The sequence below is a fragment of the Cyanistes caeruleus genome, chromosome 2 (genome assembly GCF_971803275.1).
Source record: "Cyanistes caeruleus chromosome 2, bCyaCae1.hap1.1, whole genome shotgun sequence".
Lineage (NCBI taxonomy): Eukaryota > Metazoa > Chordata > Aves > Passeriformes > Paridae > Cyanistes > Cyanistes caeruleus.
This window is the reverse complement of record NC_141702.1, coordinates 120876028-121001850: the sequence shown is the minus strand read 5'-3', so window position 1 is coordinate 121001850 and position 125823 is coordinate 120876028. Positions and strand designations below refer to the sequence as shown.

Here is a 125823-nt window from a genome sequence, read left to right as displayed (position 1 = left end):
ATCAGCATGGGTGCCTTTTCTGCACTGCAGGACTCTTCTGTACCTGGAATGAGCTGTGGATGTGTAAATAACCTGCCTAAGACACAGCACTGCTTCTCGGAGACACGGCTTGCACTTCAGAAATAAACAGATCCTTTTGGCAGCGGCTGTTACAAAGACACAAGTGAAGGCGGTTAAGGTGAGGCGGCCAGACCCAGTTACATCCCTTTTCATTCCAGGATCTCAAGCCCTTCCTTCAGGGAAAGTACAGTGGGAGAGGGGGGCAGCTGAAGTGTCCATGGGATGAGGTAGGAGGAAAAAGTATCCTGTCACCAGGGCAGACTTGAGCTGGGGGGGAAACTGCAGCTCCCTGGCTGATGCGGAGTAGAAAAGCAGCACAAGTTATTTCCCTCTCTCAAAGCACGGGCTTCTGACCAGCCCTGCCCACAAGTGCCCCGCAAACACTCCGAGGGAAGCTGCCCGCCCCCTCAGCGTTATTCCAAGCATTACCGAAAACATTACTCCAGGAAGTGCTTCAGAAGGACTGGCTCTCATCAGCACGGTGTCAGGGCTTGAGCCGGCACACGCACGGGTTCCTCCAGCCGGGAGAGTGACGATCAATACCCACTTCCCTGTGCTACAAGAGATTAACTAACGCCAAGCGCAGTCATTTCAGATCTGTACTGTTGTAAAAGAGCAGAATTTGACTATTTCTATAATAACAAATAAAGTTCCCAGAGTGTGTGTTCCTGCAGATTCCTAACGTGTGCTGGGCGGCTTCCAAAGCAACTGCTGTGGTACACACACCTTTTACAGCAAACACACATCCAGCGGCACAGATGGTACAATGTATAGAAACTCTCTTTTTTTTTCTTCCTTCACTCCCTAATCCAGTGCTCAGGTCAAACGAGGGGTATAAAGTACTCCCAAAATTTAGCCAAAAATTAATAAATCATTGGGATTGGAACCCACAGGGGTGCTCTAGTCCTATGTCCAAGCACACCCTGAAATGTTAAGGTAATACAAAGAGAGGATATTTTTATTGATAAACGTTATATTGTCTTAGTGTAGATGTCTGACACATTATTAAATCAATTGACAAAACATTTAAAGTAATTAATTATAATAAAACTTTTTGCTATTCCATAGACAATAGTGCTGTGAATTTTGTTTATAGTATAACACATTAAGAACACAGAAATACAAGTTTCTATTTTCATAGGTTACCAGCAAACAGAGAAAAATGCATGCGTTCATTTCTGTTAGATTTGTAACTTACACAGGCAAGTGGAACAGCTATGCATAGAAGACTACAGTAAGTTGTAAAACATACAGAAAGGCTGACCTTATAACACTTGTACAAGTACGACAAAACCATTGCAAATCATTTCAAAAGGTAACAAATGTTTTGTCTGTGGCTCCACTACTTTAACACTTTTAAGCTGACTTAATAGAAAGCTATTTTGAGTACAATTATATTACTAGAAACCACTGCTTCTTTTGCTTTCTGGCTGGTTGTAAATGAACATACATCATATGTACATTTGCACTTAGCTCCACCTACATTTTCTTCCTTATGATTAGAAGAAGCGTCACAGAATTGCCCAGACATAAGGGACCCAGAGAGCGTCGTTTGATCCCAAATCAGACAAGAAGCACTCCTATCAGTAACTTTTATTGCTGTGCTTCCTGCAGCTTGGATGCTGTGACTGTATCACAAAGCAGAGACCTCACCATGCCCACGATTCAGAGACTGGCACATCTCAGCCCTCTGCTTCCGAACAAGCCACGACAGGGATCGCATTCAGCAGCCTAAGACTTCAGCAACAGTACAAACCCAAATTTTCCATTGCAGCTCTGTGAAATTATCAGGTCTTGAACAGTTGACTGCTGGGCCCTGAAATGATTTAAACACCACCCCCAGATGGAGTGCTGGCCCTGGGGCTGTGCCCACATACCTTGGTGAGCCAGGCTGACCATGGGTGCTGAGCCTGGCTGCCTGTGGCTTGGCACCATGTACATGTAACAGTTTGGGCTTGGCTTGATAAAAAACACTGGAATGAGCTAAAACTTGTGCAGCACACTTGAGGATTAACAGGTCTGTCTGCTCATCATTCTGAAATGTGGAATCCTGGTTTACCTGAGTCTCAACTCCCACTGCCAGGCCTGTGCTGGAGTGCTCGGCAGAAGTGCCCCTTCCAAACCACTGCCAGACCTTGCCAGGAGGGTTCATATTGCACAGGACTTTGACAGACAGCAAAAAAAAAAAAACAACAACAAAAAAACCCAACCAAAAAAAACCCCACCAAAAAAACCCCCCAACAATTTCCCCAAACCACTACAAACATCTTCCTAGTAGGGTTTCAGTCTTGAAAGCAGAGATGCGATGGCAGGATGAAGGTAACATTCCATTAGTAATCTCACACAAATACTGCCTGCGTAGTAGAGATTCTCAGCTTTAAAAGGGGGGAGACAGTGAAGTCAACCACACTGCTCCTCGAGGGAACACTAACTAAAATTTATCCCTAAATCTTCAATGCACTGCAAAGTTCACTACACACCAGTGAACTCTCAGGTACACAGACTGCGATTGGCACACCTGTGTAGCCAGGGTAAAGAGTCAGAGATGCTGGGTTAGGCATCTCTCTTCCTTCTCCCTCAGAAAGGGACAAAGTACTTCTCACCCTTCCTGACCAAAGACCAAGGGCTGCAAAGATCAAGTAGCATCCAGGAAAATCTTCATGTAAATGTGACCCCTGTGAAACGTACCAGTATCTGAATTACAGACAACTTTTAGTGATGCCATACTATTTTCACTTGTACTTGCTCTCCACTGAGAGATGCTGCATGATTACAGGTTCCTACTTTGTGTGCTTTGGTTCTGCCACCAATTTTTAAAAAAAATTGCTTCAGAACAAAGCTACTACACAAACATCTTGCTTTGGCTTCTTTCAAAAACCCGTTGTGGTTCAATCTCCGGTGCTCACTCCACCTATAAACATTTCACAAGGAAGTTCCATGATACAGAAATGCATGTTACGCTCGGAGGTCTTGATTCAGCAGTGAGAAACATGAGAGAAAAAAGTTGTTTCTGAGAAACAAGGATGAACAACTCAGCTGATCTCCATGCTTGACAGAATATGGGAGCTCTCTCTATTCAGCACTTGAACCTTATATAAACCTTCATGAAAGAATGAAGCTGTACTTTGTGCAATCAGCCTTTATCTTCCTTTTTATTTCTTTCCTGATCTAAAATTCCCCCATGTCTTTAAAAGCTGGAAAAATAAAATCCCCTCCAACAGACTGTCTGTAAAAGCACTCCATCATTGCTGTTGTATTTTCCCCCTGTAAGCCTGACTGTATCCCCACTGACAGTGATGATGTGATACATTCTTCTACACGGATCTGTATCAGGTTTCTGCTGAACCCCCTGAAACCAAACCAGTGTGTTTGTGAGTGCTGGGACTGTTGTTACTGCAGGATTTCAAGGTGGGAAGTCCTTGCCTGCTGTAAATGGGAACAACCCTGTTGCAAAGCTGGGACAATAAATGTCTGCTTCCCCTGAGCATTAGCTGGCACACGACACCTGGTTTAGCGGGATCTTCACATTTAACCAGAGCCAATCACTTACTGTTGAAAAGAACTGGGGAAAACAAGCCAAAGGAAGATTACTTCCTTAATGAAAAGGGAGAACAAAAAAAAACCCTCTAAAAATAGTAATAAAAAAAATCTACTTGTGCGTAGCTTATAAAAGGTGAATTTTGGTTATTGCAAATGGTACCTCGTGACAGTGATATTACAAGTATTAAAAGTGCAAGGAGTATTTACTATTTACATACTTCTACTCTTACAGATCAGCTGCAGAAGCGTCTTTGGATGTCTCAGCACTTCCTCAGCTTCTCTACTGAAAGAAGTTGCAAGAACCATTTGAGAAGGGCACACCCCTTTTTAAGTGATTACTTAAAAGGATGGAATAATGCTTTAAATAGCTTAGTCTGCTTGACCCCTGATCCAGGGAAACCTGGCATTAGCTTTAGGAGGGGACCAAAATTAGGTTCCTAAATCTGCCAGCGTGAGGAAATGTTTTCTTGAACCAGGGGCTCAGCACTCTGTGTCTGATAAATAAATAAATAAAATGCATAAATACTGCAGAGCTTTCTGACCTCCTCAATGTCTCACACATGCTCTTTTTTTTTTTTTTCCTACTCCAAAGATGACTTTATATTCAGCAATAGAACTGGAATTTCAAATGACTATCAATAATTAAAAATATTACTGAATGTACACAGATGTATTACAGATAGGCAACGGCCATGCACCGCTCACAATACCTTGCTAAAACAAATAAAAACTTTGCTTGAGTTTATAAATAGGTACGTGTTTGACTGTCTTACATACTCATACATTTACAGCATCTTAGCACTTGCCATGGTAAGAATTTATTCTTATGCAGAAACAGCTGGTTGGCACAGGGCTTCAATTTAACAACAGTTAACGCGTATACTTTACTAGGTGAAGTGTGTAAATATATATATGTATGTATCTTGTATTTTGCTTCAATACAAACCTATGTTCACACATTTTTTTAAAAAAAAAACCCAAAAACCTGCCAATGAGTTATATGAACTTGCGACCGAGTCCCTCAGTAAAACTCCCATAGTTCTGGCTTCACAAAGTGTAAAAGGCCCAGGTCAGATCTAGAATCCCTTAATTAGATCAATTACATTTATTGTATAACGCATGTCTTTGTACAGGGTGCAAAATTCCCTTGAGGGAGTCTCTGAAAACACAGGAGAAGTGTCCCCACGTCCTGTGCAGTGCCTGATTATCCCAGTGGCTTGGGGCACTTTCCAGGCAGGCAGCTTGTTCTGTTTGGAGTCAGGTGCTCGGAGGCTGGTGTGCCAAGCAAGGATCTCCTTGCATTTTCTCCCACCAGCTTACTGGATCAAAACCTGCACACTATTTGTGCTAGCCCAGTGCATTAATTCCGTGTTACGGAAAGCAGGATGGGGGCCAGCCTTCAAAGCCAGAGGGATGCAGCTTATGAGAAAGTGGAAGCAGAGTTCAGAATCCTGGCAAGACAAGAAGCAAAGTAAAATAAGGAAGCAAGCGGGTGGCTGCTGGGCCTACAGGGATGTCTGCTCCTGGAAGAGATTTCATGGAACATCCCTACATTTATACAGGCTCCATCCGAAGTCCTCCTGTGACACAGCTTCTGCCTCTACACACGTGAGGTGAACGGAGCGCTTGTTCCCTCCCTGCTCCAGCAATTATCAGCCAAAAGCAACCCTGACCAGAGCTAAGGAAAGACTTGGTCCTCAGGGAAGCACAGGCCCCTGCTCTGAAAGAGGAGCGAATGTAACCCCAGACTGGCAGCAGTAACCAGCAGCCAAGGGGCCTGTGCTCCAGCAGCCCTCTCCTCTCCTCTCCTGACAGGACAAAATGTTCAGCACCTCTGGGAACCCAAGGTCTCGCTTTGCTTGTCAGGCACGCCAGTGGAAAATCTCAGTGACAAATGCTCAGCACTGGAGCGGATCCGTAACCAGCTGCAGGCATCCTCACAGGGTCAGGCATGTGGGGGTGTGTTTTTCCTCAGCTGGCAGTAAAAACGGTATTTTGAATTTGTGCTATAAAATTATCATGTTGGCTTTTAGCACCATTCAAACCCTACCTGGCAGACAAAGATGACACTAACAAGATTTCTGTCAGGTTCTGGTGTGGAACGTTTCAAACTCCTTCAGGAAGTCTATTAGAAAAACAGAAACCTATCTAAAAATACCACAGTAAAGTATTTTTTGCTACATAAATACATTTTAAAATATGTTGCTTTAAACAATCTGTGCTTTTTTTAGAAGCCTTCCTGAAATTAGGTGCTTCTACCCAAACCTGGTTAACTTGGCAAACCTGACTGTTTGAGGCCAGCAAATAATCGATTTCATAGCCAATTTACATCCCCAGAGCACAACAAAATAGACTGCCATTTCTTACCCTATTGCTTTCCCAGAAATAAAGTGAACTTCTCCAAAAGACAGGGATCAAGCCTTCACCAGAGCTTGATTCTGCAGATTCAGTCCGAAAAGTGCAAGCAGTTTGGGCAGAAGTAAATGCTTTTTGGAACTGTGCTTCAGATTTGAGGCCACTAAGTGCTAACAGAGTATTAATGTAAATTCCCATAAAGGTGCTTGGTCTTATTAATTAATAGTCATTTATCTATTCAGGTAAGAAAATAAAAAGGCCCCTCACCCCAAAAAATGCAGTGTCCCCACCCCTTCCAGGACTCACTGCTACAAACACATCACTGACCCTACAACAGACACAGGGGTTCTGCCCTGATTTCACAGAGGTCAGATTTCACTCAAGTCCCTGAATACTGGAAACTCTCTTCCTGAAACTAAGCCTTGCATTCTGCTTAGTACATCCATTCAGCACACTCAGACTCTGCAGCAGCTCCTTAAGTCAGAAGTGGCTGAGGTCTTTCAAATATTCAAACTTCTCCTGCTTTCCTTAAAACCGTGGCTTTAAACCGGTTCAGGTAAAGTTGTACCAACCTAAAAGGGGCACTCTTACCTGGATTTAAGTCTCTTTTAGACTAACTTGCAGTGTCTGTTGATCAAGTGAAACTTTGAAAGTACAAGGCAGAATTAAATTCAGGTAAGTATGGTCCACTGAGATTGATTTTTAAAACATATTTTTAAACAAGCTCAAAGCTTCAGTGGTGTAACTTTGAAATAGATAAATCTCACACTATTGCATCTCTGTGAAATTTAACTGAAAGGATTAGGGTTTCCAAAAAATATTCATATAAGAAACATTTGTCAATAAGCAGAAAGCTATGGTTTTCCAAGAAGTTATTCAATGATACTGAATGTACATTTTATCTCACAAGTATCAATTGGAAAAGACGTACAGAAATCCCTGTTCTGACAGCAGGGTATTAAATGCTACCTGCAGGTTGCTCCACCTGCCTCGAATGTTGTTTTTTCCTAAAACTTGACTGCTGTTCAACCTGATTCGTTTTGTCGAGAAAAAAACCCCAGTCCTGCACCTCATTCTCCACAAGTCCAAAGCTAATCAACTGATTTCACCGACACAGCTGAGGACAGAGAGCTGGAAAGTAAGCATGCAAGTGGCATCACAGCAAAACCAGTAAATTATGCAAGTGAAAATCTCCCATGCACACTTTTTATATTGGTGCTCCTATTGCAGAAAAAGTCTATTAAAAAGCGCAGCACATGGATAAGAAAAATAAATGGCAAGTAAAAAATTCACCTTTGGTAGGGACAAAAGCAGTTTTCCCAGCACGTCTTAAGACCATCTCTTATCATATCCTCTCGTATCATTCTGCCTATGAACCTCTGTCAAAGGAAGGCCATCTATGTCAAGCAGATCTGAAGCCAGCCAAGGGTCACATTATTTAAGTCAAAGTCAGAACTGCAGTGGAGCCTCTCCATGGAGGGAAAGGCTCTTTAATTTCCCTTTGAAATACTCATTGAAGATTGTCTGAAATTGCTAGGCATGGAAACAAAAACAGTCGATTGGTCCAAGAACCAGAGCAGCCTCAGACGCCAAGGTGACCGCTGCTTTGAGAAGATGAGAACTGCAAATGAATCACAGTCACGCTAAAAATACCCGAGAGAACCCAGCTTCCCCAGTGGCTCCCTGCAGCCCCCCAAGCCCGGGCCTCAGAGCCCCTCGGCTCCCTCCCTCCTCCCCAGAGCAGCACCCCCAGCCCCAGCAGCCGTGCCAGCCTGGCTGGCTCCCAAGGGCTCCAGTGACGGCTCGGGCAGCCATGGGCACTGCCAGGCACTGCCTGTGCTCCAGGGTCTGACCTCGCAAGGAACAACCCCCCTGGAAGGGAGAACCCCTGGGACACTCAGTCCTCTGCAAGGCCCTGAGTAAAGCTCTGAGTACGCCCTACATTGGAATAGAACCGTTTTGAAGACGGTGTAAAGGAAGGATGCCAAAAATTGCCTGTTTTTCGCTCTGGGTCCTTCCACGCAGGCCGTGACTGTGCTAACAAGCGTGAGAGGGGCGCTCTCTCCTGGCACACTCAGTCCGTCTGCTCTATCCCAAACCAGGCCCGGACCTGACGATTTAGCTGCAAATCATCAGCACATCTGGCAGGAAGCATCGCTCTGGAACCTCGTGCTTACCGAGCCATCCACGGCACAGGGAACGGCAGTTCAGGGTACCTTTGGCTGCTGCTTAGAACAAGCTGCTCGCAGAACACTCTGGCAACACACACAAGTATCAAAGCAAGGTACTTCAGGTTTTACACACAACACAAGGCTACAATTACTACAGTATTTAATGCACACCAGTAGGAAAAGTTCCTAAAAAACACTCATGCAGTTTTTGTGCCGTGGGATAGGTAATGGCTATTTCGCAGAAATAGATCCAACTGGCTCCATTGGAGCAGCAGTATAAATATTCAAAATAGAAGAAATAATAGGCCCTGATATGAAGCTTCTTTTTTTCCTTCCCCTTATCAGCAAGGACACGCTCTGCTCAGGAGCGACTGCACCTCGCTATGAAGTGGAGCTGTGTGTTTGTGGGCTGGCTTTAATGACACATGCCACATCGTTGCAAACATCATTTGACTTAAGGAAGTATTTTAGGCATTTTAGTGGTTGTTATTATTATTATTCATCTTGTTAACAACGACAACAAAAGAAACAAAAACCCAGCAACAGGAAGGTACAGTGGGCTTCCTAATGCAAGAAGATATCCCACATCACACAGGTAGGGCACAGGTAGGAGAAGGCTGCTCAAACCTCAGTTGCAGAGCTCAACAAGCAGCAAAGCAATTGCTTTCCAGGATGAAAACTGGTGATACAGGCATGTCATCCACTCTCTCTACTGTCTGTCCCTGGACCCTTCCTTCTTCTTGCCAGGGATCCAGCATTCCCCGAGCGAGGCCAGCAGGACGTGGCTTTTTCCACAGGACTTTGCTGCCACGCACAGTGCGAGAGCCGGCAGTGCCTCCACGTGTTTGGTGTAACAAACAAAGAAAACCGGCTGCTGAGCTGAAGGGAAACCACGCGGTGCAGATATTTTCATTTGCAACATTTTTCCCAAAGAAAATCAGATTGAAAAAAATCAATTCCGAAAGTACAAACGAAATAAGAACTGGCTTTTCATCTGTGAACAGAATGTGGCTCTCTTGCTTTTTTTTTTTTTTTTTAAACTGGAGCTTTTTCTTTTCCTGCTGTAGTTTAGGGTTTGGTGTTTTGGGTTTTCTTCTTTCCTTTCAGTTATATGGGGTTTGCTGTACACCTTTACTACTATTTGCCACTGTTTGTACCATAGACAAAAACATTCACCTAGCTGGTATTCTCTTCATACATTTCATAGCAGAACATATACAAGAGGAAAAAACATACCAAATGGATCAGAAGTGATCAGTGCTTAAAGTAAATACAAGAGCCACAGTGGCAAGAACCCACAGTATCAATACATACAAATGAAGTAATGATGGTGTTTCTCAGGGGTGGAATCTGCCTGCATATTAATACAGAACTATACAAAATCTAGCAGGGATATTGGAACAATGACTAGCTAAACTTTCACAATAACTTAAGATCTGTGAGCGAGTCTGCGCTGAAGATATTCCACATTTTAAAATGCGCCATCTCAGTCTTCCTCCCTCCCAGAAGGAGGGGTGATGAATCCACACAATCTTTTATCAGGTAAGTTCAACTGCTTAAGATGACAAATATCTGGCCAGGTCCAGTGTGTTCTTTAAAGAATGGCAAATTACGACTTCAGTAACTATGTCTGTGCAAAATATGCCTTTTTTCCTCTTAAAGAAACCAGTGTCTGTAACTCATTTAGAAAAGTTTTCACATGTACTTATGTCCTTCTCAGAATGAATAAGACATGAACTATTGAATCCCCCCAAAACAAGAAATCTGATGAGGCAGAGAAAGTTCTGACCTTCCATTTCCATGTGCAGACCGTTAAAAACCAGGACACCTCCTTGGTAGCCCTTCTGGGCTGGCGATCAAACTATTGCTTGGAAATAACAAACACCCTAGTAATAAAACTCCAACATTCATAGTAAAATGGTAGCAGTGTTTACCCTTTGAATCCACATTTAGCTTGCATTCTTTTAACAAACCTGTACAAGGTTAACTATTTATAGTAAAAAGTCATCAGTTTTTTCCTTGATCTTTTATCCGTTCTTATGCTGAGTTCCTTGAATTGCATTTCCATTTTACACTGCCCTGCGGCCTTTGGATTGTTACAGGAGACCCAGCACTCAGAAGGAGAGGATGCAAGAGAGGATGTTGATCTCTGGCAAGCAAAAAAAAAAAAAAAAAGAACAAAAACAATACCCCCAAACAAACAAAAAAACTTGCAAACCCAAAACTAAAAGCTAAAAACAAACAAAAAACACTCCCCACAACCAAAAAAAAATTCCCACGATTCTCCTTGAAAGTCAACCTCCATATGACGTACCCTCTTCTGCATTGTAGTAATAGTCTTAAGTCATAAATTAATTAGTCTTCCATCAAATAACTTAAAAAAAGAAGGAATTGTAGCAGATCAGTTTTGACTGGCTTAACGCCAGTTAGCAGCCAGTTCATCTTGAGTCCCAGTCACACTGTTCAAAAACTGAGCTAGGAAATCACGTGGATGTTGAAAGAAACTCTTCACATCGATGAAGGATTGTTCCAGGTTGTGGGGGCCAAGGAGAGGGCAAACCTAGACGGGGCCACGGGTCCTATGAAGAGTGAACAGTGAACAGGTCACGACTCGGAGGTGCACTGCATCCAGGAGATGCCAGCCGTGGCTTGTATTGCACAGGTAAAAAGGAAGCTCCTCCCGACAGTCTGCCACCTGCATTAGTGATCTCTGCACATTGGCAAGTTCACAAAAGTGAAAACATTGAATTCTGTCATGATGGAGAAACACAGGAAGATGCCGTAAAGGGAAAGGCACACACACCCTAGCTTCTTATCCAGTTTCCATTTGTTCATGTGGACACCAAAAACCTACAATAAACACAGAGTAAGCCACCACAGCAGGAACATTTTGAATCAAGTGGTAAATTCCTTCCTCAGCTACAGGAGCCAAAAGAGGGCTGGCTGTCCCCTTACTGATGATGATTAGTTGGAAGCAATCACAAACTGCACCGAGTGAGCTGAAAACCACAGCTCAAGTAAATCAGAGCAGCAGTCACAGAAGCCACCCTGACTTACATCACCTCACCTCACCTGTTTCTGCAGTGAATTTCATTTTGGCAAGAACAGTCTCATTTAATTCAATTAGAAATGGAGTTAAAGGCCAGGTTCCTTTTATTTTTTTTACACACAAAATGTTTCATGTGCTCTTCTGCATCTCAATCTAGAGCCACACAGTCTAAGACTGCTTAACTTTGCAGAGTTTGCTCCCACCAAAGATTGAAGTCTTGTGTATGTGGGAATTGCAGGAACTGTGTTGGAGTGCGTTGCACAGGACACCACCCCCCTCCCCCCAAAAAATATTTGGAAGATGTCACCTCATTCCTCTTCTATCATTTCTGAGAAAGGTCAGGGAATACCAAGTACAGAGTTCAACAGAAACATTGTCAGGCACTGTTTTTTCTGGACCTGCTCAGCATTTTGTCTGCCTGTCTCACAGGAAAATGGATCTCATCATGCATCAAGGGACCTGCTTCAGCTCTAGCACCGAAATACCAGACTAATGGCTCTCCCAGGCTCCTCCCATGGCAAACACACAGGCAGGAGTGCCACCCCGTGGGAGCGACAGCTCCTGCCAAGAGCCAGATCAAGGCCTTGGGAAGCTTTCAACAGCAAGGAGCACCCTTATCCCCTAATAACAGACTTTGCAACCACTGATTCAACTGGAGCTGAGAAAGGAGCAGGTGAAGAAAATGTCTATAAACATATCTCTTTTGGAAAGAAGAACAAAAGACTATATACATACTGTGACAAAAACGGACGCCAGCAGGAGACCGACAGAATAGATGAGTCCTCTGCTGTTTAACCGAATCTGTAAAAGAAGGAAGTTTATCAAACCATCTCACAATTTCAATCAACAATATTCCTCTCTGCTTATATTTCTGTAATCCTAAACTGCTGAGCTGCTAAACAGTGGTTTGCAAGCTGTAAATGCCAAGTCAGACCATCACATCACAGATAACTTTGCCTACTCCCTATTTTGCCAAAGAAGGAGTGTTATTAGAGGAGCATCCTTAGGACCTGACAGCATTTCACAGCCTTCCACTTCCACTTTCCATCCCTTATACTATTATATCATGACATTTTCTAACTCCTATATGGAATCCTGTAAGAACAAGCAGGAGAAAGGAGATTTTGCATTCAGTCACCAATTAATGCTTCACTGGAAATAAACAAGGGGGGGAAATAAACAAGGACACACACAAGCACCTGACTTCTACCCTACTCTCACCTTATTTCTTCCCTACTCTTACTCCTCTTGGTGACGGAATGAGTCAGGAATCTCAAACCCAGAGCTTCAGGTGCTGGGAAATTGTCTGTATCAATGCATCATGGCACACTAACACAGGCTGGACCTGATTTAGCACTGAGGAAGATCAGACAAGGAGACAACTCACTGCCTGCAGGACTGTGCACCAGGCACATTACAGGCTCTGGTGCAGCTGTCTCCATGGCAGAGCCCCAGTTACAGTCACTGTCCAAGAGAAGAACCGAGATGCAGGTCCGTCAAAGCTGGGAAGCCATTAAACTGCCACTTTTAAAGGCTTTGAGTCTAACCTAAGGAACTCACCTGCATCTTTAAGGCCCAAACACCTTTTAAAACATGATTTCTGTGAGACATAAACCAATCATTATAAAGGAAGGCTACAGGGAGTAAAGCCATCTCTCCAATCCCACTCTTCAGCTAGGACTACACTTCTCCTTGGTTTCCCATCCTTCTCTTGGGAATCATTATCCTTTTGGGCATTTTTATATGACACCAAACAGCATCACCTGCTGCATCATCAGATCCACTCAGTGGAGTCTCTCAAAGCACTTCTCCGGAAGCTACTGTGTGGATGGGACATCCTCCTAGGGAAGGTTGGCCTCTCAGTGCTCCCATCCTTCTAGTTAGACTATAAGGAATCCCATTTTCAGGACATGTGGGTACTGCTAATGTGACAAGCAGCACTACAATTCTAACAATGCAGGAATACTGATACACTTGTATCATTTTGCACTGCAGCCAGGAAATCCTTTCCACCCGAGGAGTGCTCCTAAATCCAGAGTGATGGTTTAGGTTCACTCCCCAGGGACCACCGAGGGGAGAGTCTGACCTGTGGAGTCAGAAAGGCCCATCAGCCCTGACACTTGGGAACTCTGAGCCTGCACTGCACTCTGCACACCCAGGATCTTCTAAGCCAATTCCCGCGGCCCGAACTTCGCTGCTCCCTTCACACATGTTAAAATACCAGCTCACTCAAATGGCACATTTTCCTTCCCTTCTGGCTGTTGACACCATGGAAAAGGCAACAGCCATGATGATCATTTTGCCTGAAAGGTACTGGAGGATTTCTTTAGGATGAATGCGTTGTAAGAGTATGGATGGACACCATTACATTCCTATGGCCACTAAATGTTAAATACAATATTCTCATCTGCTCAAAGAAATGGAGGATTTGGATTGCTTCAGGGCATGAAGACTGATTTTGGGACTGTCTGCATAACTGAAGATGAAAAATGTCACGATCCCATTGCTAATGTAAATTTCAGAGACGGACCAGCCTGCTCTGCTTCAGTCATTCCTGTGCATCCATTCCTCCTCTCTGGCTTCCACCCATCAGAATGGCCCACACGTAACAGCTAACCAGCATTTCCATCATTATAAAGTAAAAAAAAGGCCCTACACTAACTCTGTGTACTAAAACTAAAATACACATTTAAAGCTGCTTTCTCTGCTATCCCAAATGAACAGCAGCTGACTAGCAAAGAGATACAATTTTACAATAAATTCCTGTCTGGCTTTTGGTCAGGAATTTTGTTTGACCAGTGCCATTATCTGTAAAAACTGTCAGTATAAAATGTATCAATTGGAAAGGGATCTAAAGGAAAAGGAAGCAAATGAAGAAAATGGAATTATTTTAGCAGGGAAAATGTCTGAATTTAACCTAAAGTGCAGATACTGCTTCTAAGTTACAACTTCATCCTCCATAAAACCAGCAGAGCATTCCAAAGGCCTCTGTGTCCAATTTGCTGAGGACAGTGATTTGAAAGAGAGGTGTTTGGGGCTGCTTTCTTCAGGCTATCTGCAAGTCTCTTCCTCGGGGGTCATTTAGGTGAATAAAAGATGCTGTTAGGGATAATTCAAAAGCAGAAAATGTATGCTAATTATTTACAGCACCTTTACCAATATAGGAGACACACACACCATGCTGTTCCTACGTGGGCCAAGCAAACATGGCCAACTTCTGCAGCATGAGCGTCAAGTTCTCCTCGCAGGGTTACTGGACCAAAACACTGGAGTTTCACTCCAGGTTAACAATTCTCAACTTGGGTTTAACCAGCCTGGTATTATTCCTGGCCTGGTATCTAGCCCAGCTCCCACTGCTGGGCAAAGCAGAGAGCTATTAATTAACCTAAATAGCAAGAGAATTCCTGCCAGCCCTGCCACATTTTTTAACAGGCATCTATTTACCTCAGAAAGTGATCCTACAGAACCAGGGGCGGTTTTCATACAGTGCTGCTGAGTGGTTTTGAGAGAGTGAAATCCGAGTGAGGCGGAATCCCCACGGTTCATGCGTGCCTTGCTCCTCTCACTGTATTTTTCTGTTTACCTGAAGGATCCTTCTGCTCTCCCCATGTGCTGGAGGCTGCTGAGGTGAGGCATGCCCCTGCCCAAGCCCTGCATCGCTCCCTGTGAGCCAGACCCATGGGAATGGTGCTGTGCCCAGGGTAACCCCGCCGCACTGCAAGTCCAGGTCATCTGCAATGACACCGGGCACCCACCCATGGGATCCACCTCCCCCTCATCCCAGGGCAAGTGTGCTTTGGGAACAAGCTTACACCAATGTCCACTTGTTCCAGCTGTCCTTCTGTTGTTTCCTGTCTGCTTCTCAATTGTTTTATAGCCCTTCTCACATGTTGTTTCTGTCCTTTCCTGTCCCTTGTCTGCCTGCTCCATGGACGGGAGGTGCTATGCATGCACCACCTCCTGAGCCTCAATAGAAGCATCTGGAATTCTTCACACCTTTTCCAGTACTTTGAGCTCACCAGCAACATTTTTTTACTCAAACAGTTGCACTTGTTCTTCCAGAAGTTCCAGCTGTGATGTGTATCTAGTTCAGCCAATTGAGCTTCCTGACAAACCTTTTCTTTTCCTGAATTTGACTTTGGACTACCTACTGCTGTTTCACGAATTTCCCATCAATCTACAGCCCTGGAAGTACAGATTTAACTGATTCCACTCCTCTGGTAATCACCAGCCTACCCCATTTCTTATCATGACTTTTAACTACGAACACAGAAGCCCAGAAGATTCTGAAATTTGAAACTAAAGCTTAAGAAAAATGTGTCCTCGATCTGTCATATTAGGGCAGAAATCAGTCAAGCAGTCCTCTCGTGAGTAGAGTGGTATTTCCTGGAAGAGGCAATGGAATACATTTCCTTGGGATATGTGAAAATGTGCAACTTCAGGGGGAAAAAAAAGGGCAGCAAAACATTCAAATCTCACAGTAAGGGAGGAGATAATTTCAGGTATTAGCAAAGACCAGAAAAAGAGTCTCAGCTGGAGTCATCTAAATTGTATAAGGAAAAGCCCAGTTCCCTGTTCATTTAAGAATAGGAAATGCCTCTTCCCCAAGAGAAAACTCTCTGCAGAAGAAGCACTCCCTCACAGTGCAAGGAGGAAGGATGCACATTCCCAAGCTCCCCTTTGAGGACGGGCTTGTGTGTAGGTGCTGAAGCAAGGCAGAAGAATGCTGCTCTGGCTGATCACACACAGAAGGTTTGCACACTCACAGCCTCCTGTCTGAGTCTGAGGAGGGCCACCTCCCTGCTGCTCGTGCAGCAGATGCAAAGAGGCTGCCACCAGCTCCAGCCATTCCCATGCTGCTGTGGCAACCAAGGCTGAAGCTAAACAGCAGAGGAAAAACAATGGAAATAGAAATTATTCCATTCTCAAGTTCTTTTCTGGCAGCTGCTTAAGGGAAAACAAGAAGCTACTGCCAAAACCCACACTGGTCTTGCTTCAGGACCCAAATATGACAGAAATTCCCCCAGTAAGGAATTTCGGAAGGGCTACACTTTGTTTCAAGTCCCTCAGCTGAAAAAGCTGCAGGTCTTCTGTATGTCTGGGTATCCTTCTCCCTCAGTGTCTCTGCTTGGCAGTGGAAATTCAGTCTAAATCCTGCATTCCCGAGGTCTTGCCCTGAGACAGTGGTCTGAGTGAACTGGAGCTTCAAACATTCATGCATTCCTGCACATTTAAATGGAATTTCCTTCTCAAACCTGCTTTTAGACTCCTAAGAGAGTGTCCCTGTTTTGTTCCATATCACAAAATTCACTTTGCAGAGGGTACATACCTGGAGTACTGCACGTGGCCACCCCGGGCATCACGCAGGAGATGCAGGAGCTGTGGCTGGAGAGAGCTCCCATAACGCTAGGAGGTTGGCAGTGACACTTTTGCTCTACTACAGTATGACCATCCCAATAATCTCTCTGCCATGAAGCCAGGGAGCCAGCTTTGTCCTAATGTACCATTCACCCTAGTGCCTTGGAATTAAACCAGTGAAGATCAACTGCTCAGTGAGGAGCAAAGCAGAGATGCTTCCCATCTCCATGTATGCTTTGCAAGCGTTTGCTTCCCTCTGGATTCCCTGATGCCTACAGACAACTGCACTGGGATTATTCCTACTGTCTCAAGCTGCTTGGTTGCGTGGAAGGCATGTCAGGTCTCTCAGACTTCTTATGTACTGTCAAATTTTGCTGAAACTCACTGAAGTTATCAGGCAGAGGAGCAAATTGAGCTGACATGATTATACTCCCAAATGCTGATGTGATCAAGTGAGCCTGTCTCTTTATCCTTAGGCTAAAACTCCCGTTCTCTAAAATACTGCTGGATGATGTCTGGTTTACATGCAAAAGAATATTCCAGAGGGAAGCAACTGGATGGAAGATATGGAGCAAACATCCTTCCACTCTGCATATACCAGGTGCACTGGGGAAGAATGCTTACTGGGTTAGAGAGTCAGCAACATGTCCAGGACTCAGTGCTGGAAGAGAGAAGAAAGTGAACTCTGTCAAGACTCTCAAGGTCGGGAGTGATGCTGCTTTTCCTCCTTTTCCTTCCTTTTAAAGCCCTGCTGGCCTGCCAGATGAGCTGTGTACATAACAGAAGGCCAGAGCTGCTGCAGGAGGGTGGCCAAGTGAGCAGTGGAGACAGAAGCTCCAGCGGGGAAGCAGAGAGGAAGGCAGAGTTAGTACCTGGATATTAATGAGTGTTCAGGAACAAGGACCTTTAAAATAATATAGTTGGGTGAAAGACTTGCTTGGCACTCTAACAACAGAAGAGGTCTGATGAGGGAAGTTTAATCCTGATTAGATCTGCCTTTTCATGGGAAAAGGGTCGGTGGCTTGGTCCAAGCCAGGAATTCTGGAACTGACACCTGAGCTGAAGGCAAAGGGTGAGGTACTTGCAGTGTAACCACATCCTAGGGGAAAATATTTCATTTAAAGCAGGAACAAAGAAGGAAAACCTCATATAAACCTGATGCTTCCAAGATGCAGCCTGAGAATCATAAGATAGTTTTCCTTTCCCTTCTTGTAACAAGGAAGGAAGAATAAAATAAATACTAAGCTGAAGCATCCACTGACAATGGGGCTGGGGAAGGGGCAGTCAGAAGAGAGGCACTCCATCAAAATGTGATTTAGCAACCCAGCATCAGGATGTGTCTGCAGAGATTCACAGCTTATTTCCAGTTCTGCCATTCTCCTACTGTGACTCCAGCAAGTCCACTCGTCTCTCTGACAGGTCCCCCCTCTTGCTCTTTTCCTGATGCATGGATCCATTAGATCACAAAGCTGCCTTTTCCCACATCAGACACCATCCCATGGAGTGAGCTTGTCTAAACAACAAGTCCCAATTCACTGAATGGCTGAGAGAGTGCTGAATGCCTGTGATCACAGGGCACCAGGCTGCTCCACACACCTGCATGCACAGCATCAGGAAGGAGCAAATCTCGTTTCTTGAACAGTAACATAGCAGAATTCTTTACACCAGGATTAACAGGGAGCAAAATCTGTTCACAGGGAATTCTGAGGCAGGCAGCCTGGAACAATATATGTATACAGATTTTACTGATATATGAGATATGATATTAGAGATTATTAGTATGACATTAGAGATGTACCACACCCTAGAGAAAGCCCTGAGTGTTTAGAATCCCAAAAAAGAAAGGCTGGAGGGGGCTTCTAGGAGGCTCTCCTACATTAAAGTTTACCTTTAAAGACACAGCTTCCACGGAAGTTATTACAGCTTGTTTCTTAAAATGTGTTTACTTTCAGCAAGAGCTTAACTTCGCCACCATCCACTTAACACTGAATATTCTAGGGAGGCAAACACGGTTTTGGATTACCACGGCAAAGTACTTGTGATCAAGCAAGCCCTTTTTGTCTTCTACACATCTTTTCCTGCTTCTGCATGCAAGTCAGGGGCATCAAGACTGCTCTGAGGAGTTCCCCTGTTGGAGGAGATACTACAGAGACACATATGGGTCCTGCCAAACACCAGAGGAGTAGTACCATTAACTCAGAAATCACCTAGTACTTCTGACCCACAGTGACATTCAGTGGACAACCAGGCTGGCCTGAGCCCAGGGGCCCCAGTGCAGCTAGCAGGGCCTGCTCATGCAAGCAGCCCGAGGCTCAGCGTGACAGACCTCAGGGACTGGAGCTCCCCATCTGCTGCCCCCTCTGACCTGGGGGCCAGGGACTATGGCCACACCCCTGGAATAGCAAACAGCACCTTGGGGCTCTAGGCACCATCACCAAGGTACACCTGACCCAGCAGCCAATGCTGGCCTTTGCCACCACAATAATTAATTACTAATAACGGTGTGGTAAAAGGGGGCTTGCTTTGTTTCAAACTCCAATTACCCAAGGATTTGGAGAGAAATCCAGGAACAGCAAGTGAAAACTGAGGAAACTCCCTTTTGCTAATTGTGGGGCTGTTTCCAAGACTGCCTTTTCCAGCCATGTGATCACACTGTACAATGGCCGTTTTGGGTGTGTGAAGCAGTAGTGATACAGTTACACCTCCATGAAAGCTGTCTGCTTCTGTTCAGCCACTTGTTTTCATCCTTTTTCACAAAAACATAGATGAGCTATAGAGAAACCCCTCATTAAAGAAAGGGATTTTATTCCTACAGTACTGCTTCCTTGTGGCACTCATATATTCAAGAGGGAAGATTTGAGGAACTAAAGGCTGGTCAGCCCGACCTTGATCCCAGGAAAGATGATGGAGCACGTGATCTTGGGAACCACTTCTAAATACATGAAGGACAAGACATTGATTTGTGGAGGGGAAATCCTGTTGACCCTGCCTGACAGCCTTGCATGATGAGGGGACTTGCTGGGTAAGGGAAGAGCAACAGACATTGTTTATGTTGACTTTAGCAAGGCTTCTGGCATTCTCTCAAACATCCTGGGGGACAAACAGAGGAAGAACAGCCTAGATAAGTGGACAGTGGAATGGCCTGATAACCAGCTAAAGCACTGTGCTCCAAGCCCAGCTGGGGACCAGTCACTAGGGCCTTACCCCAGGGGTCAGGACTGCTTAGTGTCTTTTTTAATGAACTGGATGATGGGGAGAGAGCAGGCTCAGCAAGTTCACAGCTCATACAAAACCAGGGAAAGTGGATGATGCTCTGGAGGGCTGTGCTGCCATAGAGAGGGAGCTGAAAAGGCTGGAAAAAGGTGCAGGCAGCAAACTCATTAACATCTACAAAGGGAAAAGCCCTGCACTTGTGAAGGAATAACAGCACATATCAGTATTGGGCTGACCAGCTGGAAAGCAGCTTGGCCAAGCTGTTGATCCTGGTGGATGTCAAGCTGAAGTCAACAATGCACCCCTGTGGCATGGAGCACCAGCAGCATCCTGGGCTACATCAGGAGAAGTGTTTGCCAGCTGGAAGAGAAAGATGATCCTTCTCTGCTCACATCTGGAGTGCTTGGTCCAGCTCTGGGCTCCTCACTACAAGGAAGACATGGACTTCTTGGAGCAAGTCCAGTGAAAGACCACAAGGAAGATTTAAGGGATGGCTGCATCTGACTGTATACAGAGAGGCTGAGAGAGCTGTGACTGTTCAGCCTACAGAAGGGAACATTCAGGGGGATCTGATGGGAGATGACAGAGAAGATGCAGCCAGACTCTTCTGAGTGATATCCTTTGAAAGAACAAGAGGAACCACACAATTTTAAATGCAGAAATGCCACAACAATGGAAGAATGCTTTTAACTGTGAGAGTGGTTAAGCGACAAAGCAGGCTGCTGAGAGCGGCTCTGCAGACTCCATCCTTGGAAGAACTCAAGACCCAAGAGGACAAGGTCCTAAGCATTCTACTCTAGCTGACCCAGCTTTGAGCAGAGGGCTGGGGACTCCAGGGGTACTTGCCAAGCTCAACGGTTCTGTCATTCTCCTGCCTTTTAACTTTGCATTCACTCAGTGACTGTAATCAACAGTCTTCCCCCTCTGCCCTACGCTGCTGCCTGAGTGGTGCCCAGGTAACAGCAATAGCCACAGCAACTTCCCTCTAGAACTCTGTGGCATCTCCTGCTTTTCCTTCTCAGAAGGAACGCTGCATCAACTCTGGGGAAGGGATTGGCTCTTTTTTCCCTTGGGAAGTACAGCATAAGTTCATTGGTGTTGGGTAGTTTTGTCTTAAACAGGAAAGCTCTGCAGAGTTTCCTGCTGATGCTCATGCTCTGAAACATCCAACTATTTAACAGTTTCCTTCACTTTCCATTATGTTAACAGTTTAGTAATACCATAATTTTTCCAATCAAAAGCCCTGCGGATCTCACCTGTATTTTATATTTCACCTGTGTGTTTATCCCCCCTGCCTTATTAAAAACAGGGTCATTCTTACTTGGAATATAATCAAGAGTATGAAAATCCAATGCACGCTAGCCAGCAAGCTTATTTCAGCACAGACTTCTATCTTCAAGGAAGAAATGGAAGTACTTGTCCTCAAAAGGATGGGAAATGTCCAGTGACAATTAATTTCTACTTCTCCCATATCATAACAGAGAAAATTACCTGTTTTTTCAAATGAAGTCCACAGAATTTTGGACTTCTTTTTCTTCCTTGATAGATCTAGCTTATTATAAATAAATAAATAAAAACAACAATGTGAAGAAATGTAGGACTTACGTATGATCCGTAATTCACTGCTAGGGTCTGCAAAGCCCATGGAAGGCCTAGGCCAATTAAAATATCAAAAACATTGCTTCCGATGGAGTTGGACACGGCCATATCCCCCATACCTGCAGGAATGGAAACCACATACTGTCAGACATGTCTCAGAAAAGTTTTGCGGCTTTAATTTGAAGCAATCCAGGCAATCTCCACTGCTTAAGACCAAGATTTATGGAAGAAGACCCTCACTCTCTCCCTTCCCTTTGCCCTCTCCCCATCATACAAGGCCAGCAGGCTTAAAGGGGCTTAATCCACCTTCCTTCCAGGATCCTTTGAGAATTCCTCTCCACTAATCCTCTGCTGCTGAGAGGCCCCGCTGTGCTGGCTGTGACCTGCCAGCCCTCTGGTGCCATGTTCAGGGGGGCTTTAGACACTTCACTGTGACCATGACACGTGAGCTTCTGTATCAGACTGATTGCAAAAGGTCTTTGAGTTGTCTGTTCAGCAGCTGCTTATTTCCATGAAGAGCCACTGGTTTTGCTCCCCAAAGAAGTACTGGCACTTGCTTTTCCTCTTAACACACCTGTTGCTGGGGCCACAAGTAGTGGGGAGCTGCTTTCCTTAAAAACAGTAGTATCTTTCAGTCCTTATGACTGTGAAGAAAAGATGCAAAACGTGACCTGAAAAATTCTTATGCCATCAAATAGCTGTAATACCACTGATATTCAAATTAAGAAAATTACTGTGATTTTTGAGGAAGGCTTGAATTTGAAAATAGTGCCAGAACTTGTTCCACACTGCTGCTGAGAACCTGTTAACTGCCTTGCAACAGCAGCACCATTTATTTCCTTCTTTGCTCTTGCTTTAAATTTCAGGCTTGTGAGAAGAGCTCTGTATATTCTCCTGTTGAGGAAACATCTGTGCTACCTGAAGAGGAGGAGAATGTCAGGACACTTCCACAGCAGGATGCCATCCCAGCAATGACCCACCTTGCCTGGCCACGATAAGGCTTGCCATGCAGTCTGGCACACTGGTTCCTGCTGCCAAGAAAGTGATGCCCATGATCACATCTGGAATTCCCAGTGTGTACCCAATGATTGTCACCTAAGAAAAGGAAAAAAACTGTCAAGCTGCTTACAAGAATTAAGACCCGAGACCAACTTGGCCAAAATCTGCAAGATGCTGTGAGACAGAGGGTATCTCTCAGTGCAAACTCACACTTCCTTTAAATAGAGGCTGTTTTTGTGACAGGCTTTATTTGGTATATTCATCAACTGGCAGGGAATAGCACTCACCTGCTGTGTACCCTCTCAGGTTAGTTGTTCCATACATGCCATCCACAGTTTTCCTGATACTAACCCGGAAAAGAGACTATATGGTCGCTCACTACCCTGGGTAACTGTCTCCTGATCTTAGATGAGGTTTGTAAACATTATTACATACAAATACTAGCTAAGCAGACACAAAACCACCCTATGGCTCCAGTTCTGCAAGAATTTGACTGAATGCCACGCTACTGTTCATGCTGAGTTCAAAGTGTTAATATTCACAACTCCACATCTCTTCAGCTTGCTTGCTTGCTCCAAGAGAGTGAAAAGTTAGTTATTGTGGCCAGATGGTCACTCAGCAACCCTCACACTACCCTGCAGGACTGGGAGACGTTCCACTGCTGCAGCTCTAATTGTTGCCCAAGGTGAAGAATCTGGATGAAATGCCAGCCCTAAATCGAGTTCAAAGGCCATGGCTACTGGCCCCTAATTTTCCTCTCTAAGTGTGGACAGGTCCAATAGAAATAGAAGCAAACCAAAGGTTTCTCACCTGAAAACTCAGGTGTGTAGAACTTCCTATGCATTTTTCTAGACTGACAAACCCCCTGGTGTTTCTGCTCCCAGGCAGTGGTTTCTGGGTTAGTTAGTACGTACCATCCACACCATCATGTAAGAAAAAGCTGCAATCCACAGGGTAGAAGAAGCAAAGGTGACCATGAACCATTTTTCCAAGTGGGGTTTGTTACAGTTGGGCACTGTGAAGTACAGGACAAAACTCAAGGGCCATGTGAAGACCCACTTCAACATTTCTATCTTGCCAGCTGTCAAATGACAAAACAAAGGGAAACAACCACAAGTCACGTCTACTGCATTTCAGAACGCTATTATTTTGTTAGCATGTGCAAGCAAGACGCCAGGAACACCTCAGCCTGTTATGCCAACATGCCATTCCTTGTTCAGAAGATTACCATGTGATGGCAGATAGGAGGGCAGAGACAGACACAGGAGTATGAAGGACCTCCCTGAGGTCAGACCACATGTGCTCCCCCTCCTCCCCAGTCAAGTTCTTACAGAAACCACGTAAAATGCAAGTCCAAGAAAGAGATCTGATTCACCTTCAATCACCTAATAAGAGGGTACAGAAAAGGCAGTCCCTTCACAAGAGAATTACAAAATTCCTTGCACAAGGGGAGTTACAAAAGCCAATAGACTCAACTTCCCCAATAAGGGAAATTCAGAATAGATGCTACCTTAAGTTGTGCATTTTCTCTTTTTTTTCTGCTGTGGGGGTGGTCAAACATTGGAACAGATCTGTTCCAATCTGAAAAGTCTGTTGGATATCCATCCTTATAGATAATCAAAACTCAACTGGACACAGGCTCGGAGGACCTGCTCTAAGCAGGGGCTGGAACCAGAGATCTCCAGAGGTCCATGCCAGCCTTTCACATATGAGAGTCCATAGGACATCTAAACTACTGTCTTTAAGGCTCAGGTCTTCTCCTCCTCACTCAAACTACAGAAATGCTGTTTGAGTGAGACCTGAACAGGAGTTCCCAAAATTTTTTTTTGCCTGTAAAGTGTAGGACCAATTCCTACAGTATTCCAGCCTGCCTGCAACACAGCAGATCTTGCCAGCTATGGCAACTGTGACTCAAAGGCAGGACAGCATGATCATGATCACCCCAGGACCAGAGCCCCGATGTGGTAAGAGGCACTAGGCTAAAAGGAGATCTCCATCCTTCAGGTGCAATGGCCAGCAGCCTGAGGCACATGTGGGTCCTCACGAGTCACACAGCTGCTCCGACTTTCTAAGCCCTCCATGCAGAGCAAGAAGCACTGTGGCAGTGCCTAGTGAACAGCAGGAAAGCAGACACTCAGGACCACCCTGTGTCTCTGCCCCACATCAACATCCCCAGTGCCTTGCCCACACTAGCACTGCACTGTCCAACTGAGGTAAGAGCACACCTCACCTCCCAGCAAAGGTATGTCCTAGCCATGGGCACATCTGACTTTCATTCAGGCTCCTTGCCAGCAGTCCAGACACCCTCAGCTTCCTCCACAGTGAGCAGAGATCCATCTCTCCAGGGGGTGAGCCATGTTCTGGGGGCAGAATCCACCCTGTGGAGATTGCTGCATCTCCCCTATGACTGCAACAGCAGCACAGAGCCAACACAGGAGCTGCAGCAGAAGTGTGCCAGCCCCAGGACCCTGCACCCTGAGAGGTTCCTGCTGCTTCCCAGTTCCCCATCCCTTTTACATGTGACCAGGAGCCTCACTGCAAAGTGAAAGCTGATGGAAGCTCCCAAAGACCTCTACGCGAGTCCGCAATGCTTTCCACCATATCCGAACACCACACAAATGCAGGAGCTTCTTACTGGGTAGGTCAAAAGGTGTGTATGGCCCTTCATGGTCATCATCATCATCATCATCCTCATCCTCTTCCTCGTCGTTTTCGTTGTTCTCGTTATCCTCGTTCTCATTCTCGTTCCCAGCCTCGGCCACGTCCTCCTCCCGCCGCGTGCCGTTGACGCCGCGCTCGGCAGAGTTGCTGGGGCCTGTTCCATTCTCCACCACGTGCTTGATGGGTATTTTGATTGCTACTTCTGACTCACCATTGGTGTAGGTCCTGCTGTTGATCAGCCTCTGTCTCTGCAAATAAAGCCAAAGTCTTGCTGAAAGATAAGACTTTTTTAAATTTGAGGTTTTTTAAGCAAAAGGGAGGAACAGAGCTAGAGAGATGTGTAGAATTCTTTAAAAATTTATCTTTAAAAGCAAAAGGAATGATTTTCAACAAGTACAATGCGATGCTTGCTTGCAGACCACTAGATAAATCTCACATGTACAGCTATTACAAGAGATGGTCCAGTGGCTGTGGAATTGACTCCAGGAGTACTCCAAGACCAGTGACACGCTAAGTGCAGTCTCGGGGTAGTACCATGTTATTAAACACACCTATGCAGGGGGCACCTCCTGTGAGCAACAGCTACATGTAACATAACTGCATAACAACCTGTGCTAGAAACCTCCACGGGGACAGAGAGTAAGGGATGATTCAGTGAAGTCAGTGTCAGAAGGATAACATCTGGGAAGGCGCTATCAGGGATCCAGAAGAAACACCAGAGTTGCATTTCAAGCCAAACACTGCCACAGGAAAAAGGCAAACTCAGAAAGAAAAGGGCAGGTGGGGGAGATAAAAGACACACCTCATTGATTAACATACGGCTGGCCATGGAGAGACGTGTTTTGGGAGGGAAATGGCTGGTTATCATGATCCGGAGCCCAGCTTCGGAAAATGAAAGCTGGTGTGGGTAGGCAGAGAGCAGCTCATCAACCATGATCACTGAGGCTTTACGGTGGAAATTTCCTGTAGCCAAGGAACAAAAACAAATTGAGGCCTTCTTCCAGCAGTCTCTCCCTCTGCTCTGTGTGGCTCTAAGAAGAATAAACCCATGGGTTCCAGAAGTTCTTTGTAAGAACCATTCTTTCAGCCACACCACTCAAAATAGGCCTCATCTGCCCTTAATTTCTGCCTTCTACACACTCTGTATTCCTGTTTTCAAATAAATTGCCAATGTGGAATCATCATCCATGCTCCTTACAGAGAACTCAGGCTGCTCTGCACAGCTGATCACAGGCCTGCGTTCGGCAGACCACTGCTTCAAGAGCAGCTATCCCACCGAGGCAGCTACGTCCCGCTGTCATCTGCACTTCTGTGAGGATATTGTCCTCATCCACGCTGTGCTCCTGCAAGGTACCAACTCAAACCAAAACAAAGTTCCTGCACCCTGGGCTTGCAGCTCCCGACTGGGAGCTGCCACCAAACCCAGCAGCAAGTGCACATGGCCAGAGCAATCCACAGCAGGGGAGCAAAGGGACAGGGAGACAAGGCCGGTCCCTGGATCGTGCTCCACCTGGGGCACAGTGCCGATGCCTGCTGCCTCTGGGGTTCATTCTTCCTGCACCTGCGTGACACCTTGGGCTGTGAATTCTGCACCAGGACTGGGATTTGGCAGCAGGGAAACCCGAAGCCTTACCCAACACACTTCTGCACAGGTTTATTAAAACCAGTCTTAAACACCGGCAAATGTTTTGTGGTAGTACCATTCTTAATCATCACTGCTGGTCTTACTTACAGAAGACTATCTCCTCAGCCTTCATGCTACGTTTTTTTCTCTACTGAGGCTTCCATGGAATAGGGTAGATATTTGAGCTCTGTCATATTAGAGAAATAAAAAAAAACAAACCAACAACAAAAAACAACCAGACAGCTTTTCCTTGTGCATTTTCCCACACTGGCATTTGTTGAATGGCAACTGGAAGAACTGCCAAACACAGAAATCTTTCTGTTTCAGACTTTTTGGTCCTCTGTTCAGAAAAAGCTTCGGAAAAGGCCTCAGAAGACAGAGTGTCTGAAACCCCCAGGCACCCCATGGCAGCAGGTGCTGTTGGTGGCCCTGTGCCCCTGGCTGGGACACAAAGCAGCACCACTTGCCTTTCCAGGCCTCCCGTGGCCCAGTGCCAAAGAAATACAGGAACAATCTGCAAGAAGATGAAGCAATCCTTTTGTCTTCCTTCCTCGGCCAGTAACCACAAGTGTCCGAATCAAAAAGTTACCAGCAGAGTATGCAAAAACCCACTGTGGGAACATTTAAACCAAATCCCACCATCAGAACTAACCCTGAGGACACTGGTTAAAGTTGGACGTGCCAGGCCTGAGTTTGTGCTCAGTGAGTTTTCCCAGTCCAGCCTTCCTGTTCTTTCCTGAGTTTTTCCACTGCCAGCACAGTTCTGCTGTGGAGAGCTCCAGGCGACAGAGAGCCATTCCCAAAAAAGCAGTTTCCCCAAATCACACTGCACAGCACTGCTGACAGCCATCCCTCTGCTACAGACCTGTAACTCAGAGCTGGCAGACTCCAAGCATTTGCTGCTGCAAGTAAACCCCACTACATTTCATGTTTAACTGCCTCCTGTATACTGACTATGCCTACCAAGCCCTGTGTGCAAGAAAAGAGACCTATTTTTGGTTGGCTGGTTGGTTGGTTAGGGATTTTTGATAGACTAGCTAAACACAAGAGGCAGCCCATTTGTGGTCAGAGACCACAGATGACAAGACAGACAAGACAGAGCTTCTTCTCAGCCTAAGTCAGTGCCTCAGGGAAAAGTGAAGTGTTATTTCTGAGGACAGGTACATACACATCCCAAGCAGATACTACACATGCTTGGTGACTGTTTTAAAGACAAAATAAATCCACTGTGAATACAGTTTAGGACATCCTTGCAAATGCAGACATTGAACTACTGCTGCTGAGCTACAGGATGGGGGAATTTTTTTTTAAGCTGAAGAAACACAACCATTTTTACATATGATCATGACTAAAGTCAAACTGGACCGGATTTCAGCTGAAGTGAAATACCCTTAAAGACCACTTACATGGAAAAGTTGGGCATGGTAAAGCCAGCAAGTGAAGTAAGAGCTCAGTACCCAGACCCACACAGAGTCCTCACTGTCCCCTCACTGGGAGTAAAGTGTACACTGTGCACTAAGTAGGGCCTTTTTTCTTGCTCAGTTGATGTCCCTTTGGAGTGGAGTTAAATTTAACTGGAGACGCTGTAAACGGGCAACTTCAGTGCAGAGTAACAGTGCCCACAGGAGGATTTTAAATGGCTGTAACAGGCTAGACAGCAGCCCCTAGGCTTGAAGGAGTCCTTACACCCAAGCACTTGTCCAGCAGCAAGAATCAGCCACAAGAGGCCTCAGCCACCTCCAGTAGCACAGGCTGTGGTGGCTGGGATCACCACACCATGCCCCCCATCTGTGAGAGGGGTTCCACAAGGGCCACCTGGCCCCTCCTATTCCATGGCTTACAAGACAGCAGCAGTGCCCACCATGTGAGCAAGGAGAGAACACCCAGAATGATGCAAGTGAGAGGGTGACTTACTGGAACAGTTACCTTTCTTTAGTAACACCACCGTGGCGTCGCAGTTGCTGTTGTCGTCCATTTCCGTGTTACTTGCTAAACCATTCACCATATTTGCAGAGTTTTTTGTCTTCCTCTCAAAGCAGTGATGAATGGTTGAGTTGTACCTGCACAAATGAAACAAACTCAAGGATGTACTTTTATTTCTTGACAGCCTTCCTTTCCTAGCCTTGTATCATGCAATACAGCTAAGGGAGGGAAGAAAACTCCTCTGGTTTTAAGGAGTATCCCAGAGCTCCAGCTAAATTGTACATCACACAGTCTCTCTGCACCCAAAAGGCTATGAAAGATAGAAGTCATGGATCTTGAATGACAAGCACCTTTATGTGTTAGGTGCAATGAATATTCTGCATCATAAGTAATCTTTGCCTGTCATCATCCAAGTATATTTTTTATCACATAACCACACCTGAGTATCACCATTATTTTACCGTGACGACTCAATACAGAAACACAACACCTTATGCTAAATTCACGTCAGCTTTGGCAGGGGTGGAGAATAATCCTTGTTTCTTGGAGCATCCGAGAGTGGACACAAATATGAGCCAAGACTCTCCCCATGACACTCAAAGGCAAGGGTAGACCCCTGTATACACCAGGCAGAGGTCCCTAACTAGGGTGACCACCTTTCAAGCTATATCCAAACAGGTCTGAAAAGCCTGTTCACATTACAACGTTGTTTTTTAGGAAAAAAACTGCACACATTACAACTGTCTTGCTGGTCAGTTAATTGTTCCAAGAGTGAACCTACCCTCCATGTCAAAATTTTCAGTTATTAGATGAATTCTGACTTGTGTTCCTTTCAGCCAGCCTGAGTGTTTTGCTGTTCTCACTGAGAATTGCTTTCACAATATTTACTCTACTCATCATTTCAAAATAAATCTCTAGTCTTACTTGCGGAGACAAGAGTCAGTGGTGTGCTTGGCAGCTGGTAGGTATTGTTGAATGTTCCAGTTTGAATCTGGGTTTCCTTTCCACTGGCTTTTGAAAACAAGACAGGAGGAGCAGAACAGACCAGTTTTAATAGCAAGAACTTGTGTGGAAGAAATCACACAGGCCAGATGCTCAGAAAATCACTGCTGACTGTGCTGTAGTTTTATCACAGGTCTCCAGGCAAGCAGAACTGCTAAAAGCTGCTGCAGAGCTTTGCACCCACAAAAAGTAGACTAGAATCTCACTCCTGCTTATTTCTGAGTAGGAATACTAGAGCAAAGTCAGAAGAGACTATTTTGGTGGGACTTGAGAATGGATCCAGGTCTCTTCTCTGCCACAGGTTGTCTGCATTAGCCTTGGTCAGTTCACACAGGACAAGATCCATAGAGCACAGATTCACAGGATAGTTTAGGTTGGAAAAAACCTCCGCAGTCATCAAGTCCAGTGTTAATTCAGCACTGCCAAGCCCACAGCTAAGCCATGTCCCTAAGTGCCATATTTTTACACATCTTTTAAACCCCTCCAGGGAGATGATTCCACCACTGGCCTAGGAAGCCTGTTTCTTCACCCTTTTGGTGAAGAAATTTTCCCTAACAGCCAAGCTAAACCTCATCTGGCAGAACTGGAGGCTGCTGCTTCTTGTTGTAAAGGCTAGGTGAGGCAAGGGGAGCAGGGAGCCTTAGAATTTAGATAAGCTGAGGGCACATTTGACTTACTTCATTATAAAGATGTAGATGATGTACATCAGCACCAAGACTAAGGACTCCCACCTGGAAACAAGAGCAACACATAAACACATCAGAGCAGGGCACGGCATCAGCCATTCCCCATCTGCCACACCACAAGTGTGCAGAGAAAGGCTTGACCCTCCTGGGCTGCCTTAACGTTCCTCTAAAAAAAAAAAGGGATGCATAAAGAAACGGCTCGCACATCCATGCATGATGCCACCTTTGTTTTCCTGGCTTCTGTGGTTTTACTTGGCCAAACTGACCTGTCAGCTAAGCACAAGTGGCAAAACCCAGGAGTTCAGTGAGCAAATCACACACCAGGACCATAACCATGGGATGTGGCCAAGGGAGGGGAGCAGCCACCCTGCTCTGCCTGCAGGGGTGTAGAGCAGGATGCTGGGCTTTGTAAAGCTGATCATGCTGAGGCAACCTGAGCAAGGACAGCTGCTCTGCCACTACTGCTGCTGCATGAGCACTGAGTGCAGCAGACAGCAGTTCAAACTGCTGATTACATACTGACAGGTCTCTTCCCTCTGCTGTTTCTGGGTCAAACTAATGGAATCGTGAAATTTGTATGAAAACAAATTACAATATGACTTTTAGAGCTTGTTTCTAGGTAATTTTTTTCACTGTCCAAAATGCTATATTCTGCTTTGTTCCCCAAGACAAACTGTTAGCCCTTGGGAAATCATCCATTATCAAACTACTGTATGCTAAACTCATGGAACATTTTCTCCACAAGGATTGTGAGATATTGCACTAACTGTATCAATGTCTCATTCCCTGCTTCTGAAGATTCAACTTTCAGCTTCTGTGTTATGGTTTACTTTTGTATTTTTAAGAGCACAGTTAAATACAACTAGCCCTCGAGTGAATTTCAGTTAAAAAAAAAAAACACACACACAAAAAAACCAACACAGAAAACAAGGCCATTGCCAAGAACGGGTATTTGAAACCTGCCTCTGAAATGAGCAAGAGCCAGTGAGGGAAAACACCAGCCTAAGCAGCCTGATGCTCCCTAGTGCTTGTAATCTAAATTACACCAGCTGGGAGTGATACCAAAGCCAAAGCTGTCACCTCCAGATGTCACCACAACACCTCTGGAATGTGTTGGAAACAAAACCATGAGACCAAAGCAACTGAGAAGTATCTGCAGCTCTCCTAAACCACCATACCTACTGCACTGCACTTTAACACATTAATAGGGATATCTTTTATTATTATTATTATTTTTATTTCTCTAAATTGGCCATTCACTAAACTATGAAAAATCCAGCTACACACTTACTTATGACTGCTTGGGTGGTCCCTCTTGGCACACCCACAACTCTGCTGAGCACACTGTAATCCCCAGGCTGCTGCAGGGCATGCAAAGGGCACTGACTGCTGCTGCTGTACCAGGAACAGTCTGAGTGACACTCTCCTGGGCTGTCTTCTCTAGCTCAAAAAATTACTTATTCTAGCCTCTCTTGTGCTGACGTTTCTCACACAGAAGCAAATAGCTGCCCTGCAGAACTTTTTAGCTTTCTCCTTTTCTCCTCATAAACACTAATTATGGCAGCTTTTGTGGTATAACAAAAAAAAAAGTAAAAAAATTTAAAAAGGATTCACTTACCAGGAAACTCTTTCATCATAAATAAACTGTGGAGAAAAGATTTTAAAATAGCACGTTATACACAAAACCACAGTTGAAAATAAGTCATCACCTGAGGCAGGGGACAGAGTAAAGCAAGCCAGTAAGAGTAAAGCACAGAGTTTGTGGCAATTGCATTAAGCTCAGGTGTATTTTGGCACTGCCCTCCTTCCCAGCCTTTGAACTTCTCAGCCTTTAGTTTCTCTCACCTAGTCAAGGCAAGCAGGTACTCCTTCCCAAATGCCACCGGATCCTTGTGCAGCAGTTAGAGGGGAAGCAGCGGTGAGCCAGAGGCAGGGCTGCACCACTCTGACCGACCTGGCTGCCTCACCAGACACGGCCTCCTCCCCACCGGCTCCCGGCCGGACGCAGAGTGACCTGCCAGCAGATCCAGGGCAAGCTCCGCAGCTGCTGCCACATCCCGCTGGGCCCGCCGTGCTGTCCCCATCAGCTCGGGGTGAGCACTACCTCAGCTGACTGTAGCTACTGGGACAGCCCCTTTGGCACACCTGCTGATGGATGGGCACTGTGGCTTCCCCACCAGCGCTGTGCAGCCTCCTAGCGAAAGGAAGGTACCTCCTCCCTGAGGGAAGGAGCAGCGACACGGCGAGCGGCGTGAGGAAGGTGCGTGAGGGAAGGTGCGTGAGGGAAGGAGCAGCGCCACGGCGAGGGGCGTGAGGGAAGGTGCGTGAGGGAAGGTGCGTGAGGGAAGGAGCAGCGCCATGGCGAGGGGCGTGAGGGAAGGTGCGTGAGGGAAGGTGCGTGAGGGAAGGTGCGTGAGGGAAGGTGCGTGAGGGAAGGAGCAGCGCCATGGCGAGGGGCGTGAGGGAAGGTGCGTGAGGGAAGGTGCGTGAGGGAAGGAGCAGCGCCATGGCGAGGGGCGTGAGGGGAGGTTCGTGAGGGAAGGTGCGTGAGGGAAGGAGCAGTGCCATGGCGAGGGGCGTGAGGGGAGGTTCGTGAGGGAAGGTGCGTGAGGGAAGGAGCAGCGCCATGGCGAGGGGCGTGAGGGGAGGTTCGTGAGGGAAGGAGCAGCGCCATGGCGAGGGGCGTGAGGGAAGGTGCGTGAGGGAAGGAGCAGCGCCATGGCGAGGGGCGTGAGGGGAGGTTCGTGAGGGAAGGTGCGTGAGGGAAGGGCAGCGCCATGGCGAGAGGCGTGAGGGGAGGTTCGTGAGGGAAGGTGCGTGAGGGGAAGGTGCGTGAGGGAAGGTGCGTGAGGGAAGGAGCAGTGCCATGGCGAGGGGCGTGAGGGGAGGTTCGTGAGGGAAGGTGCGTGAGGGAAGGAGCAGCGCCATGGCGAGGGATGAGGAAAAGGGCCCGCATTGGCAGTGGCTGAAGGGCTGCACTGGCAGGCGGCAGCCGTGCTCCGTGACCAAGCCCCTCCCCTTGCTGTGCTCCGCCAGCCCTGCTGCTCCCCGTGCCCCCGGCTCTCCTCCCACCGCAGCGGGATGGCTGCAGAGGGGACCCCCGGTGCCTCCGCAGGAGGCTGGAGCTGGGGCTGCACGCAGCCCTCGCGGCCTCAGTGACGGGCCATGGTCCACTCGGCCCTTCCAAAGCACCAGCAGGGAAATGCGTGCCCGCACCGGGGATTAGAGATCCAAAGCTGTGCCCCGGGGAAACAGGAGGGCAAAGGCACGAGGCCCTGAAAGCACAGTGAACGCTTCCCGTTGGCCACACAGCGGTAAATAGCAACTCCTGTGTGACAGCCGGCACGAGGCAAGAGTTACACTGGTTACTGGAAGAAAATATGACTACAAAATGTCGTAAATTACAGTTCCCAGTCACTGTGATCTAATCTGACAAGGCCTGGTTTAGGTTACAATGTTTTGGTGCAATGGGATGTGAAAGCGTGTGCATTGCCTTCTATGACTAAAAATAGCACCAATCTCAATTTTGCCACTAATGACTCTGACCACGTCCCTTCAAGTTAAGATACAGAGGCATCTTTTTCCTTTCAAGAGAATAAGTTTTGCCAAACTCTACAAGAAGACAAGGTATCATTGTAATATTATTATAAAGTTAAAAATAAAATCGTAGGGCTGAATCAAGATGAATTAAGTATGGTAAATGTGTCTTATCCACTTCTAACCTCTGTGGTTTAGAGCTCACTCTCATCAAATGGGTGGAGCATCATACAGGTGAGTCTATATTGCTTTATTTCTTACAACAGCGTTGTAATTCTTTTTCTAGTGCAAATGGAGACAGAGTCATATTGATTTACCCAGCACAGTATCAAGCTTTTTAAAGTTGCTGTAACTCAGCATTGGGAAGAATATATTTATTTCCCCTCAGGTGCATATATGATTAGTAAAGATATCAGCCAAGTGGAACTTTTAACAGCACCACAGGCTGTTTAAAACACCACAAGAACAAACTTCTACAAACAATATAATTCTTCAAGATTGATGACTGTATTCCAGCTGCAGAAAAGTCTCCATGCCCTCATATGGAAAAACTATCCCTGCATATATATAAAGCACTCAAGTGTCTTCTAAAAGGAGCACACAAATCTAGTGAAGGGGGAACCACAGGCAGGTTATGCTGTGCCCTGCACAGAGCCTGTGGCTCATCTCCCACCCAAGCCATGGGGGACTGGAGAGTCAGAATTATTATTATTATTATTATATTACAGAGAATGTGCTATCAGCTGGGGAGCAATATTGCATACAAAAGGGTTGTTACATCAGCTAGCAGGAAGCTAAACCTTTAAACACAATGTTTTCCCTTCCTCCCACCTTTCTCTGCTTTTCCCTAATATGTGTTTAAGTCATTTGCAATGGTTGTTATGGAGTAACACTGAAAGACCTGGGATGCGCTCCACCTCTCCCAAGCCAAATGAGCCAGGTAGTGCTGTAACATGGGAATAAAAATTCTAGCAATGCCTTCAAGCTATTGAGCCACTAATGCCTGGAGCTGCATTATCCTGCTACCCTGGCTGCCTGGAGGGCCTCGAATTCTGCCACTGAAAAGATGAGCAGAAGAGCTGGCATATAGCTGGAGAGAAGCTAACTCATGGCTTAGGGAAAAATAACCTTATCCTGGTATTATGTGGTACACTCCCAAAAGAGGACTCCTGCAGTTCTGTAATTGCAAAGAACAGCTTATACAGAAACAAAGTATTGGAGAGAAGTCTTAGGGGTAACAGAGATGTCTGCTCTGCAAGCCACACAACTTTCTCATGGCACAGAAATAGATAGGAATTTCAAGGGTGCACTGGACACAAAAGAGTAGAGAATTGTTCTCCACATCCTGATGCAGCTGACAAGCACAGGGATGAGCCAGGCATGAAAAAAAAACCTGCCTTGCTTAAAGAATTTAAAAGTAATGACTGAGTGAAGAGATTTTCAACTTTTCTGCCTCCACACAATAAATGAAATGTCCAATCCAAGCACCAGGAGGCCAGATGCCAGGCAGATACCCACATCTGTGCTTCCTGTGAAGTGACCTAAGAATGCTTGCTGGATGTCTTTAAGCTTGTGCAATGGAATTCACTACAATTAGTATGTGTGGCTCTGTTTGCTGTTTAGCAACACTTTTTGGTATGAGGCTGCTCTCTAGCTGTCAAAACAAAAAAGTTGCTGGTTTTGCAGCTCATTGCTAACAATTATGTAAAGAAGTTATTTTTTCACCAGGTATAAAATGTCTGGCCTTGCAGTATGGAGAATAAAAGTACAAACAGGTTGAGAAAGATTCCCTGTTTGGGATGAGGCAGATAGAGGCCTTTGCAGCTACAGAGTATTTCTGGAAACACAGGCAGGAGGAAACAAACCAAAACCCACTGTTGAAATGCACTAACCAAAGTAACCCAGACTGCAGAAATGCAAGTGAGCCTCTTCTGACTCTTAAGTCCCCTTCTCGCTGACATACGGAAGTTAACCTCACAAAATCACTCTTCCTGTCTTAGGGAGTCTGGAGTACTAGACTAGGCTGGGGGGAAAAAAAAGAAGTGCAACTGCTACCTGGAAACTCCATTTTTACATTTCTTGGCATTGTTTGGTATTGGTTGCAAAGGTAATGCTAAACTGACAGCAGTGTCTTTACCTAACATTTGTGCCAACCTGATTTCACCGAATTGCCCAATTCTGAGAGATCTGGAGAATTTTCTCAGCTTGATGAAAACCGGGATAGGCGCAGCACTAAGGAACCGCTCAAAATGTAGCCTTTGAGGACTTGCTTTCAGCATGCACTGATGCCCTATTATGTGTGGAAAAACTAACCTGAATGTTTTGTAGTAGCTGTTCAGATCTCTCTCCTCTGGGCACAAGTGCTGCCTCCTTATAGTTTAGTGACACGTTTTTTAGCAAGTCACGAAGGCCACTGCCAGGAGAGCACTGCAGGGCTGCCTGGGGGCTCAGAACGTGGGTTTAACTCTGCACCCCAAGTCTGCACTGGGCCACCACACCCCACCTCAGCTATCAGGAGTGTCTCCTGACATCTCCTGACAATCCTGCATCTCCTGCCCTCGGGCCAAACTTCCCAGCAGAACCAGGGAGACCACAAGCAGTTTTCCACAAGCAGTAGTCTCCCAGCTCGAGCTGGGATCCCACTACAAGACTGTGATGCCATGCAGGTTCCCTTTACAGGTGGCAGTAGACATGGGCTCCCACAGATGAAGAACCTTCAAAAACTTACCACGATGAGTGCAACAACAGACAGCGTGTAGTAGATTGAATCTCTCAAGAGACTCCATGAGGACAGTGCAACAACCTGGGGAAACAGGCAAAAAGAGGGTGTCAGCCAGGCTCTCTGCAGCACGACTGCCACACCAGCAGTGTGTGTGTGCCCAGCTTCTGCCCGTCACTCTGTGGGAGCCATCCCCACGTGTGCTGGGAACTCAAGGAAAGAGGCCCAAGACAGGAAACACTTTTTGTGGCTGCTGGGGGAGCAGCTACAAGGGAAACAGGAATGGCCACATCTGAAGTACCTGCGGACTCAGCTGTCCCCCACGTCGGGCTGCACGTGCCCAAGGAGTCTGTGAGGGGTGCTGCTTTACAGGAAGAGAGGGAAATCATCAGGCTTTACCAGCACTGATGAGCATTACTACAGCTCTGTGTGCATCTACACAGGTTTTGGGACACTCCAGTCAACACTCCAGCAAAGTGCCACGAACAAAACCCAGGAATTTATATGCAATGGAGAATAAAAAGGGATCACTGTGCAGTTCACATCACTCAACACCTTCCAAAGCCACAGAAATTATGAAGAATTCTCACTGCAGGCTGCACGAGCCTACAGTTCAGATCTTACAGGAAAATACCAGTGAATGAATTTATCTTTTAAGTTCATTAATAGTATTCAAAAGGATAAATTAAAAGCAGTCATGGAGGTAACATCTTCAATATGATTCTACTTTTTGCAGCTCTAGGAAGTCCCCTCTCTTGAAGCTTCTCTTCAAATCTCTATTTCCCATTCCTGGAGTGCATTTCAAATACTCTGGGTCACATCCTTCAAAGGTGTAAAGCTGAAGGAAGAAGATGATTAATTTACACTGATTGGATCTGAACACACCCATGCATTTTCTGACCATACCCTCCAGTCTTGCTTGTGTATGAATTCAGTCACATGAACAGTAACTTAGTTTTCAGCTCTATTTCAGTGTTAGCAAGAAGAGTTGCCCAAATTTCTCTTCATATTACCTCATAATACTGGAATTTTCTAAAACTGCTTATGAAACAAATGCTGTAAAAAGATACTGACCATTATACCTAAAAAAATCTCTACAGTCTCTTAGTAGCATGGCTTTCTAAAATTGATATAATTTATGCCCAGTGTAAAGTCTCTTTATGCAACCATTTACATGTTAGAAACTCCTACCTGAAGCAAAAAAGCAGGCTTTTAAAGCCCTTGGTCAAACCAGATTTCTACCAGCTGACAATATATTTCAAGGCACACACAGATGAATGAAGATGCTTTCTGATGGAAATTTCCAAATGTAGGAACATGGAGTTGGGTTCATAATTCTATTCAGGGATCCTCAATTAAATCTCACATTTTACATCAGTGTGCCCCTTCATTCTGATTGAGCACATTTTGCTCCAAAGAGTTTGCAAGAAATTTTGCAATAGAGTTTATAGAACAATTTGATGTTATTCCACTCAGTTTTCAGGATGCTGCTGAAGGTCCTCTGCACTTGCCTCAGTGTGGATACTGGTGGGGATTTTACTGCTGTAAACTTTGGCTCTGCACACAGAAGCCACGTGTGAAGCAAGGGACAGCCCCTACAGGAAGAGGCTCTGTCTCATAACCTCTGTCCCTAGCCTGAGGGGTCTCACCACACAGCACAGCACAGCTGTGAAAGCAAGGTCCCCCGGCTACGAGGAGTCAAGGCAGTATTCCTCCTGTTCTTTAATATTCTACAATGATCCTGAAGGTGCAGGATAATATTTTCCCAAGAAATTTTTCTCAGATGCCTGAATGAGCACAGTAAGATCCAGATGCTCAAATGGGGCTTTCTAGTAGGGGCCTATTGCCCAGAACTGATAGATCAAGATCCTGTGGCAATCACAAGGACTCTTCTGCCGATTCCTGATTGGACTGAAGGGAACGTGCTCATGCCTGGCACCTGTACAGGCTGCCCAAATTTCACAGACATGCGAGTGGGTCTCCCTGGTGCAATAACTGGGGCAGTTAAATCTCAGATGTCTTTAGGGCCCAAGTCACCTAGCTGAAGCTTCTGAAGCATTTGGTTCACGTGATACAGGGAAGCCACGCGCGTAAGGCAACCATGTGCCGAGGGTGAAAGGAGCTCATGAGCACTGAGGGCAATGGCAGCGCTCAGCCTGCTGGTCAGAACCACGTCCTGAGGCAGAACTACCGAGCTCCTGAAAGGCCTAAGTTGTGCCTTGCAGCCACCCAGGATTCCCCATAAACCTAACATGCTGGAAAACACTTAAACTGCAGATCAGCAAGGCAGAAAAGAAATCAGAGAAGCAAACAGCTTGGGTAAAAACATAATCAAATTTGAGTTTTTTATACTATCCATACTGTAACCCAGCAGTGAGCTGGTCCTGCAGGAGCTGAGCATAAGGAGGCAGCTGTAGAACCACTGATTGTCAATCCAGTGATGTTTCCTCCTTTTGAAGTGAGCACCTGAAACTCTAAAAAAAAAAACCAAAAAAACAAAACCCTAAACTTCCAGGAGAAGCATGTAATCACATCCATGTTCTTCAGGGGTCTTCCTCACTCTGAATTATTTTGGGGGTTTTCCTCATCTCATGGCTGGTTCTTTGCTTGACATTCTCAAGTGTTGATCAGCTACTAACACTGCTGGGAAATGCTAGGCTTTGGAAGCAATCTCCCTAATCTTGTTTCTCGGTTACCCTCTGGCACAGAAGGTCTAGATTATTAGGTATTAAGAGCTAATAACCTAATTTGCTGTTGTGGAGAGGCAGGAATGCTTGGACGAGGGTGTCAAAAGATTAAAGACAATCCCTGCAAGTGATTAGCCTTAAGAGTCTATGGAGGTCAACAGAGATGTAGCAGCAGTAAATCCACCACTGTCAAAAGGCATCCAGAAGCAGAGAATCTGGGTCAGACCTCATGCTTCCCCTCTTTGATGTGGACTGCACAGAAGTGATTAGGGAAGCTCTTACAACATGCTAGCAGATGCAGGAATCTGGCTTTAGAGTGCTGTTCTGTGCTGCCTGACAAAGCTGCTGCTCACTGTGATCCCTTGCAAGCCCCTGGCCCACGACAGCTGGCCGGCAGCACGCTGCGTCAGTCCTCTGGGTCAGCTGCAGCCAGACGTGTGCTGGAACCTCCTCACACGGTGATCCTGGTTTGCAGGAGCTGCCCTCGGAGCTGAGATGGGGCCTTCTGAAGCCTGCTGGGGTCCCCTCCAGAGGGGGCTGTGCTCCTGACACCATTGTTCTGGAAACCCTCAACACAATTTCCAATCAGCCCCGCGATAACACACCAGGATCTCGTGCCAAAGCAGGAGAAACAACCAACTGCTGGCCACTGTTACAGGAAGAAGTGAACGCAGGTGGAGGTCTGGGACAGATTTTCAGGGAATCAGGCTGGCCATAGTTTGCAGTTAATCCATGTCTTATGCATTCAGAATTCTACAAAAATAAAAAGGACTCTACCTCAAGTATCAGGACACAAGCTCCACCTTTAAACTTTGCAGCTGATTACTTAGCTCAGCTCAGGTAATTTCAAAGACATGGCCACCTGCCTGCACATTCTCACTGGTCACAGTACCAGTGAAGTATCAGAGATTAATGGGAGAGTGTGTCAGTTCCTTACTTGTATTCATCTTTACATTAAACTAGGCTGTAGATCCACCTGTGGCTGTCAGAGGTGCCATCTCCGGAGTCCTGATCCCACACCCCCTCCTGGCACACTGAACCACTCTGCCACAGCGGACCTTTTAGACAGATTCCCGCATGGAAAGCCACTGCTTTCCTGTGCAGAGCCCCAGGAAAGCCAGCAGGCAGCCAGCATCAGCCAGAGGCCCCTGTGCTGCAACTGACAGCGAAGCAGGATGTCCTGGACTAAGTGACACTCCCTCTATACTCCATGGTCATGTCCAAATAGCCCAGGAAACTATGAGTATCCAGCTCAGTCTCCAGACCATAATTTTGGCCAAAGATCCCAGGGTACCACGATGCAGCATTTGGGCTTGCTTGAGACTCTGACCAATACTAACCACAACTCCCAGCTTCAGCAAAGCACCAAATATGAGCACAAGTCAGGCCAAATTAAAATCCAGGCCTTAAAATATCCATCTCTCTCAGAGAGTTAAAGCAGCCATGAGCTAAGGGACTCGCTGTGAGGAAAGCCTCCTTCCAATTACCAGCCCCTTAATTTCACCTCTGGTTTGCCGTTCACTGCAGAGCTCAGCTGTCACTCTGGCTCCCAGTCCGTACACTGTGCACCAACTCCGTCTATTCTCATTACTTCCCCAAGAATATTTGCTTTTTTAAGCCTCTCTTGATATTTTCATCACTGCTGCAGCAATCTGTCTATGTGACATTCTCAGAATGGAAACAGTGGACACTCTCCAAACCTCAGGACAAAGCCAGAAATATTCCTCTGCTCAACTGGTAGTCATAATCATCCCTGAGTTATTTGGACCAGCATGTCTCTTTAGCTCAGATTCCCACAGTGCTGAGGCAGCAGGACCCCAAGGCCTCTGCTGGACCACAAGATCCACAGCAGAATTCCAAGGATAGCTGTGGACAGGAAGGTGTGCACAGAGTAAACATCTCCGAGTCTCTTCAGACTGGCCAGTCCTTGCCAGAAGTAAAAAAATAGATTTTATGATCTCCCTTGCTTTTACACTATAAATGATTTGAGAAAAAAACACTACAAATGGTACATCCACAGTATTGATCTGTATGTCAACTTTGACAGAGAAAACTTAACCTAAAACAGTGATGGTGTTTTGTGGCAATTAGGAAGTAGTTTAGTTTTGTTTAGTTTGATGCTGAAAGGATTCCATTTGCAACTCTTCTGATTGCCTTGGGCAGCATCTCTGAATTAATGGCACCTCTCTATCCTGAAACGCCACCCACACCTCTCTGTCCCAGCTGGAGCCTCGGCACCTTACAGACCGCCCGATGTTCCACAGCATCCTGCCAGCATTCCCCTCTGCTTTCCCTGTGCCTGGCTTTTCACACACCACAGCCATGCCAGCAGCTCTAGGTACCCAAGGACCGCGGCCCTAGCTCCTGGCACTACTTCAGTCCGACTTACTAGTCTGTCCCACGCCTGCAACACAGCCCCTGTCAGTGAAAGACCAGGCTCATACTCACTGCAAAATGCTGCCAGCACCAAACTCCAATGTGCCCTGGGCTATGAGAGCAGTGAACAGCCCCAACAGCTGACATTAAGTCCTCAAACTACTTCCCTAGAGTTTTACATGTTTTCTACTGATAGTCACACATCAATGAAGAAAAAGCAACAGCATTTCAACTCTCTCCTTTAAAACTCCTCTGCAGTCAAGGACAAGAAAATAAAAAAAAGCTCATGAATGTAATCATAAAGCCGAAAGTCAGTAATGGCTGCAGTCTGAGTTGTGAGTGAAATTAAAGCTTAAAAGATTAAGAGGCATGCAAGCTGGCTGAATGGCAGAAGTGGGGTAAAACAGATTACAAAGTCCCAGTTGCTTCATTAAAAAACATTCTACCAGGTTATTAAACCTTGTTTAGTGACCTTGTCAATATGCTTAACACTATTTCTCAGGAGTATTTTCCAGTGACATAACCCATGGCAGCTGATAATTCCTGCAGGCTCCTCAGCTGGCACAAGGGTTCCGTGACCTGGACAGAGGAGAGCCTGCTGAATTTAGTTTACTTCCTGAGGTAAAATAATCCCACTGGAAAAGAAGGAGGCAGGTCAGACAGTCAGGGTAGTTATTTTCTGCTCCAGTATGTTGAGGAACAGCCTTGTCACCCACCAGACCCCTTGACAGAACCAGTAACTGGAAGAACATCTGTGGTACAACCCAGCATTCCTGGTCCCCTGCTCCACCCAGAGCAGCCTGTCTATTTCTGGGGAAAGGTAAAATAGAGAAACTTGGACTCAACTGAAAAACAGAGCAGTTAAATACTAATTAAAAAAATCAAGCCATGCACACTCAAAATTACATGGTAATGCCAGAGTGATTTGCGACTCGTGGTTAATACTGCTCTCACATAAGCACTTCTCACCCTCCTCTGCAATGCTGCAAAACACTGAGGGTCAGTGCTGGGAGAAGACAGAGGGGGACAGGATGGCGAGGCAAGAGCAGCAGAGCTGCACAAACAAGATGAAGCTGGATGGGGGAAGGTCCAAAACCGAACAAACTCTGCTTGTGCTGGCTTGAATGAGAGCTGAATTAAGCAAGGACTGCTTCCGAGAATGCCGCGTCCTCGCCGCCAAGGACGGTGAGAGGGCAGGGGAAGGAGGGGAGAGCCCGAGAAGCACAAACACGAGCATGAGAGAAGACAGGACAGAGTGACTGAGGCCTGGAGGGGACCCCAAGCTAAGGTCAAGCTCCCCACGCACAGCTGGCTTGCAAGCACGGAAAAAGCCCAATATAATCCATCACAATGCAGACAGCAGCCTCCTCACTGCTATCAGGCATGTGTCCCCATGAATGTTGCTGGACTAATGTCTGAAGGGCTGCATCTGTTGCCATTTCATTCTCCCTCGCTGTTCCCTTACCTCCTCATTCCCCCTTTGCCAGAAGGAAGCAAAGCCGACACAGCAGCTAAAAAACAACATTTGGGTTACATGCCTTAGCAGCTGCCTACCTGCAGGGAAACGTGCTGGTGGCCCAGGTGCAGGGACACAGGAGGAAACAGCTGCAGACACATCCAACCTGCACTGCACAGGTGGGGAATGAGGACAGCTCCTAACATATTTCCATATACTGAAACCATCTACAGCTTACAAGTTGCATGTACCGCCTGGATGAAATAAGAGTAATCCTCCTCTGAGTGTGAGTGCTATGCAGAGTATTTCAACAGGCTGCAAGAAGAAAGCAGGACAAGCTTCTAAGGCTCACTGCTACAGGCACATGGGCAGCATTCACCGTCCACAGGGAAAACCTAAACTCTCTCTCCAAATATGCCTTGGTCAAACACCTCAACACATGCCAGATGTGAAGTTGTTCTGCTTCTGCAGAGTCTCAGTTCAAGGTATATTTGAAAGCTCTGATTTTCAGTGTGGATGCTAGTTTAGAAAATCCAGCCTTTAGGGTATGGTTCTCATCTGGCCATCAAACACACGTGCAACCTGCATCCACTGTCACTTTTTTAATCCCTCCAGTCCAGAATCTCTGGAGAAGATAAAAACAGGGAAAAATATTATTTCCCTGGCTGCAGAGCAGACTCCTGTACCTTAAGAGGTGCCTCCCTTGCCTGGGTAACATTAGCCAGGAGAAGTCAGGCCAAAGAGAGAGAGAGCAGAGGAGTGGGGAGAGGAGAAGGGATCAGAACCACTGGAAGAAAGCTGAATGCTCAAAAGACAGCTATGGGTAGATTCATGACCCAAGGGAGGAATCTGCTGAAAGCTTTTCTCCCAGGCCTCAAGAGCTGGAGTGGGAGTGATGAGAAGGAACACCATCACACTGGCAAGGGCAACCACTAAAAAGGATGGAGATGTAGTTGAGTCACTTGCTTAGCTCCAGACAAGAACAGCCCTAGGAGTGAGGGCAGGGCTCAGGACAGAGGCATTCTGTGCGGTGCCCTGTGGAAGGAAGCAGGAGTGAGAAGAAGAAGGGGGGCTCATATGGCTGAATGCTCCCAAGGAGAGCTGGGATGTGTGGAGACTGACATGGCCACTCAAACCAAGGCCAATCCAGGAAGGAAAGCCCTGTGGAGCAGCAGAAGCAGCATCTGAAGCCAGGACCCACAAGCATGCCACAGAATGCTATGCGCCAGGCAAAAGAGCAGGCTTGTGCCAGCTCTAATTGGCTCCTAAAACGACAAGTTATTATTTTTTATTTAATCTCCCTATGCTTTGTTTCCCCGTCTTTAAAACATCCCTTCATCTCACAGAGGTTTGGGGAAAATTAATTAACTGCTCATCAACTGCTCAGATACAATAGTGACGAGATCGGCAGAAGTTCAAGAGGAAATTAATAATTCTGCCTCTGGAACAGGGCTTGAATAGAGCCTGGTAAATAAGGCAGAAGGGCACAGAGTGAACAATAAGAGAAAACAAAATCCTGAATAGCTGCTCATTAAGTGAGCAAAGTCCATTCTGTGTGCAGAGGGAGGCAGGGAGCCCGTGGAGAACACGGCAAGGGACCCCATAATTAAAGCCTGGATAATAATGCACACACACTGGGGAGGCAAATTAAGGGTGCATAGGGAACCCTCACACTGCTATTTTCTAACTTTTCAGTGTTTGACTTTCAACCCTCACAATGCTCTTGCAATGCCATTTTTTTAGGTGTGCAGTGTCACACAGAGGCGTGGGCACGCTTCCCTTCTGTTCCAGCAGTGGGATGCTTATTCAGATTTATCCTGTAAAGTGTGCACATAGAGCCAGTAAAGGCTTGGAAGAATAAACAATATGGGCTGGTGCTCAAGCTAATGCATGCCAGGTTTTTGGGGCTGTGCATTTGTTTCTTTTTCTAAACACGGTGTACATAACCAAACCCAGTCTTTTCTTAGGCCAAAAAACAATACATCCAACACAGCACATACAAACTACACCCTAATTTAAAAATAAAACATATCCTGGAGAGAGTTGGGCAGTATTTAAAATTCAACTGTCTACCAGTCACAAAAGTAATAAAGACCAAACCAAAAGACAGCTTTCTAAAAGAGTGCAGCTGGAAACACAGCAGAAGGCCCCTGCAGGTCTGATCTCTGGGATTCCCAGCCCACAGGCAATACATCTGAAAATCTGAGGGCTCCAGCTGCTCCAGCCACAGGTCTGAGCCCAAAGAAAAAACCCTGGAGCACAGCAAGCACAACCAACCCCCAGGCTTACCTGGCAACTTGCTACTGAGATGCAGGTCCCCAGCAGAACAGAAATCTCACCAACAACCAAATTTACCGCCTATGTTAGTGCCTCTGTAGAGACACTGTTAACAATAAAACCAAATTCCTATTCATGCTAACACAAAACAAATGATGAATCACACCACTAAAATGGAATGACGTTTTGGTGAAAGGCTGGGAGTGGGAAACAATGAAAAGCATAAGAGTTTTATCAAAAACATTGGAATTATTGACACTGAAGTTTCTTATTTGCTAACTAAAATCACAGTTCCACATGGTGATGTCTATCATTCCAGTGCTTACCCACCCTCCAAGGGTTAGACTGCAGCAAAGAGAGGTTATGTGACTTGACAAAACCACACACAGATCACCAGCAGAGTCTCAAAGAAAACAAAGATGTGGCGAAGCAGTCAAAATCTCAACTCCTGGCTTGAAAGAGGCTCACAGACCATACTTAGGATGATTTGAACTTCTGAAAGCTACCACATCTGGAAGGCTGAAGACGTTTACAAGAACATTCTGGCTGTGATTTATCCTTTAAAACAATGACCTCCCACCTGTAAAAGGCCTCTCAAGAAGACAGACATTTTCTGTCAAGCCCCAAACTCTATCAGGCCTTTTCCACTGAAAGCTGTGGTTTGTAGCCATTTTTTAGCAGGTTTGAGGCATGCAGTCAATACTGTGCAGCGTGAAAATCAGAATTGGCTCTTCTGCCATCATTAACTGCTAGACAGTTAATCACTTTCATTTGCATGAAAAGAAGCAGACTGAGAAGGAAGTCCTATTGATGACAGGAGACCACCTCTGGGGAACAGAGCTTCATGCCCTAGGAAGGCTTTGGTCATTAAAAATTTACCTCAGTTAACTGGGTTTTCACAGTACGAGTTACAGCAGAACCACTGACACATTGAGCATCTGTAGCTGCCAGCTGCATGTTCCATGCAAATCAGGACACGTGGGTGGATAAAAAGTACTGCTGTGACCTTATCCTGAGGCCTCCTCACACTGAAAATGTTCCCCTTCAGCCTGTAGAAGTTCACTGCTAATGAAAACAGAACTGGATCACACAGAAAAACCCATTTCTCTGCATGTTTTCCCAGGCTCGCCAAGGTCTCTTCTCAGTTCTTCTTCCATTGCCCTGTGCTGGTAACGTGACCCCGTTTCTCCTCTTTACAAATAAGTCTGCATAGTAACACGTCAAAGAACATTTACAAGATTGTAAAAATACCTGGCACGTTGGCAAGTGCCAAGGTAAATGCAGATTCAGGTATTTAATTATACAGTCAATCATGTCTGCAATTCAGACAGCAGCTCAGATCTCACAACTTAATTACTTTAATTTCAGATGAATAGCTTGTGTTGTCAAGAGCAGTTTGACACGCTGGAGAACAGTCACAAACTACACTAGGAGCAAACAACCAATGTTTATTCCTCTGCCCACCCACACACCTTGGGCAGCTCAAAATGCCTGAGCTGACATCTGCTGCTCTGTTTCTCATTTCAAAAATGCGGGAGGAAAAGCACAGGGCTCTATTAGAAACAACAAAGCCAGAGAAATTCGTGACAGGGTTATGAACCTGGCATCTGATTTTGCAGTACAGCCAAGGCGCAGGGTGAAGCAAGAACTGTAAGGAATCATTAAATGCTCTTACCTGTCCTGCAAAAAGCCCACACACACCAATAATACAGAGGATGTTGAATACAGCTGAGCCTACAATGGTTCCAACGCCTACGTCTCCTTTTGTGATAAAAACACCTGAAAAACAAGTTCAAGAGAAGCTGTGTAAATGGGGAAGAACTGACTTTTTTCACATAAAATTGCTGACCTCAGACCCCATTAATGAATCTAAAGGTAGGTACTAGTTCTGCCACATTTTCCTCATATCTAATAGCGCACACTGCAGAGAATTGCTTTCTGAGGGGACCTGGATGGATTGTGTGACGGAAACCAAGCACCTCAGACACATCCAAGTGACTAACTTCCTGGTCTTGTGACCCAACATTATGGCAACACACACCATAAAACACTGCAAGATTGTGGTAGCAGCTGGTAGGACATAAATCTGCAGGAAACTCTCCCATAAGATATTCCTTCTTCCCATATCCCCATCCCAAACGGTTTCAGTAGGGATGAAGCTTCAGTAGAAGCTGGAGATGATTCAGAGCTGTCTGGCCACAGCTACTCACAAGCCAAGTGATGCCTCTCAGGATGAGTTACGGGGCTGTGTTACAAGCTTTTTTCAGAGCTCTTCTGTCAAATTTGGTTAAAATTGGCCAATGAGGTTAATGGTGAGGGAGATGAACTGACAGACACATGCATCATGGTGCTGCACAAAATCCTTTCCTTAGGAAGCCAGCCTAAAAATAACACCCCATCTCCTGCTGGCTGTCAGACTGTTTAAATTCACCACTCGCTTTTAAGGTCCCAACACTATTTATCTGGCCAGTGCAGTTTACATATTTTTTCCCACTTAATCCTTTTCTCAGAAACACAGAAGGACTCACCTGCCAAGTGACACACGGCACCTGGTGGGTTATGCCACAGCAGGAAAACAATCTGATGACCATCACGGCTTCTTGAAGTCGCCAGAAGGAATCTGGCTTTATTTTCACCCTAGTACTGCACTACCCTTAACCAAAGGACAATCCCAACTCGGTCCAATTTAAGTTCCCAAATGATAAGGCTTCGCTTGTGTAATCAGATCTCTCTGCAGAGCACACAGCTTTGTGTGAATTAACTCATGCTCTGCATCTGGCAGCTGTGACTGAAAGACAGGTGTCTCCTAGAGAAAGTATCTCAGCTGAGAACTAATTCTGCTCAGTGACGAAGAGCCCTCCGCGCCCTCCCAGCTGCTGCCCTAATGATCCCCTGCCAACGGAGGTGTGGGTGAGTCAGACTGCAGGAACACCTCACCCTCGTGCTTAGGCAGAGCATCACTCTGTAACAGTGCCTGCAGGGCCCCTCCCTCACAGCTGTGGGGGCACCTCCAGAGTATCCTGGGTTTTGCACACTGAATCCCTTCATCACACTTCCCTTAAGTGGAGAGATGCTTTGGAAGTGTGATGCTCTGACCAATCTGTTGCTGTGAGAAAGCATTTCAAATCCTCTCCTCCCCAGACTGGCTTCTCCAGTGAAAAATGGTGTTGGAAGACTAACCAGAGGGGAGGTGATGGCAGAGAACCTGCTGCTGAGGACATGAACAGTGTGTCAGGGTATCAACCAGAGAGGCTGGGGAAAATCCTTTCCCACTGTGCCCGGAGCCGGTGTGACAGATGGGGCAGCAAAGTGGCCAGGAGAGGATAAGGCTGTAGGTGCAGCCTGGCTGATGTGCAGCTGTGGTGAAGTGCCCACTAGTCCTGACTTGGCAGGGTCACATCCAGGCCCTGCTGCGACATAATGGCACTCCCAGAGTCACTTCACTTGGTGAGGACTCCCCATAGTCAGTGCCACGTGTGCCCAGGAGGGATTATAACACAGTTTGCAGGCAAGCAGGAATCCCGTTTCAGCTCTGAAAACGTGCAGGTTTTGGGAAGCAGCAGCAGGCTCCTTACCTATGACAGATGTGAACAGCTCAGGAGCAGAGCTTCCTGCTGCCATGAAAGTTGCCCCAGCCACATCTTCACTGAGATGCAAGCGCTGCAGAGAAACACAGAGTCACTGATTACCACACCAAGCAGCTGAAGGAATTCCAGTCCTTGCGTTAACCTGCTGGCCGAGAGCAGGTACCTGTAAGGGTTTGTGTAAATAAGGATTAAGTACTGGGGAAAAGTCACCACAGGCACTGGCTACTGAAGTCAACATGGCCTGGCAGAGAGGTCAGGTTATGCCACTGACACTTTTAGAGAGGAGGGAAAGGTCAGCAATCCAGCCAACAGGAAGGCAGCTTCACCACTCACAGGTCTGTCAGCTCCTCGACCCCAGCAACACACAGATGCCTTACCTCTCCCACTTTGGCCTGTAAAGGGCAGGGCTAGGGCTCAGGCTGGGTTCACCCCCAGCCACCTTCCCAGGTACAACTTATGCCTTGGTTTACCCTCTCCTTACCCCCTTTCTCCTGGACTACATCACTTACCTCCTGTACCTGTTCCACAGCAGTACCCAAGGACTCTCTAAAACACGGAGGCTTCTGGAAGGAAAAGGACCCACTGTTCCAAAGAAACTTCATCAGCATATGCTGCTTCCAAAGATTTCCTTGGTTAATTACACTCTGTGTTGTCTGCACTCCCACTGCTCCATCTGCACCAGTTGCTGCTCAGCAGATGCCACAAAGCACCTTCTCCTGCTAAACAGGAGCAACAGCCAGCTCCTGCCATACGGCCACCACCCTGAGCTGTTACTACACCAAGGCAGCAGCTGCCACTGTGGGAACACAGGAAAGGCAGCCAGGAACACGCAGAAGGCAGCCCAGGGTGGTGGAAAGTGTCCCAGGCAGAGCTGGCTTTTGAGGCAGCCCCACCACCCTGGCAGGACACGGGAAACCTCCCTCTGTCCCTGTTCCCCTGCAGCACTTCAGGGCTCCTCTGCTGCTCCATCCTCGCCGAAGTACCTTTGCACAGAGACAAGAGGGCAGAAATCCTCACAGCAGGCTTTTCTGAAGATTCCAGAGTGGAATCCACTCCTGGCCCCTAAGGGAGGGTAACTCCATCCACTGCCCACACATGTGTAACAGCCTTTCATAGGTAAGTTATGGGGACAAGTGAAAATGTGCCCTCGCCAGGAACACCTTCAAAGCAGAAGACCACAGCATTGCTGGAGTGCTATAATGCTTGTGGAACCCAATAAAATACAGCTTTATGGAAAACCATTTTAAACAGGATTAAAACTATCATGAAAGAAGTTCCCAGGACCAGAAGCAGATCCCCAAAGGCCAGGTTCTTCTGCAGGATGCTTCATGAAACTATGGAGACAGCTATCCTGCAGCAGCTGCTGGAACTCAGGGTGCCTCTTGAAAGCAAAGCCACCAGCCAAGGAAACCAGCTGTGCTGACTTCCTGGGGGGCAGGTTTAATTCAAAGCTACAGTACAAGCCCTCGAGGACTCACCAAAACGCACATGATGGTTATGCTAATACAACAGAGCAGAAAACAGCACCCTGTGTAGGAGGCAAAAATCTATTTGCAGACAAATGTGTGCCACTGACATAGTGTAAATGCTCTGTAACACCAAGAATGGAGCAGCCAGGCAAGTGCAAGTAGAAACAAAATAAAATCAGGGTTTTGTTGTAAGTACATCTGAGCTAACACAGAAAGCGAATGTCTACCATAGCGAGTGTTCTGGAGCAAATTCTCATGTCAACACACATTTGGGAATACAAATGGCTTGCTGGTTCAACTCAACAACTGCTTCCCAAACTAGATGGAGCTAAACCATCTAGTTTAGATTTAGAGCACCTAAACTGTGAGAAGATGTAGAACAATTACTGATAGATCTTCAAGGCCAAAAAAGCCTTCAGGCAGGAGGCCTGAATTCTTGGTGTGTAAAATGCATAAGAATATTTGAATGTCTCCAAACAACATCTGAGAAAAGACCTTTCTGGGAGATAATCAAGCAGGAGCAATAGGACAGTTAAAGTCTGATCCATTTATGTGACCCATTTTGATAATCCCTAATGGCACAGCACCTTTCTCCTGGACAGTAACTTTTCAATACAAGTACTCCAGATCTGGTGGTCAATTGCTGAGCTTTCTCTTTCACACACAGTTGGATAAAAATTGTTATTGTCATCTTATTGGTAGTGCTGGATAACAGAATGGTTCAGAACCACTAAGGCACATCAGGAATTGTTGTGTACCATTAAGAAGACAACAAATAACCAAAAAAGCAGAGACCTAAGCAAGTGAAAACTGCCTTCCAGGGCCCAGGGGCTTGCAAATACTGCAGTAAATCACGCAGGGAGGGTGTTTGTTTTTAGACATCAGACGTCTGTACAAACCCAAGCACATCTGAGAATTCGTCAGAAGATCGAATGGCCCTGTCAGGCTGGCATTTGTTGGACCAGCTTCTGGGGCAGGTGCAGACACACAGATCCTGCACGTGCAGAGAGTTAATGACCATAAAAGAGCTTGTGACAGTGAAGTTTACCACCAATGAAGTTAGACACTGGTAGCATCATGCACAGCGTTTCCTACTGTCATTTGTAAGCACAGTCAAGGATCAACTTTTCTACTAAGCAGCGCAGGAAACAGAGGTGCAGGGAAGCAATGGAGCTTGTCCAGGGCCACTCAAAGCCCCTGGCAGAACTGCAACAGGAGCCAGTGCTCCACAGACCAGGGAAGGCCTCTTGGCCATGAGCGAGGCTCAATCAAAACACGCTCATGGGTGGTATTTAAGGAGTGCTCAGCCAAGAGAAATAACAACCTCCCTCCATCTCCTGTGTCCCTGTGACCCTCTGGATGGCTAGCTTGCCCTTGGGCATATTGACAGCACCCCAAAATAATAGCCTGTCCTGGACGCTGTCCTGTTCAGCTTAGGTTTTGTTCATCCACAGACACCGGAGCCAGCTTCTAGAGCCACATTTCTCAGTGAGGTTCACTTGCCTGGGAGAGGGGACGTCAAAGAACTCAGCATGTCTACATTCCCCAGCATCTCCTATCCCCATGTCCACAACCATGTTCCCTCTCCTGAACCTTGCAATGGGGTTCCCCAGATTCAGCCCCAGAGGGTGCAGGACAGAAGCTCCTGTGTTGTGTTGTTACCTTTCAGTTACCTCTATACTTAAGCACCAAAAAGTAGAATTTCTTGGGGGCTTTTTTCCTTGATAGTGCAAAAAAGGCCCACACAGAAGGTTGCTGAACTTCCAACTATCAGGTTAGTTTAGAGATGGCCTCCATGGGTGCTGTCAGCACAAATGACTTGTCCTGTCAACTGCCCCACCTCTCCCAGGGCCAGCACAGCCCACGCCCTGACGGATGACGCTTGTTCCCAGGCACGTGGGCAGGCGTCTTCTACAAATGACAAAGACCTCTCACGGCCAAGACCAACCGTATTCTCCACACACAGAGATTTCACTGCCTGATCTGACAGCAGATACAGCTTGCAGTAACTCTGGGCACACGGTCTGTGTTTGCCCTGTGGCTGGCTGAGCTGATTTAGGCTGAAATGTACCCCTTGTCTTTTAAAATGCAGGCATCCTGACCTTACCAAAGAGAAACAGAGTCCCCTGCAATCGCTGGAAGCATTCACAAGCTTCTTTACAGCTGACCTAGCTGTCCCTGCTGCTTTACAGCTTACACCCACACAACACAAGGTATATGACAGTCATGACTTTGAGGGCAGGGTACAAGACCCACGATTTCTACTGGGGTAAATCACCAGAAGCTTTAATTTGTATCAGCTAAGGCTAGGGCCTGGTGTTTCTGCAGAGACATCTGCAAAGACATGCAAACGAGAGGCAACACAGCAACCCCCACAGTGTGAATGCCTGGAGCACCTGGAGAGCCTGTCCTACAAGGAAGAACACGGCGCTGAGTCAACATGCACAGGTCATGCTGAGTGACAAGACAAGCAGCAAGGGCAACACTGCAGGACAACAGTCAATGACGATGTCGTCACCACACGCCAAGGCTCCCCAGAACTGCTGGGAAAGCAGCACACGAGAAAGGAACATCTAACACTTACTTCGCAGATCTTTTCCAGCGAAGGGACAAAGAAGTCATCGCAGACGATTGCCAACGCGTAGAACATGTACACAGCCTGCAACGGAGGAGAGAAAAGGCTGAGTCTGGAGACACACAGAACCGAATGGCAGCATCCCTACGCATCTCAGGTTTGATTTGGTATAGGCTTGTCAAGAAAATAAAATGCTCTTGCAAGAAGAATTCATCGAGCTGTCTGGGATTTAATTGGAAGATCATGGAGTACTTAGCCAAAAGTTCTAATAAACTATCGAAAGCTGCCAACGTTTTATCTTCACTGTAAAGACTGCTTTTCTTTTTCTTTTTTTTAAATTCTCTGGACATTGCTAAGCCACACTGAAGTATTTTTACCTTCCTTTTCTTCCCCGTTGTGCAGTGCAAGGCTTTTTTATCACTCTGTTCTATGAAATCTAAACCCTGGAGGAGTCGTTTTTGAAATCTAGTGTTCTGAAAAAGGGGAAAGGAGCTTGTTTTGCTGGACTGAAGCACCCTGCCACGTCACCTGGGTCCCAGTAGTAAATCCTGCCGAACTTCACACAAGAACAAGTGAAACCAAGGGGGAACACAGAACTTGAAAGGACACAGAGCCAATCAGCTCTTCAATTTCATGCAAGAAGCATTTAATCTAGGTTTCTGCACTATTAAAAAGAATGTGCTGGGGCCTGATCTCTGCCCAGAGAGGCAAAGGACACAGTGTGGCTCACATCCACACAGCAAAGGCCTGGAGGGCAACCTGGCCCATCCTGCCCACAGGGCAGGAGCTCGCTCCCCACCTTGACACAAAGATCACCACTGGATGGGAAAATGCCCACTGGCATAGGGGAAAACCAGGGGAAAAGCATGCCAAGCCCCAGCAGGGCCCACCCCTGCAGCCAGGCTGAGTCCGCCTCCCAGCCCACTCTGGTTTTCCAGCATGGACACATCCCAGGCTTGATGCAAGGTTCAAAGACACCTTTTTGGTGACACCTGCCAAGCACCAGCACAGAGTTGTTTCTAGCAGCAGTGAAGCTCCAGGGACGAACTACAGCTGAGAAAAGTGGCCAATATTTGTAGAAAAACAGTGTATTAATCCTAGGGAACCACAGTTCCCAAGTACATCACCAACAGATCCTCTGGCTTTGCTTGTTGTTGAAGTCCTGCAGAAGCTCAGGTGATGGGAGGAGACCAGAGTATTTTTTTCTGGAGAGAAAGCAGCAATAAAAATGGCCTCCAGATTTCCAGGTTTTTGTTCTTATTTTGATTTCCCAGGAACATGTTTAAATCCCCCAACCCCATCATAAACACAGATTCTAATTTGGCAGAATTACAACTTTGCTGCAAAAAGCCAATAATTACTGTACATCTCAGCCATGAAAACTTTTTGAGCTCAAAAATAATTCAAGTGTATTTTTTTTTCAGGATTAGAGATGGGAATTTCATCATAACAAATGACTTTGATGCTATCTTGACACAGTAGGCGCTTGAATGTCACTCGTTTCTGTGCTTCTTTGTCCCTCCTCATAAACATAAGTGTAACTTAGGCTTTTTGAAAATCTTACGCTGCTGAACAACTCCGAGGACCACAAGAGTAAGCAAAGCTCCAGGTCTCTGCTGGGTGCAGCAAAGAACCTGATCTTGCAAAGGGAGCACCAGCTGCTGCCACAATACCCACTGTGAACAGAGATCAAGGAAGGAAATGGCTCACAGGCATTGTGCACCATAGGAGCAAGGATCAGAAAGGGCTCCAGAGAGCGGTGTGGCCAAATTAGACGGAAATACAACGGATAGCGGATTCCTAACTTCAGCCTGGAGTTTTGATCTGCGAATCACACTAATCTGCAGTGGGTCATGCCCTCGCTGTCCTGTCCAAACACACAGCAATGTGTCCATCAGCATCATCCCTGTAAAGTGAGCGTGTCCTCTCCGTTTGACACGATCCACACCCGTGGAGCTGCTTGAGCTTCCTGCTCACCCCAGACGCCCCACAAGTGGCACACACGCACTGCACTGTCTGTAGCTGTCCTCAAGCCATGCCGAGCTCCGCGGGGCTCACCAGAGGCACCAGGGGCAAGGCACCCAACAGTTTGTCAGCTTAGGAAATTCCTTCTCTGGATTTTTATACACACATTCAGATGATCCCAGGAGAGGATTTGTGTCACTTCCAGTGCACTCAAGTCTGCCAAAGCATCTCCATGGCCCAGCATTAAAGTGGACTCTCATGGTGTCCAGATTTTTAGAGGGCACAACAACAACTTTCAAGGGTGACAAGGGAATTTGCTTTTGTCCACCCATGCTTTCTCATTAGTAGGATCAGGTACAAGACAAAAGGCAAAAAAGGCACTGAAATGAGTAGGAATGGAAAAATAAATGTGAAAGAACTGATGCCCCACAGGCCCTTGCTCATCCCCCTCAGGAGTGGGGACTGGCACTCTGCTGCAGGAGCTGGAAGTGTGAGCCAAACCTCTGCACCCCTCAGGATGAGCACTGGCACCAGGCTGACAGCACTGACCAGGCTGAGCCCATGCAAGGTGTACACTCCAGCATTTACTTTAATGACCTTGCTGCTCTCACAGATCTGGTTTTGGCTGCGAGTCTTCTCTAAGTTTATTCAAGTGGCTTGGGTGCAATAAACTGTAAATCTATAAATAAAGTGTCAGAACCTAAGGAGTATCTGGCTAAACCCCAGCCTCATTCACAGTCTAAACCACTGGAAGCTACCCACAGTCAGTGAACACATGAGGACAGTAACTGTTAACTTCCTTGGAAGTTCCTCCGGCTTTTTGGTGGGGCTTGTTTGTTTGCTTTTTAAACAAACAAAACAAAGCAATGTTTAGAGTTTGGGCCAGCAGGGACACAAGCAAAACATTTAATTTAATATCAAGCCAGACTCGGAAAGAGACTAGGGACCAGTGGGGGCTTTTTTATGCAAGAGGGAGGAAGGCAGGAGCATCAGGGAGGCCAGTCTGCACAGCACGTCCCACAAGGAGAAGGCTAACGGCACGGCTGAGACACTCAGCATAATGAGCTGGTATCATCTTCCATCTAAGCGATACTGAGATTCCACCAAGGAGCCCCACGAATTTTTCCTTCAGCACATGCTCCCCTGTCCTCGCAGGCACCATGGGAGCAGCAGCTCTGGAAAGGAGCAGGCCAGCACCAACTGAAGCCTGTTCCACCTGAAATTGCCACTAGGAATTAAGGAAGTGGTTGGGGGACATGGAACCTGGCCTGTGCAATGGCAGCAGAGCACAATGTGGAGGACTCAACACACAAAATAAGGCTCAGCCCCATCCTCACTCGTGTTCAGCTCCAAGTGATGATATGGGAGTCTTTAGCCAGGCAACACACTTAAAAAAAACAAGCTCACTCCTCCTCCCCCAAAGGATATTAAAGAATTAGGAAAATGCAATGGCCCTGCATAAAAGGATTATAAATGCCAGATTAAGTACCACATTAGGACTGATTTGAAAATGATGATTCTAACAAACAAACATGCAATCTCTTCATCAAAGGTGATTAAGTATCTTATTGAAAATACCTGTTCCACTGCACAGGACAGAAATGGTCATTTTTCATGTTTGTCCAGCGGTCCTTTGCGCTTCCCATGAACTAAAACTCGCTTCACTGAGCTAAAGCTTTTCACAAGAGAGCATACTGCCATAGAAACAGCAATCCCTACAGCCCTGCCTTCTTCCCAGAGGGCTGGAGAAGGCTGAGGTGACCACCCCTGCTGCTGCCTCACAGACCCCTGCAGAGGGCAGGACTAGCAAGGGGCAACCCCTGAAACCACTCTCACTACATTACAAACCCAGCTAAAACTCCATTGCTGGGGGGAAATTAAAAAACCCCAACCAAAGCAGGAAGCCACAGAGGCCGGGTTGACTCTGGCCAGCAACCTGTGTACCACGATGTGCCCAGCAGCGCTCCCACAGTACCAGCGTGGATGGCCAGGGCACTGGAGAAATCACCGCTCGAAGGAGACAGCTCTGTGCTGCAGAAATGAGACGTGTCTGGGTATTGATCCGATGCAGAAACAGATGGAGACAGGACCTGTCCGGGGTGACCTACATTTCCCGAGCGCTTCGCAGGAGGGAGGCAGGTGCCTGTTAGATCTCCCGTTCCCATGGCTACAAGAAGCGGTGCCAAGCCAGGAGCAGGAGGGATGGTTGAGCACAGATACTGCTCCTTCACCCTGCTCAGTGTGGACAGGCTCAGCTCTGATTGTGCACAGGCTCCTCATGCTGGCAACCCAAAATATCCTGGCACTGAGCTCCAAAACTGCTGGAGGAAGCTGGGAAAAAGGAAGCAGCACTGTGCTGTCAAAAACACTGGGGTAATGCAGAGACCCAAACCCCCCGTTCTCAGCTGCCAGGCTAAACTTTGGTAATTTCTCAGCAAAGCCATTTCCCTCCTGTCTTGAGGGGATAGCTGGTGCCAGTACCCCTGAGCATGGCAGGGCTGAAGTTCTGCATGGGGACATCAGCTGGAACAAACTGAAAACCAGGAAAAGGCTAAGAAAGCAACTACAAAGCTTTCCAGTACACAAAGGGACTGCCAGAGAGCTGGAGAGGGACTCTGACAAGGGCTTGGAGTGACAGGACAAGGGGGAATGGCTTCATGCTGACCAAGACCAGGGTAGATTGGGTATTAGGAAGTATTTCTTCCCTGTAAGAGTGCTGAGGCGCTGGCACAGGGTGCCCAGAGCAGCTGTGTCTGCCCCTGGATCCCTGGAAATGTCCAAGGCCACGCTGGATGAAGCTTGGACTAACCAGGGGGAGTGGAAGGTGTTCCAGCCCACAGTAGGGAGTTGGAACTGGATAACGTGTAAGGTTCTTTCCAATCCAACCCAGTCTATGATTCTACAACAATGTTAAAACTGCAAGAAGAAGACCTTGGGTGCTGGGGAGCTCTCAGGCTGCAGAAACAGGACCAGATTTAAAATGCAGACCCTGGTGCCTCCAAACTGAACACTCCAAACCAGCGACTTAGTGCTGAGTTACTCCGCAGCTCAGCCTCTTCTCAGAAGGGACATGGAAATAACGAATGGCACTGAAGCAGTCAGCAGCTGCTGAGCTCTGTAAAGCTCTGAAAAAGTATCCAGAAAAAATTAAGCACCATGACTTCAACCAGTAATATGCCCTCAGTGGCCCACCTTTCCTTCAAACCAAAGTATTTTCAGTTCAGACCTAAAACTATTGCTGACCTGCCCGGTTTTTCCTAGACTTTTCAAGTGTTTAGAGGTTAACTTTCATCTTTGTGAAGCATCAGATCACGGTTAGTAGTTCACACAGCCCCACTGTGAAGATTTGCTGGGGTCTTTTTTCCCTTTTTATTAAACAATAGGTACAAGATGCCCTGGGAAGCCTCCTGCACTTCCCCAAGGCCCCAGTGATAGCTTCTGTCCTGTCCCACTGGTTTCTGGTGAACCGGCTTTGCCCTGATGTCTTTCAGAAATAAACATGTAAGTACGAGCAAAGGGGCTGAGCAGAGAGAACAACATTTTTACTGAAATGAAGAGAAACTGTTTAAGGGGAGGTCACTAACATGAGAACCATGGTGATGATGTCTAATCATCACTGCATTGTTCTCCCTACCATTACAGAGCCCTTTCACCGTCCAATTTCCTCAAACCCATGAAGAAACCTCACTGGAGACAATGAAACTCTTGTCTGTATCCTCTTTTCCCCAAAAAAGTGCATTTCTGCTCTGATTTCATTACACATTTGGTAACTGTATTTCTGGAAGGTAAAAAAGCAGAACTGGAGGTTCATTACCCCAGCACAAAGAGCACCCTTCCAACCCAGACTAGAGGCAGGTAACTAAATGCTGTCAGTTTTCTGTTTTCTCTGAGTATCACTTTTTTCTTTGACAAGAGGTTGTCTCTAGCTATCCCAGTACTAGAGAGGCTGAATCCAGCCAGGTCCTGCACCTCAGGGACCACAAGACAAAGAGAAGTCAGCAAATTTTCCTAAATCCACAAAGCTGCTATGTGGAACAATGGAGCAGCGACGGATCAAGGGAGCTCCTTGCTATTTGCTAGCAGGGAAGAAACTGAGTACATTTCTGCTGGGACAGGGGATGCTTTTCTACTCGTTAAAAACAGATTTTTCTTTTTATTCTGAAGTAGACCATTCAGTCCTCCAGACTCCATTTTGATACATGTTAAAGGCACATTCAGTGCATTCAGAACTGAATTTATACAGGAGTATTCTTGTTGGTGATAAAAAATCCAGCTTGGGTCCAGTGCTCAGTTTCCAAAACATTTCAAAGCTCAATGTTTCCATGGAAACTTGGGATTCTTGAACTTGCCAGGCACGGTCAATAGCAACGTTACTCAACAAATTTCTGCAGCTATTTAGCCAAAATAAAATCCTAACACAGAGGGCTCACATTAAAATACACAATACAATCTAATTTATACTCAAAAAGAAATCATGAATCTCTTCTCACAGCTAGTGGTGACTGCTCATTTAAGCTGACTAAAAATTGTTAAAAGCTTCTAAACATTCATTAGGAGCAGGTACTTCTGCAGCCGCTTAAGAATGCCTCTAATGCAACCCATAGAGCTGATAAAGCAAACCTTCCAATCCATGTAATCCCACAGATACTTCTATGTCAATAATTCTACCCCATGCATTTCAGAGTGCTACAGAGTTACTTCTTGCAAAACTCTTGTATCTTTCAGCTCTCTGACATTTAGTTTTCATCTTAAAGATGCCACACTGTCCCATTTACAGAGACAACTTTCTCTTTCCTATAGCCTTGACATGCTAACGGTGTCTGCAGAAGAAATGAAAACAGGAAGCGAGTTTAAACCATCCTTCCGTTATTGAGTCCTTTTTATTGGAAGATCCCAAGAACAAAAAACTATCACATCCCTGACTTCACAGTCCATACAGGAGATGAAAATGCACGGAAGAGAAAATAACTTCAGTCAGAGCTCTGGAGCACACCGGGCCCTGTCCATGCCAGCAGGAGAAGAAAGGCAAAGTCACAACACTTACACAGAGGACGTGCAGGACCACAGCTCCGTGTCTCCTGTCCTCGTTCGTGAAGATGTCATTGGGGAATTCATGGAGAGCTGCAAAAAGCGGGGAAGGAGGAAAGAAAGCTCAGATGTTTAATCAGCTCCTCACACCCACCCCATGTGCTGTTCAGTAACACAGCGAGAGGCTGCCCAGCCCAGCCCTGCAGCCGCCTGCCTGAGGCTCTGCCTCACCTCCCTGTGGCTCAGCTTACCTGGTCCTCGGGAACCACCTTCCCCAAAAGTTTACTGTGCTGTTTCCGTCTGTGGCCAGCACCACCCTGTGACCCACAGATGCCCAAGCGGGGACAGACACCCCCCTAGAGCACAGCACACCTCCTTCCTCAAGGGAAGCAGTCAGAGCTGTCCAGAGCAGGTGCAGCATCTCCTGGAGGGGTTGGGAGCTCTCTTCCCACTGCCCAACAATCCACGGAACCACTGAGAGGAACACACCACGCACTTCACAGCCTTTGCTGCAAATGCACTGTCGTAAGTCACTGAAAGACGAATTCCCTCCATTCGCTCAGATGCTTTATTACTGCTCTGGATGTTAATTGGATTATAAAGCTCTTAAGGACAGCCTGCCAATTAAGCTGCAGGAATGGCTTTGGGTTATAAACCAAGAGTGTGAAGACGATGCTCTAGCGCTCAAGTGATTCTCAGTAATACCAGATTTTCGAACAACAGCTTTCTACTAATGGTCAGTTCTTCACATTCAGCCATCAGCTGGAAAAAATCAAACTGCCTTTCACATCTTTAGCATTAATAAAGCTCCAGCAATAGGAACTTAATTAGCAATTGCACAGAAGATTAAATGGAAAAACAATCCGGCTTGCTCTCCCAGTTTTGCTGCCTCTGAAGCATTAACTGAGCAAAAGGCAGCTACATTTTTATTTTTTTCCTCATGCAAGCAACAGCTCTACCCAGGCACTGCACCTGAAGAAGAAAACACTCTTTTTTTTACATACAGTCTTTTGCCCAAAGGCACAGGTTATTACTGCTAATTGTATTCCTGTGGATTGGTAAATTCTATAATGAGTCCTAACAAACTAGCAGGAGCTACTGGAGCAGTACAGACAGCATCTTTAAAATACTCATAATGGAGGAATGCAGCAATATCCTTCTCCTTAACGAGAACCGGTGATACCTGTGACTTTTTACCACCAGTCAGGACTCATCCACCAGGAGCTGTGACTCCTTCCTTCCGAGGCAGAACTAGTCCTGCCAGGCTGCCTTCCGCTCCCACCCCATCACCCAGTGTGCTGTGGTACAGCTGCCAGAGGTTGCCAGAAACACTCTTAGGTGTGCAGCCTAAGGAAGTAGCCAGGGAGGTACCAGCATGAGGACCAGCACGAGGTCGAGAAAAACCCCAACAAGCAACAGAAAACACTATGGAAGCTGGGAGACAATGAAGGTAAATCAGGGGAAAGGATTCATCCTTCCTCAGCAAAACGTCATTATGTGAAAACCCAATGCTTCCTTCACAGCTTTAAGAAACATTCCTGACCGTTCCCTGGTCTGCGAGAGAAGGAAACATGGTGAGGTCTGCCTGCAGCAATATGCAAAATGGCTTGCTAATACACGTGTGTGTGCTTCCCCTCCTCCTGCAGCTGCCTCTGAGATTTTACATTCATTACAGACAGATGATAAAAATCCAATTGCTTTATCAAGAGTCTCTGGGAGGTTCAAGGAGCCCGGAGTGCACCTAAGGTAAAAGCATACAGGGAAAGAAGAGCACAAAAAGAGCATAAGCTGCCTCTAGTGTCGGTGGCTGGGAATCCTGGCCCTCCTTCCTGAGTGCAGCAGAAATGCCCAATGCTCCCTCAGGTTCAGGTTCCCACCCCACACCGGCAGGAACTGCACCTCCTTTTCAGAGGAAATCCAAGATGTCCATCAGCACATCCTCCACAGCATCGTCCAAACACAAACGCGTTCAGTGGGTTACACTTGGAAGCACGCAATTATAAACTAATGTATGCAAATTTGAAATCTGCTGCATTTTTATTAGCTGCATCAGGTGCAGATGAGTACAGAGAAGAGGAAAGCTTTGCAAAACACAGGAGCTCCTTTCTAAGAAGAAATAAAGGGTGCTGCTGGAACACCACTCCAACAACAGCTGCCCTATTTAGCAGGTTATAAAAGCTCAGACAGTTTGTTATGTCGCTTAAAGAGTCCCCAGCCTTTGTACAGAAAATAGGTGCAGATTTTGCCGGGTTTATTTTGATTGCACAGAAAAAAACCCCCAGCCATCCTGCCAACGAACCTAAACTCAAACAATAAAAGACTTCTGCCTAATAATCCACTCTGGTCCTGCAGACTTGGCAGGTATCAGCCTGGAGCAGAAGAAGGGCAGGATCTTCACAGAGCTCAGCACCTCCCCAGTTACCTCCTGCATGGGCATTAGGCACAATTCCTAATTGCTGCTGAGCAGCCCAGCACCCAGCGCATTTTCCCAGGGGTTTCCAGCCCTTGGACATACACAACTCAGTCTCAGTTTTCAGTTCCTGAGGGTCACATTCCCAGAAAATCGAGGGCTGAAGTCTGCAGCTCAACACAACACTCCTTCCAGGGGTTCTACCTTGCAATGGGGCAACTTGCAGAACTATGAATTAATCCCAGGATTATGTGCATTTGCAAGTAACTGGAATTAAATGGCCATCAGCAAGGTATGGATTGGCCTTGGAAAGGGAGCTAAATATTACAGGAATAGATGAGCAGTAGGTGTGAGAAGCTGTGCTCTCTCGCACTTGACTCCAGGTGCTCTGACAGGCAGTGGCTGCCGTGCAGGACATGGAGCCCACGCTTTTTAGAGACACCATCACAAGGGTATGGCCAGATTCAGAGGAAAAGTTTGGATCTGCACCCGCCAAGAGAAAATTATTTTAGTCGTAATACAGTGAGATAGAATGAATTCTTGTCTTATTCTCAATCAGTGTGCAATTCTGTACAACTGGAACCCTGTTCAGCCCTGGTCACAGGTGACTTATAGAAGGTTCTGCACCACACTGCACTCAGAGGATTGGCTGGCACAACACAAACCTGTCTCTGCCTGGGCCAGGTGTGCAAGGAAGGTGCTGCTGTACCATTCCTCACGGGGTGGCACTTTTCACAACCCTCTTCCCAGCTACTCCTTTCCCTCTCACAATTCAATGTGAAACTCTCCGAAAGGACTGCTTTTCAGAAACACATCACTGCACTGGATCAATAGTTCTACAAGCTGTGACATCCACTTATTTTTTAAGAAGTCTTTATATTGCTAGCCAGTGTATGCACTCTGGGGACAAGAAAACCCTTGGGAAATCTCCCACTGCTTTAAGAGACACAAGAGGTTCAGCCTGGCCAGTGAGTTACCAGCACAGAAAACAGGCAAATTTACAGCCTTGGTCTGTTTTCTCCTGCTGTCCCCACAATTCTTTCTCTGCGAATTTTGCTGCCGTCACCTATGAGCGACAGATATTAGTGGAGCAGACCTTGTGACATCAGCCCAGGCCAGATCTTTTCCATCTATGCTGATAGATACACAGGGAAACAAAAGTAAACTTAAAAGCAATTAGTTATCTTTCTCCCAGTACACTCAGAATCATTGTTTTAAACTCAAGCTCAAGACTGCTGCTGGGTTTGGGGTTAACAATATCACATTCAGCACCTGTCTGCAGAGTGTTTCATCCAATTCCCTGACCTCCAGCAGCACCCCTGGACAGCCGCAGCTCTGCCTCCCTGCTATCGGTCCCTCACAGGGAGCAGGGACCTGCCAGGGTGAACCTGCAAGCACAGGAGGTGAGTGGGCTCAGGAAATGCTGGATCTGTGCAGCCTCACAGCTCCCACTGCCTGGAGACCAGCTTGAGCACACCAAACCCTGTCAAACTCTGTTCCCATGGGGAACAATGTCAAATCACACAGCACAAGCAAGGGACTGTGAACATCTTTAGCTGCCTTTAAAATCAGTGAGATCAGTCAAGTTCTCTCTGAAGGGAGGGTGAGTACCTTTTCTTTTATATATATATATATGTGTGTATATATATATCTAAATGTTTTACTGTCTGCCAAGTGAAAATGGTGTTTGCATTGCAGTGGCATGAGCTAAAATGCAAGGAGAGCCAAACTATGGTGATACATCAATAGTAAAACATTTTGCTAATTTGTCACTCGTGTCTCCACATAACTGCTGCAAACCAGCAGCTGAAGCAGAGCAGGGCACAGACCCCGGGGTAAATCATGCAGCACACCCAGAGGCACCACCCCACACCTCACAGTGGCTTTTCCAGGCTCTGTGCCTGGCCCCTGGAGCAGCCCCTGGGGGCACAGACAGCGGCCATCCAACAGAGGTGGCAGCAAGAGGCAGAGCGGTGGGAGCACCCCTGCTGAAGCTACTGAGCCTGGCCAAGTACCTGCTCACAGGTGCCTCTTGCTGGGATGAGCCAGACAGGGCAGGCGTGGTGTGAATAAAATGGGTGAGGTCTGCGTTTCCACTGAGTAAATCAGGCGTGGGCTGGGGGAAAGAAAGGAGGGAGAAGATGGAGAAATACGAAGTGGTGCACGAGATGGTGAACCCTGTACACCACGGGGAATTCAGAACTGGCAGCTCATTTGCAAGGGAAGTGAGAACAAACATTCCCTGCTACTCTGGAGAAGCAGTCAAGAGAAATCACAGCCTGAAAGCAGCCGGCAGAGCAGCCCCCAGGGCCCTCCAGCCAGGCAGCAGCCGCACGGCAGCTCCCGGGAAGCCCCACTTGTGCCTCGCAGCACCAGCTCCAGGAAGGGCAGCTCCGGCCAGACCTGGGACCGGGCTGCAGGGCTGTTTCACCGGGCTGCAAACATGCACACACCTACCACAGGCGGGGTTCTGTGGGTGTCCCCAACAGCTGAGCTGCTTGTCATTCCTTGCACATCTGGCTGCCAATTCTCCAGAATTTCAGATGTTTGGAATTGTGCAGAAATTGCAAAATGAAATTCCTTTGAAAGAGGCACGTGAAGTGCCCAGCCCTGCACACCCCATACTGTGCGGTCCCCCTTTTCTCTGTACTCTCCTGGCTGTGTGCTGGGTGGCACTGCACCCCCAGGCTCAAGTCCTGCTCCATCGTGGGGCCCCTCCTCTATGCTGGCTGGCTGCACACACACTCTCCTGACGCTTTCCTCCTCCTCAGGAAGTAGTCTTGAAGGAACAAACCCCTAAACATAAGCAGAGCCCTTGTGAAGTCAAAAAGGTTCTGCCCTGGCTTCACTGCGAATGAGTTGCTTGCAAGGTCAGAGGCACATCAAGATCCTAGGCCAACAAGCAAATATATCTCAACATAAATGTAGGAGAAATCAGAAATAATAAATAACATGCAACAGCATATGGTTCAGAGAGAGTTTAAGCCAAGTAACAGCAGCAAGTGACCTTTAAAGAGAAGGTTATACTTCCCTTTGTTCAGTACAGGGGCTAATTTCTGTCACAGTAAGAAAAGAATCTGGCAATTGTTTCCCAGGATCTTTGAGCTTTTATATTCCTGTGTTTCACTTGACCATGCTATATAGTTAAGCTGCTTAAAAAAAAAAAAAAAGTGTGTGTGTGTATATATATATATATATATATATATATATATATATATATACTTAAACTGAAAGAGGGCAGGGGTAGATTGGATACTGGGAAGAAACTCTTCCCTGTGAGGGCAGCCAGGCCTTGGCACAGGGTGCCCAGAAAAGCTGTGGCTGCCCCATCCCTGCAAGTAAGTGTCCAAGGCCTGGTTAAACAGAGCTTGGAGCACCCTGGGACAGTGTAAGGTGTCCCTATCCATGGCAGAGGGTGGGACTGAATAGGCTTCAAGGTCCCTTCCAACCCAAACCATTCTGTGGGATTCTGGGGTAGATTTTGTTCTGCTCTGTGCCCCTGTCCTCATCCCGAGCAGCAGTTGCTCCTGTGAGAGGAAGCACAGGGAGCTATCAGCAGAACTGGTAGAGGACAGCTTTTACAGACCTCAGCACAGCTGGTGTTGGATCAAGATGTTTCCCTTGACAAATGCAATGCTTCTGCAAAGTGATCCATTATCAACCACACACTCTGGTCAGAAATAGCTGGCACAAGGAAGGTTCTTAACAAAAAACCACAGCAAGAAAAGAACAAATCCCTGGCTGGCTCCTGTCCTCACACGAACTGCCAGAAATTCCTAATAACTTACTGGCTTAATTACAGCTATTCTGGAGTTCCCAGACTTCTTCTGATTTGGAACGGAATATAGTCCCTCTTTCATTAGCTTTATTTTGGGGAACAAATATTTATATGGTGTTCATATCCATGGGCAGACTAACCAAAAAAGGCAACTTTATGAGAAGCACTTCTATAAAGCCACCTGGGAAGGAAGAGATGCTGCTGTTACCTATCTTTTTTCCTTGGGAGGAAAAGGGAGGGACTTTTTAATCTCTCAGCATCCCAAGTACTGGATGTAGGGATGCCATAAGTTCAGAGGAGGGGAACAAATTCCCCTGTCTGCTTCAGTCTTAGCCCCATTATAGGGGTGGGTGGCTGGGAACCTGGATTGCGCACACAAAACAAAACAACCTTCTGCAAAGAATCAAACTTTTGGATTTTGCCAAAAACATGTTTAAAGTTGTGGCTCAAGCATGTGGTCCAGGAATAGAGGCAGCTGACACATGGGCCAGCCAAAGCCAGCCCTGCCCAGCAAGCAGCAGGATAATGCCACTGTGAGCACCTGTAGCGTGCACAGGCACAGCGCCTTGGGCCAGGAGAGGGTGTAAGGGGACAGAGACCCTGGAGTCACAAAACCCTTAGGCTGGAAAAGTCCTCGAAGGTCACAGAGTCCAGCCCCCAACACAGCCCTCCTGCCAAAGCAGGCTCTGCTCCAGGCCACCCCTGCCCTCTCAGCCTGGAGGCTGCCATGGGCTGTGCCTCCCACATGCCATCAGGGCAGGGATTTACTGCCTGCAAATGAATGTCAGTGTTTGAATGGTCCAGGCTCATCAGCAGAGCAGCTCTAATATGCTTTAAGCTGCCCTGAATGTATAAATTCTTAAGGCTATTACAATCTCTTTGTTATTTTACATTAGGCATCCCATCAACCATTTTCTTACTTCAATATAATCAGTGTTTACCATTATTTGGAGATTAAGTCTGGATAATGAGTACACATGGCCTGTCTCCTGTAGAGGCCAAGAGCTGGTTGGAAAGGCAGGGCTGCTCTGCCATGACAGGGAGCCATTGTCCCGACACCCTGGGGAGCACAGGACAGGACCCCAAAGTGTCTTAGGGTTTTCCATTTAAGAGGATCTGCTCCCTTCCCTCTCAGCCACAACAGAAGCAAAGACATCCTTTCCTCTCCCATTTCCATCCCAACACAAGGTGCTTAAAGTGCTCAGGCACTAAAATCATATGTAAATTATATTTAAGAAATCAGAGAGAGTTCCATGCTTCAGACATCCATCATTTTCCTCTTTGCATATAAAACTGCCAGGGAAAATTTCCATTCCAAGATTGCAAGGTTAAAATGCTACACCTACCTAAAGCATGTATAAAAGGGAAATTAGAGCAATCCTTTACTTTGATAGAGCAATGAAAGTACATTAGAAGGGAATTCTTGGGGGTGTAAACATTATCATGGTGGGGATTTTCAGGTGACAAAGCAGCATGGCTCTCAGGATGATAGCCAGCCTTTTGCAAGGCATCCCAAGGACTCTGGCTTCAGCCTGGCTTGGGATCAGCCACAAGCCCAGCTCTTCTGGAAGAGAACTGCAGTCAGCTCTCTGCCTGGCTGAAACCCACAGCGCATGGCGCTTGTGCCCTTTGAGTGTCATCACCTTTTCTAGTTCATTGGGATTTCTAAACACCACTCTGCTCCTCCAAGAGTACCTCGGACCCTCAGCTCACACCACCAGCACACCTGACAGGTCCCCAGAGTTACCTGCTAACGGTCTGGGCATTATTTAATCCCATTTTTCAGCTATTGCACTGTGAAGTTCATCATGTCCAGGCTCAACTGGAAGGTTTCTCAGCCTACTAATTACCCTGCCACAGCAACTCCCTTACTCCAGGCTGAGATTTCACCAATTTTCTTAGTGTTACAATGCATTCATCATGTACTTGGCAATGACCATCTCAGAGAAGATTAAGACATGTGCTGTCCCAAGAAATGGGATGAATCACATTATTTCTAAAAAGAGTCAGGGCAACTGCACACCATTCTGCTGAGAAGAGTCAGCTGGGAACTGGGGATGGCTGTGGAAAGAGGAGGATGCAGCAAGCAAGATCCTCTATGGATGGGAACCTGTCTAAACAAACTAATTGCTTACCAACAGTTAGCACTGACTAAGGACCTCCAGTTGACTTCAATCTGCTGCAATGTGACTCCAGCAGCAAGGCTGTCACAACACCCCTTGGAATCAGTGCCCTCAGAGGGCTGAGGTCAGTGAAAGTGCGGGTCCTGGCTCTCCAGCACAGCCCTGACAGAGTGCATGCTTTCTGTTCCCCACATCTCAGCTTCTGAACTGCACAGGAAGCTTGAGATATTTTTGTCTCCTTTGTAATTATCTGTATAGTGCCACCCTTCCTTCTTGCTCTTACTTTGTCTAGAAGAGTGTCCCTGAGGAGCTCAGTGCTGCTCAGGGGACCGAGCCAGAGAGCGAGCACCATCAGGGTCCAGATCTTTGGAAAAGCCATACCCAGGCTTTGCTCTATGCTGTGCCACATGGCAGAGCTGGGTCCTGCCCTTTCCTCTGGGGTCCCACCGACAGATTTCAGTTTTGCTTTCCTGTTTTCCTCCCAGCTGGTTCCTACACAGCAGAAGAAGACGCGGTTCAGTTCATTCTGTGACTGTGGGGAAAAGCGAACATGCAGCACATGCAGATGAAGCAAAGTACACGGCAGGTCCCTCTGCAGTTATTCATTTTGCTTTATGGTGACAGGCAGGCTTAGAGCCCAATCTCCAGCATAAAAATCACATCAATCAATGTCAGCATACTATTCATACATCAGAAAGACAACACTGGCTTTAAATAGGCACCAGTGGTTGCAGAAGACAAGGTGCTTCCAGAACTTCATCTCCGAAGCGCCTTTCATCTCAACCAGAAACTGAAAGCCCCTAAATATAGGACTACTGTTAAAAATTCATGAGCTTCAGCAGCTATTTATCAAAGTCAGGGAAATAGGATATTTTCATGATGGTGAATGGGTTGACATTCATTACTGATAAGCAAATGTGCCCTTTATTACCATTTTAGAACAGAACATCGCTACCGATACCCAAGGAACGTTGCATTACCACTGGGCGTTAGCATTAGCTTTGCTACAATAGGCACATCATTCCTGCCATCTGGATGCCTCATGCTTCTCAGCTCCCAAATGATGATGTGGATGAGGCCAGCTCCGTGGAGCTTGACCGAACAAGGCTGCTGGGAAGGTCTGTGCCAAAGGTGGGACTCCTCTCCACCAGTCATTTCCCAGACCGCACCTCCAGTGACCCCTCCTCCCTCCAGGCCCCTGGATGCTCTCAGCAGAGCCCACTGGAGAGTCCCAGCTCCTCGGTGGCAGTGGCCACTGGACACAGGCAGCAACCCCTGATCACTGCAGGGCGGCAGATCAGCACCAGTGACACTCATGTGGCTACAGCCCCACAGCAGGTGACAGTGCTGACTGGGACATCATCAATGGCAGCTCCTTTCACATGCACAGCCTCCTACCTCAATCACTGGACCTTAAAGGAGCAATCAGAATGCAGAAGTGAAAGAATGGTTCCTCTCGGTGATGGTTTAAGTTTCACTTGTCTTTTATATATACAAACCTTCACACACTTCCTATGCTGACATGGAAAAAGCATTCATTGCTGTCTGCTGGGAGAAAGGAGAAGCAGAGAGGAAGGAGGAACCCCCTCACCTCCCCTGAATGACAAGAGAAAGCTGGACACAAAACCGGGGTGGTCTCATTTCAGTGGATCACTGAGAATTTGTTCTTCCAAACAATCAGAGGGAGATCCAAGGGCAGCTGTAATTACATCTAAATCCCCACACAGGGAGAACTCTTTTACATGTGGCTGGAGAAAGGACCATCTGTTTTATGAAGGTACTGCTAGGGTCTTCTTTAATTTTCTTTTTTATCCCAATTATACTGTTTTCCCCCCCTTCCTCCCTAAATGAAGCATTGCCTTGGTAATACCTAGAGTCTTAAAATAAGATTGTCTTTTCAAATGAGAGAGTCTTTAAAGTAGGATTATACCTTACAAAGGCAAACTAGTCTTTCAATCAATTCCGGAGGATACACTTACAACTTCATTACTCTGCAAGAGCCTACATTTACTGGGCAACAAATGAGAAGCCTTTAGAGGAAGTGTCTCCAGCCTCTCCTTTGCTGAGCACCCCAAAACTGCACTCTGGTGCTCCTCTGGAGCATCAGACCAGACCAGGGTGTGGTCCTGGTTTCAAAGGTGCCATCAGCCAGCAGGAAGCTGAGGATGGACAGGCCAGGTGGCAGGAAGGGAACCATGGCACAGCAATCTGTGGGGGCTTTTAAACTATTTCTCCTCCCTCCTAGCTCTTTTCTATAGCAAAAAATCCAGCATCATTGAAAGGTTGGCTTGCCAGGGTGGTGCTGGCATTGCTTATGTTACAGCTACAGCTGGAGACAAAAAGAGCAGCCCAGATATGTTCGCCCATCAATACCGTAGTTAAAACATTCCACTTTTACATCAAATATCACCCACCTCATCACCCCGTCCCCCTCGCCTGCCAAGATGGAGGAACAGGAAGGCAGCACTCCTATCCCCAAGTAAAGTCTCCTTGTGTGAAGGGCTGATCCCTGAGGAAGCCAGACATGACACACATTTTATACAGCCCCCGCCTGCCCTCGGCAGGCCTGGAGCTGCAGAAGGGTCACATCATCGACAAGAAGCCCTCACCGCATTCTCACTGAGCAAATTCCAGAGATTGCCAAAGAAGCAGATGCATAAACCAGGGCCATGAGCTCACATCCTTCCTTCTCTGGCAGCTGTGGATGCACTCCTGGGATGAGAGACCCACCTGCACCCCACAGGGTCCAGGACAGGCTCCCACCCAGGGCTTCGACCACCTCCAGCTGCTGGGCCCAAATATTTACTGTGTGCTGCTGCCTGTGCCCCTGAGTGACATGAGATCCATCAATCCCATCCCATCCCACAGCTTACAAGGGCAGCTCGTTAGAACTGGGGCCATCTGCTGTTGCTTGCTGCACAAACACCTGAGGAGGACAGTGCTGATCCCTACGATCCGCTCTGGAAACTCGCTCCTCAGCTGTGACCCGGACCTTCCTGAGCCACGGGGAAAATGCAAATGCTTCAACTTCTGCCATTATGGAAGGGCCCAGAGCCCCTTCCATAAAGCATTAATATAGGGAAAATCCAGTTGCACAACATGTGGCTTTTAGCATTAATGGCTGCAAGGAGACAAAACACATTTAAAGCAAAGCCAGGGAGGATAGCAAGCACCTCCTTGCATTTCGTCAGGCTACAGGAAAAGCACTGTACCACTGAGGACGCTGAGCCAGAGGGCTGGCAAAGGCACAGGCAGCAGGAATAGCCAGGCAGCCCAGCGAAGGACACAAACCAGCTCGGGATGTGAGCAGGGATACAGATGAGACACTCCAGAAACAAGTGCAGTGAGCCAGCCAGGCTGTGAGCTGCTCCTGGCGATTCATCCTGTCCGGAGGAGGCTTCCCTCAGCCACACAACGATCCAGGCTGATTTCCTCTGCTGACCTATACACCGCTATGTCACACTCGGGGAACACATGCCAGACACTTTCAAAGAGCTTTGGGGAGGTTTAGCCAGAAGGGCAATGGATTTCAGTGGCAATCACACAGCCAAATACCACGTTTCCCTTGGTGGCGTAACCTTTGCGTAAGGGTTACACTTCCCTGCCGTCAGTGATCTGCAAACAGTCTGAAAAAGGCCTGGTGTGTCCCTAGCACGACCCATTTCACAGGCACACCTGCCAAGGGACCCTGTGCACCGCAGTGCACTGAGGGCATTATTGCCAGGTGTCACTGCAGCCACACAGCGGCCCAAGCACAGCCCCTCTCTCTGCCTGGTCAGGATCCAGCAGGGATCCAGAGATGTGTGTGCACAGCAGCTGCAAGTCCTGGCAGCAGGGGAAACTCCAGGTGTTCGCAGAAGGACGAGGACACAGCACCAGGCACTACCGAGCTTCGGGGCCCACGGCTGTGGCGCAGACCCTGGGGAAGCGGGCAGGAAACAGTGAATCCTGTGGCTGCAGCGGGCTGGGAAAAGCGGATTGCTGAGAGCCAGGCACGCCTGTGCATGCTAACAAGCTGCTGGATGGCAGGGCCCTCCAGAGCCATCTGAGGAGAAGCACTGCCGGCACTGCAGCAGCTCTGCCATGCCCTGCCCGGCCACAGGTGCATCAGGGGGCCCTGCACAGCAGCACCTTGGTGCTCACAGTTTCACACCCAGGCCCTTCCGTGGGCCTTACACCCCTCTCAGCCCCGCCAGGGGAAGCGGAGGACAAGCCACAGTGAGCCCAGCCGTGATATCCCACACAAGAACACAGCATAAACAAACAGGTCCCAACTCAGACAGGTTTTGCTGGTGAAGAAAAAGCTCTACAAGCTCTACATTTTATCTACACACTGCTGTTGGCATCTCTGGGGCTACGCTGGATTTCCTAAAGCACAGGGGGCAGCAGCAGAGTTCACTGTCACACAGGAGATCCAGAGACATCTCAGAGAAAACAAGACGACAACACCACGGTGCTTGGAAATCTCCTGCTCTGCTCTCCAAAAGAAGCCTGTGTTTTCAGAGGCATTAAAAGCCAACAAGCTGGGACCACTGTACAGCCAATGCATTTGGCTTGCCAAGAAGCAGAATGGATGCAGAGGGAAGGCAGAGGCAAGGAATCATGAGCAGCAAGGCAGTTGTGGCCCCCTGAAAGCAGACTGAGGTGCCAGGGCACAAATCAGGCCTGGCAAAAAACACCAGCACCTTCCAGTGTTGCCTTCTGTCAGCTCTGAGCCACTGCTAATCCCATCAGATTCCCCCTGGGGTTGATCCCTTTTACTCTACAAGACACAAAACCTGGACACAGGAGACATTCAAAATACAGCTCATTTCCTTACCCCAGTTATCATTCCACATCAGTCAGACAGCAAAGATTATTACAGGGTAACAGGGTTGAGAAGAGAGTTGCTGAAAAGGAGTATTTGCAGGGGTATTGGCAAACCAATCCCCTCGTTCTGCAGGAAGGGGCAGCACAGTTTGTTCCAGTGTGCTGATTAAAGCACAGCAGCCTGGGACGGGGGAGTCAGCTCTTGTTTGGGGGGTTCTGCTCAAGTCCAGGCAGCCTCTGCAACCCCTGTGCAGAGCCACAGCCCCGCTGCCCTCAGCACAGCCCACGCCTTGCCCCTCCTGCAACCCAGGTAGCAAACAGAAAAAAGAAATAATTCTCTTTTTCCTTTCTGCCTCCTGACACTCTCTGTCCTCTTTCTCACAGCTCCAGGATATCGATCCCACCACCGCGAGTCCTCTGCTGATGCCTGGGAAGGAGAGTCTCCCCTCCACCTCCCTCCTGCCGGGGGTGCACAGCTGCCACTGCCCACAGTATGGCAGGCTGAGAAAGCAGAAAGCCCCAAATAACAGAGGCCACAATTCCTGACCCCCTCCCCCTGTGCTCAGGACTGCCCTCAGAAAGTTCACGCGGTGAGTAATACTCCTCATCCCAAACGCACTACAAGCTGGGTTTGCAACGAAAGGCTCTGATTAAACCTGGCATCTATTGCCAGCAGCCCTCCCAGGAGACAGGCTGTATGGCAAACACAATACGGAAACCCCCACATGTGGAATTGGATCCCTGCTGCTGTAATCCGGGATGAGCACAGAGCTACTTACACAGGGCACTGGTAAAGAAATAATTACTGGAATTAGCTGGGGGCAAGATCTGCAGGAAAGCCTTTCTCTAGTGACCCAAGGCTACATATTTTTCAGGGCACATGGAAGCCCTCACACCTTCTCTCTAGATTCCTTCAGTACCAACTTTTGGAGACAACCACAAACACCTCCAAGATCAGTATCACCCTCACCAGCGTGCAAACATCAGCAACAAAAAACTGTAAGAAGGCTGTTGAAACAAACACAGCCCTAAATGACAGCAGGACCCCAGAGATCCTTGAAACAGCCCCAGCACCAGTGCTGGCCATCCCTGGGCTCTGCTGGAACCATGGCACAGTTGAACAGGAGATCCATGACAGGAATGACCGCTGTCCTGTGGTGTGGCACAGCCCTACATCTGCCACCAATACTCAATAACCAGCCACATCAAAGTTCTTCTTATGGCCTGGTCAAAAAGTAAAATATTGCACAGATATTGCCAGGTGCCCAACACTAGGGATTGACAGCACCTCTGCTACGGGCCCTGACAGAACAACGCACTTCCAAGCAAGGTTTAGCAAAGCAAAATATCACCAAAGAGCAGCTGAATATTAATTAATGAGACTGGAAGCCACAGCTCTTCACCCAGGAAAACCCTCCCAGCTATTTTGTGGAACAGGACAAACATGGCCAGATACAGTATCTTCACACTAGCTTTATCTCCCCGCATTGTTAGTTCCCAGCAGCAAACAGGAGAGGAAAGCACTGCTGGGTAGACAAGCCTGCCAGCTCTGACCCTCCAGCTCTTTCCTGAAAGAGGCACAGAAGTTCCGGAGCTGGAATGTTTCTGGGTCATGGACCCAAACATGCCCTTCCAACAGACAGCACAGCTGGAGGAAGCCACATCTCCCTGCCCTAGCTCAGGGTAACTCAGCCCCCCTCTTCTCACAGCCCCAGGCACCCTCCAGGTGCCACTGCTCAAGCCCCAGAGAAACCCAGACCAGGTGACCTTCAAAGCTTTCCACCAACCCATAGGATGTTATGATTCCATGATAATTAACACAACAAAACCCAAACCTGCTGCGTAACAGCAGTGACCAGAGTGACCCAGCACACCTCTGCCGACCGCCTGGACACTGAGACTGAGGTCACCAAACCAGGAGGGTGACAGCCTGGTGCTGGCCAGGGTGAATGCACCCCTGCATTCCCCCACAAAGCCAGCTCCAGAATGATGGATGGCTGTGCTCTGCACGAGGGCACACAGCAGCCTGCTGGCAGCTGCAAATTCAGAATTGGGCAAGAAGCGACCAAGTATTTGGATCACAAATACCCATCTGTTCCACTGCTAAGGCTCCTTTCCATAAGATTTCCCAAAACTGCTGCAAAGAGCTGACTAATCCTCTCACGGCACAGGCATCACCCCTGTCACTCCACTGAGCAGCACGGAGCTGCAGGGGGGTGAAGTGACTCGCCAGATACCGAGGGACTGCCTTTCACACTCACAGACTGAAATACTTTCTCCCATTTCCACCGGGCTCAGCATCACACCAGAAACCACCCCACCCCTTCCAAACTCCAATAAAAACCTTTCAAGCCTGATTTTATGGGATTCAAACCACACAGCTTTTATGGAAAATGAAATTATTTTTGTTAAATGCCTCCCTCCTGCCTCCAAAAACCCTGACTTTATTCAGCTCTCTGCTGAGAATTTCCCTATTGTAATCTGGCTCAGCCAGAGCAAACCAAAACCAAGGCAAGCTTTTCTGCTGACTGCTTTAACCCACCTGAAGCCTGAAACATACAGGGCAGGCTGGTTTCCAGGACAATGGTGCAAGCTGGGAATAAGACAACTTCAGAGGTCTGGACCCCTTGGAGGGGACCTGGACGTGGACATGGAATACAGCCCAGGTACCGAAAGACAGAGGATCTGACCCATCCCAGTGCTCGGCTACTCTCATGGAAATCTGGGACATACACTTCAGCTCGCTGACAATGCCATAACTTAGTCTTGAGACTGAGAGCAGCATCTGACCCCCCAGAACTACTCCAAGCCATCTCCCTTTGTATGGAGTGACTGGATGGAAGGAAGTACCCCGCCCCAGTGTTAGCCGGACCAGAGCAGGAACATCCTGGTGCAAGGAGTTAGCCCCTGCCTGCGCTCTGGCATTTCCCCCTCTTCCCTTTCCACACCTGACTTTTCCCTGGCCCACTGTGCAGGTGTCTGCAGGTGGCTGGGACAGAGCTCCAGATCTCCCACAGCACACACTCTTCCCAAAGCACACACTGACACTGTGCCACAGCCATGAAAACGGGACACACTCCGTGCTTTTCCCACAGCAAGGCTCCATCGAGCAGTAAAGCAGAATATTTTTTGCCCCAGCCACAGGGAAAGAATTAATCTGTAAAGCAGCACACCCTTGGATGATGCCTGGGGAAGGCATTTCCATCCCCACCTAATGCATTTTCCGATGAGTTTCCTGAAATGCCTCCTGGCCCGTGACAGGTCAGCCCCGCCAGGGTGGCTTTTCCTGCGCAGGACGAGGCTCTCTGCCATTCCAGCACAGCTGCCTGCTCCCCATCCAAGCACTGTGGAGGCCAAGTTTTCCTTTTTCAATTGCTTGATATACGCAGTTGGAGCTCTAATATGTGGATAGGATCCCCAGGGAGGGTTTGTGGTTGGCTGGGAACATTTCCTAAGGTGTTTTTGAAATCTCTTTTAACTCCGAGATTTCTCCCTCTTCCCTGTTGTTCCTCTTATTGCTGCCAAGCTGAAACATAATGAGTTCATTTAAACTGGACGTGGAAAGGTTTGCAAGGGATCTGTGAAGCTTTAGGTGTTCCCATGTCAGGGACAACAGCAAGCAGGTCTGGCTGAAACATCTCTAACAACAGGTGTGTTTCAAACAGACAAAGAACCAACACAACTCCCTGATGCTGAAATTTCAATTTAACAAGTATTTCAGTGCTTGTCAAGCTCCCTAACGAGGCTTTACCCAAGTTGACCTTCCATGATCTCCCTGGCACCAGACCATGGAGGGAATCCCCAGACTGTTTGCTAAGGTCCCATCACTCACAGCAAAAAATTCAACAGTTCACGAACAGAAACACTGGGAATACGAAAGCACTTCCAGATCACACCTCCCACTGGTCCTTTCCTGCCTACTGTGCAATTTACAGGTCTCCCTTTAATGCCTGGCCACCCTCACCTGCCACAGGAGCGCAGGGACGCGATCTGCCTTTTGCTGCCACCTCACAGACACGACAGGGATTTGCTAATCAGCCACTCCTGCTCACTGCATTTTCCAGGTTAGACCTTTCCCCACCCAGAACAGGCCATGAGGACAGAAAAAACACATGGTTAACATCCTCACTGCTCAGGGAAGAGTCAGGAGGCTTCACCCAAGATCCAACCACGCTCTGCTGCGCCTGGCACGTACAGCAGGATCAACTTGCATCTTCTCCTAATGAACAAGACGTGCAAAAAGGTCCTCCCAGTCTCAGCCAGCTAGCTGGTGGCAGATCTGGAATGATAAGCTCCAAAACTCCCACTCTGCTCATTGATTTTGGCTGCCAGTGCTACATCTGATGAGACCTGTGTGACACAAAAAGCCACCCTAGCTACCTGGGATTTTAGAGATGGCTTACACTCATTATGTTGGTGATGAATTTCAGTGGACTGCAGAAACCAAAAGGTTTAGTTTTGTTTAAATGAAAAAGTTTAGATTAATTTAAAAAGCACATTAGACTAACTCACAGGAGACAGGTCCTGTCAGTGCCTATCAGACTCCTCAGTTCAGATGCAACTGCTGAAGACCAACTGGTTCTGCTGGAGCTGGGATAGCAAAACCAACCTCTGGCCTAGCCCACTGCAGAAACTTTCTACACCTCCTAAATATACCAAGCCACTCACCTGCAGCACTTTCTCTCTGGGGCAGGATCCAAAAATAGCCAGATTCTGCATACAACGCCTTCTGAGCTGGCATCCAGGGATGGCAAAGGTCAAGTGTGCTTTGTTTTGGCCCTGCTCAAGCAAGCCTGCCCCTTTCCAGAGAGGGCAGCCAGACCAAAGATCCTATTTCCAACACCAGCCTCAAAGTTTATGTTTCACCTCCATCCTTGGCGGCTGTTTGCAGTTTTTACTGTTTACCCTCACATTTAATCCAAAAACAATACAACATGCTCAACAAAGATGTGTCAGGAGAATGCAGCACACAAAATAATATCAGCAGGCAGGTCACTGGAAGTTTAGTGGCTGGTTGCCAATCAGATAATGATTTGCAAGCTGTTTCTCAACACGTGGGTGAGCACATGGGGACCCTGGGCTCCAAGCTAAAGACATGTTTTTTCTACGAGATGAAGTGCTCTCAGCACACGAAGATACCAGCCTACAGAGTGATGGGGCTACTTGAAGTCGTGCTTAGCTTTTTGTCTCGTGGCAGTTCATTAAACAGAAGAGAAACGTGTTCCCACCTGAGTACTGGGCTCCCAGCACTCTCTTCTGGTGCCTCATGAACACCACTCAGCTCAGAAATGAAACACAGCAGAGCATCCACAGGGTCCTTGGGACCCCTCAGCTCCCAAGGGAGGCATGGATTCCTCCACCCGAGCAAGCTGCTCCGCTGGGGCTGCAGTCTGGCACCTCCATGAACACTTCCCTCCCTGCAGTCCTGTAAAGCCTTTCAGTACAACACTGGATTTGAGCTGGGATCTCACTGGTCCCAGTCTGGGCCTGGGCTGGCTTTCCCTCACAACCCTTTCTAGGAAGCCCTTCCACACCTCCCATCTTGTGGCTAGAAACTTGTTTCCAGCCTGTGTTTATCCATTGCCCATTCCTACCCCCTGCTGTTGTGCCAATCCTGCCCACCAGTTTAGTGCTAGCCCCTGGCTATTCACAGATAAGATAGCACTTTATTTTTTTTTACTTATTGCACCGAACAAGACCAAGGTGTTGGTTTCTTGTTCTGAGCCCCCACAGTCCCCTGACTATCCCAGCACTTTACATTTACCTGCTCCAGCCGGAGTTCCTTCCTTGGTGTGCTGACACTTGCAGCGAGCAGCCCTAACAAGCTCTTGGTAGAGCTGCAGGATGGGGCACAAACATTTTTTGATCCCTGCTGGAAATACTTCATGTGCCAGAGCTCAGGAACTGGCTGCCCTCCGTACAGGAGCTGTGCTGTGAATCCCCTCTCACAGCTATGGCTGCTGTGCTCATCCTCACGGCAGCCCGGTTGCCCTCCATCCCAACTCACAGCTGCCTTCCAACCTCTGTACACAAACCATCACCAAATACACAGAAAATGACCAAGCCCAGGACCAAAATCTGGATGAACTCCCCTACTAAACTGTTTCCAAGCTGCCTGCTTCTGCATGAGGATAAAACTTTAGGGCCATGCAGCTGGGCAGCGCAGATCCTGCCTGAGGGATTGATTTACTCCCATGGTGGTTTCCCAGGGAGCTTGGAAATGGCATGGACTCACCCTGTGCATCATTTCCCTACCTCACATGTCCTTAAGACCTCAGAGTGCAACGAGTTCCACTTCACAGTGACCCTCTCCCTGCGCTGTGGAAAGAGCCCAGGGCAGTGGGATCGTGGGGCCACCCGAGCTCGGTGACGGTGGCACGGGCCCAAGAGCCAACACTGGAGCGTGCATTCATTCCTTTTGGCCATCCACCACGGCCAGTGCCAATGCCTGCCTGCCAGGAGAGCTGGCTCTGAGCACCCCTCATGGTCCAGCTGTCCCCTCTCTGAGCCATCACCAGCACAATGGTGAGGGCTGAGGAAGCAGCAGAGGCCGGACAGCACCACTGAGGATGCCCAGGCTGCAATAAAATCCATCTGGCTCCTCACCAGGTTACTCCCCATGGTGTTCCTGTCAGGAGCCAAGAACTGTTGGTGACAGCAGCAAAGGAGAGCAGACAGACCACACAAAGCACAGGACACCAGATCAGAGCTGGCACAGCATGACAGGGTAAAGTGGCTCCTGAAGGGGTGCCCTGGAGACAATACAGCTGACCCCTGTCTTACCGAATATACCTAACCCGTTCAACAAGGTGCATGCAATTATTTTTGGCGACAATTACTGAATTGCAACATTTTTGACTCCTTAAAAAAAGCTGCCTGATCTTCCCTAATTATAATCTTATTCCCTAATTGTAATCTTATAAGAAAAGAAAGGCTGCAGCCTTCTTGCTACCTGCACAGATAACTCTCTCATTGGAGGCAGTCACAGAAATTTTTTGTTAGCAAAACAAAATTTTGTACATAGACTATAATGATACCAGTAAAGTAAAAAGGGGGAGCTCAATAATTTTTCCTTAAAATAACAGTTGTCTTTCATACACAATATGAAAATTAAAAGACAAACAGATTAGGAGATTAGCTCTCCAGAGGCAGACAAATGCCATCTGGTTTATGAAATCATGTTCTAGGTATGACACCCTTCTGGCAGATGATACATCTTTTGACATACATCTTTTGACATACACAAATGTGTTTGGGTAGCATAAATAGACAAATAAATAAATACACAAATAAATATAAATATGCTTAAAAGCTGCCTTCCCTCAGGTAACACTCGATAAACCCCCAAAGCTGCAACAGAACGTCTTTCATTCCTTAACCAGGGCTAAGTAGTGATGGTTTTAAGCGGAAGGAGGGTGAGTTTACATCAGATATTAGAAAAAAGGTTTTTTAACAATGCGGATGCTGAGGCTCTAGCACAGGGTGCCCAGAGAAGCTGTGGCTGCCCAATCCCTGGAAGAGTCCAAGGCCAGGCTGGACAGGGCTTGGGGGAACCTGGGACAGCAGAAGGGAAAAGAGACGAGCTTTAAGGTCCCTTCCCACCCGAAACAGCCTGGGATTTTGTTCCAAGGCCTGCCAGACAGTGGCTCCTGTGGCCCAGCAGCAGAGAGCCTGGCAAGACTCTGAGACCCTGGCAAGCAGAAGAGCTTTGGGCCCAGCTGGAAGAAAGACACCAGGAGGGGCCTTCATAGCATTTACTCTGCGTTTCAGTCTCTCCCCCCTCCCTTTTCATGCTGCACCTCCCCTCAGCAAGACAAGTCACTCCTTTCCAACCCAGGATCTTTTTGTCCCAGGGAATCCTAGAACTAACTTGCCTTTCATTGCTGTAAACTGTTCCAATCAGGAATGCTGAGTCAGGAACCCCAAGTCTGCAGCAGTTGTACTGTGGTTAAAAACAAATCCATCCTCTTTCAAGACTTTCCCTGCGTTATGTGCAGGGTTTACTGCCTTTCTAGAAGTTATTGCATTTCCAAATTTCCTGCAAGGCTTCAGTCTTGAACAAAAATACTAAGTTACATTTAACAGAAAACCACAGAGTATTTTCCTCAAGTTCACATATAAGAAAAGTTATTGGGCAGAACGAGAAACAGAAGCAGCTATTAGGAAATGATTACAGATACCTAGAAGCAAGATGAAGATTTCTCTTTTGCTCCATGAAAAAATACCTTGACTCAGCTACACAAACATTTATAAAGGTGGGTGTGAGTGAGCAGCTGTGCCCCAGCCCAGCGGCTCCTGCTGCCCCAGCCTAGGGGGGGCTCTGCCTTCCCTAAGGCTCCAGGGCTTGCAGAAGTGTCCAAGATGACCAGAAAACCGCTGTTGCTGCTGCTGGCCACTTTTGGATGAGGGTGTTTGGCTTTCCTAAAAGTTTAATTCAACTAAGACCCTGAATACTGATTAGATCCAAGCCCCAGCCTAACCCCTCCAAAGTTATGTAATCCCTGAAATCCAAAAAGCCTTGAAAAGCTTAAATGTGACAGCGCCAGTGATGTCATGCTGCTGAAAGGTTTCCATGGAAACCCCTCCTACCACTGCCACATGCCTGTGGCTCTCTGAGCACAGCATCCTCTGCACAATGCCCCCAGCACCACAGCTGGGGAGAGCTGGGAGGAAAGGGCCACAGCCCCCAGGTGCCCTCAGCTCCCCGTGCTCCCCATCCTGCCACACCAACAGCCCAGCTGGGTACACGGCTCCATCGCCTGCGCGGGACACAAGCCACCAGCGCCCCAGAGACCTCCCCACCCGACAGAACCCCCCAGAGGGCCAGCCCCAGACCAGGCAGTGCTTCTGAACAGAGGACACTCCATCCTGGCTCCCTCCAAGGCACATCCTCACCCCCATTCCCAGCTCCTGTCCCAGGCAGCAGCAGGGCCACATGCCAGCTGCCCTGCAGGACGGGCTGGCAGCCTTCACTCAGTGCCACCTCACACAGCCAAAGGGGCAAACCCATTTTCATCACGCACAAGTTAAAAAACAAAACCAGAAAAACTGTATAATCCAAAAGCATTCCTGAGTCCTCATGTTTGCAGAAAAGAGCTTAAAAAGTTTTCCCAAACCTGAAAGCAACTAAAAAAACAAATCTACTGGCTTTAAAAATCTCCTTTTCCCCCCAACTCTTCTTCACCAACCTTGTTATTTCTGTCTAAGCACAGCTGTAAGGTTTTGTGGTTTTTTCTAAGGAGTAGAGCTTAATTTTCTGACATATTGCTGCCTGAGTTCACCCTCGCCCAGCTGACGAAATGAAATAAATGCAACAAATTAAACTTTGGGTGAATTCAAGATGCAAGCAAAGGGACGGCCCTTATGGCTTTATTTCCCTCCAAGACATTGATAAATTCCCCTGTTAAAGGGGTCTGCAATTTTAGTCATCCTCTGATCATTCTGACACGCCCTTACATAAGGGTTACAAACAGATTCCACGTGTTCAGAGCCATCAGTGGCTCTGCCTGGGTTTGGTGCCCACAAGCAGAGGTAAGAAAACACTGGGAGAGTTCAGCTCAGCCCCAAAACTGGAGATCACCCCACCTAACTAGGACTTTACTGCAGATCACACAAATCATGCCCAATGGAGCACAGACGGCCAGAACTTCTCCTGCTTCCCTGAATGCCAGGTCCAGCTAAGCAGAAGGGCCAGACCCCTCCTCACGGGGTTTACATGCAGTCCCTTACCCTGGTTTTCAGAGGCAAAGCCCCAGCAGGGGACCAGGGACACCCAAGATCTGCTCTGTCCCACATTTACCCCCCAGAGCGGTTCCCAGTGGGAGGCTGAGGAATCCAAGATGGATTTGTTCAGAATGCATCACGTACACTTTGGCAAAATGCAGAACAGTCTCAAAAAAGCTTGAGGGAAGCATCAAGCTGCTGTCTCCTCATCTCCCATGAAATCCCTGCCAAAAAGCCTATAGCATAACGCAACAAAACCACACTACAGTTGTAACAATTTTTAAAATTAAATGATGAGTCCTTATATTTGAGCTTAGCATCAATTCCCTTTTTTGGCATTCACAACTTTAACAGTTATGCACACGTTCCAGCTTAGTTATCCCCAAAACATTATCCAAACATTACTATTTCAGGACATGCTGTGGGGCAAATTAACCCTTCTGGATTTGGGGCTGGCTGCTTTGGAGCATGTGCCTCCTGCCAACCAGACACGGTTTACTCGAGTCCCCCTCAATGAACCCTCCGTTTTCCCCTCAGACCAGGAGGGTTTTGCTTTACTTTCTTCCCCATATTCCCTGCCAGGCCCAGTGCAGCTCTGCAGGTATCTCTACCATTATTCAGTACAAGCAGAGGACAAGCGAAGCAGAGCACAGCCTGCCTGGAAAAGCAATGGAATGGCCAAACACCGTGGGGAGATTTTGGGCAGCCTCCCACGTGTGCTAGGCAGCCCATGGGAGTCTGTCCTGTACCACATGTGGCTCCTCAGCTGCCACCTCTTCCCCTCCCTGGGGACAGCAGCCAGCACCCAGCGCACCCCGGAGAGCTGCAGAGCCTCCCTCTCTGAGCCCTTACTCAAGGCTGCTTGCTGTGTGTTCCTGCAGCGCTTCCAGGGAACAGGACGTGGTGTCCCCCCCGTGACTGCTAAAGGTCAGTCCTCATTCCCACAGCAATCACCTTCAGGAAGGTTTGCAGCCTCTCTGTTTAACGCCATCACGCTGAAGCACTGCCCATAGGTCTCACAGCTCAGTTTGCTCGTTGGCAGCTGCATTTCATTCAAATTCACACTGCAATTTCCTGCCGGGTCCTGAGGTAGCCAAGGACCTGCTCCCAGAGAAGTCACTTCCTGATGCCCCTTGTTCTGAAACTGATGTTCTGAACTACAAGGATGTATTTTCTACCATACTGTTTGTTTTCTTCAAAGCTCCAACCCACTTACTCCATTTGTTCCTAAGAGAGCACAGCTCTCACAAACTCTCATTTGGTGGCAAGTTTCTGCAGTCAGCAAGCAATATAATTACCTCTGAGCCGCCTTCTGTAGCAGCACGATTCCTATGGCATGCCTTGTCCCAGACAATGGCACGCTGCTTACCCCAGCTCTAATCAGCATTCTTTCATTTGCAAGCAAAAAGAAGAGAGAACAGCATAAAGAACTGTGTATTTCTCAGAACGGCGCCTTATAAAGGAACTCCCTCAAAACTACCATTCAGCAAACCTAAGCAAAGAAAACACACTCCTCCTCAGTTCCTCCCAAACACAGCCAGCCCAGTCAGGAACCATTCCACGTGTCCCTTCTGTCTCTGGCCTCCACGAAGCCAGTACCTCCAACAACAGAGGGGCTCCCAGCTGCTGCCAGTCCTCGTGATCCAGCAGAGAGAGGGGTTTCTGCTGTCTTCGTGCACCAGCCACGGAGCCTGATGATGAGCACAAGGCCTTGCAGGCAGAGGGGTCACCCACACACAAGCAGAGAAAAGTCCAATAATTGTCCAGCTGTTCCCTTACGACTTAATTGTGCCATTTCTAACGCTGGAAAAGTTCTTCTGGATCTCTGGCTAAGCTATCCATACAGGCTTTTCACTGACTCACACTTGTTCTTCCTCTAAATATTCAGGCTGGTAAATAAATGTTTTGCCTTCCCGAGCTAATGCATAATGTATAAATCAGCCCCAAACACAAAGAAACCTAAAAACAGTTCTCATAAAAAAGATTGAGATTTTTTTTCCATAAACAACAGCTGGCAAAGTATCTCACAAAAGGGAAAAAAGAAAAAATCCCGCTTTGCCGATACATTTAATTGCTTCAGGATTTAATGCTTCTCCAGGCTTGTTTGCTGCAGCCAATGTTAGAAACAAAGTATTTCTATCCAAAAACTGCAACTCCGTCTCCCACTTCAGGACACACTGCCTGAGGAGAGCTGGAACAGCGCAGGCTTCTCCTCAGCCATTCCAGCCTCCCACGGGACCCTGGAGCTTGCTCCCAGCCTCCTGAGGGGATGCATCACCTGTGGAACCATCACACAGACAACTCCACACTGAAACGTGAAGATGAGGGTCTCGAGTATTTTCACCCAGAAATTAAAAAGCAGGTGAAACCGCTCTTTTTAAATTCTGAGTGAACAAAACAGTACTACACAGAAGAGCCGTGAAATGTTTAAAAAAAAAAAAGAGAACAATAAAGGCAACAGAGGAAAGTATTCTGACTTTCCTGTAAGTATTTTCACCCCCAGAGAAACAGTGCACAGCCATGGCAGAGTGTGTGTTTGCCCGTGTCAGCACTCTGAGGCCATCCCACTGTGCCTGCTGTTAAGCACATCAAGAAATAAAGATGGATTTGTCCCGACAGCCACACCTGAGGTTCCGTACAGAACCTCCCGGGAGGTTTCCGCTTACCCCAAATCCCAGATGATCTCATTCTTACAGGCCTGAGCGCCCCAGCCCTTGCTGCTGTGCCATGCAGCTCGTCAGATGGGTAACATTCCTGAGCCAAACCATTCCTGAGCCTCCCACAGCGCGTCCTGCCCAGGAAGGGAATCTCTGCACACTGGAGAACCTCCCTTCTCTGCAATTTCCAGCACCTCCAGAGCCATGGACACAGAGCACAAACCTGCCACAGCACACAGCCTGTCACCTTCCCAGCACCAAGCACGAGCCTCCAGTTTGTTTCAGTTTTCCATACACTAATCACTCACAGCAACATCATTTGAGCAGTTAGTTCACTTAGTTCTTGGAGTTTTACAGATAAACTACAAAGTGTGTGTTTCTTCTACTGGTCCTGTGGGAGTAGAAAAATAAGGCAGTAAATTAAGCCCAGTCTGCTTGCAAACCTCCTCCCTCTGAAATTGAGCAACAAGCTCTGCTTTAACCCCACCAGCCCTCTGCTCGCCCAGGCTCCAGCCGGATTGGCAGCAGCCTGCTTGTGGGAGAAGGGGATGGTGGCAGCCCTGTCCCCCAGAGTGACGCCCCAGCTTCACCTGCAGGGCTCCCCCAGGAGCAGCGTCACCTGGGAAGGCTGTGCGGGACCACCATCCATGGGGCTGGGAAAAGGAGCGGAAGCAGCAGGACTTTTTCTAGTTCCACTGGCTGCAGGCAAGTCTGCACCTCCACTGGGAATGTGTCATGGATCTGAAAAATCAAAATAGGATGGGAAACTGACTGATAGCACACACCCTTAAAAGGTCATCCAATCCTGATTTATAGGCTCGAAGCAGCAGGGAATTTCCTACATGGAAAAATCTGCCAGGGGAAACATCAATCCTGTCTTCAGCTCCGCTGTCCCTGGCTGGGCAGAGCACTCCACGTGCTCTGCAGAGCAAACCAGACCCAAACCAAACCAGCATGCTCAAGCATGGATGCACACGTGCCTGCACACCAAGGTCTCCTCCAGCAGTCACCAAACACCGCTGGGACTTGGCCGTGCAGGTTATGGGTAATGACATATCACATAACTCATCTGTGGGCTGCTGGGTCCTCTCAGCTTCCTGCGTGCTCGCCCACTTACTGAAGGCGGGTTAAATATCCCTGCAAGTCTTTCCCAGGAGACTGATTCAATCCAAACCACTCAGCACAGATGCAGTGGAGGTAGGGCAGAAGATGTGCTGGCTTTCAACAAAAGCTTCACTTGGAATTTATGGTTTGTTGTTTTTTTTTTAAGAAAAAGTGAGTTTGGAAAGACATGTCTAAAGAAGGAACCCAAGTGCAAGCAGAACATAAAATTAATTCAAGCACAGAGGCTGCACGAACAGCTCGATTCCACCACTGCCAGCTTCCCTCAAGCACACGAGCAGTGGTGGCTCAGTGGAACTTTCCATCTTCCCAGTCCAAGTATTTGTCAGCTCCTGCATCCTGATTAAATCTGCAATCCTGGTAACTGGGGATGGGGGAGAGGGCGAGGTTCAGCACTACCCACAGGAGCCTCACTCTGTAGGGATCTGACAATCTCGCTCCAAGACACGGCTCATGGGACGGAATTCATCTGCCCTCCCCTGTCCATTGCTCTCTGAGCTGTCCTGCCCTGTCCCTTGCACATAGCCAGCTTAGGGGGCTGCCAGGGGTAGGGGCACAACGTGGTGACCAGAAAGGATCTGTCAGCACAGCTGGACCATGGCTGCCAGGCTCACCTGAATGGCTGTGGGTCACTTCACTGCCTGGCCTTGCAGCCACACCTCTCTTGGAGGTCCATCAGCGCAGGGATGCCTGCAGGCAGCACCACATTCCCCAGCTGTTGCTATGGCTACAGGAAGCTGCTGCATCCCTGCATGCAGCATCCTGCCTCACCGAGGGTCCTCGCAGCAACCAGCTGGCCTGGAGGACATCCTTGAGATGCTGCTTGCTTCACGAGTGGCTCTGATGTCCCCTCACAGAAAATCCATGCCCCTCCTTCCCTTTTCCCCAGCACACTGGCCTCCTCTCAAGAGGAAGGAGCTCAGCAGCTCTGACTGCGGAGTACAAAGGCTCACACAGGGCACAGTGGAAGTCACAGGGAAACGGGAACACAAGGAGCTGTTTCACACAGAGACATCAGTTACCGACTTGTTGACTGGGAGATGCGAGAGTGCACACCGGGGAAGCGTCATGCAGCTCACTGGCCCAGTGACAAACACCTCTCACGCTTTGCTTGCGCTTTTCCCAGGGAACACGGTGCGGATGGAGCTAGAGGGCAGAGTCAGACACACCCCTCCTGCCTGAGCAGCCCCCTCTCCCACTGCCAGGGCCCTTCTCCAGGCGTGCTGACCTGCCCATGGCACACTGACACGGCCACATCCACCACAAGCATGGGCAGGGATCCCATCAGGCACTTAGCTTGCAGCCAGATCTTACAGAACAATAGGTTTAGGTCCCGTGGGCAGCAGCCCCAAGAAACCCCCAAGCAGCCTCCTCCCAAGGGAAGCATCCCTGCAGGGCGACAAGGTACGGGCTTCCCCGTGCCGCAGCCCACGGGACACGTGAACCCCGACTCTGTCGAGCCGTGCCGGAGTTCTGACAATGAATAATTAATTGCCGCTTTGTTTTCTGCTGAAATTCTATAGCAGTAATTATCTCTGTTTTAACACAAAATAATTATCACTTTCTCCTCTCCTCCTCTTCTACTGCCAGTTAAGAGAGGGGAAGACAGCACCTCTGGCTCAGGATTGCTCCGAGCCCTTCGGGGCTGGAGCTGCAGTGCTGGGGAATCACCAGGATGCTCCCCCGGGCCCAGCTTGCCAAGCTGCAGAGGGACAGAGCACTGCAGCGCTCGGGGCACTGGGGACTCGCACTCATGGGGGCAGGACCTGACTCTCCAGTCGCTGTCTTCTGAGGTTTTTAATGAGTGCTAATTAGAAGTGGCCACTCAGGCCATCAGCAGCTGCCCATCCATCACCAGGTGCCTGAACTGATGCTGCTTCTGTGTTCACCAGGCTGTGGTCTCAGGACTGGCCTCGGGTACAAAAACTCTGCTCAGGACTGCTCATTTCTTTTTATCCCACCTCTCTTTTTTCTATGCATATACATGTGAAACCAAGAAGAGGGTTTATTCCAAAGTATTTCCCCCTCCAGCAAAGAGTCGCAACCACGACTGCACAAAGAGCCTGGAGAGCTCCTGGCAGATCCTCATCCCAGCCCGTGCCTGTGGGGGACACTGCCAAGACCAGCGGTGAGGACAGAAAGCTGTGGCACTGACACTACTTTTGGTCACCAGCAAAGGCACACAATGGGCTGGGGGGCAGCAGTTCCCCCCGAGAGAAAGCTGCCAGACAGCTCATGCAGCACTGGGGCAGCTGCTGCCCCACAATCAGTACTTTTTTCTCTAAAGCACCAGTGTAAGCCTTTTAAAAGATATTTGACCCTATCCTGGAATTTCAGGGTATCTGATGACAATATCCTGAAGTGCCAAAATTCAGGATGGAAGCGAAACCAGATCTGAAAACCTCCCAGTATCTCTGGATGAGATACATACACAGAGTACGAGCAGCTCTCCAGGCTGGTGACAAGGGGGCGTCTGCCTGGTTTGAATGCTCCAAGCAGCTGGCATCCTGTTCTGTTTACTCCCCCAGTCCGCCCGGAGCGTGCCCTGCTGTCACTGACACTTCTGGACTGGAGGGGTGACCCCTCTTTCTGTGTGGTTTCATCACACCCAGCACAGAAGACTTGGATCCCAACAGGAGAGCCCCTGAAGGGTCTGGGCCAAAGAGGGAGCTCTCCACCCCGCTGCAAGCACCAGGTACCTTGGGATCTTTGGGAAAGAAAAATCACTCACCTCTCCATTTCCTAACAGGAACAGTGGGGAATGGACAAGGGACCTGCACATATGGGCAACCAATATCTAATCTAGGATTTTTTTTAAATGCAGTCCACAGGAAAAAAAGGGTATTTTAATGAAATATTTTTATTTTACCCACTGCTGCACACTAAATCAAAGTCCTTCAGCATTAACATAGGAAACCATTATTCTGTGCATGCATAAGTGAATTTACGCACATGTCTGTATATAAAAACTATACAATTAAGCACTGCTTAAAATGCAGATGGCAGATGATAAAAACTCCATCCTGGCTGTACTAAAACCTGACTTGGGATGCTGTATTTGATTCTTGGTCATTTAAATCTAGTGTAAACGCAATTAAGTCAACGAAGCCAGTAATAAATTACACTCGTGGAAAATCTGGACCTTTGATTTTTAACTACCAACTACTGTCAAGAACCAAAAAACAAACAACAAAAATCCAGTTTGCAACATGGGGCCAGATGTTATTTTTCTTCCTTTGCAGCAATAGCTCCAAAATACCAAATTTAAAACACAACTCTAAGAAAGGCTTGTCCTGGATCTTAGAGCTACATTAGCTTTCAGCCCTGAATCTTAAATTAATGCTTGAGGCCCCTGTTTACACATTCATGTTCAATCTGTGAAATACAGTACAGACACACCAAAATTTAAAGCAGGTGCTGATAACCACTTGCTCTGATTTCCTTCATTATCAGGCTTACTCCTTCTACCCTTCTAGCATCACAGAGGAAGTTTCAAACAGCTCAGGAAAGATACTGTCATTCTTGTGATCTGATCAGGAACCTCATACCCTGTCCCAACTAAAACAAGCCACAGATTTTACATGGCCTGGGTTAACAGGCACTGAGGCAAATGACTTCATTCCCAAATTTCTTGGTAGTGCAAGTCTAAAATTTTTAACAACCAAAAATTTACAGCAGCACAGACTCTCATGGGGAGAATTAGGACATTTTACAAAAATCCAGCTATATATTTTTAAACGCTAAGTGGACAATTTGCATTTACCATGCCAGGCGAACAATTCAGGTGCTCGGAAGAAAGAAACTACTCTGGTGTCTGGCCAGAGAACATCTACATCTGGGGCACAATAACTGCGATGTTTTTGCAGCTGTGAGCGGCCATCTGCACCTCAGCAACGTCCCGAGGCAGCCAGAGCCACCAAACAAGGGGACCACACTGACTCTTCCCAGCTGCCAGCCCAAAACCCTCCACTGGCGCTGCTTTCCATGCTCAGCATGTGAAAATCCAAGCGCGTTTTCTTCCCAGAGAAAGAAGCAAGTCTTACTTGACAATTTTTTTTTCAATGCCGCCTTAGAAATTCAGGTCACAGGCTTCATGGAAGGCTTCTCAGATTACCAGAGTGATGCACAGCAGCAGCCTGGCATCCTCAAGTGTCAGAGAAGTGAAACCCGGTTCAGAGAGGTACAATGTGATATTTATCCCCGTCTGAAGTCATGCTTTGTTGCTTAACACCTTTTAAATGCAAAGGCGTTTAAAGATTTGGAAGCAAGGGTCCCCTTTCAGTATTTTAAGCCTTTCTGCTGCCTTTTCCACAACACATAATAACCAAAGGAGTAACCCAAGCTCACTAAAAGGTCAAGGAAGCAAGCCTCATTCCTCTAGATACAAAGAACAAACAAAAGAGTAACAGAGGAAAAAAGCCAAAATAAATCCAAAAACCAAGAAAATTTCTGGGTGTTTTAAAGTTATTCCAGAAGGGAAAACATAATCATAAAAAAGGACACAGGGCTTCCCCACTCCACCACTGGAGAGCTACCATGCAGATGGGGCTGCACTTCTGACAGACTCCCAAACATCCCCCTTCTGCACCTTTGGCAGCAGCAAATGTACAGGTTCTGTTCCTTGCTCTCTACAAGGGTTGTTATTCCTTTCTTTCTGCCCGCTTGCCATTGTTTCTCAATCTACTGACACAATTCTTGGGTAGCAAAAGGCAATTAACTATGGTGTTCCTCACTCCCCATGCAGCATGACACATGGATCTTCCCCCAGCGCTCTGCGAGCCCTCCCTGCACAGCCAGCCCGTCATCTTCCACCAGAAACAACAACTAAAATGGGAACAGCCTCATCACAAGCATCACCAATCGAGCAAACAAGTCCCAGTCTGAGAGATCTTCCCACACTACAGGTGCACATCCCAGCTGTGCTGCGGCACTGGAGGCCCAGACAAGGTTCTTTTCTGTCAGAACAAGATTGATTCAGGTGCAGTTACATATTCTGGAAAAACCGACAGCAGCTTTCCGAGGAGGACACTCTGGAGCTCACCACCCCTCCTCAGTGTGAACTCTGGCTTTGCAGTCTGGGGCTTGCCTTCTCCTTTTGTTTCATCGATGCAATAGAACACACCTAGGATCAAGTGGGTAATAGCACTGCCGCCTCTTGATTTTAATCACACAAGCTTTGTGTTATTTTTCTCCCTGAAGCTCTGGCTCCTGGAGCTGCACACATGGGAACAATGGCAAAATTTCAGCAAAAGGAAAGCCATTGGTCTCCTGCATGTGCCCAGAGGGCCCTGTTTTACAGGGAACTGCAGGGATTTGGTGATCAGTTCTGAGTTTTCAAGTACCCAGCAAAAAGCAGCTGTTCTGAGCTTCCCCTCTGGCACACTGTCCAGGTACAGCCCTGCTGTAAAACATAGCAGGTCCTGCCTCAGAGTGATGGTGCTCAGCTACCTGCTCCCAACTCAGCCACGCTTGGATGGCTGAAGAATCCTAGAGAACATACTTGTGACCACCTCTTACTCCTAGGAGATCCTACAATCCAGCAGTCCCACAAAAGAGCCCAGCCCAGAAGGTGAACCCCCAGGCCCGAGCGAGTCCAGAGCACAGCACGGAAAAGGAAAATATCTGCAGTTGTTTCTACCAAAGGAAGCCACAGGCTCTGCGAGGAGAGCTCCTCAGCTGCCTTGCACATTGCCCTCAGCCAGAGCTGCAGCTGCTGGGACACCGCCAAGTCCAGGGTCTGGACACAACGTGGGCACCAGCGCTGGGCTCCTCGGGTCAGCACCAAACCTCAGCCCCTGGTCCCCACCAGGAGAACATCTCTCCTGGGCTGCAGCGAGAGAGAACCCAGCTCCCTGCCAGCACAAGAACCCAGAAGAAATAAGCATGTTTTTGTTCTTATTTCTGAGGTTTTAACCCAAACATTCTGGTTTTCTGAGGCTTCAGGTCTGAAGTTGACTAACAAGTAGAGTGTGGAAGCAGAAGTTCAAGCAAATTTCTGTCAAATTCACCAAATTTATAGCTCAGTGAGAGAACATCTTTTTTGCTATTCCTCAAGGACATTTTGTTACTAAACTTACAGCAATTTATTTTTCTAACGTTCCCACAAGTGAAAGCAAGGTTGGGCAACTTGCAAGGCAGGAACAAACTTTTAATTTTGCTAAGATAAAATTAATTTTGCTTGAAGGAAAGTGACTTTGTCTTTCAATTGGATTGAGGTTCAAAGAGGAAAAGGGAAAAAGGAACATAAGGGAAACAAAACAAAATCACTCTTCACATAGCATGCTGTATCTGCTTGGGAAGAAGGCACTTCTAAACTCTGTAGTTCTCTGGACTTCATTCTGGGCATGACAACCCAGCAGAATGCAGACCACATAAAGCCCAGCACATGCACATGGAGAGAGAGGAAAGAGATCAGAAAGCTCAGCCCCAGCCAAGGGGCTTTGGGACTGTGGGCTCAGGTTTGTGGCTGGGTACCAAAGGGGCTCTGAAGACACAGCCACAGGCAAGCAGCCTGCAAGGGCTACCTGCCCCACAGCCAAGCACTACAAATTACATTACACGAGCCATGACTCACTGCAGAAATATTGATAAAGAAGAAAGTTGCTTTTGAAAGAAGATGAGGACAGTAAAAAATAATTGCACAAAAACGTCTTTGGCTGTTTAATTTAAGCACTTTTATGCCTGAGGGTCTAAATGAATACACTGAGATCTTTTTGTTCCTTCAGCAATCAAGTATTTCCTGCTATTACTGATAATGACTTTAAAACAGCACACTTAAGCAGGGCTGTTACTTTATTTTCAGCCTTTCTGAGGTGGGAGTGAAGCGCTAAGGCGGGGGAGGAAGGGAGGCAATGACAGCTCTTCAGGGAAAGCACATGTCAGTCTGGTGAGGAGCTAATGAGGGCTGGCACCGGGACCTCCCCCTCCAACCTGAACCACCAGACAGGTGACACCCCATTCTGACACAGCCCCAGAGCCCTTCACCTCCTGGCAGCTAACAAACCCCATCTGAAACAAGAGCAAGCTTCGGAGATCCTCCAGTGCAGTCTGAGCTCTGAATCTGGTAGCACAGAGACCTGACCCAGAGCTCAACATTAAACCAGCTTCATCCTTTTTCATGGCTTCCAGGGGGTGACTCACATTTCTGAACAGGACTGGGTGAGTAAATGATATTTCACCTGAACTGACACAAGTAATTCTCGCTCTTTCCCGTCATCTTTTGCATGAGCTAGAAACACGGCCCAGAATCACGAGTGTTTCATTTAAACAATATCACTGCTTCTGTGAATAAACTATGTCCAATTTTTTTGTCCACCTCTAGTTTCACACACCTTCATGTGGATGCCACAAGGACAAGGGGATGGGTAGGACAGGCGAGAAGAGCATCTGGTGTCTGACAGCAGACATGAGAAGCCACCAGGGTCCAAGAGGGAGGGGACAATCAGCTCTGACTGCAGGGCTGGACACTCAGGGGACAGGCAACAAGAGACGAGAGGCTCCTTAGCAAAGACAGCAGGCTGCTCTGTGGTTCTGCTTCCACAGACACTCAAGAAAACCACAACCAGCCACAGGACCAGGCCAGAACCCACGATGAGCATTTCTCAGAAAAAGGTCAAAACGAACAAACAAAAAATTCCTAAAAATGGTCTTTAGGCTGGATTCAGTCCATTTCACCCCTCTAATATTTCTACAGCTATTTTTGCAGAGGAAAAGTAAGCAAAACCCCCACTACCTGGAGCAGTTCTGATGATGAAATGATACTAGACAGGCCACTGGATAAACCATTAGGAAATGGAAGTAGCAGCCAGCAAATGTCATGGCAGGCATTCAAATGAGCCTGCAATCACCCGAGCAGCTAAAGAACACACTTCTTCCCTTTAGCACAGCAAGGTGTGTTCATCGCCAACACAGCACAGAAACCACGCACTGAAAAAAACCACAACACATTTTAACAGGAGGCATTCCACTTCCCTCCACCAGCAGATGAGGTAAAACTGCTTTCTTAAACAACCCACTTCTGCCTAGCTGCAAGGTGTTTATACAGGTTCACTTGGGAAGCGAGGAGGAAAAAACCCTTTTCAGGCAGCATTTCCCTGTGACACCCGCCCGAGGGAAGGAGGAGCACCTGAAGGCCAACACACGTGGTGCTGTGGGGATGCTGGGGAGGCTTGAGCTCTGCTGATTCCCAGGTCACAGCGAGCCCCCAGGCTCTGGTTATGCAGCACTCGTGCATTATGCTCAGCAGCATCACAAATTGCCCCAGTTTCCTGGAGCAGCCCTTAGAGAAGGCAAAGGCAGCCGTGCTTGGTGAAACACCGACTGCTGTGCCCCATGTGGGGCCTGACCCAGCAGCAGCACAGCAAAGGGAAGGACTCTGCTGCCCTGGATGGAGCCTGCCATCAGCCCTGCCTGACAAGCACAGTTCCTGCTGTCAGGGCTGTACTAGGATTTGAGCCACCCTACTCGGGGCCACACTTTCAAACACAAAAGCATGGCTTTTTAACACCACTTTGCTCTCATGCTGGAGGATCACAGGCAGCACCACTGTCGGTCACAACACGCTGATGTGCCATGCCCTTCTGCCAGCTCCTTGCCTCACTTGTTTGCTGAGCAGCGGAGCTGATGCATCCTGCAGGTGAACCTCAGCCCACTGAGCTCAACAGGTAACTTCCACAGACACTGCAATCTGGGGACATCCCATTCCCAAATGCTTCTGACGGCCACCCGGCCTAACACCAACACGCTCAACAGTACTTAACATTATTTACATTTACACCCCGATAAACCCAAACAAAATCAACAAAAGCACACACAGGACTCCGTTACTTTCACTTCCTTTCTGCAGTACTTTGCATCAGTTTCTACTACGGAACATCACATCATGGCAATTTCAAGAAGAAACAGCAATTCCACGTGTCTAGGTATTTTTGCTTTCTCTCTCCTGAGAAAATACAAGGTACTCAGTAGTTATTGTTTTACTTTCTGAAAAAAGGGGGGTGGGAAAACCCACACACCACCCATGCTTCCTACAGACCACTCTATTTGGTGAGAGCAGCAGGAGCAGCTGCAGTGGTGAGACAGCAGGTGCTGAGGTACAGAGAAGGAGGAAAATATTACTGCCAGGGCTGATGTGGGGCTGCGAGACTGGGTCTGTGCTATGCCAGAGTTATGCAAACAAGCGAAAATTGAGTAAGAAGTATTTTTGTACCAGTTTTTGCTGTCTAAAAAAGACCATAATCATCCATCTGTCCAGAAATGTTATTAAGGATTATGACAGAGGAAAAATTATAGGCTGGGAAGTGCAGCAAGAACTGCATTTGTTAGAATTTCTCCTGGGGCACATAACCTACATTAGTCCCGAAGAACAGAGAAAACCCCTTTTACTCCTCTCCCCAAAACCGGAGGAAATGATATCCAAGCTCTAGTGTGAAAAGCAGCATTTATGGATGCAAAAATAAGTAAGTCTTGGCAGTACAGATGTGAGGAAGCCAACTGCAGGACTGAGGAGCTAGAGGCAACTTTCATTCCTACCTGGCTCGGTGCAGTTTCTGACGTAGAGCTGCCCCCCGTCCTCTGGGACGTCAGTCACGTTCTGCTCACGTGCTTGCAGGAGCTGTCGCCTGCTCCACTTGTCACCATTTTCCACAGAATAGCTCAGGGCATCGTAGCCTGAAGGAAAAAAACAGTTAGATACACGAGGAAAGGCAACTCCTGATTCCGTTCCTGAACGCCTGAAGCGGACAAAACGTTTGCATTTCAAAAACCCCACGGCCCCGGGGGTTTAAAAGGGCAATGTTGCCAGGCTCACTGCCACAGGACGCTGCCAGCAGCTCCCCATCCCACAGGAGCCACAATTCCTCCACAGCTTCTGAAGCTCATCCTAGAAGAGCATCTCTGTTTTCCCACCCAGCACCATCTGACTGACGCCAGATCACGCCTCTGACTCTTTTCCACACCTCCACTCTTCCAGTAACAAGAAATATCCACGAACACAAGGGGCATTACTTTGTCTCACTACCTTTTACTCAACCCTTGGTCTTCTCTCCCCTTCAGCTTTGCCTTGATGCTGCTAAGTGAAGCTCTATTTCAGCAATGTCAACAACTGGCTGATTTCCACAATGTTCCTGGCACAAAGCTGGCCAGCCCTGGCCATGCCATGTCTGCCCAATCAGCTGGACACATGCTCATGTGTCAGCTCCATGACTCCTATGCTGGTTCAAATTCAAGGGAGGAAGAAAAAACTTCAAACTTCTGTTTTGTTTTTTTTTAAGCCAGAAAGTATCCACACACCAAATCAGCCCTCTTGCAGCCCTCCAGTAACAAACAGCATTTGAGAGGGATTTCCTCCCACCCATCCATCTCCTTCCCACCAAGCAGAACATGGGCTCTCTCACAAGGACTTCTGAATTATTCCCAGTTTTGTCCACTGCTTTGGAAACGGATCACAAGGAAAAAAGCAGTGGGACAGAGATCCAAATCTTGGGCCAGTGCCTCAGAGGGTGATTAAGGACAAAGGATAAGGTTCTCTGCAGGTCCCAACCCTTTTGTTAGGTTGCCTGGCACATCCAGTTGAGAGAGCTGCCCCACCTGAGACTTGTCTGCCTGGCCCAGATGATGCTCTGCTCAGGCCACTCCATGTCACACTAGCAGCAAGGAGGGAATGTTTGGGAAAGGGCTACCTGGCAATCTGCATCCCAGGCCACCGGGACCAATGCTCCCAGGATACACAGGAGCCATCTGGGTGCCTGTTTGGCAGAAGAGCTGCAGCTGCACAGGCAGCCTGAAGCACCCCTGTTTTCTAAGCAAAAAAACCCCATTTACCTTGGTAAACCAAATGCCATCATTTGAAGCTTCAAGCACTTTGTCTTTTCAATGCCTTACAAAAGTCAGAGAACAGAATTCGCTGTCAGTTTACTCTGTGAGCACCAGTAAGATTAAGCTGATGGAAGCGGACTGCATTTCCAAGAAGGAGCACAAGCTGTAATGCAGCATCAGGGATCTCCCATAACAACACACACTCTGGTAGCCTGAGCAAAGCAGTTTCAGTTCCACGTACAAGATGCTTTCAAAGCAGAGGAACTCTTCTACAAGCAGGAGAGGCTTCTCTGTGTCACTGCATGGAGCAATGACACGAGGGAGGCAGAACACAGGGACTGCCACGGCCCTGGAGTTCTGGGAGAACCTCTCCTGCTCCCTCCACTCTGCCTCTCTCAGATGGCAAACTCTTCCAAGTGAGGGGTAAAGAAGAAGAAGGTCATCTAAGGTGACTTTGGAAGGGGAAGAGCTTAATTTGGCAACAGGAGTGTTTATAAAGGCTACATCCAGCACACTGACAAACTTCAGCGTAAATAGCGGCGGGCCGGGTCCACGGCCGAGCTCGATGGGGTGACTGACACCAGGAAAAGCTCTCCTCTGGCACCAGGCTTGAGCAGGGCCAGCTGTCCTACAACAGAATTTGCAGCCCACCACCCCCAAAATCCTACCTAGGGCATCTCCATTCTAAAACACATTTCACTCAACAGAGCAATAGAAAATAGGAGATAGAGATGAACCTTTTTCAAAGCTTTGGCCTCCCAAGGATTTCCCTGTGAAAACAGGGACACGTTGAGATTTTAACCTTGCTAGCAAGGACACTCAGTGACACATAAAGGGTCCCTGTGGTTTTCCCATGTGCTGGCACCAGTCTCCTTGCAGTGTGCTGCTCCTTGGCTGCTCAAGGCCTGCCCTGCTTTAGGTGCTGGTACGAGGCAGAAGCACCAGGGACATCACCTTGGCCATAGCATCCCACAGCAGGGCTGCCAGGCCACCACCACAGCCAAACTCCTCTTCCAAAGGAAAAGCAGGAAAACTTACAAAAAAGAAAGCTAACAGTTTTCTTTCTCAACTGAAATTACTCAGGAGTGGATGATTTTTAATGGGAACCATGGCAAAGAGTTTTTTTTCATTTTCTCAGCAGAGGTAAAGACCGCTAAACATCCCGCCTCAGCTACAGTGCCATTTTGGGCAAGCCAGATGAAACACTTTTCTTATGAATGTTCTAGCTGCTGGCTTTATACTAAAATAATACTGTGACATCCTCTAAAGCTCTGGTACAATGAAAAGTTTTTCCAAAGTTCTGTACCATAGTGTATTTCAAAGTGAGCGAATTATTTTTTCAAGCACTGAACATCGCCACAAGGTATTTTCCACAACTCCAATTATCCAGCACCAGTTTTACATTACACACTCAGAACCCAGGTTCTGGAGAGCTTTACTCGTGCTTCCTCCTGGAGATATTCCCATGGACAATAAGCACATGAGTCATTTTTCCCTGTCTTTGTGCCTGCTCCGCATTTCATAACAGAACTAAGACAATGCAGACGGTGCATTTCCAGTGGCCACGTCCCTTTACATAAGACGGGGAGTACACGAGCGTGTGCTTGCCGGGAGCTCCTGCCCCTGCCAGGCTGGGGTGGCAGGGACACGAGCCTGCTGGGCACAGCCTCTCCAGCAATACTGCTCACCTGTTCCACTTATGAGCATGAAGATGAGATGGAGTGGAAAGAACTGATGGGACAGCTCAGAACTCCTGGAAAGGCTCTGTGTGTGACCCAGATCTCCACGTGGGAACTCAGGAGCTCCTTACGCTGTTCCAGATGGCTCTGGCTGGAGTTTACAACTTTCAGTGCTGCAGAAACACAGCCAAACGCCTGCTGGCTGCACTTCCCAGCACAAAGAACACCACCTTACAATGCTGAACAACATCCCTGTGTTCCCAAACTGCACTCTGATCTCACAAGCGCAGTTATTTCCAGCAACAAGGCGCAGGAACCCCAGCAAGATGGAACAGCAGCAGAACCTTGGAGCAAACACCCAGTTCCTACCGGGGACAAAGCAGGCTGGTGTGGAGATGGGGGGTCCCATGGGACAGGGAGGCCTTTGCACAGCTGGCCCAAGCAGCCAAATGAGACAAGAGCACCCAAACCCAGCGCTGGAAGAGGAGAAAAAACTCATCCACTGCACTGGAGGGTTCAGCTCAACAGTGCTGAGGTGAAGAAAGGCAACAAAGATGGAAGGTGCTCGTGAGCAGCCAGCTGACGGGCAGGGGGCTGGCCCAGCTGAAGGGACAGCTCTGCCACCACTGCTTTCCCTGGCACAAAGCACTGCTGCACAGGCAGGGCTCTGAGAGCTGGCTGGTATCCACAGCTCTTGCTGACAATAAACTACTTTCTATGCAAACTGCTGGCCGGAGCCAAAAACAGCACAGCTTTTCCGAAATATGCTTGCCCTTCCTCCTCTCTCATCTGTCCCTTTTATCTATTGTTTTCACGGTGGTAGCTTTGGGTTTTGGAGGGCTGGTTTCACAACCAGCTGAATTATCTCCGTCTCCCTGAAACGTTCCTGCAGTTAAAACAACAGGGAAATATTTCGGAGAAAGAAAAAAAGCTGGAAGAAGCACAAGGTTCCACATAAGGCAGCACTGAGGTGGAGAGCAGCGGTGTGCTGACTCAGGACAGCGCAGGTGAGCCCTGGTGGAGGAGCAGCGCTCAGCTGAATGAGCTGCAGCCCTGCTCCACAGCTGCCCTCCCACGGCCATGCCCCTGTGGCTGCTGGCCCAGAGCCTCGGGGACGTGTCCAGGCAGCCCCTGCACCACCAGGCCTGCTGCAGCCAGCCACCACAGAATCCCAGCTCGGGATTGCATCAGCACGTCATAAATGGATTAGCGCTTTGCCTAGGCTGATTTGGGAGATGCTTTTCTGCCAAAATCATCAGCAGCAAGGACCCTAACTAGAGCATCCTCAGGAGAAAAAGAATCCCAGACAAACAACCAAAGCCCCAGAAATCCTACTCCTGGTTTCCACAAGCAGCCTGCTCCTTACACCTGATTTCAAAGCTGTACTTCCATGCATCCTCACCTACATGGAAAGGTGCAGAAGGGCAGGGAAAGCACACTGCTGATAAAACCTCTACCACATACATGAGTGAGGCACGGAGGCCAGAGCCAAGCTGCAGCCCGTGGCCAAGCAGGGCAGGGTCCCTGCACCAACAGCCCCTCACCACACACCCTCCCACATATTTTCTATGTGACCACCAGTAGAAAAAGCCTCACAGCTCCCACACACCTCTAGGGGGGCTCCCCAGCTCCCTGCTAAGGAGCACAGAGCCCGCTGAGGGCCCCACAAAGCTTCTGCCCCTCCCAGCCCAGCACTGCTCTCAACAAAGCCCAGCTGGAGTTGGGAGAGCAGAGCATGCTCCAAAGGTCCAACAACATCTCCACAGCTCTCATGGCAACAGCAAAATGTGACTTTTGGTTTATTTTAACCCTGAAAAGCTGCCCGCTCTCTGGAAGTGAAATTTTCACACGCATTCTACTGGGGCCTGCCTCTGCTCCCACCCTGAGAGCAAAGAGAATCTCGAGTTCAGGCAGTGCTCAGCAGAAATGCACGTATGGCTCACCAAGCTCCAGGTGAAGTACCTGCACCATCTCACACAGCAAAGCCCAGGGGATGGAAAAGCACCATGCAAGAGATGAACAAATTCCCCAAGAACTCCTTGGTTACTACATCCCAAGGAGTGCTGGGTTAAGCTCAGTTAAGCAAAGATAAAGTTCTGTCTTGTGCTCATGACTGTGTTGTGCCAAAGCCTGTTACTGGATATGGGATTGTTGCAAGCTTCCACGGTTGTTCATCACCAGTTTGTGCAGAAACCTGTGTTTTCTTATGAATTCATAACAGCTTGACCATAAAAATGACCACTCCATTCTTCTTGATCTATGCCTAAGCACAGAAGGAATGGTTCTGCCCCTGGTAAAAAACAGCACCTTTTACTTCTCCCTATCACAGCCTGGTGTGGCTCGGCTCCTCTCCAAAGCAAACAGGGTTTTTCTTCTCCTGAAAATCTTCTCATGCTTCTATAAACTCCCCAGTTTCACCATGGACATACCTTTGTGACCCTGCCCAAATTCAGGTAATTCTCAAGGCAGCAGCTTCCTTCCCACTGGTCTGTACAACAGCACTGGTACTGTGAGCCCGACTCCCTGCTCTGGTTTCTCAGGGATATCTCACTCCCTGCTGCCACTCTCCTCTCATTAGCATTTCACCTGGCACAAGTGGAAAGTCTGGGCACTGCTGACACGATCTCTGCGCTGGCAGACATGGACTGCCCGGCGTGATTCCCACAGCTCGCTGGCACAGCACATCTCCCCTGACAGAGCTGCTGTCCCTTCTGTCCGCCTTCTGTCCCAAGCACGGGACAGTCTCCTGGCACCAGCCAGAGAACTCTGCTTTTTGCTCCTGCTGCTCCCGTGCCTGTCACAGGAGAAAACTGCAGGAGTAAGTAATGCAGCATCCGTCACATTACCCTGCTGCAGGCACCAGCGCTTTCCCCCTGCCCCAAATAAACAGAAAGGAAATGTTCAGAGGCAGAAAAGGAAGAGGGAGAGCAAATTCCCCTTTCCAACACATCCCTGGGGCAGGACCTCTCCCTGACCAAGCTCCTTCCCATGCACCTCGCCCTCATCCCTGCACCCTGTGAGATGCCACGGAATCCTAAAGCACATCCAGACTCCCTGCTCTCTCCCTTTCCCGCATTTCTCTAGAAAACCCTGCTCACAGAAGGTGGGAATCACAGCAGCGAGGGTGTGCTACAGGTGGCTGCACATCTGGGTCATCCCTATCAAAACCATCCATCAAGATTTCCCTTCTTCATGGTAGACAGAGAGGAAAAAAAGAGCAGCAATGAATTAATCTCCAGCTGACTTTCCATCAGTAACACTGCCACTTTTTATACCGTTCCAAGATCCTGTGGCTGCTTGAACCTGGAAATCATGACCTTACAAGGCTGGAAAAGCCGTACTTGGGAGCCTCACTGTTAGCAGACAGACCCTTGTTTCTCGGAAGGATTGGGTAACACATTACAGAAAGAGCTAACTCTCTGGAGAAGGCATTTATCTTTTCAAAAGCAGTGAAAAAACAAACTGTGCTTCAAGCCCCTGTGGCAGAGGCGAATACCTGGGGTTTGACAGGGCACAAACCCGCTCGGGAGCTGAACAGTCACTGTTCCTTCCCCCACATTTATGCATTTCTCTTCTAATTTTGAGCTGACGCAGTGGGAGGAAAGACGGTTTTGGGTCAGATGAAATGTTTTAGTAGAATATAAGATTTTATTTTGGTTTGCTCTCTTTTACACTTCTAGCTAAATATAATTCTGCAGAATTAAATTTAGTCTGAAAATACCATAAAAATGTGCTGGGAAAAGAAACATAGCAGCTCTTCCACCAAAAAAAAAAAAAGAAAAAAAAAGAAAAAAAAAAGAAAAAAAAAGAAAAAAAAAAAAAGGGAAGGGAAAGCATGACTTTTTTCCCAGTTAAATTCCAAAATATATGAAGAGTGACACCCTTGCAGCTTTGCCTGAACAATCTCTGTCGGTGTTCAAGGCCAGGCTGGACAGGGATTGGAGCAATATGGTCTAGTGGAAACCACTAAAAACAAGCCATCCCTCCCAGGAAAGAAAGGAAAGGAAAAAAAGACTGTCATAAGCCCTGGCTCCCACTCTGATATCTCTGATGATAGGGGAAACATCACAAAAGAGAGATTTTTTTTCATACTTTTCTTCACAAAAGATGAAGAAAAAACTGGATCTTGCAAAAAAGTAAACAAGCACGAGGGAAGAAGGAGTTTTTGTGTCAAATTTCAATACAAACATATTTTTCAAGTTAAAAAGACTATTTCTCCTGTCCTTTTGCCTCACATCTCCTTTCCCCTTGTGTTTCCCTGCAGCACCACCACATGAATCTGCAACTGGCATTTGTTTAACTGCTGTTATTTACTGTTTCCACCATGCTGGAAAGGCTCTTGGGGAACACAGATGAGTCTCAGCCACAGAGAAGACATCGGCTCTGGTATTTAACCCCACTGTTCGGCACCAGGTCTGGATTTGCTGCCTAAAAGCACTTCTAATGTAAGGTGACATGGGAAAATTCACTGAGCAGCCAGCCCTCACCAGGCAGTGCAGAGCTGCAGTGTTGAGAGTGAAAGGACAGGAATAAAATACAGCAGTACAGGAGTGTGGAGGAGCTGGGAACTGTGAAATGAGCAGCTGGGGACAGAGGTGTGAACCCAGGCCTGGCAGAGGAAGCAGTGCTAATTCCCCCTTTCCTGAATCCACTCAGAAAACCCCTGAGATGGCTTTTGTCAGTGCTAAGAACACGCTGAAGGGCAGTGCTGGCCTGTAACTGATGCTGTGCCTTCCACCCAGGAAACAGCGCTCCTGACACCAATGCATCGCCTTGTCCTGCAGCTGGAGTTAACACAGGAGAGCAAGGTGCTCCAGAGGTTGCAGGGTGCCTGTGGTCCTGTTCTCTGACACCAGCCAGCCAGAGGCTCTGGTCTGGAGCTGCCACAAGCCATCCACAGGCAAATGGGCCCCGAGAGCAGGAGGGAGCACCCACTGGGCATCCTGCTGGAAAGCCTGGTTCCACCACCCCTCTGCTCCCACCAACAGAGCCCCAAACTGCACAGGGGTTCCTGCCCTCCTTTCAGACTGATCTGTGTGTCTCCAAGCCAAGATGAAAATTACCTTAGTGACAGAGAGTGTTTTCCCTCAGGTATCCACTTAATTAAATATTGAAAGAGCTATTACCTTTCAGGGATGCCAGTGCACTGGCTGTGTCCATTATTTATAACATCATGTATTCATTACGTATTTTATCCCATGCTCCTATCTGCTGATCTCATAACAGGCCCTTAAACACAATTTTAAGCAATTAATCCTACTTTAATTACAGACAAATAATATATAGAAGCCTCAGGACATCTCTTTCTTATATTTATTAGAAGTAAGCAAACATATCTAGAAATAAATCTGGTAGTCAGGGACGAGAGGGATGTGGCCAAGCAGCCTGGGAATCACAGAACAGGAGTCAGGCACACTTCACTTAAAACTGCCAGCTTGGGCTACCTGGAAAAAATAAGTCTTGTCCTGCCACAGATCCCTACCACGACAGCCACTTCCCTGCTGACAGATGTGGCTGTGAAGCCCAAGATCACTGAGCACATGGGTGCCAGCCCCAGTGCTGGCAGAGCCGCAGGAGGCAGGGGAGCCCTGCTCACTCCACTCTCCTTTGTGTCTCCAGGTCCCTCTTCACAGTCCCACAGGAGGGAATCAGCCCTGGGTCCCCCCAGCAAGAGACAGCTGCTCAGCCTTGCGTCCCTCCGCTGCAGACTCTGAAACATAACTCCAGTTCTCTCTCCCATACCCAAACCAACACAGTGGTGTGGTGACCGACAAAAACTTTAAAGAAAGGAAAAAGGAAAGGAAAGAAAAGCCTCTCTGGACATATCCAGGATGCTCCTCATGAAGCACCACAGATCAATACAGAAAACTATCAAAAACTATCCCTGGCTTCAGCAGATTTTGGACTGGTCCTTGTAGGGTGGCCCAGGAGCACAAGGCTGCCGAAGCCTTTCAAGGGAGATCTGTGCTAAGGCTTGGCTGAAGCTTGTAGAGGCTCCTTAGCAGATCCCTGAAAAGGCAGCCCATCCATAAAAGTAGACGATGTCTTTGCAATCCCTGTCCAAACTGGTAACTACACTCTTACTTCTTCCACCTGGGGAATGTTCCCTACCTGCTGGAAAAGACAGGCACAGAGCCAACAGGTACCAGTCCTGAGACTGCTACAGCAGCACCCCTGCCCTCCTCTGAGAAATGAAGCCGACCTGGAATGCTCCAAAATCTTTTAACGAAATAAATAATACTACAGAGGGGAATAAAAACTTCTATATTTAACCAGAGGTCCTGGAACAAAAGGACAGTGCTCCACATCATACCAGAATCAAGGGTTTGATGCTGTCCTTCCTTTATAAGGCTTTAAGATGGGCAGACCCTCCAAGAAGCAGTAAGCAATTCTTTATTTACCCTGAAGTGAGACAGTGCAGACCCGGGTTTAATTCACTGCTCTGCTATTAGCCCGTGAAGTGACCTTGGACAAGTTGTTCTGTCCAGATTCTCAGCTGGTGTCAGCTGGCACCGTGCCACCACAGCCAATTTAAACAATTTGAGACACCAGCCCCAGAGCTCTCAGGTCCTCGGCCTCCCTCTCCCGAGCAGCTCTGCCACCCGCACGCAGCCCCACGCCCGAAGGGCACCGGTGGAGGGGGGAGAGAACTCGTGCTTCCCTTGGACAGTACACAGTTTTCATAAAATGAAACAAAAAGCCTGGTTTGGTGGGGATTTTTTAAAGCAGCCCTACGATCAAGGCTTTAAAAACACTGCTGTGCTCTGGTGAGACCCCACCTGGAATCCAGCTCCGGGTCCACCAACGCTAGAAAGACGGATGGACCTGTGGGAGCAAGTCCAGAGGAGGCCACAAAGATGCTCAGAGGGCTGGAGCTCCTCTGCTATGGAGACAGGCACCCCTGCAACCTCCCTTCGGATCACTTCTTTACTCAAGAGGCTTTTACATTGCTCAGTTACTTTCTTGGACAGCCCCTCCACTTCTGAACGAGCTTGATTTGCTGCCTCCTCTGATTTAGTGCAAGAACAAATCCAAAGAATACAAAACTCAAATTGTTCTACTCTGCCAACAGCCAGCAGCAAAGTTAACTAACTCGAGGGTGCTTTTAAGTGCTGCCTGCCTCCCCTGCCATGGCACTGCTGTCCCGGGGGAGTGCAGAGCCAGCAGCACCTTGCTGCGAGCGCAGCTGATGGAACCTGCCAAAGAAGCAAGCTGTGCATGGCAGCCACTGGCTCAGACCAGTTTCCCCTCAAATGAATTGCTGCACTGTCTCAGCACAGGCAACGCTCATTTTCCAGAGTTTCTTTCTGCCCCATCCTCTCAACAACACACAAATCAACCCACCATGTAGAGGTGCACTGAGAACTGGAGAGCAGATCTCAGAGGAAAAAGGAATGTCCATGTAAGGCTCGTTTCTCCTCCTGCTTTATGTTACAGGATGTTCTGGCCATCTTAGGGAAAAAAGCCAGTTGAGTGTATCTCTGAATGAGGATGATTTTAATAGCAGACCCTTCAGTTGTTTGTAGCTCAGTTAGCATGTTTTTGGCTAGCATAGCAAAAAGATTCTTTTCCTGGACTTCAGCAGGCTCTTCCCCAGTCAAGCCACTAAAATCTGTTTGGAGTTCTCACTGGATAGGTGATGCCTGCTGCTGGAGCAAACACTGAGGATGAGCCCTGGCACACCAGTATTCCTTTTAGGGGCTCAGAACTGCCCAAAACCGCCCAAACACGTCCTTCTCCTCCCCCGGCACTGAGACTGACGGGACACTGCGATGTCTCAGCCACCACAGGGACACGGCACAGTTCCCAGGGCTCATGCACAGGGACAGGGCAGAACACTGGGGACCAGAGTTCCACCTGGGTACCTGTCACTCCCGAGCTCAGAGAAGCCCACAAATTCTCTTGTGCCTCAGTTTCCTCCCTCGCAGTCTGAGGACACGCTTGCTCACCCCGTTTGCTGCGGCAGGACCAGGGGCTGAGGAATGGCTGGAGGGAGGAAGGGCCTGGGTAACCACCTGAACTGAAGCCCAGCACTTCACACACTGCAAGTGAAGCCCTTGTGCCTGGCCTGATTGCCTGTGGATGCAAACCCAGCCCTGAGCCGAAGCTCTGCACACACCATAGGAGAAGCAGCAAAGTCAGGCCAGGCTGTGCATCCCAGCCACTTCACACAGCTGCTCAGCTAGCAGCTCGGCACAGGAACGTCCCAAAACAACCAGATCCATGCTTCCAAACCCAGTCTGACACTCCTTTGTGTCCAAGTGTTATTATCAGAGCAATATGAAGTTTCTTTTAAGCAGATCCTTAAGAAACTTCATCCCAGTCTTTTCATTGTACCCATATCTGTCATCTTTATACTCACCTGACTCCATAGTGCACTTCATCTTACTGTCCATCATCATCACCATGCTACCTTTTAAGTCGATCCATGGAAGCACTGTTTTGAGATAGCATCCCCAAAAATCCAAGGTACAGATAAATCCTAAAGCAGTGCTGGGGAGGCAGGCTGGCTCTCAGCACCCATCTCAGCCCTGCTCCAGCATACTTTTCCCCCTACTAAAGGAAGGGATTTCCCCTTCCCAACACACACCCACATCCACCAACACAGGACCCAGGCCTTGCAGAGCTGAGCAACAGGACAGTGTGGGGCACAGCTGGAGACACACCCTGCTCCCCTCTCCTCCAGGCTATTCCCTGGTCCCAGCCAGGACCTGAGGACCATCTGCTTCCCACTGGCAAGGCTTATAGGCAGATGATACTCCATGCTAGCCAAAAGAGTCCATAAAAGGCCATAAAAGTCCAAAGTTCCAGCAAGTACTGTCTCACACGGCTTTCTCCCTGGAGTCCACATCTGGACTCCTCTTCAATGCCTCCTTTTTTCCAGAAGAAAAAGAACCAGGACCTTTCCCTGGAGTCCTTGGTACAATGCTCCTACTCCCAGGAATACAAAAAAAAACCCAACCCCACCCCCAAAAAGCCAAAAAACCAACAAAAAAAACCCCAAGAAACAAAACACAAAAACCCAAAAGAAACCCCAAAAAAACAAAAACCAAAACAACTAACCTAAAAATAAAAACAAAACAAAAAAAAAACTCCACAAACAAACCAAAAAGAAACACAGCAATAAAACCTCAGCTTAAACATCTCCAGTTCACATCACGTTTCAATCTTTAATCTGGCCTGTAGTCCAGCCCTTTCTGCTGGATGCAACATCCTGTCCAGTTCCCTTCCTTTCTTTTCCCTCCAACAATCAAACACACTGAGAAATCCTGTTATTTCCAGAGTCTTCTCAGCCTGCTGCTAAAGAAAACTTACCATCTAGAGATTGTACCCACTTTATTTTCAAATCTGAGTGCTGAACTGAAATCCAGCCATGCAACAGTATGGACACATGGACTGCACCTATTTCCTGTCTCAGCTGGTCCTCTGATGTAGCTGTCTCCTGGCCAAAGTGATGGAGGCCTCAATGCCCTCCCAAATTCCTGGGCACAGCAGGCTTATTCCATGGCCATCTCCCCACCCCAGTAGCTCCACTGCTACGGGTCCCAAGCCGACAAGATCGGGCCTCAGTCTCACCTGAACACTCGTTTACTGGCTCCTGTGGACCTTCTGCAGGAGGTGATGCAAGAAAAGGGAACCTGAACCTTGCTGTGAGACAAGACGGAGGGAACCGACCCCGAGGGATCTCCAGCTCACTGCAAACTCCAGATGCCCTTGGCAGTAAGTAAGAAGGACAGGCTGCTCAGGGCTGCAGGAGTCTGACAGCCCAGCAAGGATCCCACAGGGAGGAGAGACAGAACACCTGCATCCCTCTAGGGTCAGCCAAGAACCCATTCACAAGCTGCAAATTACACACATTCACCACTTTGTTTCCAAAGGCTTTCCCCTTTGATGTTGTGAGTAATGCAGAGCAGCCACAAGGGTTTACTCACCGTGCAGCCCTACTCTCCTGAGAGCATGTCTACAGGAAGGGATGATTACCGTGGAAGGACCTCGCACACGCTGCCCACACCTGGGCATGCCCGACCACTCCTGCCCGTAAAGCCACAGCAGCGGAAAAAAATTAGGATGAGGTTACCAGTGGCTCTTGGCATCGGTCTGATTTGGCTCCTGCTGATCAAACCCAGAGCAGAACAAAGCTTCTGAACATCCCCAGTGCTCTCCAAAGCCCCAAGCCTAAAGACTGCTCTAGAGAAGGGCAAGGAAGGCAAGGCTAGAAAAAGAGTAAAAACTTTAAACTAAGGTTTTTTTTATTTTAAAAATGCACTGCTGCAGCTCATCTGCTTGGCTGTGGGCTGTGAAAGGCAGGGGGAGAGAGAGCACTGCACGGCGCTGTCCCACCACCACATAGCACAACTCCGCTGCCACGCCCGCAGGAGAATCCTGTGGCTTCGGAAGCTGCTACACTGGATCCTAAGGTGCATCCCTCAGACCCTGCACTCCTGAAAGCCTCATGTGGTTTTCATTCCAAAACACAAAATTATGAAGTTTTCAGGCACAGGTTTCATGAAACCTGGCTGTTTTCTTCAAGATTGTTATTAGGGAAGGCTCTATGAAAAAATTTTCTATGCACATTGACAGGAAATCCAGAAGGGGTAACTTAAACCACTCCAAAGGAACCGAAACCAGAAAAAAAACCCCATGATCTTCCTAGCCATGAGAAAGTTGCCATCAGTTTAAAGAACAGAGATAAAACAAAGTGAAGTGCCCCTGGGACAGGCTAACACCTAGAAGCAGGTCAGGTCTGGGGTGAGGGGAGTTTTCCAACTGCAGGGCTGGATGCTGATCTCCTAAATGACCCTGTCCCACAGCAGCACGGACTTTTTTCACGTCCATATCCTCCCAAGAGGTTGCAGGCACAAATACCTGCCACATGGATACGTGACAGGTTCAGCTGAGTCTTTTGAGGATCTCTGACCAAAAATGGACAGTGTGACCGGCCTGCCTTTTCTAATTATGGACTAGTGAAGATTAGCAGCAGGAGGGAAGTACCAGGAAAGGGCTGGGACAGAACCAACCAAGCATGCCCACCTCCTCATGAGCCCTGCTGTTCTGACCACAGCCTCCACCCAAGGGCTCTCTGGGCATGGCCTATTAATGCCCCTCACCAAGTCATTTCAGTGTGGCGCTAACTTGACAGAAAATCTCCTCTATTTATCCTGGGCTGGTTTTCTGCTGGGTTAGCCTGCTGGAAAGGCTCAGCTAAGGGCCACCACCATGCCAGAGCCCCGGCAGGAGGCACCAAGGAGGGCAGGAGCAGTCAGAAGCCACGGACAGACCAGGACTGAGCCCACACAGCTCCATCAGCACAGGCAGGTGTGCAGCACAAGCCCACCTCACCTTGACAGGTTCAAAGGAACATCAGCTGCCGAGTCCTTCTGCAACTCGCCCTCTCCCAGCCTGGTGTTCTCTCTGCTGCTGAGCAGCTGGGACGGCCAGCAGCGCTCTGCCCTCACGCCCCGCTGAAGCCAGAGCTCCTGAGCATCCCACATCCTCATCCCAAGCACCACGACCCTGTGGTTCCAGGTGCTGTGCCAGAGTCCACCTCAGGCACCCAGCCTTGGCAAGCCAGCCAACCTGGCACGCTGCCTGGTGCTCCCACAGCACTTTAATGAAGTGGACTGCAAACAGACCCTGAGATGTGGGAGTTGTGAAGGCAATTCTTCAGCCCCAGCCAGGTGTGCAAGCCCTGCTCTGCTGGCAGCTGAAGCTGACAGCCAAACACGGCTCTGGGCAGGTCCCCTCGCCCCACGCAAGCAGCACCACGTGTCCCATCCCTGCTGCTCCCTGAGCTGCTCAACGCAAGGGCTCAGCCTCAGTCTGCTGTCAGTGCAGGACCTTGAACAAGTACTAAATAAATGAACAAGTCATTTCCTGCAAGGCCAAACACACTCCCTGCCAAAGAGGTCACATACCAAGCTCTGGCCTGATGCCTCTCCCCAGTTTGTGAGGGTAAATTCCCATATCCAGGGGTCCAGCAATTACAGCAATACATCTGGGCTAGGATTACTCACGCTGAAGCTAGGATTACGCTCCGCTGAAGAGGTGAGGAAAACAACTGCTTTTGTGCTTTCATTGCATGACCTCTGAAGTTGGGTTTGGGTTTCTCGGTTCGCACAAACCAAAACATTCAAATGAAATCAGGGAGTTTTCGCTTTAACTCTCAGCTAGAGGACCGGTATCTGTCCCACCAAGGTTCTTCAGCATTATTTTGGCAGTAAGGAAATCTGTAAGGAAAAGCCCTTTGAGGCAGGGCCCGTGACAAAGCGGCCAGAAGCAAACAGCCTACGTGGCTCATTCCAGCCTTGAGAGCTCCTCCAACCAGCACAGGGGTGGAAGGCGGACGTGCCCAGGATCTTTGCTCCCCATCTCTCATCACGCCACACAGGATTGCTCAGAGGCTTTCTGAGAGTGCGCTTCCATGACATGGATGCTTTCAACACACCACAGCCCACAAGGAGCGGGCAAATACCAAAGTCCTGTGAAAACAGCCTGAGCTTCACTTTTAGGGAAGTCTCAGAGCCAGTCAAAATGCACCCGGCAGGCCCTGCTCCACCATTCTGAACACTTCAGTCCCATCAAGTTTAAACAAGACTTAAAAGAAACCCAGATCTTCCACACTTGAATCACACAGGCAACTCCATGTGCTTGGATGTGCCCATCCCCATGAGTAAGGGCTCCAGAATCAGACCCAGCTTTTCCTCACCATCCTACCAAAGACACAGACACAAAGAAGATGAGAAATCCCACATCCCACTGACTGATGCCCCTGCTATTTCTGCTGTCTGTGACAGCAAACTGGTAAAAGGCCTGACTCAGAAACCTCCCTTGAAAAATCTGAATCATTACAACTTACATGAGACCATCTTCTAATGAAGCTTCCACTCCTCCCTCTCTTTAGAATAGAGAATTAGAGTCAGACTGATGGGGGGGGGATAAAGAAGAGAAAAAAAAAAAAAAAACAACTAACTTTACACTTCGTTTGACCCTTTCTGTGTGGTTGGCAGCTGGATCTGGGGTCTGCAGAGCTGTGTTTGCTCTCAGTTACACCTCTCAACAGTTATCAGTGTGACCTCCTTAATGCCAGAGCATAATCACAGACTTACACTGCCAGCAAGTGAGAAAGAGGCACCCCAGCTGTACGATCACCGCCCAAACAAACTGTGTGAACTTGGATTTCTTCTTAGCACTGTATCTATTTCCGAAAGCTCGGCCTTTGTGGAATAGAGAGATCATTGGAATGAGCCTCAGAGAGCAGTATAATGTTTTAACACTTTGTTATTACACATCATTTAGCATAAGGAGATGTCAAACTCACTTCACAAAGTGGCCTTGTTTTTGAGACCCAGCCAAATGAGACATGGAGAGATTTGATTAAGGCCCTCAGAAAAGCAGGGGGAGCCACCAGAACAGAAACCCAGAGCTCGTGCCCTGTCCCTTAGAGCTGCCTGCTCCAGATGGTTTATCATCTAAACTGCTGTGGTTACCTGCACCTCCAGAAGGGCTCTAGCCTGTTTCCTGCAGGGACGTGCCAGCACACACACCTCACAAGGAGGCTCTGGCACCCAACACCCTCTGCACACCCAGGTCAGCAGGGACCCGAAAAGCCTGGCTCCTCCCGATCCAGGCCACAACTGAAACGGTGCCTGAGGGGAAGGGGACTGACAAGGAGAAACTACAACACTCTGTGTATCGTGCAAAGAGGTGATTCAAGCCTAGGGTTTCTGAGCTGGATCGCACCTTGGCACCAAGGCTCTCCAGAAGCAGCAGTCACTGCAGCATCCTGGGGAAGCCTGCACCCAGCCTCACACTGCCATCAGTGCCTCTAGCATCAAGGATGTTAGGAGCTGCATATGCCACGTGCACTCCAGACAGCACACAGTGAAAACCATCCTGGAGACTCCTGGCAGGGCAGCGGGGAGAGAGATGTCATTCAGCCATTCAACACAAAAGCACCACAGTCTAGTCAAAAGTTTGCGTTGGATCCTAAATGCTGCATTTTCATGTGGGAAAAATACTGGAATAGCTACTCAGAAACACACCTTTCCACCTCCTGAGCACAGCACAAATGCCAGAGAGCATCAGGCTGCACCTGAAGCTCCCCAGAGAGCTCTGGGCCTGTGCAGCTCCAGCGGGCGCTGTGCAAAATTTCCACCTGTGACACGATTCTTCTCGCGGCTCCGCGTGGCAAACGCATTCCTCACCTCTCAGATTTACTTTGAGCAAACTCTGACCACAGTGTGACAGGCTCCCAAACTGAAGCAAAGCAGCCACAGCCCTGACACAAGTCTGCTGCACCAGCTGGAAACACTTTGGCAGCCCAGGCAGAGCACAAACGCACCTGTGGCACCAGCCTTTACAGCAGATGGAGCTCCTTCTGCATAGGCAGGGACCCCAAAACACGGGATGGCAATGAGCACTGCACTTCAGAGAGAGGAGCACACTCTGTGCCCTTTTAAAACAGGTGTGAAAACCACACTTGCCACATCATCTATTAATATTTTGTGTGGCAAAGGCAGCAGCATGCAGCCAGTCTCTCAGCTGGACACAGATCATCTTCCCACCGACAGGAAGGGGGAAGAGAGGACAGGTCTGGCCCCAGCACCACAGCCCCTCTCACCTGCAGCCTTTGAAGTTTAGGTAAAGGAAGGATGGATATTGGTGTCACTTATCTGCATCTTCCATCCTGGCAAACTTGAATATACCTCAGCACACGCATAAACTCCTGTTTACTTACAACAATGCTCATGTTTTTCCTGGCCTTACTTCTTGGAAGCAATCACCACGTTTGTGAGAAAAAGTGTAAATTTTAGAAGCCATGTAAAAAAAAAAAAAAAAAAAGACAATTCGATTAAATTGAGGACATAAAAGTCCCGAATCTTAAAAACCCATCCCAACATCGTTACGCTCCACAAGAAACACTGCGTTCAAACCGTAGCTGGTGTTTGTGCTCTTCCCTGAACATCAGAGCATTCCTCACACCATGCTGGACACCGTGAAACCCTTCAGACACGTCTGTTTATTTAAAAAGCAAATTCGAGTCACGGAGGCGTACGCTCTTCTTTTCTTAAAGGCAAATAAGCCTTGCCTAAATTCTGCTTACATTCGCGGCTCCGCAAAGCAACAACGCGAGCCGCTCCTGACCGGCCCCCGCGCAGCCGGAGCAGGGCACCCCCGGCCGGCGGCACCGTCCCGGGGCGGCGGCCCCGCGGGAGGGCTCCGGGCCCCCTGCACCCGCCGGGACCCCCGGGGCGGCCGGGCCCCGCTCCGCCCCTCAGCACGCCCAGCTACACCAAGTTCAGCGCCGCTCCCGGGGCCGCCCCCGGCGCGCAACGCCCGGCTCGGGGAGCCCCGGCCGCGCCGACCCCCGTGAGGGAGCCCCGGCCGCGCCGACCCCCGTGAGGGAGCCCCGGCCGAGCCGACCCCCGTCAGGGAGCCCCGGCCGAGCCGACCCCCGTCAGGGAGCCCCGGCCGAGCCGACCCCCGTCAGGGAGCCCCGGCCGCGCCGACCCCCGTCAGGGAGCCCCGGCCGAGCCGACCCCCGTGAGGGAGCCCCGGCCGAGCCGACCCCCGCGGCGCCGCCCTCCGCTGCCGGGCTCCGCCGGCCCCGCCGCCGCCCCCCGCCGCGGCCCCTCACTCACCGCCGCGGCCGGCCAGCAGCAGGGCCAGCGCGGCCAGCGCGCACAGCTGTCCCCGCAGCAGCTGCCCCCGCCGCCGCCGCGGCCGCCGCCGCTCCGCCGCCGTGCCCGGGGCGCCCATCGCGGCCGCTCCGCTGCGCTCCGACCGCTCCCCGCGCCGCGCCGAGCCCCGCCGGGCGCCGCAGCGCCGCCTCCGCCCGCCCTCCGCGGGCGGGACGGGGCGGGGGCCGCACGGCGGCGGGGCTGGCGGGGCTCGGCCCCTCCGCGGCCGGCACGCTCAGCCCCGGCGCCCTGGCCGCAGGTTCCTGGGCGGGGAGGGGGTGGCCGCGCATCGCTTTCGCTGGGCATCGCTGTATCGCACCTCTCGCCCTCTGAGGCGCTCGGGACCTCTCGGCATCGTCGCCGGGGCTCCGGCCTGTAGCGCCCGGGCAGTGCTGCACACCCAGCGGAAAAGCCCCAGCGCACCGCTGCCCCCTCACCCGTGCTCCCGGGGACAGCCCTCGCTGCCATCCCTGCGCCTTTCAGACACCAGGGAGGTTTCTCACCGCGAATGGCTGTGGGCTTTTTCCCCCTGTCACACTGTCCCGAACTTTTTGCGGGGTGAGCAGCCACCTGCCCCACCTGCCCTTTGGCCCGGTCCTATGCGAGCCCTCTTGCTTCCCATCGCTGTGCTGGGCACCCTGGTGCCCCGGCTGACACACCTCTGGAGAGCTGTGCCCCCTGCTCGGACACAGGACAGCCCGCACACAGCCACGCCAGCCCTCCTCTGCTGCGGCTGCCGGCCTCCAGAGCCTGGGCCGGACAGAACCTTTCTTCCCCCTTGTCGTAAGTGCTGCTGGAACACTGACACAAAAGGCTGTGCTGAAGCTGGAGTGTTGTGCGCACACGAGGGAACAGCTGCCACCGCAGGGCCCGCACTTGTGCAGACACACCATTATTCAGGAGGGGCCCTGGAGCTGCATGAGGGATCTGCCTTTTTGGCTGGAGAGCCACCTTCAGCTGAGATGAACAGGAGAGCAGAAGGAATACCTCTGTTCCTACGGTGCGACTGTTCCCCAGGAGCTGCCGTGTCTCACTGGACACAGACTGACATGAAAGTAAACATCATTGTCTGTATTTGTGCTTAGTTACAAACCTTTCTCAATACAGTGTCATTCTGGGGACGGCAATAAATTATGTGTAAATTATGTCTGCCACCATCTCCTGAAAGGGTTTCTGCCAGTTCTGAACTTGACCAGGATGTTAGTTTCCAACATTTCCAAGTTTCCAACCCTGCTTGTGCTCCTACAGACTACTTTAACAATGCTGGTGTCCCCGTTGGCCCGGGATAGGCAGAGCCAGCTCCCACCCAGACAGTAAATGGAGTTGACAACTGGCCTAGGATGTAACTATGGAAGAAGTGTTTTGTTTTGGTTTGTGTTTTTTCCGGGTAGGATACACTCCCTTCCCCCTGGCAGGGCAGGTTTTATCCCATGGTAAACAACTCTGAAACCTGTAGCGCTGTCAAACGCTCCAGAAAGTCACTTCAGCTGAGGAAAGAGAACCTGACTGTCCCACTGCTGCCTCCGATTGATGCCATGAGAAAGCAATCGACCCACCGCGGGGTGAGAGGGGCTTGGGGGCGAAAGCACCAGTTGCTGACACAACAGAACACTATGACAGTGCTTCTTCTTTGGTAATTAGTACAACTGTGACTTCTCAGGGGTGAGGTCACCTGTAATCCCTTCTTCTACACCTACAGGAGCTCACTGTCTTGGGAACGGAGACTGGGACTATCTGGGGTGCCTATGAAACTCAGGAGCCAATTTCCCACTTGGAATCACAAGGAAAGTTAGCGAATGCCTTACTAGCATAGTGAGTACTAGCTCCTGAAACATCTCGGTTTCTGGGGAGCGAAAGACAGAATTGCCTCTCCTCTCCCACCGATAAACTGCTGTGTGGGTGGAACAGGCTTTGAGCATCTCTGTCTGCCAGAGGAAACAGAAGGAAAGGAATCACGGTGGATGTTACTCTTCTGAAAGAAACACTATATTTATCTTCTACAGGAGTCTTCTGCACGAAAAAACCCTGCTGAAGACCAGACGTGACTAACATGCTGCTGAGCATTATGGAGTTTGCTTTGTGGCACCTCTGCCACTGTGTTCCACGCTTGCTGCCGTGCAGAGCGATCTCCACGGAGGGCCACGGAGGCTCTGGAGGAGGTCTCCTTGCTCTGCGAGCACCCTCGGAAGGTTCCCACAGAGCTGGCTCTCCGAGGGGCAGGAAGATGTGCTTTTGTTCTTTCCACGGCGCACAACCACATAAAGCACTGTGAGCAAACTGTAGATCGCAGGATACAGATGTGCAGAGATGACAGCCAGATGTGCCTTAGCGGAGCTGAGCAGCAGTCGTGACTGCTGCAAGGAGAGCAAACAACCCTTGCGTACTTGGCGTTTTTCACTGCAAGCCACGCCAAGTTCTGCACTTCAGACCAAACAGAGATTTTTCTTCTGTTTGGACTTGCAGATTATGCTCACAAAGACCTTTCAACTCCGGAGAAAAATATTTGGGATTCACTCAGAGCACAATCGATGCACATTGGCCAGGCAGAATCCGGTTGCCAGGGAGGGTGATCCCAGCCGGCAGGCAGCACCCCAGGCCTGTTTGAAGGGCTGAAGGGAGCTGCACTTGAGAGCGGCCCCGGAGCCTCGGCCGAACAGGGACAGGGGCAGCACGAGGCTGGGGCTGAGCAGTGCTGCCCAGCAGAGAGCACCTGCGCGGCAGAATCACCGCGTCTCGCTGCTGCTGCCTCCCACACACCCAGAGCTGCTGCGGAGATCCACCTGCGGCGCTCCGGCTCGGAGGGCAGCGGGAGGCTTCCCTGCCTTGGCTTCCAGGCCAGGGCCCTCGCCTTGCAGCACAGCTCCTGTGCCCTCCCTGCCAGCGGCTGCCCACACAGAAAGCTGCGCCCTCGCCCCAGGCGTGTGCTGCTGGATGCGGTAGCTGCCTGCTCCTCCTCTCTCAGCGGCTCGGTGCCGGGCTGTGGCCGAGCACAGCTCCAGTTCCGGGCTAAAAGCAGCAGCGAGCCTGGCTCAGCACGCTTGCCTCTCCTGTCAGGTAAGAGGGGCTGGCTTAAACCAGCTGTTTACCCCACAAACCTTAGACACGCACACACACACATCCTCTGCAAGCCGCAGAGAGGATGCAATTAAACACGCTGCTGATTGCCGCTGCTCTCTCCTTCCTGCCTGCTCAGCGGGCAGCAAGCCGGCCCTGCTCCCAGGTAGAGTTACCCATCTGAATGAGCTGGCTTCAGCAAATCCAGCCAGCCGTGCCCTGAGGGAGGCCAGGGAGCGTGTGTACACCGGGATTCATCGCTGGCTGCTGGCTGGCAGCTGAAGGAGCGATGCTCTTGGTCAGCTCCCGGCAGCGCCTCATGCAGTGATGACAAACCTCCTCCACCTTTCAGTCATGCACCCGTGCTCCAGGTTCAGGGTGGTTCAAAAGGCTGCCCAGCTGATGTGATTTTCATGTAAAAACACTTTAAAGGAGTTTAGGCTACGCCTGTTCCCATTTTATTTAAGAGCATTTAAATAAGTTTGCATCTGCTTAGATAAAACAGCTTAAGGTCAGAGCCTTGGATAAAGCTGGGTGTCCTCCTCCTGAAGGCTGGCAGCTCTCTCCTTTCTCTGAAAAGCTCGAGGAAAACTGTTTGCACTGATGGGCTTGTAGTGAGCTCAGAGTTTTGGGGAGGCCTTTTGTACGGGAGGGAGCAGAGGGGACGCACTCTGTGTTTCAGCTCTCTGGGAAAACCAACTGGGCTGTGACAGAGCTGGTTTCTGGCTCACCTTCTGCCAGAGGGTTTTGGGGTCTTTGGTGGTTAAAGGAAGGCAGCAGCACCCGGCTTCATCACTCCTTTTCTGGTCTGTACCCTTTCCTAGACAGATTTTTCTGAAGCTTTCCACGTCCTACCTTCTTGATTCACAGCTGAATACACAGTTGAGCAAACAGACTAAAGAAACAGTATACACTGTATTTGTATGTGTATTTGTCCCTCTTTGAGGCTTGGAGGTACTTTCTCCTGCAGCCCTCTTTTTGGCTGCTGTTTTCTCTTACCAAGGCCAGAGGGGCAGGATGGAGCAGGACAGCCCTTCCCCGCTGGAGCTGCTTGTCCCAGCAGTTAACCCTCTGCTACTGCAGAGTCTTTGGGAATATCCTGTGTTTCAGTGGCAAGGAGAAGCAATTACCAAATTGAGTGTGCAGTGCATGAAAGCCAACTAGGGTTCTTTCTGGATGAAAGAGGCAATAAAAACGCTGGTATTTATAGAAAAATATTTATTACTTCATGGGATATCAGGGCTTCCTGTGGTTTGAGGCTGTGCCTTGCATAGCTCATTGCTGAATGCCTCGGGATGACTCTTTCCTTTTTTTCTTGCAGCAGCAGCAGCTTGTTTGCTCTCAAATCAATGATCATATTTACAGAGTGATTCTGTGTCCCCTTATGGGCCGTCCTCTGGTGCTGCCCTCCCCTTCTGCGGGCACAGGGTGGGCTCGGCGGTGGGGGTGTGTGTGAGCGTGCATCCCGCCCTGGGGATAGTCTGGGGAATAACAACGGCTCCAGAGGAAAGAGCAGCTCTTCTACCTGCCTGATGGCACTGGAAAACAGCAACATCTAATAAAATTAAAGGGCAGGCAATTCAAAACAAATGCAAATGAAACCCTATTACATGCAGTGAAGTTGCCCTGGAGGACCCTTTGCCAAGGGAAAATGTTTCTGAGGCCTGAAAAAAATTCAGAAATGCAGAAAAAGGATGGGTAACCGTGTAAATATTGAAAATAACAGTGTCAGAATGAATCCTAACATTGGTATATCCAGAGTTCACAGTTTACAGCTCATAAAAGTCTGAGAAAACAAAAAAGGAGCAAGAAATCTAATATAAATCTCGGATCATCACCAATGCTTCTGCCCTCCTTTACTGCTGGACCCCTCCCCAGCAGCCTGCCTTCGAGGGATGCTGTCCTCCAAAAAGCACTATCACACTGGGCTTGCCAGGGACGTGCTCTGACCATTCCAGGGTCTCTCAGAAGGACTGAGCAGCACCAGCCTGTGAGCAGTGCTTCCCTCCGGGGTCTCCATTGCCTCAGCTCTGCAGAGGTGGCTGCCCTGGGGTGATTCCAGTGGCCTCTCCCAAGCCACTCTGTGTGACTTCCCTTCAGTCAGCAGATAAATCTTCCTCTCCTCCTTCCCCTCCACCCTCTCGGCAGTGTGCCTGGGTGCCAGCAGGAGAGAAGCACCCGGTCTGCAAGAGAGGTGCAAGAGCCTCCAGTGCCGGGGGCTGTTTGTTCCCCTGGCTCTGGAAGGACCTGTACGCAGCAGAGATCCCTGGGACTGTCTCTGGGCTCCTATCTGAAACCAGCTCATCAGCACTTCACACACCAGCTGATGCAATCCGAGTGCAGGGCTGCAGCTCCATGAGATAATTCACAATTACGAGGAGGAGGAGAAATGCTGCTGCTTGGCTGAGTGAGCTGAACTTACTGGCCCAGCCACAGTAGCTTAATTAAAGCCACTGGAAGGAAGCTGTGATCATCCTTCCTGTGAGCAGAGATATGGTTTATTGCTTGCCATTTTTTCACCATTTCCATATATAGGAGAAGATGGAGGAGTAGTTCATGTAGGAAGCTTCGCTGGCATCCTGAACTGTGAGTGAAACTTCCCTGGGTTGACAGAAGACCAAGAGAGCTCAGTGGGATGTTTCCCCCTGTCCAGCCCTCACTCCTCTGCCTATAAATGTGCTATGTGACAGAATTTGTCGCCAGTTCTCAGCAACAAAGTGTGCTGCAGAGGTTGGCTCTCATTTCCAGAAGAGGCAGTGACAGCAGGCAAACAGGCCAGCTCCTGCTTGGACTCAGTTCCAGCCCCATTCCAGTCCCGGATTTATCAGGCAATGAATCTCAGAGCGCTCAGGTTGCTCCTGGAGACATCTAGTGAGGCATCAGCGTAATGCAAACCAGCACAGCCTCCCAAAAACATCCCTGTGAGGAGAGAGCTGCTGTGGAAGGCTCTTGTACGCTGCTGGTGCAGCAGCTCCAGCGCTTCTGCTCACCGCAGGAGTCCTTCTGCACTCCAGACACAGCAAATGGCAGGGGTCACTGCCATGGCTTGGGCATGTCATGAGGAAAGGAAAGGAAAGGAAAGAAGGAAGGAAAGAGAGAGGGAGAAAGAGAGAAAGAGAGAAAGAAAGAGAGAAAGAAAGAGAGAAAGAAAGAGAGAAAGAAAGAGAGAAAGAAAGAGAGAAAGAAAGAGAGAAAGAAAGAGAGAAAGAGAGAAAGAGAGAAAGAGAGAGAGAAAGAGAGAAAGAGAGAAAGAGAGAAAGAGAGAAAGAAAGAGAGAAAGAAAGAGAGAAAGAAAGAAAGAAAGAAAGAAAGAAAGAAAGAAAGAAAGAAAGAAAGAAAGAAAGAAAGAAAGAAAGAAAGAAAGAAAGAAAGAAAGAAAGAAAGAAAGAAAGATCCTTGCTGTCTCCTCAATAATACCTAATTTAGCCAAAATATTTGCCCAGCACACTCAATGTGCTTCAGATGTCAGCAGGTGACAGTTTGAAGCAACATTTTGTCACTTTCCAAAATGGTGTGGCCTGACCTAGATAAAACAACTACAGTAACCCCATACTCTGACATACATTATTGTTTTGTTTAACTAGATTGGCACCAATTTTCATTCATAAATGTATCTGTAATTTAGCCAAATTTATTTAAAATCTTTATTGTAAAATGAAGTTACATTTCCAAAGTATCTCAGAAATTAGTATCCAAGTGCAAAAGTTCTGCTCTGTTTTCAATGGTGCCTGTTACTGGCACGTTTTCAGCACACAGCGCAAGCCCCTGGTGCTTTTAGCCACAGGGACGAGGGCAGCAGCCCTGCAGGAGCTGATAACCCCGGGCTGGCTCCGGCCAACGCCGCCGTTCCCAATTCCATGAGGCACCTGGGGACCTGGATCCGTGGTGGCCTGGGCAGTGGCTGGGGGAGCAGTGGGCCTTGATGGTCTTAGAGGGCTTCTCCTGCCTCTGTGATTCCATGTAAAGAAGCTGTGCTGGAAAAGAAGCACAGTCAATCCCTGCTTCAAAGAGGGAGAAATGGGTTAAACGGAACTGAACTCCTGGTTAAACATCCAGGATCCCACTTGCTTGCACTACCAAACAAAACTTCTGCTAACCTGAAGCACAACACTTTCACCATCTCCTGTGTGAGCAGCCCCACCAAGAAGAAAGGCAACCACATCCCTCACCTGTGCTCTCGTTTGTTCAGTGACAAATTAGCCCCAGTTCTCCTGGGTGGCCTGGAACAGCCTGCCATGTAAGCACCCCCTACAAGAAGCTGACACTGTATCAAGACACTGTATTTTGTAAAAAAACAGATAAAGAAGTATTTTTAAGGTGAGTGGGACCATGAGATCACCTGAGACCCCCACCCACCTGCTGCACTGGGTACTGCCTCAGGGACGGCAAAGACACTCTCTGGACTTGCTTCAAATTCTTGTCCTTTATACTGTATTTTTCCCCAAATAGACATGTGCTGTATTTCTAATGGCTGTTTAGAGAGGAGAGAAACAAAACCTCATCCAGACCATGACTTCGTGTTCCCAAATACATATTTTGAGTTTAATTTCACACTTTGGAACCCAGAAATGTGATCTGTGTATGTGGATTTAATTCTGCTGGTGGCACACCATTCCATCCGAGTGAAGCAGGGTGGGTTGGAAAGCAGCGTAAGGTCTTGCCTAGACAGACTTGCTCAGGAAAAATAATCTAAATTAAGTCACTGCTTGACTTTAAGTGGATTAGTTAAAATGCATTCAATCCCTCAATGCAAGTTCTTATTCAGAAGCAAAATGACCTAAATTTGATTTACCTGCAGTCATTTCCAAACTTAAATAATATTAACGCTGCTTTCAATCAGAGGGGACTGACCCCGTGTATGTTAAATTCAGCTTAAGCAATCCACTTACACAGACAAGAAAAACAAAACCGAACCAAAACCAAACCAAAACAAGTGAATATTCCCAAGCTCCAGGCATTAAACTGCTAATTGCTGGGCCTGCTTCTCCATGAATTCAGTAGTTCATGGTGGCTGCTGAGCAGCCTTGCTGGATGCCTGGCTGGTGTCAGGTGTGGGTGAGGGTGGGAGGAAGGCGCTGGAACCCGGATCATCCCTTTGTCTGGGACAGAGATGACGGAGCAATTACCGTATTTGGGTCTGCCTACGCGCTTGCGGCTGCATTTTCTCAAATAAATGATGAATGCTGCAGAAATCTAAACATGACTTTTTATAGTCACTCCTCCAGGCACACAGCTATGAAATGCTGAGCTGCCAGCCCCAGCTATGCAGAAATTATGACTCAAGCCCCCCAAATCCTGGGGCTGCCCAGAGGGCTGCAAGATTCACAAAGCAGGGCCCATTCCTCGTGGTACACCAGCTTTAGAGGGGGGGAAGGGATCGGAGTAAGCGCTCAAAAGCAATAGAATGGATCCAGAAAAGGTGCACCTGATCCCTGCTCACTCACAGGCTGGCCCCAGGAATTACGCTGATAAAATTTCCTAAGTTTCTCTTTTCCTGTTAATCTTCTCTGCTCAAGCGAAACAGCCCTGAGAAAGGGCAGAGTCATTACACACCTTTGGGTTTGTTTTCCTTGTGGCAAAACCTGTTTGGCACCAAAGAAAAAAACAGCAAATCTTTCTAAGAAGCAAAAGTACCGTGACCCAAAATCCCTGCTGCCTGCAATAGCCCTGAAGCCTTGCCGGGGATGCGCTGGTTTGCCCTGCAGCTCCGTGGTCCCCCTTCCCTGTCCCACTTCCCAAGACTGAGTGCCCTTGTTTGTGAAGGAAGCACAGCTCAGCCCAGGCCGGTGTGTTTCTCCATGGCCAGTAGGCACGGCTGGAAAAGCGCAGGGGTCAAAGCAATGGGGTCAGGCAGGAGAGGATGAGTGTTTGTGCCCTGCCGCAAGGAACAAACCACATTTCCGCTGCTGGGAGCACGGGGAGCAGCCCAAATAAGTGTGCTAGCTCTGCTGCAGGCCAGCCAGCCACACACGTGGACTTGTGCACAGTTGCCGTATTTGTGTGTGCTGGCCCCTCATTTTACCCCTCGTGATCTCTCCAGGCAGCGTCCGAGGGCTCAACACAACTTGAGGGAATCCCCTCTTTTCCTACCGCTGGTACCCAGGAGAAGAGGCTGAGCCCCCACCTGGGCTCACAGCCTCCTTTCAAGCAGCTGTAGAGATGGAGAAGGTCTCCTAATGTTTGGAAAAAATGACGGAATTTGCTCTTAAATCTGCCCCAAGCCTTATTCCAGCCCCTCACTGTCCTTTTGTTTATAAGCCTTCTCCTTGTGCTTGACAAACTGCCTCAGGCGAGATCCCAACCCATCCCATTCTTTTCCTACCCACAATAAAAACTCATAGAAAACAGCAGTGTTTCATTTTGGAGCTATTTTGAAAAGGAATGTAATCTCCAAGGAACAGAGTAATGTCAGAAAGTGACCAAACAACACGATAAATCGCGCTCAGAGCTCCAAAACTGTCCAGGCTGAGCACTGGGTTCCAGCAAGTCCCTGTGAGCAGTGACACGGGAAAACTGCCCTTTCCAAAGCTCTGCCTAACACTCCAGAGCAGGTTTTAACACTCCAAGGTCAGATTTGAGCACTCCAAGTGCAGGTTTCAGCAGTCCAAGTGCAGATTTTCAGGTGGTGGGCTCCTGGGCAGGAGGAGCAGTTCAACAAGAGGAGATGGGGGAATTCAGCAGGCATTTCCCTGCCTGCCTCCAAAGCTGCTCCTCACAGCCTGTGGGAGAGCTTCAGGAAATTGAGCAACTTATCCACAGCCTCTCTGGCACTGGGAAGGAGTCTCCCTTGGGGGTCACTGGACACTCTGGGTTTTTATCAGTACAAACAGGGTTTAAACCTCCACTTTAAACCCCTGTTTGGCCCTGGAGGTGGCCACACAGCTGGGCAGCACTATGAGCTCCTAGAGCTCAAAATCCGGGACCGTCTGTCCCAGGGGCTTCCCTGCCTGGAGAGCAGCAGGATCCCCAAGCTGCCCACACTGACAGGCGTCAGCTGTGCTGGAACCCCCTCGGGAAAAAGCCCGTGGGGAGCCTGGGACTGCAAGAACATCCCTCTGCTGGTCCAGGTTTGTCCGTGCCCCTGCTCCAAGGATGTCAACGCAACTGCAGCAGAAACAGAAACTCTCCAACAACATTTTTGAGAATTAGAGAATCAAGGCATTACTTTATTCTGTCCAGGATGTTCTTCTGGCCAGGATGTGCAGCAGGAATAATTTCCTCTGCACATCATTGCCCGGGTTGTTCAGAGAAAATCATTCCTTCACACGTGGTTTGTACCAGATCTTTCCCATACCTACACAGTCAAAACCCAGAGAAATTAATTGTTCAATGTGCACTGGTGCCAACTTACACAGTTCTTCAAATTTGATTTCCTACTGGTTAGTGATCCCTTCACGTTCAATGTTAATTAGGTTCTCAGTCTTCAAGGACAGAGGCCCTGGAGTAGCAGCCAGCCTGGAGCAGCTGGGATGGATGTAGAGGGATGACCAAGGCCTGTGTGCTCCCTGAAAACCTCTGCCCTGGAGATGAGACTCATTTCCATCAGTACACAAACTTTTCCTTCGGCCCTTTTCCTGGGAAGAGTGACTCACTTTGCAATATTCATCTGAAACGACGTTCTCCTGAGGTATTTTTAGACAGCAGTGGTGGTGGTCCAGTGAGTCACGGCTGCAGCTCTGGTGCTGCCCATTAATGCAGAAATCCCTGGGATCCAGGATAATGGATTGCTTTCCAGGGCTGCTTCCATGGCGCTCTGCTTCGCCAGCACACCACCCTCACTCCCACCACCCTGTTTGAACCGTGGTGTTTGCTCCCTCCTCAAAAACAAAACAACTGGAGCAGGCATCCAAAAGCCCTTCAGCTCCAAATCACTGTAATCCAACTTGATTTCACTGCATGCACCAGTCATTGTTCCCAGTGCAGGAAAATACAGGACAGGAGTGATGGGGAGGAAGAGAGGGAGGGAAAAGAGGCAGCCTGGAATTTGGCAAGGGAAGGAGCTGGGTGGCTCTGGAGCCTGGCAAGGGGAATAACTGAGGCAGCAGGAGTGCCTGCTC

The 125823-nt window shown here is 48.5% G+C and overlaps 1 protein-coding gene and 2 long non-coding RNA genes across 10 annotated transcripts; 2 read left to right on the top strand and 1 right to left on the bottom strand.

The window, feature by feature from the left end:
* Positions 1-4398: 4398 nt before the first annotated feature.
* Positions 4399-114842, bottom strand: SLC24A3 (solute carrier family 24 member 3). Of its 8 annotated transcripts, XM_086879429.1 has the most exons (18): positions 113653-114055; positions 96070-96207; positions 86007-86157; positions 59933-60009; positions 52933-53007; positions 48868-48952; positions 46968-47071; positions 36506-36580; positions 31859-31884; positions 30232-30285; positions 28556-28689; positions 25808-25968; positions 24980-25253; positions 23259-23425; positions 22326-22440; positions 21352-21464; positions 11911-11976; positions 4399-10976 (listed from the first exon to the last, which is right to left on the bottom strand). In XM_086879429.1, the coding sequence occupies exons 5-18, from the start codon at positions 52996-52998 to the stop codon at positions 10827-10829; spliced, it is 1590 nt and encodes a 529-aa protein (XP_086735555.1). In that variant the 5' UTR covers positions 52999-53007; positions 59933-60009; positions 86007-86157; positions 96070-96207; positions 113653-114055; the 3' UTR covers positions 4399-10826. The 8 variants fall into 8 exon arrangements, with proteins under 8 accessions (XP_086735555.1, XP_086735548.1, XP_086735549.1 ...); XM_086879422.1 differs by lacking the exons at positions 86007-86157; positions 113653-114055 and adding an exon at positions 114674-114842 and having other exon boundaries at positions 28544-28689; XM_086879423.1 differs by lacking the exons at positions 86007-86157; positions 113653-114055 and adding an exon at positions 114674-114802.
* On the top strand, positions 60008-78268 carry LOC147655195 (uncharacterized). The gene is made up of 3 exons (XR_015283924.1): positions 60008-63929; positions 73421-73626; positions 73912-78268. It is a non-coding gene; the product is annotated as an uncharacterized LOC147655195 (long non-coding RNA).
* On the top strand, positions 86156-104809 carry LOC147655194 (uncharacterized). Its single transcript, XR_015283925.1, has 3 exons — positions 86156-89233; positions 91283-93696; positions 103297-104809. It is a non-coding gene; the product is annotated as an uncharacterized LOC147655194 (long non-coding RNA).
* Positions 114843-125823: the final 10981 nt, after the last annotated feature.

Excerpts from the sequence above, each read along its gene's own strand:
- SLC24A3 (XM_086879422.1), bottom strand. The coding sequence starts at position 114,791 with ATGGGCGCCCCGGGCACGGCGGCGGAGCGGCGGCGGCCGCGGCGGCGG. Across the intron at positions 31,885-36,505 it reads CTGTTGTTGCACTCATCGTG|TTTATTTATGATGAAAGAGT; the intron begins GTAAGTTTTTGA and ends TTTTCTCCACAG. Across the intron at positions 11,977-21,351 it reads CAGTGAATTACGGATCATAC|ATTCGGTTAAACAGCAGAGG; the intron begins GTAAGTCCTACA and ends CTTCTTTTACAG.